This window comes from Sinohyriopsis cumingii, chromosome 12 (assembly GCF_028554795.1).
Source record: "Sinohyriopsis cumingii isolate HCF-2022 chromosome 12, ASM2855479v2, whole genome shotgun sequence".
Taxonomy (NCBI): domain Eukaryota; kingdom Metazoa; phylum Mollusca; class Bivalvia; order Unionida; family Unionidae; genus Sinohyriopsis; species Sinohyriopsis cumingii.
Window position 1 is genome coordinate 106,785,781 of NC_142972.1, and position 144,179 is coordinate 106,929,959.

Genomic DNA, 144,179 nt, shown 5'->3' on the forward strand with positions numbered 1-144,179 from the left:
ATAGAACACTAGCGTCTTTGGCAAGACTATGTAAAATATCAGAAAGCGAGTAAATATTGAGATCATTAATAAAGTGGAACGTCGTAAAGTGGAACGTCGTAAGAAACTTGTTGCATCGGTTGATTCTTTTTGTTTAGGAAATAATTAATGAAAATCAAGTAACCGCTCAATAAAGAATGACAAACTTGAAATTGAACAGGCCAGTTTATGTTAGTATGGCAGTACTTGAGATATCAAGGAAGTTAGTGTGCTGGTTCCACTACGATTTAGTTAAGGTTATGTGGCGTGATGCAGAACTGTTATTTACAGACACTGACTCGCTAATGTACAAGATATAATATGATGATATTTATCAAGAGTTTTACGATTGCAGAGAATTATTTGATCTTTCAGATTTTTAAAAACCAGCGGATTTCACTGTGGCAATAACGAAAAAGTTATAGGGAAGTTTAAGGATCAAACTAATTTTGTTCCTATCTTCGAGCTTATCGGATTGCGAAGCAAGATGTATTGCTTTAAACTGTCAGATAACAAAGCTTGGAAAAAAAAAAAAAAAGAAGGAAACGAGCAAAAGGTACCAAAAGAATTGTAGTAGGTAAGATGATAGAATTCAATAATTATCAGGCTGCGCATAACGGATTTTCTGGTTATGGTGAGATGATGGCAATAAGATCAAATTGTCATAAAACTGAGACTGATGTTGTCATGCAATCTGGTATGTGTAATTTTGATGATAAGCAATATTGTTCTGATGATATCAATACATTCGCGTTGTGATAAAAAATGTCGGATAAGGTTGATTTTAGCAAGGTGGATGTTTTAGATTGGTTATTACAGTAATTTTATGTGAAAAAATATAATAAATACAGCAGTAATGAGTCTAAATGGGATTGTTTCTGAGACAACCATATTTTTGTTTGACGACTATTATGATTTCCATGATAGGTCCTCAAGTTGCCTCAACAATGTTGTTTTAGTATTTGCTTAAACTATTGTGGGGTATGGGAGGATATAAATCATGCCGTCGTCAAAGTTAAATGTTATGGTTTGGATAAGAATCCCCCTAAGATTTACTACTTATGTGAGCTAAGAAACCCCCTTAAAATGTAATACTTATGTGAGTTTTGTCCAGTATCATAGGTGAATATTATATATATATATATATATATATATATATATATATATATATATATATATATATATATATATACGTATTTGTGTGTGTGATTTTTTAGGAACGATTACACAAGTGTGTGTTAATTTTAGAATGAATAATAGATATATTATGCATGGCTGAGACTGCAGGAACATAAATCTTGTTTCTTGATATAGAACTAATTTGTCGCTCACATCTGTGCATACTACCTGCCTTTCTGTCTATCACCAAAAGTCACTGACTTTATACTAAGTTATATTGTAAACATTTACACACGTGCATATAAACACATGCATATATAAGACGAAGATACTAATAAGTATCAATCCCACAGAGTCCATGAATATAAATATATATACGTGACGATTATAATAAGCATTCAACCCCACATAGACTATATATATATATATATATATATATATATATATATATATATATATATATATATATATATACGTGATGATAATATTAAGCACATAGACAATAAATATAGACATATTTGCAAAATTTAAGAAAATCGAATTCTACAATGCTACAAATTTAAATTCAAATTTAAAATTAATATCAAAAATAGTTTTAAAACTTTAAACTTTCAAGTTGATAGTTATATTTTTAAAGTCAACATATGCAAACTGTAAAAAATATTATGTGTCTACCTTTGATAATAAATTTGGGACTCCGACCGCATTATGTTTAATGATGTTCACATACAATAAATGTACATACATAAGTCGTCTGTTTCCGATATTTACAATGTCGAATCAAGCAAACGAAAATAATGACAATGACAAATTAGATTTTCATGTGGATTTAACAAGCGGTTAAATTCCTATGTTCATATATGCAAAGGGATATAATTCCAAACTCTCAACGTTATGTAGTTTACGGAATTATCCGGCAGTTGACGAAAAGGATGAACTAGGTCATTATTTGTCTGATGGAAATAAACTAGCCTTTAGTGTACGCAATATGACGCCGTGATAGTATGGAAAGTCCGTTAATCATGAAGGGGTACAGGGAATGCCATCATTAATCCATTCTGGTCACAGTCAGGTTAGAAATTATAAATCAATGATTCAATTGACTTAGTTCTGTGCACATTTTAACACATTAAACATTCTCGTTTTGGAAATCGGTAGGGGGTACGAACAAACGGGGATGTAGAGTCAGACTATGTATGTAGTTATCTGCAGTTTTATTGTAAAGAAATGAATGCATGTGTGCATATGGATCTCAAAATTAATGAATAAGCGTACTCTGAGTTTAGGTTCATCAGTTTAGCGCAAAAATAATTTAATCAAGCTTAACAACAACATAAATAAATATTTAAGCTTATGAAATAACATTATTTAAGCTATCATCATACTTAATGTAACCATATTGGCACAGTCACAGTAAAATAAACAAAATAAAACTTGGGTTGATGACTAAAATCAAAATTACCAAGTAAAAATAAATGTTTGAACGAAATTATAATGAAAATTTCAGATCACTAAACAGTCATAGGAAAAATGAAAACTGCATGCTTATAATGTTCAAGAAATAATTTATACGCAATGATTTTACCTGTTACTTCCCCCTTCCTTGTCTGAAATAGACTATAATCAAATCTGTCTTATTTAGCACAAATTGAAATACTTAAAAATTTCATATATGTACCTTTAATTTCATACGGAACACAATTTATTTGTGGAGAAATATAAAAACAAATTTTCTACAAAACTTCTGAAATTTTGGATTCGCGAATCAAAACTAGGGATGACCCGGAAGTAAGCTCTGGCGAGGTCACCGCAATGAGGTCAATAAACGCATTACTTCGAAGTAACAGCGACGAAAACAATTGCCAACCGCAGGCTCAGTGCAGTAAACAGTAAGAAAATCATTTAACTGATACAGGTATTTATAACATTTGAGTTGGTTGCATTCGCTGCCAACTAATTTGATTGCTGATTGCTCTTAAAAATATGCTTATCAAACATCGACGAAGCCCCCCCCCATGTAACTCTGCTGTAAACATACTAAATTGTCACATTACTTTCTTCTTAAGGTGAAGTGTCCTCACAAACATAAAATAATTACAATATGAGATAGTTGCCCTGATTAGAAAAATAAACCTTTTAAACAAATACATAATTGATTCCTGCGCATACAATAAAAAAATAATTGCCTGCAGTACAGAAAACAGAATCTGTAATGCATCCACAGTAAGAGAGTTTATACATGACATTGACTGTGACTTGAGAAATCAAGTCATGCATAAATACAACTGTAGCCATGTAAAATTATACTGAACGCTTTATACAAATAAATTTAATTGTTTACTGCCATGTGAATGCACCACAATAACAACATCATACACTGTCAATCCGCAAACATAAAAGTTAAATGAAACAGTATGAATCATCCACAGATAAGATGAAATGACTATAGATGATAGTAAGAGAATTTAGAACTCAGATATGACAGACATATAACTGTAGTTATATAAAGAGAAGCTGAACATATAACTCATAAACTGGACCTGCATGTAATATGAACACTCATAATTATAACAGAAATCAAATAAATTAAAGTTGACATTGAATATCACCATCCAATATATATATAGAGGACTTAACTTTTTCTTGAAAATAACTTGTGCATATTAATTAAATCATTTTAAGCAAAGTATTTAAAAAAATTCATTGTCATGGGATATATTGCTTGGGAATAAATATTTAATTCAGTTACATTGTAAATGCACTATATAGTCTTTAAAGTTTATTTATATACAGATGTCTATATTACTCTAAGTCAAAATCATTGGTATTGCTATTTTTAATATTTTTAATATGACCAAATTATTAATAATTCCAGCACTTAAAATGTAACTGAATTTTCACATAAGATCAAGCTGTTATCATATAACAAACAAAGTGCTCTCCCTCGCTATGTATACTGTGATATTAATTTAATGTCTATGATGTCTGCTTTCATCTTTCCTCTTCTTTGAATCTCTCATCTATTCTTTCTACTCTTCATGCTTCTTTGCTTCTAGATCTCTTTACCACCAGGTTCTTCCTATCTACCAATTCATCACTCTCAAATGGTTTCCCCTTAATGATATGTAACACCTCTTCCATGGTTGCCTTTATTTCATTGAACATTTCTGTTTTCTCCCTTAGAGTTTCTATCACGTCTTTCTATGCCTTGGCTGAATCTTGTAGCTTCTATCACTTCTTGCTATGCCTTGGCTGAATCTTGTAGCTTCTATCACTTCTTGCTATGCCTTGGCTGAATCTTGTAGCTTCTATCACTTCTTGCTATGCCTTGGCTGAATCTTGTAACTTCTATCACTTCTTGCTATGCCTTGGCTGAATCTTGTAGCTTCTATCTCTTCTTGATATGCCTTGGCTGAATCTTGTAGCTTCTATCACGTCTTGCTATGCCTTGGCTGAATCTTGTAGCTTCTATCACTTCTTTCTATTCCTTGGCTGAATCTTGTAGCTTCTATCACTTCTTTCTATGCCTTGGCTGAATCTTGTAGCTTCTATCACTTCTTGCTATGTCTTGGCTGAATCTTGTAGCTTCTATCACTTCTTGCTATGCCTTGGCTGAATCTTGTAGCTTCTATCACTTCTTGCTATGCCTTGGCTGAATCTTGTAGCTTCTATCACTTCTTGCTATGCCTTGGCTGAATCTTGTAGCTTCTATCACTTCTTGCTATGCCTTGGCTGAATCTTGTAACTTCTATCACTTCTTGCTATGCCTTGGCTGAATCTTGTAGCTTCTATCTCTTCTTGATATGCCTTGGCTGAATCTTGTAGCTTCTATCACGTCTTGCTATGCCTTGGCTGAATCTTGTAGCTTCTATCACTTCTTTCTATTCCTTGGCTGAATCTTGTAGCTTCTATCACTTCTTTCTATGCCTTGGCTGAATCTTGTAGCTTCTATCACTTCTTGCTATGCCTTGGCTGAATCTTGTAGCTTCTATCACTTCTTGCTATGCCTTGGCTGAATCTTGTAGCTTCTATCACTTCTTTCTATGCCTTGGCTGAATCTTGTAACTTCTATCACTTCTTGCTATGCCTTGGCTGAATCTTGTAGCTTCTATCACTTCTTGCTCTGCCTCTTCATATCTGTGTCTAGTATCACATATGGATGTGGGTTTTGTCAGCCTCTTCATATCTGTGTCTAGTATCACATATTTGTGTGGGTTTTGTCAGCCTCTTCATATCTGTGTCTAGTATCATATATGGGTGTGGGTTTTGTCAGCCTCTTCATATATGTGTCTAGTATCACATATGGGTGTGGGTTTTGTCAGCCTCTTCATATCTGTGTCTAGTATCACATATGGGTGTGGGTTTTGGAGTAGGCTGGCCATTTTATTTACAATTTCACCCTGGATTTGTAATACCTGTACCATTGGTCAATGCTTTGGATAGCATTGAACATGCTGTTCCACGTCACTTTGTTTCAAACAGGTAAAATGTACAAATTGAGCAATAAAATGGTACAGGACAATATGTTTACTTTAAATGTGCTCAGTAAATCTAATACATTCTTCCATGTGATTTTGACATTTAAGGCACTGGTAGGTCCTTCCCCTTGTTTTAATGAAATCTGACACATCAATCTGTTTGGCAGCCATACTAAAACTGTATTAAAAGAAAAATTTAAAGCATTTTGTAATAATGGATAGTTTGCATTGCTCTTACACCAGTGTACCACTCAGTAGGTCTCTTTTGCAGGTACAAAGAGAGGGAGAAAAGAGAAATGTTTAATGAAAATTTAACACAGTTTGGATCCATTCAGGAGGGTAGTTTCCCCTTACACAGTTTGGATCCATTCAGGAAGGTAGTTTCCCCTTACACAGTTTGGATCCATTCAGGAAAGTAGTTTCCCCTTACACAGTTTGGATCCATTCAGGAGGGTAGTTTCCCCTTACACAGTTTGGATCCATTCAGGAAGGTAGTTTCCCCTTACACAGTTTGGATCCATTCAGGAGAGTAGTTTCCCCTTACACAGTTTGGATCCATTCAGGAGAGTAGTTTCCCCTACATATTTTCATTTTGTCATGATGAATGACCTTCTGTTTGCCATCAACATCAAAAGGAATCATATAATCTTGGTGACTCAAATCTTCTTGACCAAATACGGTCCATCATATGTTTTCTGTATCATTGGACAAACTGCTTCACTTCTTGGTTTTCAAAGATACCACGCCCGGCTGGTATACATGGAATGCTTGTTTCACATCATAGTTGTCCTTCCATTGCTTGGCTGCTACCTGAAGGTGTTTATGAACTAGGCTATGACCTCTCCGCGTCTTCTCTTTTAGCAGTTCCACATACTCTTACCTCAAGAAGTTCACAAAGTTCTGCAAAAATTATACTTTCATAATTTGGACCCTGGTCACTGTGTAGATCAATGGGACAGCCATAATGACTTGTAACTTCCTTCAGAATAACCAGAGCTGTAGTCTCAGCTGTTTGATCAGGCACAGGAAGTACCTCCACCCATTTCGTAAAATGGTCTGTGACAAACAATATGAATCTGTTTCCACTTGGTTTTCTAGGAATTGGTGCAAGAATGTCTATTACCGACTTGTGCATAGGTGAACTTACCATCATTGACCCTAATGGTGCTGTTGTACTGGTGGTTGGAGATTTATTTGCTCCACCAACCTTGCACTGTGAAACCCAGCCTTACGCAACCCTTTTATCAAACTTTCTGAAGACAATACAATGGTACCTCGGGTTACAAACGCCTCAGGTCACGAACAATTCGGGTTACGAAGAACAACTTCGAAAAATTTTTGTCTCGGGTATTGAACAGTGCCTCGGGTTATGAACAAAGGTGAGAGAGAGAGAGAGAGCAAGGTTTAACGTTGGAGACAAACGATCGCGTACATGTACTAACATCGCTTAGCGCTAGCCTAGTAGCCTAGATTTCTTAGCAGTGGCACTGTGTTCAGTTTATCTCTTTCATTATTTTCCGTGTTAACCCCATCAGTTATGAGTTTCGTTGTTTTCTTTCTCTTTATTTAATACGTGAAGTACACGTATTCTTTGCGTTTTGTCAGGTAAACGACCAGATTTTAATAAAAAAGAACGATTCTTTCTTCTTGAAATGGATTGTCTCTATTTCATTGATTTCAATGTTTCGGGTTACGAACGTTTCGGGTTACGAACCGAGTTCTGGAACGAATTAAGTTCGTAACCTGAGGTACCACTGTACCTTGTTTCAAAATAAGGTCATTCCACTGGGGTACATAATGATGTGTAGCTGGACTTCATGTGGCAAGCTCTTGTGCACATGGTCTTTTGACCTCTTGGAACCATTTTAAAACTGGACCAATGTTGAAGTCTTCTTGCTGTAATTGTTTCATATGAAATTCTGTGTAATGTTTTGACCATGGAAGATAAGATCTGATAAAGCTGGTATCACTGAGAGTGGCTACTCTACTACATCCATGTATGCTCTGCATTAAGTTAATGGAACCTGTCATTTGCCCTCTTCTGTCATTTTTCTTACATTATCCACATTTCAGATATTATTTTGTGTCTACATCAGAGAAATTGCAGTCCCTTGGATTACAATAGCAGGATAAGCAATCTGCATTCCCATATCTGGAACCTGACCTATACTCTACTGTAAATGCATACCGAAACATGTTGCCTTGCCGCAGCCGATGACTTTTTCCATTGTAATCTGGGTGTTTGAGCATTGGGAGATTGTATCAACACCAACTGATGTCCTTTCAGGGCCATCATGCAAGTTGTATTGTAAAGAGGACTTTCTTGGGTCAGAATGAAAGCCCTATATGATATCATTAATTTTGTTTTTGGGGGAGGGGTGGAAAGTAGTTGTGTACTGTGCTGTATGTCAGTTACAGATGTATATGTCCTGTGTGTGCTATACTCGTGTAGTAGAAGTCACATGGGTTATGTATGCACATTTACTCATGTTAAATTAAATATAAATTGTTCTTTAAAATCAAACACTAATTTATTTAACCAAAGTTAATTCAGTACTGAATTTTGAATGGTGTGCACCTTAACTGTCATCAAGAAAAGAGCACTTCGAGTGGAATCATCAAAATATAGGGTAGTACAAATTTGTTTATTGATATGCATAGCTTTCATTGTGACATCACAGTGTGCGACATTCAATCTGGATTGTACTGGATCACACCTTTAGGTTAATTTTGTCAAAAATGTCTACGTACCGTAACATTGATTTTGTCATATGCACTTTTGGAGGCATCTGAATAATAACCTGAAGGATTGTGGATGTATAAGAATCCAAATGTAGTGAATTCTTGCCACTTAAAGTATGTAGAATCAAATTCTATAAAAAGACACCCATTAGTTAAATAGTCGGTGTTGAATGCATACATGTCCTGTGTGCTTTTTACTTTAGTGTGCTTTAGGATTTTGTGTTTCTATTGTAGTCAGGGGGTAGGGGTGGAGGATGGGTGGATATTCAGGTTTGGGTTTGGGTTTTTTTCTTTTATTTATTTGGGTATGACAATTTATTTTCTGTGTGAAAGGATTTTGGGGCTGTTATTTTCATTGTTAAGGGATGGCAGTTGCTTTACTGTGTTTCTGTTGTCGGGGGTGTGGGGTGGAGGAGGGGTGGGCATTGGTTTTTTTAATATTTATTTGGGGATGTCAATTTCTGTTCTCTGTAAAAGGATATTGGGGTGGTTAGTTTCATTGTTATGGGATGGCAGTTCTTTTCCCTTAAGTTTCTGCTACTTTCCTTGCTCTGTACTGTTTCTGTGTTGTTTTCTTTCTCTTCTTTTGTATGTTCTTAATAAAGTAAAACCTGTCTTGAAAGACCACCTGTTTTGAGAGACCACACTTTCATTACACAAATTTATTGATTATATAGCTTTGTTACCTGATATGAGAGACCACCTGTCTTGAGAGACAATGTTTTTGGCAAAAGAGGTGGTCTTTCAAGACAGGTTCTACTGAACTGCATTTCCATTGTTTCTCCTGCTTCTGATGTTCTTAATATCTGATGCAACTCCTTTGTCCAGCTGTGGTGTTCTTTTCTCACTTTTCTTTATTTGCAGTTGCTTCTCTTCCCGTTCCTAATGCTCTTTTGGCATACTTTTCTTCCCTGTGTTGTTGTTGTTTTCTATCTGATCTTTATTGCCAATCTTGCTGCCGTGCTGGTTCTTTGATCATGGGTCTCAGTTGCCATTATACTCCTTACCTACATACCAAAGACTTACAAAAATGGTACTTACAGCTGCCTCACTTGACGCTTAGCATTAAGAAGTTAGTGTTAGGACTGGTTGGCCTGTTGTCAGGATAATTTGACTGGGTGGGACATCATACTATATGTATGCGACATGATGCCCCAGTGTTAGACATCACTATAAACTGCCACACTGCAGGCATCGTAGCAATATGACTGAAATATTGTTAAAGCTACATTAAAAAATCCAAGTCACACACACACACACACACACACACACACACTCCTTACCTGACTGATCATTTGGTTCAAGGTCTTTTGAAACTTATTTGCTTATTTTTGTCCCTAATTTGGCATATTTGATTGAGATATTTCACCTTTTTTCCTCAACTTTCCTAATCTGGGAGGGTATTTTCAGCTGTTTCTAGTTTTAGTTGCTACCCGCTGTGACCTAATGCTGGTGTTATTACTGTGATAATTTCTGTTAATTAGATATTTAGGCTTTTCTTTTCCTTTGTTATTTCCTTTTTTCCCCAGTGTCTCTTTTTCTTTGAGTCATTGCTGTACAGCTGTGTCTTCCGACCACACCAACCATATGTTTGTCATAGCTGGGGCGGAAGAGAAAGTTACTCGGGTGCGATGCTTTTGGGATGACTATTAACTTTAGTTGTTTTGACTTAGCATTATTTGGTCCCTGCCACTGTTTTAGATTAGGCGTTGCTATAGAGCTGGGTATCTTTCAACCACTCCAACCCTTTTTCCCATGGTTAGGGGTCATTATTATTCTTTTCTTTTTAATATATATATATATATATATATATATATATATATATATATATATATATATATATATATATATATATATATAGTTTATATTTCAGATTTGCCCTCTCTTCCTATGTTGTTTATAATTTCTATGATGTTATTGCATGTTCATCTAGGTTTTTGTTTTTTACTTCGAGTAACTCTGAGTATGTGTTACGTTCTCCTATGTTTTTCTGCTTGATACCTAGCTCCGCCCTTTGTAGGTCGTAGTAAGTGCATTTGTTTAGGAGTTGGGTAGTGGGGGCAGTTGTGTTTAGGAGTCCCTTTATTAATTTTCTTGTGCACCCTATCAATAGGGTTCTACCTGTTTTTATCCTATTTATTATAGTTGCATTGTATGGATTTTTTAAGGTTGAGTCAAGTATTTTCTGTTCCTGATTGCTTTCTTTTCTCTGTTGTGTGATTGTTTACTTATGGTCGACTTACCCCATTTGTCTTCCCATATTGCATTTATTTTATTCTGGATCATGCTATATATTTCAGTGACGCTGTTAGCGAGCTGTTTATTTATGGGATCACTGAGAGTGTTTCTCGCTTCTGCATCTGTATTTTCATTTCCTGGAATTTGTATGTGGGAAGAGATCCATACAAATTCTACTTTTTTATCGCTAAGCGCTATTTGTTTGTCTTTGAGTAGGGATCTTGTGTAGTTTATCATATTTGGTCTGCTCTTTGACTATGCGGATGCCAAAATTGGAGGACACTGTACAAGTCACTCAGTATTACTGCTCTTGGTATTGGTTTTGCTTTGATGTGGGTTAGCGTTGATATTACAGACATGAATTCCACGTTATATATGGCCCATTCATCCATTAGTCTTTGTCCTAATGCAACACCTAATTGGGGGTGGCTATTCCTGTGGCCATTTTATTTGGATTTTTTGTTTTCAACCCGTCTGTGTAGATTTTTGTGTAGGCCTTGTACTTGTGTTTTATGTAGTTTGGAATTATTCTCCTTAGGCCTACCAGGTTGTCCTGTTTACTTCCTCTTGGATTTTTAAATCAGTTTGAGGCATTGGGCAGGTCCATGGGGTGGTCTTGATAGTATTATTTTTTCTGGTTTGATCTCTGGGATTTGTAATTCTTTTCTAATGTCCTCCATTATTTTTCTGCAAGGTATTGTACTTATCACTCATTTGTAGAATGGTTTGTTGCACTTTGCAAGGGTTTTGAGTGTGAGTTGGTTATTGTCATGAACTAACACTCTAGTAAAGTACCGGAGTATTGTCATGAACTAACACTCTAGTAAAGTACCGGAGTATTGTCATGAACTAACACTCTAGTAAAGTACCGGAGTATTGTCATGAACTAACACTCTAGTAAAGTACCGGAGTATTGTCATGAACTAACACTCTAGTAAAGTACCAGAGTGGTTATTGTCATGAACTAACACTCTAGTAAAGTACTGGAGTATTGTCATGAACTAACACTCTACTAAAGTACCGGAGTGGTTATTGTCATGAACTAACACTCTAGTAAAGTACCGGAGTATTGTCATGAACTAACACTCTAGTAAAGTACCGGAGTATTGTCATGAACTAACACTCTAGTAAAGTACCGGAGTATTGTCATGAACTAACACTCTAGTAAAGTACCGGAGTATTGTCATGAACTAACACTCTAGTAAAGTACCGGAGTATTGTCATGAACTAACACTCTAGTAAAGTACCAGAGTGGTTATTGTCATGAACTAACACTCTAGTAAAGTACCGGAGTATTGTCATGAACTAACACTCTAGTAAAGTACCGGAGTGGTTATTGTCATGAACTAACACTCTAGTAAAGTACCGGAGTATTGTCATGAACTAACACTCTAGTAAAGTACCGGAGTATTGTCATGAACTAACACTCTAGTAAAGTACCGGAGTATTGTCATGAACTAACACTCTAGTAAAGTACCGGAGTGGTTATTGTCATGAACTAACACTCTAGTAAAGTACCGGAGTGGTTATTGTCATGAACTAACACTCTAGTAAAGTACCGGAGTATTGTCATGAACTAACACTCTAGTAAAGTACTGGAGTATTGTCATGAACTAACACTCTAGTGAAGTGCCGGAATATTGTCATCAACTAACACTCTAGTAAAGTACCGGAGTATTGTCATGAACTAACACTCTAGTAAAGTACCGGAGTGGTTATTGTCATGAACTAACACTCTAGTAAAGTACCGGAGTATTGTCATGAATGAACACTCTAGTAAAGTACCTGAGTATTGTCATGACCTAACACTCTAGTAAAGTACCAGAGTGGTTATTGTCATGAACTAAGACTCTAGTAAAGTACCGTAGTATTGTCATGACCTAACACTCTAGTAAAGTACCAGAGTGGTTATTGTCATGAACTAACACTCTAGTAAAGTACCGGAGTATTGTCATGAACTAACACTCTAGTTAAGTACTGGAGTGGTTATTGTCATGAACTAACACTCTAGTAAAGTACCGGAGTATTGTCATGAACTAACACTCGAGTAAAGTACCGGAGTGGTTATTGTCATGAACTAACACTCTAGTAAAGTACTGGAGTATTGTCATGAACTAACACTCTAGTAAAGTACCGGAGTATTGTCATGAACTAACACTCTAGTAAAGTACTGGAGTATTGTCATGAACTAACACTCTAGTAAAGTACCGGAGTGGTTATTGTCATGAACTAACACTCTAGTAAAGTACCAGAGTGGTTATTGTCATGAACTAACACTCTAGTAAAGTACCGGAGTATTTTCATGAACTAACACTGTAGTAAAGTACCGGAGTATTGTCATGAGCTAACACTCTAGTAAAGTACCGGAGTATTGTCATGAACTAACACTCTAGTAAAGTACCGGAGTATTGTCATGAACTAACACTCTAGTAAAGTACCGGAGTATTGTCATGAACTAACACTCTAGTAAAGTAACGGAGTATTGTCATGACCTAACACTCTAGTAAAGTACCGGAGTGGTTATTGTCATGAACTAACACTCTAGTAAAGTACCGGAGTAATGTCATGAACTAACACTCTAGTAAAGTACCGGAGTAATGTCATGAACTAACACTCTAGTAAAGTACCAGAGTGGTTATTGTCATGAACTAACACTCTAGTAAAGTACCGGAGTATTGTCATGAACTAACACTCTTGTAAAGTACCGGAGTATTGTCATGAACTAACACTCTAGTAAAGTACCGGAGTAATGTCATGAACTAACACTCTAGTAAAGTACCAGAGTGGTTATTGTCATGAACTAACACTCTAGTAAAGTACCGGAGTATTGTCATGAACTAACACTCTAGTAAAGTAACGGAGTATTGTCATGACCTAACACTCTAGTAAAGTACCGGAGTGGTTATTGTCATGAACTAACACTCTAGTAAAGTACCGGAGTAATGTCATGAACTAACACTCTAGTAAAGTACCAGAGTGGTTATTGTCATGAACTAACACTCTAGTAAAGTACCGGAGTATTTTCATGAACTAACACTCTAGTAAAGTACTGGAGTATTGTCATGAGCTAACACTCTAGTAAAGTACCAGAGTATTTTCATGAACTAACACTCTAGTAAAGTACCGGAGTGGTTATTGTCATGAACTAACACTCTAGTAAAGTACCGGAGTAATGTCATGAACTAACACTCTAGTAAAGTACCAGAGTGGTTATTGTCATGAACTAACACTCTAGTAAAGTACCGGAGTATTTTCATGAACTAACACTCTAGTAAAGTACTGGAGTATTGTCATGAGCTAACACTCTAGTAAAGTAACGGAGTATTGTCATGAACTAACACTCTAGTAAAGTACCGGAGTAATGTCATGAACTAACACTCTAGTAAAGTACCAGAGTGGTTATTGTCATGAACTAACACTCTAGTAAAGTACCGGAGTATTTTCATGAACTAACACTCTAGTAAAGTACAGGAGTATTGTCATGAACTAACACTCTAGTAAAGTACCGGAGTAATGTCATGAACTAACACTCTAGTAAAGTACCAGAGTGGTTATTGTCATGAACTAACACTCTAGTAAAGTACCGGAGTATTGTCATGAACTAACACTCTAGTAAAGTACCGGAGTATTGTCATGAACTAACACTCTAGTAAAGTACCGGAGTATTGTCATGAACTAACACTCTAGTGAAGTACCGGAGCATTGTCATGAACTAACACTCTAGTAAACTACTGGATCATCATTTCTTTTCGCCTTAGTTCTAGTGGGGATTCATCAGAAGTATTTGAATTTCATGTGTTGGTATGCTGTTAAGTACTCCTGAGCATGCCTGTAGTGCTTTGGATTGGATTGTATCTAACTTCCTGAGTAATGTAGTATTTACTGATGCATATACTTGTTAGTCATATTCAGGTTTAGGTCTTCCTAGAGGCCAGTACAAGGTTATGAATTTCCCTTGGACAGCTCCCAAATGGATGCCACTGAGGTTGCGGAGCAAGTTGATATCCCAACTGCATCATTTCACGAGTTCATTGATATTGGCTCTCCACGAGAGTTCTTCATTGAGAATAGTACCTAAGAAAGTTACTTGCTTTTCAGACTTGATAGGCACTCTGCTGAGGTTTAGTTTTGGTGGTGTGGGGTGTTTTTTGCCTGCTGGTTTAAACACCATGCCAATGGTCTTTATTGGTGCCAGTTTAAATCCCCACTTATCTGCCAATTTTCACATGTCATTTAGCCGTTTTTGTAGATGTTCAGTTACTGCACTACTTGTGGGCTTTACCGCTTTCCATATGCCGCTGTCATCAGCAAATTCTGTTAAGTCAAGGTGTTTTGGGTCAATGGTTTTTCCAAGTCATTTATCATGATGTTAAATAGTGTCTGGCTAATTCCCAAGTGGAGTGCCAATGTTTGTTGTTCGGAGTTATCTGTCTTATGCGGACTTGTATTTTTCTATCACTTAACAAGATGGCTATGTATCTGTACATATTGCATAGTGTTTATATATCAGCCCTTTTGTCCACATTATGTCGTTTGCCTTCTCCACATCAAGGAAGGTGGCAGTAAAATAACTAGATTGGTTTTTTGTTGTTGTGTACAAATGCAATTTTAACTGTGGATTCCAATCAAACGGGCTCGCCACTAGTGTTTTGTTTGTTGCAGAAGCCACTTTGTGTGACAGCTATGAGAAATCGGGTTACAATTAGTAATTCCAATTCAGTACCCACGAATGTAGTTCTAGTCTGTTTTTAGAGCATTTTTTCATCTCACATTTTGGTGGTGATAGAACAATTATATTTGTGCTTTTTTGGTAGGGATTTAAATGTAATTGTTTATTCTTGAGAATTCGAGCTTATGGTGTGGTTGTCTGTGTGTATTTCGGTGACAGTACACATTGAATAATAAAGCCTTGGTGAAGATCAAGAAGTGCATGTTGCTGTGTTTACAGTCCATCATCTCAAAAAATGCTGGTGAACCTATGACAAGAACTTCACCGTTTAGTCATCTTTGAAGGTATTTTAGATTAGCATATGATTTGTATTGATTGTCACACAGTGGAAAGTTCAGTGCTGATGAACATATGTAGGTATAAAATCTTTATTATTTATGATAGACACATGAAATTTTCACATCTTGTGTATATTGATTGTAAAAATTAGAAAATATAATTACAATGTTAAAACTTTAATTTATAATTAATGACGTGATTTTTTTCAAGGTCTGTCAGCAAAAATATATTTAAATTCTGTGCCGGCACATAATTCTGATTGTATCATATGGACAGGAAATGTAACATACAGTTGGTTATATTGCCTATTGCCATATAGGGATCTTGAGACAATCATATGGAAGATAAAGCATGTTCACAGACTGGCATTAATGGTAAAGATGAGAAGTCAGAATATTCTGAAAGAAGCTCGCTGCATCCCAGTTATACTACAATAGTTTTGTTTGTGAATGTTGATCACCTGATTCTAGAACCTCATTCCGCTAGCAACAATAGGCAGTGCTGCAAAGGTTGTGGGCATGGTGACTTTCCAGACTGCATGATAAAGTTGAAATTATAACATGGAATAATACAGGTATCATGATATGTCCTATACACCCACCCACATCCATATCGAATCATGTCTGGCATCCATGCATGGAGGGATGGATGATTGTGTTGAGTAAAAAGGAGAAAAAGAGTGTGGTCTTTATTTTACTAGACTATTCTGGTATGACAGTGCTGTCTTAAATACATTCCTTCCTTTCATTCATTCTCTCAGCTAGTAAGTCATTTCATGTTATTTTATTATAGAGTTTTTTAAGTTTTATTTTGCTTTTTAATTTCTTTATTTGTGTCTTCATATTGAGAGAAAACTGCTTTGACCTCTCCATATTTCTCATCAGGTGATAGTAAGTAACACAACACTGCACATAACATGCATTGTGTTACCTACAGATTTCCCCACTACAGATTTTCCTTCTGTACCATGTGTTCTTCATGGTGTCTTTGCGCACAGTCATGTTGTACATGAAATTAAGATGATCTTTTCTGTCTGCAGTGTCCATTAGCTCCTGCTAGACCTGTGCATAGGAGTGATTGCCCTTGGAAGCAGTCCTTTGCAGTAGTCAGACTCCCTATTGCCTTGCTGTCTCCTGTCCCTCAGATGGGCCTGTATCATATTTCCTCATCTTGCTAGAATACGTTGCCTGGTTTGTGGATGCTTTTGATACAACTGATGGTAAGTGCAGTCTTTATCCATTGTCTCCAGTAATCTCAGAGTTCTTGTTGAAAGTTTGCTTCCCAAGTGTTTCGCTTTTATTTTCAGTGATGATCCCAGTCTGTTATTGAGTCTGTGTATAGTTGGATGCACTCTTGCCTCAGAGTTTCAGAGTTAACATTTTTAAGTAAAGAATGATCTGTTCACAGCATCACATTTCTGTGTGCTTGTGTTCAGTCACGGTCTTTCTACAACATCACAGGAGAGTTTCATTTTCAGAACTTCTAGCAGGATATTCTTATCATTTTCTGTCATGTTTAGATGAGTCACTTGATAAGGGCCCATGTATGCTGATCATATCTATCAACTGTTATTACTTCTTGCCCACATACCTTTAAATAATGCCGATGTTTTGAGCAGTTCCCTGAATAACAGTGCAGAGTGGCATCCAGTACTTGGGGAAGTTGACATTTAATTTTTGTAACATGACCAGAGTGACTATTGTCCTCCGTCAGTTGCTTGAAGATCAAACCGCAATGTGCTTTAATGTCTTGGCTGACAATTTTCTGTTTGAGCCTTTTTCCTTCTCTTGTTCTTATTCCTGGAAACATGTTTTCACTAAATATTGCAGAATTACACCAATTGAACTGTAAACGATCCAAATGTATTGGGTCCGACAGTCGTTTTGCTTGTGACATCGGATGTAGAATGTTGTAAGCATCTTGAAAGGCAGCAGCAGCGTGTGCATCTCCATCTGTTGTTGCATGTCAAATGAGAATCTCTTGCAGCACAGATTTGTTATCATTTCTCTTGCCATTTAATACTCTGACTGGTACAACTGGTGACAGATTTCCTGTGCAGTCACAGGGCGTGCACAGTCATTAAAAGTCATTGAGAAATGAACAAATCAATTCAAGGCCTTGAAGGTCATTGATTTTTCCCTAGGTCATTTAAAGTCATTGAATGTTAGAGATTTTACTTAAAAAATAAAATGTGATTGCAAATTTTACTTTTGAATCATTTATTTTACATTTAATGATGATTGGAAGTACAGTTTGATTTTCTGTCTTATGCTATCAATTCCACTAGGAATCTCTTATGAGGTAATCGGATATCATGCAGGGATGGTCCTGGCTTTTAAAAAGCTGTCGCCAAAAAAATCGCCAACCTCAATATTTTGTCGCCAATTTTCAAAAAGTGTCGCCAGAACAAGTAGTGTACATTTTTCCAAGGGTTAATTTAGTCTATTAATGTAACAGGCAATGAAAATTACAAAAGATGGGTTACTTAATTCTTTAATTACAACAAGCATTAACAAAATGTTACAAAGTGTTACATGAAGATCCGTCGCAATTTTAGGGCTGCCCACTTGTTGAATGCAGTTTCAAAGTCTAATTTTTCACATCTGTACGTGCTGATTCTCATGAAATTCTCGAGAGACGAGATGCAGAGTTTATTTCTGATGTCAGTTTTTATGAGGTTCATCTTACTGAATCTACGTTCACAGTCCACAGCACTGACAGGTGACACCAGTAGTCTATCAGCAGCCCCCCCCCCCCCATGGCTAGCTTCACAAAGCTTGTAGTGAATTGCTTCCTAAATCCCAAGAATGATCACTGAATGCTGTATAAATTTTCTCGACAAACAAAATAGGATCTCCATTCCCACGAATGAAACTTACACGAGTCAACACCTGGCAATATTGGACCGTATATATAAGCATAAATTCACACCCAATTTAGAGATTCTTTCACTCTTGTATTTTGAGAAATAAATAATTATTATTAATTATGCAAAACTGGTTGTTTTTTTTTGTGCTATTTCTTGTTTCGGAGTTTAAGTCTCAGCAGCCGTAACACTGATTGATGGCCAAAGGAAAAGAACAATGAGTAAAATGCTGCACTGGCGACAGACATAATTGTGATTGAGATTTTTCCATTTGCTTTGTATTTATACACAGTAGTCGGTACTTCAAAGGTTATCGGTTTTCTATGAAGGTTCAGCAAAACTATTGTACTGGTATATGTAAAAAAAAAAAAAAAAAAAAAAAAACAACAGAAGATTTAGCCATTCAATTAATTGTATCTGTTCTATTCACGTCTTCAGAAGTCGGTCAGTTGTAGGTATAGTGCGGTAGCATGATTGACTGTATCGCAGCATACAGTACTCAGCCCAGATGTCAGCATAAGCAGATTATGATGTAACAATGCACTGTAAAGATGGGGTTGTCAATACGAACAAAGGATTGTTTGTGTAACAGATTGATTCCAATGCATTGCTTAGTCAAGTTTGTGGCTTCCTTTCGTTCTCCCTTTTAATTTATCCAGTCCAAATCTATGATTGTATGTACAAATTAAATAACCAAAAAGTCTGTCGCCAAAAAAATCGCCAGATGGGATATTTTTGTCGCCAATAAGGAAAAAAAAATCGCAATTTGCGACATTGGCGAAGCCCAGGACGATCCCTGATCATGCATGGCGCCCCTTTGACATGATGTCATTAACACTTCACTAAGTTTAATTGTCACATTGGGTCCTGGACATGACCTTCCGTTGTAGATTGAACCATGCATATTTAAATGTATATTTAAAATACGGGCTACCTAGACAATCCAACATAAAGGAACTCATATCGTTGCTTACAATTGACCTGTCTTACATATGCTTTATAATAACTACAAGGGAGGACACTTGTCTCCTTTCTCGCATGACCTGTTTAAGAATAAACACTGATATTCTCATATTTTAAGCTACGCTTTGCATGGCTTAAAAAATTTGGTACCAATGTTTAGCTCAGGCATGCGACTGTGCATCCCTATCAAACATTTGACTTAATATCATACCTTTAAGGAATGCCAAATCATTTTTCCACACTACTGCTTGATATAGCCGTGATTGTGCCTGCTTAATATGCAAGTGAAATCTTGATGAATGGAATAATGTCCACTAATTGGTTAAAAGAAAATGAAGTCCTGTATTTATTTATTTATAACTTATTTTCAGATGTCTAATGAGAAGATAGTATCCCATTCAGCGTGATTTGGCGTATGTTTATTTTTTATCTCCTCATACAACTTATACTCTGGTGACTTAAAGCTGCAGTTTTTACACATCACAGTATGCATCCAAGCAAGCCCCCATTTTATCATTGGAACTTGATTACCATGGCAATGAATGATATCATACCACATTTCAACATCTTTTTTCTACAGATCTTATGTGTCCCATCGTGCTGATTAAATTCTGTCTCTTTCAGGTCCAGATTTGCTTTGGATGATGGTCATAGAATTTGTGCAGACCCAGGTGTGCCATTACAGTCTGGTGCCTGAACTGACTGGAGACCCCCATTTGTCGGCTTTGTCACTGTTATGAGAGAGAACTTGTCTGCATCCATTCATCTGGTCACTGGAACAGATGCAGCACTGGAACTTGGTAGAGTATCATCAGTCAGATATCTGACTCCTTTATTATGTGGAATATTTCCAGGTTTAAAAAAACTTGTCTTCCTCTTCTTGTACCCATTCATGGTTTCAGTTACAATAACTGCATGTAATATAAAAGAAGTATCGTCTCTCTCCCACTTGTGTAACTAGGAAAAGGTATGCTCCTGCAGTACAAAGGAATTAGACTGGTAGAGGATGTAACCAGGCTGAATACTGAACTTATCAATAAATTATCTAGGCATCAAGAAATTGACAGTGCATGGTACTTTAATGGATCTGTGTATGGTAAAACCAAATCAGGAAAAAGGATAAAATTTGACATCTATGATGAAATTGATGAGAAAATTAGATTATAAGTGTAATATGCAATTCTGTGAACTTATGAAATTGGCTAAATAGGTATGTGAACTTTCATTTTTATACTCCTTTTTCTACTCTAATTTGTTTTAATATTTTGTTTATAAGACATTTCTTTCCCTCACCAATTTCATCCTTAATTAATATGTTTGTTTATTCGCTGGTCCACTGTTATATCTCTCCCTAATAAATTCTCTCACTAGTTTATAAATCATCTTTCACTCTTATACTCTCATATACACATTTACTCAGTTGTTTACTCACTTTTCTCCGGCTAGCGTGGGTACGTGGGAAAGCCTGCCAGTAGCTTCTCGTGGGTCGGTGGTTCTTCCCTGGGTTTTTCAGGGTTCTTCCTCCACCATTAATACTGGCCGCCATGTATAGCCTATCGTGTGCTGAAAAATGGCGTTAAACACTACAACAACAACAACAACAACTCACTTTTCTCAACATTAGTCTTCCACGATAAATCTCTCAGTCTCACATTTTTTGCTCATACATTCAATCACCCACCACTTCCATGTATGCGCTCTTTCACCCTTTCTTTTTCTTCCCTTTTACCCCTTCTTTCATTCATTAAGTTGTAATTTATATTCTTTTTAATCTGTGCCATTTGGTTTACAAAACTGTCTTAGCTCCGGAAAGGTCTGTCAGAGGTGCATAAGAGTTATCGCAAATGGAGTTGTTTCACTTGTTGTCCATAGTATACTGTATCAATGTTAAACGCAGCCAAAGCTACAGCATTTACTGTAACACCATGGATGATTTTATTATGGATGTTTGTATTCTGTGTGAGTGTGAGTGTGAAAGCCATGCATATGATAAACTCAAGGTGATAATTACTTCATACATTCCTGTACAAGAATATGTACGTGTAAAATTTCTGCTGTTTTCATGGATAATAACATAAAAATTATATCTATTAATGTTAGAGGCCTGCAAGGTTCAGTCTTAAAACGAAGGGATATTTTCCACTGGGTAAAACAAAAGAATGTATCTTTAATATGCTTGCAAGAAACTCATAGTACAAAGAACGATGAAATATATTAGGCAGCTGAATGGGGATACAAATGTATATTTAGCCACTGCTCTAGTAAGAGTGCTGGGGTTGCAATATTTTTTAGAAATACTTTTGAATTTATAATTCATAAAGAAAGATGTGACAGTCAAGGGAGATTTATTATTTTAGATATTACAATTAATGGCAACAGAATAACCCTCGTGAATTTGTATGGTTATAATGATGATAATCCTAGCTTTTTTAGAAAGTTAAAGGAGGAGACTTTATTTTTTGAGAACTCATCAATTATAATGTGCGGAGACTGGAATACTGTTCAAGACTTAGATTTGGATACTTATAATATTTTACATGACAAACACCAACAGTCTAGGGCAGCGATTCAAGACCTGAAAAATGAATTGGAATTAATTGATCCCTGGCGAAACTCCAACCAAGACTTAAAGATGTATACCTGGAGGCAAAAATCTCCCTTGAAACAAAGTAGACTAGATTACTTTCTTGTATCGGATGACATTCATATGAATACAGCTGATGCATGTATCTTACCAGGGTACAAGACTGATCATTCAGCCATTGTTTTGAGTGTGGCGTTTTCAACGTTTCCAAAGGGAAAAGGATATTGGAAATTTAATACCCAACTGTTGAGGAACATTGAGTATACTGATTTGGTCATAAAGTGTATAACTGACACTGTAAATGAATATTATGTAGGGGGAAATAAAAATGACTCTCTCCATGTTTCTCTTTCCTGTAACGACCAAATGTTCTTTGAAATTTTGAAAATGAAAATAAGATCTGAAACTATATGTTATTCTATTAGGAAATCAAAAGAGAAACGGGAAAAATTAAAGAAAATTGAGCAGGAAATAATAGAAATTCAGGGGGGACTGTCGAATAACATAAATGAGGAAATTCTGGAAAATTTAGAGAGAAAAAAAGCAGAATTAGAGGAATCTAGGAAAAAATACATAGAAGGTGTTATATTAAGATCTAAAGCTAGATGGTATGAATTTGGGGAAAAAAGCACAAAGTACTTTTTAAATCTTGAAAAAAGAAACTATGTTAATAAGACAATAAAGGAAATTATTTTAGATGATGGGACTAATATATCTGACCAAATAGATATTTTAGAAGCACAAAAACAGTTTTATATGGAATTGTTCAAAAGTAGAATTGCTCAGCTTGATGATGAGGCTACTCAAGAAACTCGAAATAGATTTTTTAATCACAATATTAAACTTAGTCGAGAGGAAGAGAATCATGCGAGAGTCTGCTTACAATTAATGAATTCGGTATGTCTCTAAAACGGATGGAAAATGGAAAAAGTCCTGGCTTGGATGGATTCACTGTAGAGTTCTATAAATTCTTTTGGAAGTCTCTGGGGGGATTTATATGTAGATCAATAAATTACGGATATACTGTAGGAAAACTTTCAGATTTTCAGACTCAAGGAGTCATCACATGTCTACCAAAGGAGGAAAAAGACAGAAGATATTTTAAAAACTGGAGACCTATATCACTTTTAAATACTGATTATAAGATTGCTTCGGGAGCAATTGCAGCTAGGATTAAAAAGGTTCTTCCATCAATAATCAGCGATACTCAGAAAGGATATATGAAGGGTAGATTCATTGGAGAAAACACCAGACTATTATATGATATCATGGACCAACTTGAGAATGAAAACAGATATGGTTTATTATTGTTAATAGATTTCGAAAAAGCCTTTGACTCAATTAACTGGATCTTTGTGGAAGAAGCTCTACAATCTTTTAATTTTGGTGATACCGTTTGTAAGTGGTTTAAACTGTTTTGTAATGACTCTAATAGTTGTGTTATAAATAATGGACATATGTCATCTTTTTTTAGACTTGAAAGAGGATGTCGTCAAGGAGATCCCCTTGCACCTTATTTATTTATCATTGGGGTTGAGATTTTAGCTATAACTTTAAAGAAAAACGTGGATGTACGGGGAGTAATCTTTGATGCCATTGAATATAAATTGGGTCAGTATGCCGATGACGCTTTTATTCTTCTTGATGGATCTAGTTTTTCTCTTGAAGCAACTATGAATATCTTGCAAGGTTTCTCTCTATTATCGGGACATAAATGTAACATAACAAAAACAAAAGCTATTTGGATTGGAAACAGGAAATTTTCTAATGAAAGAATATGTCCCGAAATGGGCCTAATTTGGTCCTCTTCGAACTTTACACTCCTTGGCATATAATTTTCTCCAGATTTACAACAGATGGTGGAAATTAATTATAGAAGAAACTAACAAAGGCAAAACGAATACTGGCAAGCTGGAGTCAAAGACATCTGTCAATAGTTGGTAAAGTAATTGTTGTAAAGACTCTTGTTCTGCCCATATTCATACATCTTTTTTCAGCACTTCTTAACCCATCAGCAAAAGCTGAAGCAGAACTAAATCGCACGTTATTTAAATTTGTATGGGGTGGAAAAGTAGAGAGAATAAAACGTGATATACTAGTTTCCCCAGAAAACGAGGGAGGACTAAATATGAGACACATATTTTCATTCATTAGATATATTAAGATAAGATGGGTTAAAAGATTGCTGGAAAAGGAAGATGGAACGTGGCAGAACTTAGTCAATACAACTATACTCAGAAATTAAAAGGATAGAAGAATTTAGTAAGTTCATTAAAAACAGTTTTTGGAGAGATGTAATTTTGGCAGTATCTAAATGGAAAGAAGAACCGCAAAGTCCTTACGAGTATCTATCCATGAGTATTTTAAATTTTGTCCCCCCAAAAATGATTTATCAATACAAATCCTGGACAGAAGCTGGTTTTGAAATTCTGAACGATCTAGTAGATGATCACGGTAATTTAATACCTTTTGAGATAATAAAACAAAAAACTGGAAGCGATGATTTCTTGACATACTTCTTAATATCCAGAATTCCTAAAGCATGGAAAGGTGCCATAAAAAACCACCTAGTACATAATAATTTTGATAAGCATGAGGATAAAATAACGAACTTGCGAAAACAAGATTCACTCAAGTTTGTTTACAAAGATCTTTTACAGGAAACTAAAAGGCAACACACTGTGAAGCAAGAAGCTTGGATGCAAGTATTTAATAAAAATATAAGTAGTGAGGAGTGGTCTGATATATATAGCCGGGCAAAATGCTGTACCAAGGATACCAAGTTGATCTCTTTTAACTTTAAATTAATCCATAGAATAATCGCTACTAATGATTTTCTTAAAAGAATTAACATATTTGATGACAACAAATGTACTTTCTGTAAGAGTGAAACTGAAAGTATTGAGCATCTCTTTTGTGACTGCAGTATTACTTCACAGTTTTGGTACCGTTTTATTGAAGATTTTGCACCTTTTTGCCCAAATATTGTACATTTGTCCAAAAAAGAAACATTTTTAGGAAGTGAACAGCTGGACAGTTTGGGTAATTTTCTGCTTATTTTGGCAAAATATTTATACTTGCAGATTCAATATGAAAAATCCTTCTATTTTTGCCTTTAAGCAAATAGTTGCAATGCATAAGAACATTGAAAAATACAATGCTAAGGTAAATAAAAAAGAGGACCAATTTCTTCAAAAATGGACCTCAACAATGAACATTTAACTTGTCTCTGACTTGATGGTAAACAGGAACAAAATATTGTAATATCACAAAGGCCATGTCACCTAGATTGTGTGCCATATGCATGTGTGTGTGTGTTTTCTTTTTTACTTTCTCTGTTGATTATATTTATTATCCCTAGATTATCTGATAACCAGAAATGTTTGATTGTAAGGTGACCCTGGGATGGTTCCCCGACCCATTGGTCAACCTATTACGGGGTTAATAAAAAAAAAAAAAAAGAAAGAAAAAAAAAAAGGAAAAGGTATGCTACCTTGGTTTCAAAGAACTCCACCAACTCTTCAATAGTATTGGAAGCCTAACATCTGAAGGCTCCTCCCCTTCGTGGGTGGAAATGATATCATGTCCTTGGTTAGTACCCGTAACCAGCATATTTAGATGCTACCAGATCTCATATTTTATCTTTTATTGACAGGCCCTGGTTTAATTGCTTGACACCTGATAAGGAAAACCATTGATGTTCATGATAAAGGAATGGAGCGATTTTGCCATAGAATGAAATTTGTCAAATTCAGTTTTTAAATTTTCATTAAAATTGAAATTAAATTTAAGGTTTCATATACAAAAATTGAATTTTCTAGGAATGTTTAATAGTCAAGTTTAATTTCTAGCAATTTCCAGATTGGTGTTAGGGCTAAAAGCAAATTACAGACTATTTGAATTGTTTATCTTGATTAGCAAAATCACAATTAAGCTTTGTGCATTTTTGACACTTGTCCATTTGGAATTTACTTGTGCCTCTATTACAGTGGTGTCAGATAAAAGCCAGTAACTGTCATATTCATGGATCAAATTCCTTGAAACTTTGCAGCACTATTTAAGAGACATTGCTTTTATCATGGATGGAAGTTTTGTCCATTCAGGTGAAATTTTCTAACCCTGTTAGTAATCAGGTCACAATTAGTACTTCCAGTTCAGTACCCATGAATGTAGTTGTAGTCTATTTTTAGAGCATTTTTTCCTCTCTCATTTTGATGGTGATAGAAGTGTTGTATTTATGCATTTTTGTTAGGGATTTAAAGGCAGTTGCTTAATTTTTAGAATATGAGCTTATGGTATGGTTGTGTGTGTATTTCGGCAACAGTGCACAGTGAGTAATAAGGCCTTGGTGATGATCTGGAAGCGAAATCTGTGTTCCATTGCATGTTGCTTTGTTTACAGTCCAGCCTTTCAAAAGAATGCAGATGAACCTATGACAACAACTTCACTGTGAAGGCATTTTAGATTAACATGATTTGTATTGATTGTCGCATAGAGGAAAGTTCAGTGCTGATAAACAAATATAGAGACTATGTAGCAACAGTAATTGTGTTCTGGGGCCATGAGTCCCTGTCTTTTTAAATGGTATTTAAATCTGTTATTTATTGCCAGGCTTCTGGTTTATATATCTTACGAAATCCCATAAAGTGTAGTGAATTCTGTGGAATTCCTACAGAATTCTGTGGAAAATCTTACCCACTCATGGAATATATTCAAGAAAATAAGAATATTCATTGAAGAGCAAAGTAATTTGATAAATATTCATGAAATAAGAATTACCTCACATGGATCTTTGTGGAAAAATATAAAAACAATGTTTGCTACGAAACATCTGAAATTTTGGAAGCACGAATGAAAACTAGCGATGACACAGAAGTGAACCGTAGAGAGGTCACCACAATGACATAAAATGCCGCATTAGACTGAGAAATAACCGAGACGAAATACTAGCCAACTACAGGCTCAATATAATAAACAGTAAGAAATTCATATAACAGATACAGGTATTTATAACATTAGAGTTGGTTGCATTTGCTGTCAACCAATTTCATTGCTGATTGTTCTTAAAAATATGCTCATCACACATCGATGAGAACCCCCCACTATGTAACATTGCTGTAAACATCCTAAATCCTCACATTATAATACTGTCCAATAATGTGTACCACCATTTTTTAATGGTTGGAAATGTTATCACTCCATGATATGACTTCTTTTTTATCTGATGAAAATGAATCAAAGTTTTCTTGAGCAGATTTTATTGATTGGAAACTAAAGAAGTTACAGGTGAAATATTAACTTAATGACATCTTTTGATAAACATCTATTTAGACTGATACATAAGTACTGGCATCTAATGGTCCGAAAACATATTCCACAAAGTTAATACAGGAAATCTAAGAATTATTTTGTTAGATAATGTTAGTTGTGCAAATACTATTATAACGATAGTTAAAACATTCATACATTAATACATAAGTTGGCAAATAGCTTCATCCAAAGGGATTATAATTTTATTTTTATTTTGTATTTTTTCATAACCAAGAAGCCATTCTGCTGGTAGGAGAATAGACTCAGAATGAAAGAAAGACACCTTAAAACACAAAAACTCCAAAAACACAAATATCATGGGAGGCCTCTAACAATGTATGACTAGTACAGGAATAAAACATAGAGTGAAAAATCATTTGAGATAACCTATTGGCTAATATAAATGGATTCAGTTTTGTTCATTATTAATTTCACAAACTTCAGTATCTGTAGTATAGTTCATAACAAAATATTTAATTTTATTTTGATTCCCTGTATTTAATTTCCTATTGACAAAATATCTTTTGGATACTTCAGGCGAGGCTATGTTACTGCAGACCATGGAGTTATCAGCATGAAACTCAATCACATGCTGAAAAGCACCCATTTTTCAAGGCTGAAAAAATGTCTCTAACTCAAAGGAATGGAGCAATGTGTGGTTTATATGGCAAGCTAATGAAGATCTTATCTTTACATTTTAACATAATACCATTAAGTTCTGTGGAAATGAATTAGTGGTCCAATCCCTATAGGGGTTGGCCAGGTTAGCATGTGTATCCATAGTTACTACATGCATTGCATCATCCATTTCAGTATGATTGTCTGATTTAAGAGTAATTATAGTAAAATGGATCTTTCTTGGAATACTTTAGAGCAGATTCTAGTGAAACGGCAAAGAATTATGGTGATTATGGAAAACAAACATGATTGTATAATTTGGACCGTGGAACCTGACAAATGTAGCAATTGAAAACAAGTTGGGTTGATGGTACTGTTTCCTATTTAACTGCACACAGATTTTCATGTGTTGTAAAAAGAAGAATTAAACCTGACAATGCATAGACTAGTGAGAAAATTAAATCTCTTGATGTTAGTCATTTGTGTATTGAAAAATGTAACTAGTTTTGACCCCCTCTTATTTGTATAGAGAGATCACTGTACAAAATGTTTTAAATAATGGATAGAGACAGATCACTGTACAAATTAGGGACTATGTACAAAATGCCACACATAGATCTGTTTAAGATAATAGATCTTATTCAAAGTATATCTTTTATACACCAGTAATATTTAGCTCAAAGGTTCTTTCTAATATTATATAACAGTCTGTCTTGTGCATAATTTCTCTCTTGTATTTCTCATAGAGTTGGAATAGAAGTGTTCTCTTATTACTTCTATTATGTTTTTATGTTTTCTTTTTCTTGTAACATGTCTCATCCATAATACGATTTCTTTGTTTTCTTTTCAGTTGCATAGCAAGACAGGATTTTACTGTTATTGGGGACCAAGATGCTTAGTACTGTTTCATTACAGACTCCCTAGGGCAATCATTGCTGTAATGTACTGCGTCATGACACTATGTATAGAAATTCCTCATGAATGTTACATTTCATGGCAAAGCACTATGACACTATGCATGGAAATTCCTCATTAATGTTACATTTGGAGGTAAGCTGATTAAAATGAATAACTCTTTTATACTTTTTTATCAGTTTTGACATGTGTTTTGGGTCATCATTTCCCACAGCCATTAGTTAACAACCATTCATGTCATGTGACTAGTTTCCTATTTTCCATGTGCCAGACAGATATTAGCTTTTAACTACCCAGATTTCATTTTCACCAGTGTAAATATGTGACCTAGTTTTGCAATGGGCATGATCACCCTGATAACAGCATCTACTGCTTTAGACATGGCCCTCATCATAAAAGTGTCCCCACATTAGTAATGACATTTTTCATGATAGGTGGCATTTCATTCGGCATGACATTGCTTGATTGGGTCTATCGTAGAATAGTTTATCATCCTCCAGCATTCAACTTTGTTTTCTCCTGGCATTACCTTTGTAAATTCATTAGAGTTTTAATGATATCTCCTATTATAGGCTTCCATCACACATGGGATATGTTATCATGTGTTCTGTGAACACTGCATTCCACAGTTATTCATTTTATTGGTAGGTACCAGCCTCTGTGTCCTCTTTTCACCAGACCTGAAGTGAAGATTATGTCTATGTTACCCATTTTAATACATAGAATCTTACATTTTTCATATTTTATGTTACTATGTTTTTTTTAAAATGTATTAATTTCTTATTTTCAACTCTCTTTGTCAGGGTATTAGTTCACTTGGATAGGTTATCTCCCATTACTCATTTGTTTGAGAATGGGCTAACATATATAATGGCAATACAATCTGAACCTAAACACAGAAATAGAAATGGTGTTTTATAAAAGTTATAATACAGATAGGAATAATGCAAAGAGACCTGCCTCTTAGAATAAATGGTATTTGTGTACATATTGTGTATGCTACATTTTCTAAAATGAAATTTTACCTGTTAATCATTGTTCTGTCTTAATTATAGGAACCCAAAATGATTCATAATGTTTTGTGTGGCATTGAATAATGATAAATTTGTATTTATATATTGTTCCGATTCACTGGCATGCAGATCAGCCTCTAAAAATCTGGTTTTATTTGGCCAGAGGAACTTATATTGCATAGAAACTTCCTCTTTCTCAACATCAAAGTGTGAAGTTTGCCCTTTTATGACAAGAATGTACTTTTCCTCTGAAAGTCTTTCAGTATATAGTGTTTTTGTGACACCATTCTCATGTTTTATCACTTGTTACACCCTTGTTATAAGGAATTGAATTGAAACTTTCTCCTATGAAGTCAATGGTTTTCCTTTTTACTTCGATGTAACTGTAGTTTATGCATTGAGTTTCAAAGTGTGAAATTTGTATCTGTCTAGTGGTGTTAGAGATCTGTTCTGTTGATGTTACTTTTTTGCATCAGTGGAAGCATGTATCAGTTTCTGTTCTGGCAAAGATACATTCAGACCTCAACATTTATAAATAATTATGTGACAAATGATGACAACTAAAATAAACCTGTTAGGTGCCATAGACACCTTAATATATTATTCAAAACTATCTCCATTTTAGGCAACCAAAATATGAGCTTTCTACCAAAAATTGATGAAAATGGGTGTGTGTAATTTTATACACTTATTACATTATGCTTATATGTGGATTATTTCTTACCTTTTGGAATTGCAGATGCACAGGAAATCAAGAAAAAATGAGACAAACTACTAAAATCACTTGGGGCCCCGAGTGGTCGAGTGGTCTAAAGCACTCACCATTCCGGATCACTGCCATCTCACCTCTATCTGCATAGGTTTGAGTCCAAGGATTGGCCAGCATGGGTACGTGGGAAAGCCTGTCAGTAACGTCTCGTGGGTCGGCGGTTCTTCCCTGGGTTTTCCAGGGTTCTTCCTCCACCAGTTATACTGGCCGCCATGTATAGGCTATCTTGTGCTGAAAAATGGCGTTAAACCCTAGAACAACAACAACAGCAACTAAAATCACTGCATTTATTCAGTTACCTAGATCTGTATTGTGTGAACAGTTACATGCTAACATTCTTAAGATACAAAATGCATTGAATTTTTCATCATCTTTAGACATTACATAAATGTTCATTATCATCGTTTACTGTCGTCAGAACATTGTCCAAGTTAGCATAGTACTTAATTGGTGTCTGAGATTGTCATTACATAAAAATGCCAAAAAATTAATTTTGTTATCTCATGAACACATTCATTTATTTATGTATTGGGTATGTTTTTCATTTTTCTTAAACAATCTCAATTTTCGTTTTATTGGAAATATTTGTTTATTATACATAAAAGATCCAGAATACAAAATTAGATTTTAATGGTGATAAATTGATATTGTACTGATATGTTCTTGATTTGTATTGCATGGATGTTTGCTTTCTTATGAAACTCATTTGATTTTTCTTGTTTCTTAATATTCTTTTAATTGTTTAAGTACTAACTCTGATTACTAAAGCATTTTTCATAGTAATACATCAATGTTATAGAGACTATTCTTTTAATTGTTTAAGTACTAACTCTGATTACTAAAGCATTTTTCATAGTAATACATCAATGTTATAGAGAATATTCTTCTGATCATTGACTAAAATGTTTGCAAAATAATTTATTTCTTTATTTTATGAAGTTAATTGCATAAATCATACAAGTAATCTACATAATAAGTTAGAACATTTAATTGTTCTTTTACTCTTTAATTGTTACAAAGGCTTTTATGTATATATATATATATATATATATATATATATATATATAATTTGTGTATGTGTGTGATAAAAATGACTTCTAATGGTGTACAATTGGTATAACATGAATGTGTTGTCACTCTGACATCCGATACGGCCACTGTGGTGATCTAAGTGAAAGTCTTGTTTCTGTTAATTATAGAGAATGAGTACATGTACCTCATGAAAAATGCAAACAGTAATATACAGATAAGTGTCTCTAAATAACCAAGAGCAGTCAGCCTGTGATATTATTCATGTTATATATAACAGCAAGGACCTTGACAAGCTCATTTCAAAATCTTCAGAAGCTCACCAATCTAAGCATATTGTGTATTTTGGCAAGGACCTTTGGCAAGCTCATTCTAAAATCTTCCAGAGGTCATCAGTTCTATGCATACTGTTTATTATGGCAAGGACCTTTGGCAAGATTATTTTAAAGTCTTTGAAAAGTCATCAGTTCTATTCATACTGTGTATTATGGCAATATCGTTTTAAAGTTTTCAAGAGGTCACTGGTTCTTTAATACTGTTTATTATTACAAGGATCTTTGGCAAGATTATTTCAAAGTCTTCAAAAGGTCATCAGTTCTGCACATAATGTGAATGATTGCAAGGACATTGGCAAGCTCCTTTAATGTCTTCAAAAGGTCATCAGTTATACACATACTGTGTATGATGGCAAGGACCTTGACAATTTCATTTTAATATCTTCAAAAGGTCATCAGTTGTATACATACTGTGTTATATGGAAAGGACCTAGACAAGTTTATTTTAATGTCTTCAAAGGGTTACTGGTTCTATACATAATGTGTATTATGGTAAGAGTAAATAGCAATCAAGTGAAAATTTAGAGGACCTTTTGTGAAGACTATACATGATTTTGTGGACCTTTTGGCAAGATAATTTTAAAGTCTTCATGGGGTCATCAGTTCTATATACACTTCGTATGATGGCAAGAACCACTGAGAATGCTTTACCAGCAGCATCACCGCCAGTACCAATACCTTTATCACACACAATTTTGATGGCTTTCATGCCTAATTGCTTTGTTATTGGGATCACATTTGGGGCTTTACCTCTAAATAAACCTTGAACAACATTGCCAATCCCATCTCCATAGATAACTTTATATGCTGGTAATTGTGAATTTATCACCCTGACCATTTCAGGTACATGTTGGATATTGTGTATAATTGTGGCATTTTGTTATCACTGATCTAATGGATCAAACAATGTAGTAATCATCGGTAATATCATTGGTTAATGTCCATGAAGCCACTGGCAAATAAAGGCTGACAAATTGCAGCTGCGTCATTAATGATTTTAGTGGAATTATTGCTGGCTCGTCTTACACTAATCAAAATTTCCAGTCGATCAGCATCATTGAGGGTGTTATTGTTACAGAGTTTATCTTGAATGACTGACTATATAGGGATCACATTTTGTTTCTTATGACCAATGTATTTGCACATTGCGAGTGGCAAGGCCACTTCTGGCTGCTTCTTCAGGTGGCGATTCGTAATACAATGGTTGTGGTTCAGGAGAGCACTGCCTTTTGCACAGCTTCTGCCTTTTCATTCGTGGTTTCAGTCCAAGCTTTTACACCTGCTTTTCTTCTTTCATTTACTTCTTCAAGTTGACACTTCAGTTCTTCCTGTTTTTCTTCTCTTTTCTGTTTCTGTTTACTCTTGCTGCATTTTCCATTACTGCCTGGTTAAAGATTTCAAAATTATTAATATCTTCCTCAGATTTGATTTGCTGAACATTAAAAGCAATACAATATACCTCTTTAACCCAATCAGCAGCTTTAAAGTTTTAATATACTAAGTTTTAAATATAGTTCTCTACGGCTGTATCCAAACATGGCAATATCAAGTATTTGGTCTGGATCCTTGATGATGGAAATACCTTCCTCAGTACATTTATGTATTGTGTTAGTCATAACTTCTGGTGGTGGTTGTGGTTGAAGAGGTTGATGGGGTGGTGGAGCAGATTGAAGATGACCTGCAATGTCCTCGGGTAATGTCTTAAGAGCCTTTTGTATTGCCTCAGTTGCTGTAACAATTGCTTTAGTTGACTCGACATTTAGTCTAAATCACTGTTCTGTACCTACTGTAAATTCCACTTGAGCTTCCTGGTGTTGTTGTAAGAGCTGTTTGACAGAATTGTGGACTGGGAGATATTTAAAAATTGAATCTAGTCGTTGTAAAGCTATTTTAGATGTATGAGATTCCATAGTAAGAACAGAATCACTCATTATTATTATTATTATTATTATTATTAAATCAATGATTTAATTACACATCACCAGTCATAAGATATACTAAAATGCATATCAGACTCCATAAATGCAGTGTAATATGTGGCCAGTAATTTTTTCTTTGCATCTGTCACCACATCTAGGCCATAACTCTTGTCACGTGGGTGTGACTTTTCAGTGAAATGGTTGGCCCATGTGGATTTCAAAACACCACTGGAATCATGCCAACTAGGCTTACATACAAGCTCCAGATTGCAGAATCGGGGCCTTGGTGGCGGATGGGGTGGTATTACCCCTTAAAATATGTTGGCCGACCCTCCTGCTGATGTATATGTATGGTGTAATCTCTTTGTTGGCTTGCCATTATTGTATAAATTTAGTCTGAGATTGCTCTGACTAATCTCAACCTGTTAGAAGTTGGAAAGCTTACCCCCTCATCCTCAACAGTATAAAATATTAATATCCAGATTGGGATAGAAGATGTCAGACTAAGATAAACTGAACTAAAACATTTGTATCCAAAACAGGATATGAGATGTTAAAGGAACTCACCTAGAGATAATTTAACTAACTACACTTAACCTTTAGTTGACAAGGGTAAGTTTTACTCCTGTGGAATTTTTTAACTAGAAAGCATCAGTTGGGACTGTATCATGTAAACAAGACACTATATATATATATATATATATATATATTTATTAGAATGATTTAATTTTATGTTCTCAGGGATTTATTATTAAAATGATTTAGTTTTTTATGTTTCCACAAATTATTTATTAGAATAATTTACTTAATGTTAACTATGATTGATTGACAAATCGTGCCGAGAATGGCAGATGACTTATGCAGGTTCATACCATGAAATTAGCCTTTGACCAGGTGAACTAGAACAAGTGTGTAATATGTATCTTTAATATGCTGGTGTGCTTCATCTCAAATGTTAACCTTCTTCTCAGTAGCTGCATCTGAGTTGAAATTAATTATAAAGGAGGATGACAATATTATTACATTATTAATGCTGGTTGAACAGTCTTCCCACTTTATTTACAGAGCAATCCTACATGGTGCTTCAATTTGCACATGCTTATATTTTTGACTTATCTTTGTTGTGCTTAATTATTTGATGCCTGACGTTGTTCTTTTACACACAATAGCTGAAATCTCAACAATTATTGTAAATTAAATAGTTGTTTTGTACATGGATTTAAGTTGGAAGTTTAATCTCTGTCTTTTGCAGCCGATCCCAAACATTGGCACTGTGTCAGGTTGACAGTTCACTACATCTAGATCAACAGCAAATTAAAACGACACGATGGCCACATCAAGAGCACAAGATGCTGCTTGCAGGTTGATCAAACAAATGACATTGGAACTAGAAACAGAAGGTATGTGGTATATGAATAGAAGGTAACAACTTAGACACAGGTAACATGTTCCACCCTAATCATTAGACATGGAAAAGTAGCACTTACGGATTTTGCAAGGGATATTTATCAAATAACAAAACAAAATAAACTGAATAATTGCCATTTAAAGATATGTGTTGTCAAATAATAAAAAAATGATACTTGTCAGGTACTGTATGGTGCACTATTCCAGGGTATAATTGTATAGTGTTATATGTATTGGTATGACAGGGGACTAGTTTACTGCTTGCTGTACCATATTTGGATATTCCATGATATGTTTTTGAATGTACTTTATTTAACAGGATCTGTTTACATTTCCAAAGGAGAATGTAGTGGCCTTATATGGCACACTGAAAAGACAGGGCTGAAAATCTAAGTAGTTCTTAGATGAGCCAATAGGGCTGATGATTTAAAAAGAAAATCTCTTTAAACTTAATATATTTAAAACAAACATTGTTCCACCGTGCATATTTCTTTTTAAATTTGGAAAAATTAAACTCGTCAGCAATATCACTAAATTTCTCTCTCAGGCATATTTGATCCGATTATGATCTCGATTATATAAATGCTTGTAATCTATCATACTTTGAAAACAGTACATAAATGAGAAAAATGTTGGATGGTATTCATATCTAATGCAATCAAATAAACATACCTCCAAATGTACGCAGCTAATAAAAGTAGTTTTCCTTTAACATAACAAACGTCAAAATTGTGAGTCCGTATGAATTACTATTTTTACCCTGTGATATAAAGTGAAAATGACGGTAATGATTCACAGTAGTTTTTCTAAGATCAAAATAGATTTCTAAATTATTCATTTCGTTGTGCAGAGTAAACCTCATTAGTATAATCACATGCGTGCATAGTCATGGAAATTATTGCAATAAATAAAAATTTCTCATTGGAAATAAGGCTCATTATTACATGCACATTCTTGGATATTAATGAGGTTACTTTATTCCAAACTCTTATATTGAGAACCTTCACCCACAAAAGTACCAGGTCCATTTCTTTTATGGAGTGTACCCTAAAAAATATTTTCCTGGGAAAAACTTCCCTCACAGTGGACTAGAAAAGTTTACTATTCAGACAGAACATTCTGCATTGGTCATCGAAAAGAATTTTTATAGCGAACTACGGCTTTTGAACTTGGTTTGCCTGTTTGTAAAATGACCTTATATATGGAGGGCAATTACGGCCATAATTATATGCTGGTATTTTCTAATCTTCCTTGACGCATTACTGTAAATGGCTGATTGCCATTGCTACTTTCATAATTCTATGCATGTCTTGTTTTCTTCATTGATGCAAATTGTACGTGGCAGTTTGCAAGTGCTGCTTTCCTTCTGCATTATTGTTAATGGATGCTTGCAAGTGCTACATTCATAATTCTAGGCCTAGTCATGAATTTTCTAATCTTCCTTGATGCATTATTGTAAATGACTGCTTGCAAGTGCTACATACATAATTCGTCACAAATTTTCTATTCTTCATTGATGCATGCTGTAAATAGCTGCTTGTGAGTACTTAGGTCTACTTTCCTTCTGTGTCATTGTATCTTGCAATTTGCCAACTACTGAATTGATTCTGTTGTTTGTTTTATGGCAAATGCTGTGTCATTTATTACAAGTTTTGTATATTCTGTTTATAATCTTACCATATTACAATTATGTATTTCCAACTGCAGTTTTCATACAGATTTGGCCTTGCAACAATGTAAATACTAAATTTTATCAGTATCGTCCTTGTTGTCCAACTTGTGTTGCGATCTGTTGTCATAATGGCATACTAGAGATTAGCTTGGTATTATGAGAACAGATGGCACTCTAAATTTCTGAAAGTTTTCCTTTACCATTGAGCTTTACGACATTCATTTTGTGTGGATAAACATTCTAACTCTTTCAGTTCCTGTTTTTAAGGTATACATTAGCAACAAAGTTTAATTGTTGTCTAAACCTACCTGCTTTCTTGAATATCTAAGTGATTTATAGCACCTTAAGAAAACAAAAATGCATACATTACAGTAGGGTGGTCCAACTTCTTCAACCCCAGTTTTGGCGTACTTAAGTATTTACCGTCACCATTTAAGAAATCTGCTTCTTAGTGATATCTCTTATTACTTTGGAAACATTAGTTATTTTAGCAAAGTAAAGATCAGAAATGACAATGATATATTCCCTTGTACTCTTCTTAATGAGCTTTCATCAGATGACTCCTGGTTGTAAGGATCATATTGTTCATCACCCATTTTGACACATCTCATAGTTGTCTATTTTCTCCTGTGATACTATTGTGTGTGATCATTTTCCAATGCTTAATTTTCATTAAAACTTTTGTCTCTAAAAGTGGAAATAATCAGAGACAAAAGACATAATTTTACAGGAGATTTTACTTTTATTTTTTGTAACTCTAACCATTATCAAACCAGTTAAAAATAAGAATTGGTTGAAGAATTTTGAAAATGTAAATATAGCACCCTGAGCTTCTAATTATTCAGCTGCCTTGAAAAGATTTTTCGAAATATGAATGTAGTGATTCACACTTATTAAGTATGATGCTCTTTGTAGTTTGTGTGTGTGTGCGTGATTTTGTTTTTTAATGTAGCTTTAAAAAAATTTGAGTCATCTCACCATGATATCTAGCACTGTAGCATCATGCTGCAGACGTGTATAATGTCCCACCTAGTCACATTATCCTGACACCAGGCCGACCAGTCCTAACACTAACCTCTTAATGCTGAGTGCCAAGTGAGGCAGCTGTTAGTAACATTTTTGTAAGTCTTTGGTATGACTCAACTTGGGATCGAACCCAAGACCTCTCGCATCCGAGGCGGATGCTCTAACCACTAGGCTACCGGCACGGTCTATAAGTAGTTTAGTAAATTATCTATGATCAAAGAGAGAGAGGAAGAGAGAATGCAACAAATGTGCATATTTCATTAAGCTGTTGTAATTATATACATGTATCCTGGGTTGATGACTGTGTTTTGGGACAGTCTTAGGGTCTTTCCTTCAGCAAGTATCAACAAAAGAAAAAACTCTACTGATCTTACTCGAAAATTATACAGGGTTGAATTTTACTGATCACAGTCTTTTTATTTGGTTCGATTTTTGTAATTGCCTACATGTAACCTGGGTAGTTGACGGTGTTTTGGGACAGTCTTTTGCTGTTTTAGGGTAGTCATGGGGTTTTTCATTTGGTGATAATTACCAACATGGGGAAAAAACTCTCTTGAACTTACTCAATAATTATTCAATGCAGGATTTTACTGATCACTGTCTTTTTTAAGGTTTGATTCAATATAATTGTATACATGTGTTCTTGGTAGATGAGATTGTTTTTGGACAGTTGTGTGCTAGCCCCATGACTTTCAGGGTGATAGGCAGAAAAATTAAACTGTTGGATGTTGAATTCATGCATAAGTTGTTGGAAATAATGAAACATAAAATTGCTGGACAGATTCGGGAAGGCAAACAAGTCTTAATGAACATTGCCTAAACTTTTCGAACCGTCTTTGCTTTAATATTCTTCAAAGGAATAGCCTCAGGAAATCTTGAGGACAGACACATTATGGTTAACAAGTATTGGTTGCTTGACCTGGTATTAGGTAAGGAACTGATAGTCTACCATTTTTCTGCTAAAATGGCTTGTAAATGGTCAAATGCAGGAATAGGTTGCAGATGTGTCTTTGATTTCTGACTGGGATTTCCTACCATTTGACAAGTGTGGCAAGATATATGGTACTTATAAATATCACTTTTCATTTTCGGGAAATAAAAATTATTCAGGATCTTGTGAAAAGTCTTACTGACACCAAAATGACCAGCATAAAGAGTTTTTTGGGCTTGACTATGAATTTCCTGTCTATACAACTTAGGAACAACAATTTGATTGCTCACTGACAACTCATCACCAGCAGGTACATCAGGTGGTCTCCATTTTCTCATAATGACCCCATTTTACACAAAGTAACCAACTGGTACTTATGTGGCTTTAATTTCTGAAACCCAGTCCTGTGTCTTCTCTGGAGAATAGTACTTGGAGGCCAATAACTCACATTGAAATGTATTGCATGCTGACGAATTAGCTTTTACTTTCTGCTCCCATATCTTACAACTGCAGTCAGAAATTAGCTAGTGGTTTCTATTATTCTGTGAAGAAACTTACTTATGAATCTCTCTCTCTCTCTCTCTTTCGCCAAGTGGTTTAAGCACTCTCCATTACGGATCACTGCCATCTCACCTCTGTCTGCGAGAGTTCAAGTTCGGATTTGCCCAATGTGGGTATATGAGAAAGCTTGCCGGTAGCTTCTCGAGGGTCGGTGGTTCTTTCCGGGGATTTCCTGGGTTCTTCCTCCACCATTAATATTTGCCGCTATATATAGCCTATCGTGTGCTGAAAATGGCATTAAATCCTACAATAACAACAACTCTCTCTGTCTCTCTCCTGAGTAATTAAGTAATTTAAATTATAGAATTTTTTTTTTTTTTACCTTATCCATTGTTCCAAGGCACATATATTAAGGATAACAGTCCAAATTTTAAATTTAAAGTTCAGAAATATAAGTTTTGTGAAGGTCAAAGCATCAGAAATAACAAATTAGCAAATATAATATAATCTTTTCATGTGCAAGCAATAAATTATCTAAAAAGTTAGCATTTTTGTACAGTATATATATATTGAATACAGATCCAGTAATGAAATGGTTTTTTGTGTGGATTAATTCTTGAAACAGTCACTAGGAAATTTATCCTGACTGTTCTTAAGGCATAATTTGTAAATGTATGTGGTATACAAAAAGGAAATGTGTCTAGTCCAATCCAGGATGTACAGATTTAATTCCTCAGAGTTTGCAATTATGAGTGTATGTCCAATCCAAAAGATTGTATGTAAAGCTTGTCTTTATTCATGTGAAAGTGAAGAACAAAAGGCATTTGTAAATAAATCTACAAGAAGAATGTAATGAGACAATCCAGGTATTTGTTCATTATAATTGCCTACCTGTATGATAATTATTGTTTTAGACTAAGTTATCTTACATTATTTTTATGAATGCTGGTTTACATTAAATATTTATTTTTCTCTAATATTTCTTATGAAAAATTAAACACAGGACTGTATATATTTTTTGTTTATTTATTTTGCTTTAATGAATAGCTAATATTGTGCTGATATTTTATGTCATGACATCTGGGTTCGATCCCCGGCCGAGTCATACCAAAGACTTACAAAAACGGTACTAACAGCTGCCTTGCTTGGTGCTCAGCACGAAGAGGTTAGTGTTAGGACTGGTCGGCCCGGTGTCAGGATAATGTGACTGGGTGGGACATCCTGCTACATGTCTGCGGCATGATGCCCCAGTGCTAGACATCACTATAAACTGCCACATTGCAGACATCGTAGCGATATGACTGAAAAATTGTTAAAGCTACGTTAAAAATCCAAATCACATCACATCTCATCACATATGTCATGACATCAATAACTTATATTTTAAACATGATAAAATAATGATAAAATCACAGACAAATGAAGATGTGTATGTGGGTGGGTGATGAATGCTACAACAGCCTGAGCTCTGAGTAGCCTTAAAAGCGTTAAAAGTTTGTTTTCATTATGTGGGGGATGTCTTTATTTTCTAACAGAAAATAATCGCATCTGTGGAAGATGCATGTACGTCTTTGTATTGATCTTTTTCACTACTACATTAATTGCATATCCAAATGCATCAAGTAAGTTTGGTACTGTATTGTAGCAGTAATAATAAAAACAAATTGAGCTGGTTACAGGTAGTGATATCAACATTATTTATATTCAATATATTTTATATTTTTATAGTTGCTACCAAAGGAAATCTTTTATCATTGAAGTATCTTACAATCAATCATCTTATCTGTACTATAAATATATGGATGAATACAAGTTTAAATAATAAAAAAAATGTAGTTTCCACTTTGACATCTGTGAAAATAAAGCATCTCATAACTGTATGGAAATGTTCTTTCCGTTTGGATATAGAAAATATATTTCATACTGTTAGAATCTATTTTCTTATATAATAAAATAAGTTCATATTTTTGTAGCATATAACTATGCTACAGTATATGCTTTGTATGTGATATCCTTGTCTGAAGTCATTTGCCTCTTGCTATTGTATTGGAATTGGAGATTTAAAATGAAATTGGAGATAAGAGATACTTGTTACTGACAACTAGTGATAGTACTTACTGGCTATTGCATGATCATCCATGCCATGTACAAGAATTCTGTATAATTTTAATATTTACCTTACTTTTTGTTATTTATATATATATATATATATATATATATATATATATATATATATATATATATATAATTAAACTGCCACTGTAAACTGCATATTAGCAGTAAAAATTTCCTATGGATGAGAGAAACAGAATCCTCATATCTTTAATGTACTCTATCTCTCTCTCTCTCACTCTCTCTCTCTCTTAAATAAACAAGAAAGAGAAAGTATGGACTTGAGCTGCAATTATTTGCGATGGAGTGAATACTTGCCACTTAATGGTATGTAGAATCAAGTTTGAAACAATGCCACCCATTAATGAAATAGTCTGTGTTTAATCCCAATGTGAAATGTGTGACTTGTACTGTAGACGAGAAAGTTCAGTCTCTTATGACTAGTTATTTGTTTCATGAAAAATGTGTCTAGTTTTGAACAGACATGGTACTAACATGACCCTATGTGTATCAATGAAACAGCCGTGTTTGATTCACACCTGGCAATTTTTTCAGCCTACTATAAAGAAATGTTAACATTTTCCTCACATGATTTAAATATTCCTCTTATTTAATACCTGAATTACTGCATATATTTCTAGAAATATCCATAAAATATTGTTGACCATTTTTGTAGGATTTTTTTGTTCCAATCGGCTGCCATATTAGATTAACTGATAATTGCTTCCAATTTCAGCCTCGTTTTTTGTATCCTGTATAAGGACATAAATGCCATAGCTGGAAATGTAGACTGATTGTGGTAATATGGTATACATTGAATAGTGCATCATCTAATATCTAAATATGGCCAGCAATCATTATGTTAAAAACAAATTACTGTGAGGATCTCGTGTTATCTGTCATGGTGGACAAGGTACATTTAGTGTAAACATTCTAATATAATTTACCAGATATAGGTTTAATAACTTCATCATTAGCCAAACTTACTAAAAACATAATTCTGCTTAGGTGGTAGATTTTAACTCCAGTCATCTTTTTTGTCTTTGGCAATAGTTTTATTTACTCCATTGTAAAGTATAGAACAAGATAGTACATTGTAATTAATTTTAAATAACAGGCATACCCATGTTGCAGTATTGTAATTACACATGTGTACAAATACTTAATCATTGGCCACTTATAGTGTATACTTTTTAAATTTTATTTTGTGTTTGCTTTCTAAACATTCACAAGAAAATCACTTGAAAACATTTCTCAGCCAGTTTGAACCAACCCCAATAAATGTACATGAGAGCCCATGCAGAGGCATCTTCATGCGATAGTGTTCCTCCATTCTAGCCACAATGATCACTGATTGATAACCTGGTCTTGATAAGTCCATGTTATAGAGTTACTCCATTCTAGCCACAATGGTCACTGATTAGTAACTTGATCTTGATAAGTCCATGTTATAGAGTTACTCCATTCTAGCCACAATGGTCACTGATTAGTAATTTGATCTTGATAAGTCCATGTTATAGAGTTACTCCATTCTAGTCACAATGGTCACTGATTAGTAACTTGATCTTGATAAGTCCATGCTTTGGGAGCTCATTTTAAAATTAAAGGTGAAGCTTTTGAACAGCCAACTTTTGGCAATGTTTTGTAAAGTGTAAAAATTAAATTGCTTTTTCTTGTGACAGTTGATTATTATTTATAGCTACTTTTAATTACAATGATGTAATCTAGGTACTTGCATAAATTACATTTAATTGAAGTATATTGTTTCTGTAGTCTTCAGTTGGAGGCATATGTCCAAACATACATAATGTAGTGACCAAGGGCAAATAAACACCAAGTAAGGAACTGACCATTTATCAACATAAATCCTGGAGGGTCTTTGTTTCTGAAAAATAAAATACCATTAATATGACTGTTCAACAACAATGAACTGAGTCATTACCATGGATATATGAATCAACTAGATCCTTCTTTCAGACTGAACCAGCTCGCAGTGAGGAGCAAATGTGGAGCCACTCTGGCCATATGGCTGCATATTTTTCAGTCACATAATATTTATATCTTTCATTTCCTTTTTTCTCATAGAGTTTGAATAATAGTATTTTTTACATTTGTGTTCTTTCTTTTTCATGTAACATATGTTGGCTTTGTCATTATTTCAGTTGCATAGCCACACTGAAGTTTGCGGCTATGGTTAACCCTGAGGCTTGACACATTTCATTATCAACTCACTTGGGCAATATTGCTGTAATGTACCGAGATACTATATGTTGCATGAAAATTCCTCATGAGTGTTACATTTCAAGGTAAGCTTATTCAAATAAGTCTATTCTCACTTTCAGACTTTTGTGTGATACTGTTGATATATGTCTTCAGAACTGTTATCTTTTCAGCCACTAGTTAGCATATATCCATCTGATTGATTCACAATATGCAGAGTTTACTATTCTATATATGCTTTCAAATATGTGCTTTGAACTTCCTATACCCAGTCTTCATTTTAACCAGTGCAGATGACAGTCCTGTACAGGGAATGATCATCTTGACAACAGAGCACTATGGCATATGACTTAGTCCTGCAAAGGGCATGATCATCTTGACAACAGAGGACTATGGCATATGACTTAGTCCTGCAATGGGCATGATCATCTTGACAACAGAGCACTATGACATATGACTTAGTCTTGCAATGGGCATGATGATCTTGACAACAGAGCACTATGGCATATGACTTACTCTTGCAAAGGGCATGATCATCTTGACAACAGATTACTATGGCATATGACTTAGTCTTGTAATGGGCATGATCATCTTGACAACAGAGACATATGACTTAGTCTTGCAAAGGGCATGATCATCTTGACAACAGAGACATATGACTTAGTCCTGCAATGGGCATGATCATCTTGACAACAGAGACATATGACTTAGTCTTGCAAAGGGTATGATCATCTTGGTAACAGAGCACTATGGCATATGACTTATCTTGTAATGGGCATGATCATCTTGACAACAGATTACTATGGCATATGACTTAGTCCTGCAAAGGGCATGATCATCTTGGTAACAGAGCACTATGGCATATGACTTAGTCCTGCAAAGTGCATGATCATCTTGGTAACAGAGCACTATGGCATATGACTTAGTCTTGCAATGGGCATGATGATCTTGACAACAGAGCACTATGGCATATGACTTAGTCTGCAATTGGCATGATCATCTTGACAACAGAGACATATGATTTAGTCCTGCAAAGTGCATGATCATCTTGGTAACAGAGACATATGACTTAGTCCTGCAAAGGGCATGATCATCTTGGTAACAGAGACATATGACTTAGTCCTGCAATTGGCATGATCATCTTGGTAACAGAGCACTATGGCATTTGACTTAGTCTTTTAATGGGCATGATCATCTTGACAACAGATTACTATGGCATATGACTTAGTCTTGCAAAGGGTATGATCATCTTGGTAACAGAGCACTATGGCATATGACTTATCTTGTAATGGGCATGATCATCTTGACAACAGATTACTATGGCATATGACTTAGTCCTGCAAAGTGCATGATCATCATGGTAACAGAGCACTATGGCATATGACTTAGTCCTGCAAAGTGCATGATCGTCTTGGTAACAGAGCACTATGGCATATGACTTAGTCATGTAATGGGCATGATCATCTTGACAACAGAGCACTATGGCATATGACTTAGTCTTGCAATGGGCATGATGATCTTGACAACAGAACACTATGGCATATGACTTAGTCCTGCAATGGGCATGATCATCTTGACAACAGAGACATATGACTTAGTCCTGCAAAGTGCATGATCATCTTGGTAACAGAGACATATGACTTAGTCCTGCAAAGGGCATGATCATCTTGGTAACAGAGACATATGACTTAGTCCTGCAAAGGGCATGATCATCTTGGTAACAGAGCACTATGGCATATGACTTAGTCTTGTAATGGGCATGATCATCTTGACAACAGAGCACTATGGCATATGACTTAGTCATGTAATGGGCATGATCATCTTGACAACAGAGCACTATGGCATATGACTTAGTCATGTAATGGGCATGATCATCTTGACAACAGAGCACTATGGCATATGACTTAGTCATGTAATGGGCATGATCATCTTGACAACAGTGCACTATGGCATATGACTTAGTCTTTTAATGGGCATGATCATCTTGACAACAGAGCACTATGGCATATGACTTAGTCATGTAATGGGCATGATCATCTTGACAACAGAGCACTATGACATATGACTTAGTCTTCTCTAAGTAATAAGAAATATAGAATGGTTGGTTTTGATTTTTTTAAACATTCTCTAATAATAAAAATAATAAATCATTGGTTTTGGTATTTCTAGTATACTCTAATGCAGTGCTGTCCAAACTTTATGACACCATGGGCCACAAAAAAAATTCTTGTCTCTGAGGGCCACAGCAGAAAACTTAAAAGCAACGACTATAAAAAATTATTCACAATTTTTTCCTTGTTAAGAAGGTATACTATGAAAGTAGGCCATGGACGTTTTTTTTTACAGAATGCACAAAAAAAATGCTTGAGCTCTGGTGGGCCATTGAAAATCAGCCCAGTGTTATTTAAAGTAATTGTGAGTACTCCTCAGTCATGGAATTAGTGTGATAAAATTAGACCAGTGTTACTTTGAGTATTTGTATGCACTCTTCAATCATGGAATTAGTGTGATAGAATTAGGCCAGTGTTATTTAGAGTTATTTTGAGTACTCTTCAATCATGGAATTACTGTGATAGAATTAGACCAGTGTTATTTATAATAATTGTGAGTACTCTTCAATTATGGAATTAGTGTGATAGAAATAGACCAGTATTATTTAGAGCAATTGTAAGTACTCCTCAATCATGGAATTAAAGTGATCAAATTATACCAGTGTTATTTAGAATAATTGTAAGTATTCTACAGTCACAGAATTAGTGTGATAAAATTAGACCAGGGTTACTTAATCTAATTAGGAGTAGTCTTCAATCATGGAATTAGTGTGATAAAATTAGACTGGTGTTATTTAGAGTAATTTAGAGTACTCTTCAATCACGGAATTAGTGTGATAAAATTAAACTAATGTTATTTAGAATAATTGTGAGTACACTTCAGTCATGGAATTAGTGTGTTAGAATTAGACCAGTGTTATTTAGAGTATTTTTAAGTACTGTTCAGTCATGGAATTAGTGTGATAGAATTAGACAAGTATCATTTAGAGTAATTGTAAGCACTCTTCTATCAGTGAAAAAGTGTGATAAAATTAGAACAGTGTTATTTAGAGTAATTGTGAGTACTCTTCAATCATGGTACAGTAAAATTTCATTATTCTTCTTCTTCATGACATAATAACTAGGTGGATCTTCATCATAACCCATTTGAACGACTGTATGTTGACCATATTTAAGAAGGTAATGAATTGGTGACAGACTGCATTAAAGGGATTAAAATATGATTTGTCTTTAGGAATGCTACTTGACAATTTGTAGAGGTGTATGTGAAATACTGTATTTCAAACAAACCATACTGCTTTCTCTAGTATAATAATGCTTTAAGTCCTTGCTAATAATTAAGCATTTTCCTCTAGTATAAACCAAAAATATTACATAGTATACTTTGCAAACAGTGTTTGTGCATTATTATTTTTGATATATTAACATGTTAACAGATGTTACCACTTTCTGTGAATTGGATTTGTCCAAGTAAGCCCATGAAATTCCTGTGTAGTTTTCTCCTTTTTAATCTTCTGTTACCATGGAAATTTTCCTTGTCCTGCCTTAATGAACGATGTTATTTTAATGTTACTATTACTTTTTCCATCTTTCCAATTGGTTGGAAAAATGTACATCAGAAAACAAATAGGCAACTGTAAACAAAATGTACAGCAGACCTGCCAATAATTACGATTTGATCTTGTGGAAATGTTTAATATACAGATCTGGGATCTGTTTATACCTTTGTTATGTCATGTCAACCACACATGGGGCATGTTTATCCTTTTACCGCTCTGGTGGCCTAGTGGTGAGAGCATCCACCTCCGAGTCATACCAGATACTTAAAAAGATGGTGCTAACAGCTGCCTTGCTTGGTGCTCAGCATTAGGAGGTTAGTGTTAGGACTGGTCGGCCTGGTGTCAGGATAATGTGACTAGGTGGGACATCATGCTACATGCCTGGACATCACTATGAACTGTCACACTGCAGACATCATAGCGATATGACTGAATTTTTTTTAAAGCTACGTTAAAAATCTTCATCACACACACACACATATCCTTTGTTTTTATTTTGACCAGTACATGTAGGATGTGTTTATCCTTTGTTTCATCATGCCCAGTACATGTGTGATCTGTTTATTGAAAGGATATTATACTTATAATCATTAGTGTTTTCCCTGTATCTAACAAGGGTATGGTAATAGTTCATCCACTTAAAAGATATTCTTATTCCAAAGGATACCTCAATTTAGAATCAGTAGGTAGGTAGTATTAGTAATAATAGTTGTAGTAGTAATACCGGCTGATTCAGCAGTAACAGCTGCAGCAGTTGTAGTAATATTTCTCTTACATTAGATAGGGACAGAGTTTTGGGAACTAAAAGTTGACGATGGGGCAGCGTAGTGCCAGGGAATAACTTTGGAAAGGAAATTGTAGGCAAGATAAAAGAAAACTGGCATTCATGTAAAGGGACATAACTCTCATTGAGATATAAACTGTGCCATCACATCACATTATAAAAGTGTTTTGTAGAAGCACTGATGTTGTAAATTTTACATTTTAACACATTAACCCCTAGTGATGAGTTAACGTGGTGGAGCTCAGTAGCATCATGATCATGCATGGTACACTAAAGTGGGTGGTATTATAGAAAGGTAGACAGATGTAGCTCTACAATGATACCAAATAATCTGGAATATCTAGTTGCACTACAAAACACAACAGGAAAAACCTCATTTTTTGGACCTGATTTTTTTCTACCCAAGATTCACCCATGGTCGGAATCTGATTTTTTGTCTGGATTTTAGACTTTTTGGTCTTTGATCTAAGGCAGATTGGTATGAACTGCAAACAGACAGATGAACCCTCGCAAAAAGTAGGATAAGACGGGTATTTACAATAAAGAGTGGTCTCCATATAAAAATAATGACTCTGTTTAGCAAAAAAAAAAAAAACAACAACAACAAAAATCCACTCCAACTTTTACTCTTCTGTTCATGCACGAGCCAAATAGCCAATGAAAAGCAATGTTTCTAATACAACTAGGCAGTATGTTATTGAAAGATCACCTGGAATTTGGTGTTTTCGGATCTTTTCAGAAATAGTTTTCAAAATCTTTTTCCTACTCAAATTTCAGGCGAAAACGACAAAACCTCCAAGGGTTAATGTGCTAGTTCTGTAACAGAGCAATGTAAAGCAATGGGACCACTGATAGATGCAGAGCTACAACACAGTTGATAGGCAAGTAATCACTACATGGTGTTTTCAGTCCTTTCGGTAGTATACTCTGTCTGCATCCCCATTTATCCCTATTGTTCAGGGATGGAAAAACCTCAATGGACTACTTCTCCAATTTCATAATTTTATTGACATTCCTTGAAAACCAGAATTCTTATTTCATGCTCTTTAAAGTATTCTGGGCAAGAAACTAACAAACTTTTACTTACCGAGCAAAATATTTCACTTGCTTTGGACTCTTAGTAACGAATCTTTTCTCTGATGCATGCTTATCCTCTAATATCTGTGTAGATAAATCACGTTGTTGACATATTCTTAAAAGGGTAGAACAGTTGCAGTTAGTGTGATGTTTGAATTGCATGTTCATGAGTTTAGCTGTACTCAAGAATCAAAACTGCAGTTGGGGCCCTGAGTGGCCAAGTGGTCAAAAATGCTCACCGTTATGGATCACTGCCATCTCACATCTGTCAGCGTGGGTTTGAGTCTCAGGTTCAGCCAATGTGGGTATGTAAGAAAGCTTGCCAGTAGATTCTCGTGGGTCGGTGTTTTTTTCTGGAGTTTTCCTGGGTTCTTCCGCCATCATTGATACTGGCAGCCATGTATAGCCTATCTTGTTCTGAAAAATGGCATTAATCTCTACATCCACAACAACAGCAACAGCAACAAGACTGCAATTAGGTAGACTTATTCTTTTGTTTAGATAATTTTTAAGTATTTTATTCATCCAGTAATTGAGTTTTGCCTGCTCAGTTGTTAGAGCAATGGAATTTAAAACCAGTTTCACTGGTTTAATACTCATACACTCCAGCTCAGGCTTAATGTCATGGTGTGTGTACCTAGGTCCTATTTGCTTCAGGCTTAATGTCATGGTGTGTGTACCTAGGTCTGATTTGCTTCAGGCTTAATGTCATGGTGTGTGTACCTAGGTCTGATTTGCTTCAGGCTTAATGTCATGGTGTGTGTACCTAGGTCCTATTTGCTTCAGGCTTAATGTCATGGTGTGTGTACCTAGGTCCTATTTGCTTCAGGCTTAATGTCATGGTGTGTGTACCTAGGTCCTATTTGCTTCAGGCTTAATGTCATGGTGTGTGTACCTAGGTCCTATTTGCTTCAGGCTTAATGTCATGGTGTGTGTACCTAGGTCTGATTTGCTTCAGGCTTAATGTCATGGTGTGTGTACCTAGGTCCTATTTGCTTCAGGCTTAATGTCATGGTGTGTGTACCTAGGTCTGATTTGCTTCAGGCTTAATGTCATGGTGTGTGTACCTAGGTCCTATTTGCTTCAGGCTTAATGTCATGGTGTGTGTACCTAGGTCTGATTTGCTTCAGGCTTAATGTCATGGTGTGTGTACCTAGGTCTGATTTGCTTCAGGCTTAATGTCACGGTATGTGTATACCTAGGTCTGATTTGCTTCAGGCTTAATGTCACGGTATGTGTATACCTAGGTCTGATTTGCTTCAGGCTTAATGTCATGGTGTGTGTACCTAGGTCTGATTTGCTTCAGGCTTAATGTCATGGTGTGTGTACCTAGGTCTGATTTGCTTCAGGCTTAATGTCATGGTGTGTGTACCTAGGTCTGATTTGCTTCAGGCTTAATGTCATGGTGTGTGTACCTAGGTCCAATTTGCTTCAGCCAATTGTATATTGAAAGTGCTGTTGCAGACTAACCAACACCATATTCAGCACTTGTATCTCCAAGATAATTGATTGTTAACAGTTTAATATGCTGAAACAATTGCAAGAACTTTCAGGAAATATTTTTATCATTCAAATTTCAGCCTCCACTTGGTTTGCACTTGCTGTGGTAGCTCAGCGTCATTGAAGTATTGTATTCAACCAGCAATTGAGTTTTGTGCAAGTTTGCATGCTAGAGCATTGTACCTGTAAGCAATTTTCACTGGTTTGATTGCCATCCATGCCAACTGCCATGGTGTGTTCATGGGCAAGGCACCTAGCTCCCTAAGCCTGATTTAACCATTAATGCTATTAAAGGCAAACTGACCATAGTCAGCAATTGTATCTCCAGGAAATAATTGTTATTCGAAGTTTACTATGTGGACACAATTGCCAGAACTTTCAGGAAAGATTTTTATTCTCTATGTTCAAACTCTTTTTGTGTGCACCTTTTAGTTAGCTGTGGTATCTTGGTTGGTAGATTATCAGACTTGTTATCCAAGGGTCTTGGGATTGGTTAGCTGTGTCCTTGAGAATATCATTTACTACCATACCCTGGGCATGATATGGCCAATAATGTGTTGAAAAAGCTGCTAAAATCTACTGAGGTCAAAGATGAGTTACATCAACACTACAACTTCAGTTTTGAGGAAGTTAGATCAAAATTAAATCTGAATCTTGTAGACTTAACTTGATGTTTTTAAAGTAGAAAAGTTAAATTGCATGTTCTAGAGGAAACTGATAATGTTGTTGTTGTGGGGTTTAATGCCATTTATACCTCTTTGTAATTTCTAAAATGTAATTTACAATGCCTATTTGTAAGTACAAAGATGTAATTATAGTTACTCATATCATTTAGAATTAACATCAATATATATGTTGTGCCCACATGAAGTCTTATGGCTCAGATGAATTTTACAGAGTCCAAGAATGGCACATGTACCCAAGTAAAGGACTAAAAATTTAGCAACATCTTAACTTCATTATCTAATTTAATTGCTGCTGATAAAACATCCATTTAGCTATTTATCAATGACAAACTGAAATAGTAATTTCTATTGCAAAACAAAAACAAACTTGTCCAAACAAAAACATAAATGATCTCACAATAACGTTCCTAATTCATGGATAGTTTTCACTGCTTCTCTGCAACTTCATTTTGTCATATTTTGTTATCTGTAATGATCTTTAGAACACATTAGACGGCATTTACTGTTTGATGAGGCCATTTTATTGTTTGATGAGGCCATGATACTTTTTTATTAGGTTATTAATCTGTTTGATGAGGCCATTGTACTGTTTGATGAGGCCATTATACTTTTTGAATAGGTTATTAATCTGTTTGATGAGGCCATTGTACTGTTTGATTAGGTTATTGTACTGTTTGATGAGGCCATTGTACTGTTTGATGAGGCCATTATACTTTTTTATTAGGTTATTAATCTGTTTGATGAGGCCATTGTACTGTTTGATTAGGTTATTGTACTGTTTGATGAGGCCATTGTACTGTTTGATGAGGCCATTGTACAGTTTGACGAGGCCATTGTACTGTTTGATGAGGCCTTTGTACTGTTTGATGAGGCCATTGTACAGTTTGATTAGGCCATTGTATTGTTCGAGGCCATGTTACTGTTTGATTAAACCATTGTACTGTTTGATGAGGCCATTGTACTATTTGTTGAGGCCATTGTACTGTTTGATGTGGACATTGTAATGTTTGATGAGGGAATTGTACTGGTTCCTGTGGCTATTGTATTGCTTGATGATGCTGTGGTAATAATGTGATGAGGATGTTGTATCTTTTGATAGGGACTGTGTACCATTTGCTCAGGATGTTGTACTGTTAGATGAGAAATTTGTAATATTTGATGAGCCCCTTTCACATAACGTCATTAACACTCTTTCACTTCACTAAGTTTAATTGTCATTTGGGTCCTGGACAATGGCTAGGGGAAGAGTTCATTGACTGTATATCCTAAGAAAGAGATCACTGACACTATGGTATGAGGAAATAAGTGTTCTGCAACTTGATGTATGACCAGCTTTATTGTCATTAGTTCACATCTATGATTTGTGCTGCTTCTCAGTGAAGGACACATATCCTACATGTAATGAAGGGATATTCTCAGTTTTTCTTGTTAAGTTTGGACGATTTATATTTAGTAACTGTGCTAGAGAATGTGTTGGACCTTTTATCATCATTAGGACCAGGTTCATCTGATCACTAAGGCAAAGTTTAAAAGACACCTTTTATACAGAAATCAGTAACTATATTCCTGGCCATATTGACTGGTTTGGGGTGCATTCCTTTCAACGAAAGAGTTTAACAACAATATTCAAATATTTTTCCTTTATAATGTAATATTTAACATAAAATATATGTACCTTCATTTTAACAATTAGTTTAGAATAATTGTATAATTTGCCATTTACAGATTTTACATATTTCCAAAATTACAATATTGAATATTAAAAATACAAATTTATTCTTCTGTTGTCTCCTTTAGAAATTCCTTTTCACAAAAAATATGTGTATCTGTCTCGTACATGCCAAAGATTACACTTTTGGAATAATCATTTATGCTTGTTTTCACTAAGTTATGCCTTACACTTACCTGTATATGGATTATGCTTTTTTTCAGTATATCCCCCACCAAAAGAATATAAGTTGTTTTTTCATCTTTATTAACATCCATTAATCCTTTCTCATTTTTATTAACATACCATTAATTACACAGATCATATTCTAGAAAAGACGGCTTCAACGTAACTACTACATTAGAGTACATTTGTCCATCGACTTGCATGCACTTTCCTAACAGTATTAGTATTTTCTATAAATAGCAGCTGTCTTATATCCATGAAATATGCTGGTTTCTACTTTCAAACATTTGACCTCAGATTCATTGTTATGATTTGTGTTTGTTAGAGAACCAATCTATGTTGCACTATAGGTCATATCTAATAGCTGTTGTATAATAGACCTGTAGGTACTTTCATCATACTATTATTCTATTCTAGCAGCTGTATGGCTTAGCTCTTAGAAAACACACTGGCTTTCTAATTTTGAATTGTTCCTCTTAGATTCTTTGTTCTAATTTGTGTTTGGTACAGAACTAGTTTGTTGGTACTTGGCGCTAGAAACCAAGTCAAATGACGTCTAGTCAGTGCGTGTATTAAGGCAAAAATGATTTTCAAATAATGTCATAGATGGATTAGAAAAAGAGATTAAAAAAAACCAATCCTCCAAAGATGAATACAAGAATGACACGAGTGCCATTTTAGGGCATCATCATGCCCGTTGCAGGCTGTATGGAAATGATTTTAATATATGTGCTGCTTAAAGTCCAGATAATTGGTTAATCTGTGTTTGATTTGGATCTGGGTTTCTTACTAGAATTAGTTGAATTAGTCAGGGAACCAGACTAACTTTACACCAGTACATCAGACACTGTAAACTACAAAGCGTTTGCATGATCAAGCTGTTCATTATGTAATTTTTTATTAAATGGCGTTCAGCAAGCAATGAGTAAAGGGAAAATAATCCTTTTAAATAATGTAATCAGTGCATAAGAATAAAAAGGAATATTCAGATTCTAGTGAATAAAAGCAGGAATGGACGCAATTATGTTTAATATTCATGTCAGTTTGAGTATGTCTCATGGCAGAAGATATGATTGCTGTCTCCATGTGAAAATCAAAGAGAGAAAAAACATTCCAAGCATTGTCAATATGAGAGATAGCAACAAGCCATTGAGCTATATATGGTTTGGAACTGAAGTTTGTGCAAGTGTACTAGTGGTCAATAAGGTCTACATATATCTTATTAACTTTAAGTTGAACATAGCGTTTACTGTTAATGCATGTTTTGAATAGCAAACTTTTAAATATGAGTCCCAACGTTACAGTATCAGTTTATGATATTTTGTTACATCTTACTGAAAACTGGTCATAGTTACGGGAAAAAATTGCACTGTCTTGCTGAGACGGTTTTGTCAGCATTGGAAGGTCTGAAATTATGGCCATTTAGTATTACCACAGACAAGAGCAGTGATTATGACAACAAAATGTCATACCCAGTCTATGTTTGGTACTTTGACAAAGTAATGGGTTAAATCATAAGTGCCCTTCTTTCATTACTAGAATTAACAATAGATTCCACCGGAAAACATTTTTGATTTGCTTGATAATGCTTTGATCAAACGTGACCAGTTGGCAGAACTTCATGGGGTTTTCTGCTGATAACGTATCAGTGATGACTGGAATTCATAAACGAGTTGCATCCCATATTTTTCAAATGTCTAAATCAGTGTACATAACAGGTTGTCCCTGTCATTTGATGCACCTTGCATCAGGAAACACTGCTGATGAATTAGAAGTAGATATTGGACGTTTGGTAACTGACATATACTATTATTTTGAGAAAAGTAGTAAAAGGAAACAAGCTCAAAAGTTATTACAAGATCAGTTTGACCTTGAAGACTATACAGTTATAAAACGTGTATGTACAAGATTGATATCCCTTGGCAAATGTATCAGCCATTTACATCAGCTTAGGACAGTACTACAAGCTTTCTTTCAAACTGAAAAGGAGGAGAAAAGTAAAGAGTAGCACTAATGTAGAGTCTGTTATTAGAAGCCAGAAGTGAACAAAATGAAATTATAGGTACAGCTACTAACAATAAAGAGGATGGGTCATCAGAAAGGAAGCATTTTAATTCCATGGAATTTTTATTTTAGAAGTCTATATTCATCCAATCTGAGGGCCTCCAGGTTCAATCTAACATTGTAAAAGATAAATGTTGTGACAGAAGTCTCCAACCCATTGTTAATAAACTAAATCAGCCAACTGGATCTGGTTCTTCAGAGGATGTGTTTAGTACAAATGTAGTTAGTAATAAGCATACAGCATCTTCTCATTTTTCAAAGAGCAAAGGCAGCAAAGTGGATACTAAGATGTCACAGGAACAAACAGAATCTATTCACTGCTTGGTAGAATCAAAGTGTGACATGGTTTTCAAAAAACTTAAAATGATCCAGTTATAAAGCTGTATTGCTTGTTTATGAAGAGAACGAAGAACCATGAATTCGTATTATGCACAAGAGTATGTCAAACCAGTTATCAGATTTTCTGATAAGGTTTATTAACCCAGAAATCATTAAATCATCTAAGCATTTAGCTGATATAAACTTTGACAGAGCAAACCAGAAAAATAATGAAGATTTTGATATTGGTACATAAGCAAACGAATTCATAGAACATAATTCAGCTCTTGCTGTAAAGGTGTTCTATAATAATGTTAGAGATTATTTTTCTAAAGCCTGTGATTACATGCTCCAGAAATTCACTTACGGAAATGAAGTGCTTTTAAATGCTTCAATCGCTTATGTAAATGGGAGACAATCAAAAAGCTTTAAAAGTGTAAGATTCTTTGTCAAGAAATGTACCTTTCTGTTGCCACCCTTGTCTACCTAGGATCATATGGAAGGATAATTCCTGAAGTATCAAGCTGACATTCTACCTGACAATGTACTTCATGCAGTTGATGTGCAGTGGCACCTTATTTCCCAGCTGAAAGACCCAGTCACTGGAAGATATAAATTTCCTCTTCTTGTTTAGGTTATGAAAGGATTTATCGTTCTTTATTATTCTAATTCTGACTGTGAGAGATTGTTCAGTATTGTTAACAAAACAAAAACAGAATTCAGATCCAGGCTCTGTAACCCAGCACTTATTGCTCTACTGGCGTGTAAAACATTCATAGTCTCAGCTGGTACAAAGTGTTTTGAATTGCAACATAAGTCTGTTGCTTTAAAAGCTAAGAGTGCTACATGTGAAAACATGAAGCAGTATCTGATGGCAAATGACCAGACGGGTTAATCATTACGCAGTTTATTGAATTTTGGGTATTTTATATGTAGATTACTTTTTATTTCTGCCCAGATTAATGTTTTGATCCACTTGGATTATGCTTTTTCATCGCCTGGGGTTGGCATGCATGACTGTCTTTCAAAAATTACTTTAAACTTCTGTTCTAATTTGTCACTATGCAAGATATTTTCAAACTATATGGAAAATAAACAAAGAGTCAACATTTAACGTAAAAATTAAGAACAATAATATTTGTTGAAAGTGTTCACATTAGTGTTTTCTTCACTAAACAGATTTTGATGAGTATACAATAATGTTTCTTTCAGATCGAGGCAAAGATAAAACACAATCAGCTCTGTATTACATTGGATGGACTTTTTACAGAAAACGTGTTTGAAAACATAAAACAAATTTCACTCTCATATCTTGATCAAAAAACTGTGGAAAAGGTCTCAAACATGAAACAGTTGTGGTCTGCTCTTGTAGAAAAGCGGGTGATTGATGTAGGAAAGTATGAAGCCTTAGTCAAGATAATTAAGTCTGCCGGGATAGGAATAGGGATAGATGATATCCAAGCAACAGCCAAAGTTATTGCAGATATGATGTAAAGCTGAATTCCTCATCAAGAGCAGAATGAAAAATACAGTTGGGATACTCACATTTGAAATCAGGACATCATCCAGCCTAGTTCAGGTATTGCATTTTTTGTTTATTATATTCAGATGCAAAACTTGAATGTGCAGTCCTACGCCACGCATGGCACTGTCATATCAAGGTCTATAATGCTTCCTTGTTGCATGTTGCACTGGCAAGTCAAGGTCTGTGATGTTTGCTTACAACAGTGTACACTTAGAACTACCTTGATATGTTGCACTGACATGTCAAGGTTTATTTTGCCTGCTTACTGCAGTATGGACCACGATCCACTGTCACATGTTCCACTGTCAGGTCACTGTTGTACCGCAGTATAAATGTAAATGTGAATTTAATGATGTCATTAAAGGCTGTATATCAAGGTCTATGATAACAGTTTATATCAAATCATTGATTGAACTAGCAGCATGTGCTCTAGACCAACCTGTTAGTGAATTGGAAGGCTAATCATGATATCCTGAATGAAAAAGGTATGAATCTGATAACACACACAGCCACTATGGCATTAATGTTGAGGTCTTCTTATCAGTACTCCATATTGGACAACAATGAAGTTTGTTAGAGTAGTTTCAATTTCATATATATGCTGCTATAATATAATCCTGTTCCTCAGATGGAGAATAAGGTTTTTTTTATTCTTCAAGAATTGTAATATCATATTACAAAAAAATGTTTAATAGTAAAGATATACTATGGGTTAACTGAATATTACATTAATGACATCATTTATTCAAATTAATAATTGTAATGTAATATTATGAGTCAATGCCCCTACTTGGTCTGCACCCATGTACCATTAAGTTCTTTCTTCAGTTTAAGTTTTTATAAATAAATTTTATAATTGTTGACGATATGTTACTAATCTAACTTAATATTAATGTAAGTGTTGGTTGAGTCTACATGTATGTGTGCTGTAGAATTTAACATTTTTTATGACTTGAAATATTTAAAGCTCTTCTGGAAATGCTATACTAATTGATAATTCCTTCAATGTATTTCTACTTACAGAGAAATATAACTGATTGAAATTGAATGTTGCTACAGTTGTGCTCAGGGACAATTATATCATCTTCTGTGTTATTTGAACAAGAATGGTAGATTAACTGACACCACTATAACAGTCACTTACATTTGATTTGCTGATTTTGTGTTTTATGGCACAGCAGTTTTGATAGGTTATTTAGTACTAAGATAAATGGAGTAATGTGCCTTGCCCAAGGATACACCACTGATGCAGGATGATTTGATGGTATTATTTAACCCACATCCTTTCAGGCCCAAGTCCAGCACACTCTATGCACAAAGCCATCATGCCTCCTGAAGGCGCTTACAAGTCTAAATAGGGGTGATCTGATTGATGTGTACTCAGAATTATATGTTTGAATGTTTAAAAGTTTTCAGAGAATACAGTGCAGAGGAATGTTATTGGAGTGAAAGTACAGTGTATGTTATGTTACTTTATTGGATATTGTGAATTAGAGTTTTTAGTTCAACAAATTAACCAAATAGAAATGCAGTATTTAACACTGACATAGAATACCATGGTTTCTAAGTAAATACGAAGCTCAGTTGAGCAATCACGTTTTGTCAATATACGTATGATGATTTTGAAGTAAATATTTTGACTTATGGATACTGAAAAGCCAGAAAATATTAGTTTTGTTTTATTTAATGTTGTTATAATTTAAGTAATGAGATTCATGGTTTTACCACATCATATCCGTGAACTTATTGTAATGAAGACTGGTAGAATTATCAATTACCACATCATACCCATAACTGTATTCTAATGAAGACTGGTAAAACAAAGGAAAGCTCTGCTTAGGTCGAATTCAAATGGAAAAAGATCTTAGTCACAGTGGTAAGTTTCATAACAGGGAAATGACATGGTTAAAAGGTCAGAGGTCAGATTCACAGTTAGCTTAGGCATATGTCACAAGAGCTATAATGACAGTATCGATCGCACGTGAGAAATTTTACTACTGTAATTATTAACAGCCAGGTGCAGCTGTTTTTATTGGCATGTTAGTTTACTGATATGTTTAATACTACTCTTGTATTAGAGTATTTTCAGGAACAGCTAATATATACTTTGAAAAAATTAAATTTGTTGTTTTTTGCTATTTTCAGCCTCTCTCAGCAACAACTGGTTGCAATCTTCATCTAACAGATGGCTCCATACCAGCTTCAACTGTAAAGTTTCTGTTAGCATATGGTAAAACATATAGCTGGTTCCATGTTATCCCCAACAGCTGGTTCAATGCTGGCCTCAGTGTATGGCTCTGTACCTGATCCAGAACCTAATCCCATGATGGCCACAATATTAGCTCAACTTCTGGTTACATGTTGACCCGAACGACTATCCCATGCCAGTTCTAACAGTTGATGACATTGACAGAGTAGTGGATACTGCATATCTGTTGGTAAATGTTAGATTCCTCCTTGTTCATTAGTTGATTATTCGCACCAACACTCTGAACCACAGACAACAGGATGGCTATTGACACTATTTAGGATGGCTTTTGACACTAAATAACACAAGGACATCCTTTTCCTACAAGGTGGAAATACAAAACTTGGCGGCTGTAATAATACATTTCTTTTAGCATCCTATATTGACATCATATCATCTATAGATCGGTAACAACAAAAGATGACAGAAGCAAAATATTTGCTTATGTAAGACCCATCTGAATGAATTGAAATAATCACCACAATGAATATGATTAGCATTCACTTGTCAAATGAAAACATCTATGTAATCAGCTTGGAGACCCAAATGTTTAGACTAAAACAACCCTAATAGTTGATTATGTTGATAGGTTTGTAAAAACTAAGTCAATCACACTGACAGTTTAGTGCAGGTCACAAGTATATTGGTAAATGTTGGAAACCACCTTATTTACTACACATTCATTACCACCAGCGCTCTGAACCAGTATCATACAGACAACAAAATGGTTATTAAAGATATTCAGAGGTGGAAAACACTAAGCAACAGAGGGACCTTCTGTTCAGAGTGACTGATAATACACTTATATTTACAATGTTTATTGCTATCGTTTCTTCTGTAAATTAGTTGAAACTGAACACGATATCAGAAACAAAATATGTTCTCATTCATGATCCATCTGAATGAATTCATATGATCATCCCAAGTATTGGAATAGCATCTACTCAAAACTGATGGACCAAAATACTTGAAAAACTTGGACAAGCTTTATTGTCTTAGATTTGACAGTACGTGCTAAGTGAGTCATAAAAATTGTCATAGAATTTCAAGAGATACAGGAGTGATAAAGTTCTTTATTGTGACATTGTAATGATAAACATGATTCTCAGATATTGCATGGAGAATTTTGTCAAACATCATTATATATTATAGTATTATACTAAGCTGTAAATAATGTAAATATCAACTAGTTTAATTACATTTTATTGCATCAAGAAAAACATAAACAACACGTGTATAGGGAAGAAGTTTCAAGAACTATAAAAAATACAGCGACAGAGGTGTGAGAAGTTTGGGTACATCATCTGTAAATACGTGAATGATTAGCATGTGAAAAGTATGGTCTTTTTATATGTCTTTATATTTGATTTACAATGGATTAATTTTCTTCAGTTATTAACATTTCACCTTGACAGAACCTGTAATGTTATTGTTTTGAGCAGTATAAGACTCTTTCAAAATTGTAGGTCTTTGATTTTTATACAGTGGATATTGGAGAAGACCTCGAAAATTTAAAATGCTTCATTTGTCACCAAGGCATGTAGATAAAATTGAGCATTTTCTCTTGCAAAGAGGCACTTAGGTAAAACTGAGTATTGCCTCTTGCCACAACTTGTGACAATGCATGTAGGTGATATTAAGTATCTGCTTATTGCCACTAGGCACATAGGTCAAATTGAGTATTAGATCTTGCCACAAGACAAGTAGATAAGATGGAGTACTGTCTCTTGCCACAAGGAACATAGATACAATTGTCTATTACCTGTTACAAAAAGAAAAGTAGAGACAGACTGAATTTGAAAGAAATAGATCAGTCCTTTCTTTAAGATTTCTAAACTTGAATTTTATCAGAGAGGTTAGCTCATCCAGGGCTCAATTTAACTTTTGTTTCTTTTTTGTGTTTTTTTTCACTACTTGCATATTTTGGTGAGAGAAGAAAATATAAAATTGCAAATACTGATTGTTACTATCCAGTTTGTTTTCATTGGCTCTGTTTCTTAATCCATACTCCAGGTCGGTGCTTTTAGAGTGAGACGGAACAGCTAATTTGTCAGTTTCAATTGTGATTTTTATTATCATATTGAGTTTCATAGCACATGTGCAGCTGAATTGTTTTATATATACTTGGGTGGAGCATATTGGGTCCATTTGTCTGTCTGTTACCAGTTCCATTTTTTGCATAAGAAGTTAAGTTGACCTTTGCCTGCATTTGCCAGACCTTTGTGGATAACTGCATATCTTTTGGCAAAAAGCACCATGGTTGGGGTTGCTGTAACTTAAAGATGAAAGATGGTTTCTGGATACTACAGTGTTCTCCACCAGCTACGACTCAAAATTTGTACATGGGTTTTAATGTGAGGTAAAGAAGAATCCTATCGATTTTGGTGTCAAATGTCAAGGTCACTTTCGCTGAAAGATTAAAAATGGTTTCTGCTTTAGGTCATACATCTGGACCAATCTTTGTGACAATCATTATCTGGGGGTCAATTTCTGATCTTCCACTAGAGACTATATTTCTTATCTCTTTCCACTTAGAGACTTTATTTCTGATCTTGATATGATCAAACTTGGTAATTAGGCTTAATTCATTGACTTGGCTTTTAAAAATCTTTTGGAGATGGACATGCAAGTGCTTGAATGGTTGGCCAGACATGACCAAATGAAGATGGCCCTACTGCATCTAGTGATGCCTTTAAAACTATGAATGGGCCATCAATGATGTTTAGCCTGAATTTTTCACGTCTATTATTATCCCATGAATGTATATGACTGAGAAGAATAGATTTAAATATAGCTGTGACTTTTAGTTTTCTTGATCTGCAATAATGCAGAAACAGAAATTGCATTTCGGTATGCCAGAGTTATCCCAGAGTAGTGTTTTTCATAATTCAACTTGAAATTAATGTTTTCGTTGTTTTGTTACATAGCATTGGCTGTTAATAGCTTTTTGAATATACATTTGTATGGAACATGTATACGAATTGGTAGATAACAAAATTGATGTATTGATAATTATACAATAAACATGTTAAACAGTATGCACGATGCTGATTTCTAACAACCTGTACATATTCATAAATTTGGAAACTGAGCGAACAAAATGTAATGTTTTAGATTTGCATCAGTGGTGGAACACTAAGTGTTATAATATTTTACAATTTGATTAAATGATGTGAGTTTATATTCTTATTATGTAATTACAAAACAGATCATAAGTTCTGTTTTACTGCTATAAATAAAAAAAGATATAAAGGTACGTGTATTTCTTAACATTAAGAATAAAATTGATAATAGTACTATGGCCAGATTTTACATGGAGCTTTGCTTTTATTTAATCCATGGATTGACTCATCCAGATATTAACGTATCTCATTGAGCTGTAGTGTCTGACAAGATGACTTAAATTCAAACCATAATATTGAGACTGAGCTTAATGCATAGGCAATCACACGTTATTGAAGTATCCTAATTTCCGCATGGATGTACTCATGCTATAGTTACACAGTACAAACGTTATGTTACAACAAAGGCAGTAGTTTGTGGAAAATAAGCTAATGGCAGATATTCACCAAAATCACTGAGCCGTTAAATTTAGATCACAATGATTTCAGTATGATTTAAGATATAGCAGTCTGCATCATGCATCTGTATACAAAGTTATGTAACTCTAAATATAAGTGTCTAAGAAAATTGACTAAATGTAAACCCTAACCAGAATGTTGATGCCAGATGGACTGGCAGACAATATTAAATGATAAACCAGAATTGACTTGCAATACAGCCAAGTTAATGTCAATTCTGGTGAGAAGAAGTCTGGCATAAAACTTATTCATTTTGTTTACTCATAATTTATTTGCAAGATTTGAAAAATATTATAAGAATATACTTCATTTTCCATCACTGTGTTTGATCTGCATTTTTTTAAATAATGCTTTTGCCATTGAATATCATCCATGATTACATTAGAGATATAAACATATCTACCTCTAGAATGCAGCAATTCCAGAAAGATGAAAATGTTTACATATATGCCATAGTTGAGCAAGGGAAGAAACTCTTACTGATTACCCTTCCATCTTTGATAGACCACAACTTGCTAAACACATTCAAAGCAGTTCCAAATTTTAATCTATCTTAGCACATGATCATTTGCTTTCCATTTAGTTTTGTGCTCTACAGTATGGACAAAATCTTAGTGCATTGGCATTTACAAAAATAGTTATCTGTATCATAATGCTCATGATCCCCTCATTGACAGAAATTTAAGCGGACATGGATGATATATGTAAGATTCAATTGGCAAGTGCTATTTTACTGCAGGAAGTGAGAAGTCTTGTGTCATTTTTTTGCCCTTTCTTTCTAGTGAATTGTAGAGAGTTGGACGTTATTCCTCTCTCCAGCTCGGTCTAGAATTTTTCAGCCATTTCAGTATAATTTGTCTTCCTCGAATGCGAATTGCATATTTTACCAAGCACTCAATGACGATGGCAAGCAAAATTCAACAAATGCAAGCATTTCAGTTATTAGATTGGACTAGTGCCACATAATGATGAGGTAAGAGTTTCTTCCCTTTGTCTACATGGTAGTATATTACCGATGAAATTTGCTTTTCAAAATGCTGAATTTGAGACGTTGTGAACGTTGTACGTCTGATTTTAATGTGATTAGAGAGAAGTAATTTAGTAACATAAATGCTCTCTCAGACTTTTCAACTTAGAACACAAATGTCTGATGTTTATGTGATCAGATAGATTTAGTTTACTAACCTTCTAAATCCTAACACATTAGAATAATTCATGTTCTTTAATGGTGGTATGCTTGATAATCATATTCGGTAGAGCCCCACCTCAACCCTCAACCACAAAGAGTGAATAGAAGAAATGCAAAGTTCCCATTTAAAATTAATTCATTCTGGGACATGGTAAGTATTATTTTAGTACCATCTCATTTGTAGAATTGAGAAAAAAATAGATCTTGAAATACAAAGCAGCTAGTCTGTATAGGATTCCTACGGGAGAGTGTACTGTCCACTCTGTAAATATCGTTATGTTTATCAACAAAAATTGCTATTGCATTAGCCTCCCTTTAATATGTACATGCATATTTCGTTTTGTTTTGTACCGGTATTTAGTGAAATTTCATTATACACTCTGCTTTATGTTGGGTGTAATATACAACCAAGAGAAATAACCCTTTGTTGTATATTTAGTGAATATTTTGTATTATACATTCATAGTCACCTCATTGTAGCCATTAATATAAAGTCAATTTTAACTTCACATTTTATTCAGTTTTAATTGACTTTCATATTAGCTAAATAGGATAATTCATGACAGTTCGACATATATAAACTTGACCTGTAGAACCATGCGATGAGTTCCCTGAAAGAAGATGCACACTATAAATTGTCGACTTCTACAATCTGAATCAACCAATGAGAGATGTTCTGTTTTAAGGTTCTGCAGTGTTGATGATATCCTTTGACATGAGACAAGCATATACTTTTTTATAACAAGTAAAGAAAAACATTTGTGAATACACTGTAATGATGAGAACATATAGTAGTTATTAATATGTATTTGATAATAACTTTAATAAAAGTTTAAATACATTTTAATGTCTTACAGTGAATATTCTGAAGCCTAAAATGTGTATGAAATCTTAGTAATGGCCATCAACTTCGCTGCAAATTATACCAAACTATATTTCAATATTTAATGGAAAACTAGCAATCAGTTACTTATAAACACATGTACAATAAATGTAAGCTAATAATCACTGGTTTTATGCTTTTTATCCAATGTGTGACTAACATGTTTAGCAAAATAAAAATTAAATTTGATATGATGAAGTTTTGGTTTTAAAGGATGTAACTTGTATATTACTACTACTGTTAAAACTACTATTATCATCTGATTCATTCTATCACTACTACTGCTATAACTACTACTATCATCTGATTCATTTTATCACTACTACTGTTATAACTCCTACTATCATCTGATTCATTTTATCACTACTACTGTTATATCTACTACTATCATCTGATTCATTCTATCACTACTACTGTTATAACTACTAATATCATCTGATTCATTTTATCACTACTACTGTTATATCTACTACTATCATCTGATTCATTCTATCACTACTACTGTTATAACTACTACTATCATCTGATTCATTCTATCACTACTACTGTTATATCTACTACTATCATCTGATTCATTTTATCACTACTACTGTTATATCTACTACTATCATCTGATTCATTTTATCACTACTACTGTTATATCTACTACTATCATCTGATTCATTTTATCACTACTACTGTTATAACTACTACTATCATCTGATTCATTCTATCACTACTACTGTTATATCTACTACTATCATCTGATTCATTCTATCACTACTACTGTTATAACTACTACTATCATCTGATTCATTCTATCACTACTACTGTTATATCTACTACTATCATCTGATTCATTCTATCACTACTACTGTTATATCTACTACTATCATCTGATTCATTCTATCACTACTACTGTTATAACTACTACTATCATCTGATTCATTTTATCACTACTACTGTTATATCTACTACTATCATCTGATTCATTCTATCACTACTACTGTTATATCTGCTACTATCATCTGATTCATTCTATCACTACTACTGCTATAACTACTACTATCATCTGATTCATTCTATCACTACTACTGTTATATCTACTACTATCATCTGATTTATTTTATCACTACTACTGTTATTACTACTATCATCTGATTCATTCTATCACTACTACTGCTATAACTACTACTATCATCTGATTCATTCTATCACTACTACTGCTATAACTACTACTATCATCTTATTCATTCTATCACTACTACTGTTATAACTACTACTATCATCTGATTCATTCTATCACTACTACTGTTATATCTACTACTATCATCTGATTTATTTTATCACTACTACTGTTATTACTACTATCATCTGATTCATTCTATCACTACTACTGTTATATCTACTACTATCATCTGATTTATTTTATCACTACTACTGTTATTACTACTATCATCTGATTCATTCTATCACTACTACTGTTATAACTACTACTATCATCTGATTCATTCTATCACTACTACTGTTATAACTACTACTATCATCTGATTCATTCTATCACTACTACTGCTATAACTACTACTATCATCTGATTCATTCTATCACTACTACTGCTATAACTACTACTATCATCTGATTCATTTTATCACTACTACTGTTATATCTACTACTATCATCTGATTCATTCTATCAGTACTACTGTTATATCTACTGTCATCTGATTCATTCTATCACTACTACTGTTATATCTACTGTCATCTGATTCATTCTATCACTACTACTGTTATATCTACTACTGTCATCTGATCCATTTTATCACTACTACTGTTATAACTACTACTATCATCTGATTCATTCTATCACTACTACTGTTATTACTACTACTATCATCTGATTCATTCTATCACTACTACTGCTATAACTACTACTATCATCTGATTCATTCTATCACTACTACTGCTATAACTACTACTATCATCTGATTCATTCTATCACTACTACTGTTATAACAACTACTATCAACTGATTCATTCTATCACTACTACTGCTATAACTACTACTATCATCTGATTCATTCTATCACTACTACTGCTATAACTACTACTATCATCTGATTCATTCTATCACTACTACTGCTATAACTACTACTATCATCTGATTCATTCTATCACTACTACTGTTATAACAACTACTATCAACTGATTCATTCTATCACTACTACTGTTATAACTACTACTATCATCTGATTCATTCTATCACTACTACTGTTATAACTACTACTATCATCTGATTCATTCTATCACTACTACTGCTATAACTACTACTATCATCTGATTCATTCTATCACTACTACTGCTATAACTACTACTATCATCTGATTCATTTTATCACTACTACTGTTATATCTACTACTATCATCTGATTCATTCTATCACTACTACTGTTATATCTACTGTCATCTGATTCATTCTATCACTACTACTGTTATATCTACTGTCATCTGATTCATTCTATCACTACTACTGTTATATCTACTACTATCATCTGATTCATTCTATCACTACTACTGTTATATCTACTACTATCATCTGATTCATTCTATCACTACTACTGCTATAACTACTACTATCATCTGATTCATTTTATCACTACTACTGTTATAACTACTACTATCATCTGATTCATTCTATCACTACTACTGTTATATCTACAACTATCATATGATTCATTCTATCACTACTACTGTTATATCTACTACTATCATCTGATTCATTCTATCACTACTACTGTTATATCTACTACTGTCATCTGACTCATTCTATCACTACTACTGTTATAACTACTACTGTCATCTGACTCATTCTATCACTACTACTGCTATAACTACTACTATCATCTGATTCATTTTATCACTACTACTGTTATATCTACTACTATCATCTGATTCATTCTATCACTACTACTGTTATATCTACTACTGTCATCTGATTCATTTTATCACTACTACTGTTATAACTACTACTATCATCTGATTCATTTTATCACTACTACTGTTATAACTACTACTATCATCTGATTCATTCTATCACTACTACTGCTATAACTACTACTATCATCTGATTCATTTTATCACTACTACTGCTATAACTACTACTATCATCTGATTCATTCTATCACTACTACTGTTATATCTACTACTATCATCTGATTCATTCTATCACTACTACTGTTATATCTACTACTATCATCTGATTCATTCTATCACTACTACTGTTATAACTACTACTATCATCTGATTCATTATATCACTACTACTGTTGTAACTACTACTATCATCTGATTCATTCTATCACTACTACTGCTATAACTACTACTGTCATCTGATTCATTCTATCACTACTACTGTTATAACTACTACTATCATCTGATTCATTCTATCACTACTACTGCTATAACTACTACTGTCATCTGATTCATTCTATCACTACTACTGTTATAACTACTACTATCATCTGATTCATTCTATCACTACTACTGTTATAACTACTACTATCATCTGATTCATTCTATCACTACTACTGTTATAACTACTACTATCATCTGATTCATTTTATCACTACTACTGCTATAACTACTACTATCATCTGATTAATTTTATTACTATTACTGTTATATATACTACTATCATCTGATTCATTCTATCACTACTACTGCTATAACTACTACTATCATCTGATTCATTTTATCACTACTACTGTTATATCTACTACTATCATCTGATTCATTCTATCACTACTACTGTTATAACTACTACTATCATCTGATTCATTTTATCACTACTACTGCTATAACTACTACTGTCATCTGATTCATTCTATCACTACTACTGTTATAACTACTACTATCATCTGATTCATTCTATCACTACTACTGTTATAACTACTACTATCATCTGATTCATTCTATCACTACTACTGTTATAACTACTACTATCATCTGATTCATTTTATCACTACTACTGCTATAACTACTACTATCATCTGATTAATTTTATTACTATTACTGTTATATATACTACTATCATCTGATTCATTCTATCACTACTACTGCTATAACTACTACTATCATCTGATTCATTCTATCACTACTACTGTTATATCTACTACTATCATCTGATTCATTCTATCACTACTACTGTTATAACTACTACTATCATCTGATTCATTTTATCACTACTACTGCTATAACTACTACTATCATCTGATTAATTTTATTACTATTACTGTTATATATACTACTATCATCTGATTCATTCTATCACTACTACTGCTATAACTACTACTATCATCTGATTCATTTTATCACTACTACTGTTATATATACTACTATCATCTGATTCATTCTATCACTACTACTGCTATAACTACTACTATCATCTGATTTATTTTATCACTACTACTGTTATATATACTACTATCATCTGATTTATTTTATCACTACTACTGCTATAACTACTACTATCATCTGATTCATTTTATCACTACTACTGCTATAACTACTACTATCATCTGATTCATTCTATCACTACTACTGTTATATCTACTACTATCATCTGATTCATTCTATCACTACTACTGTTATATCTACTACTATCATCTGATTCATTCTATCACTACTACTGTTATAACTACTACTATCATCTGATTCATTATATCACTACTACTGTTGTAACTACTACTATCATCTGATTCATTCTATCACTACTACTGTTATATCTACTACTATCATCTGATTCATTTTATCACTACTACTGTTATATATACTACTATCATCTGATTTATTTTATCACTACTACTGCTATAACTACTACTATCATCTGATTCATTTTATCACTACTACTGCTATAACTACTACTATCATCTGATTCATTCTATCACTACTACTGTTATATCTACTACTATCATCTGATTCATTTTATCACTACTACTGTTATAACTACTACTATCATCTGATTCATTTTATCACTACTACTGTTATAACTACTACTATCATCTGATTCATTCTATCACTACTACTGTTATAACTACTACTATCATCTGATTCATTATATCACTACTACTGTTGTAACTACTACTATCATCTGATTCATTTTATCACTACTACTGTTATATCTACTACTATCATCTGATTCATTCTATCACTACTACTGTTATATCTACTGTCATCTGATTCATTCTATCACTACTACTGTTATATCTACTACTATCATCTGATTCATTCTATCACTACTACTGTTATATCTACTGTCATCTGATTCATTCTATCACTACTACTGTTATATCTACTACTATCATCTGATTCATTCTATCACTACTACTGTTATAACTACTACTATCATCTGATTCATTCTATCACTACTACTGTTATATCTACTACTATCATCTGATTCATTCTATCACTACTACTGCTATAACTACTACTATCATCTGATTCATTTTATCACTACTACTGTTATAACTACTACTATCATCTGATTCATTCTATCACTACTACTGTTATAACTACTACTATCATCTGATTCATTATATCACTACTACTGTTGTAACTACTACTATCATCTGATTCATTTTATCACTACTACTGTTATATCTACTACTATCATCTGATTCATTCTATCACTACTACTGTTATATCTACTGTCATCTGATTCATTCTATCACTACTACTGTTATATCTACTACTATCATCTGATTCATTCTATCACTACTACTGTTATAACTACTACTATCATCTGATTCATTTTATCACTACTACTGCTATAACTACTACTATCATCTGATTAATTTTATTACTATTACTGTTATATATACTACTATCATCTGATTTATTTTATCACTACTACTGCTATAACTACTACTATCATCTGATTCATTCTATCACTACTACTGTTATAACTACTACTATCATCTGATTCATTCTATCACTACTACTGTTATATCTACTACTATCATCTGATTCATTCTATCACTACTACTGCTATAACTACTACTATCATCTGATTCATTCTATCACTACTACTGTTATATCTACTACTATCATCTGATTCATTCTATCACTACTACTGCTATAACTACTACTATCATCTGATTCATTTTATCACTACTACTGTTATAACTACTACTATCATCTGATTCATTCTATCACTACTACTGTTATAACTACTACTATCATCTGATTCATTATATCACTACTACTGTTGTAACTACTACTATCATCTGATTCATTTTATCACTACTACTGTTATATCTACTACTATCATCTGATTCATTCTATCACTACTACTGTTATATCTACTGTCATCTGATTCATTCTATCACTACTACTGTTATATCTACTACTATCATCTGATTCATTCTATCACTACTACTGTTATAACTACTACTATCATCTGATTCATTTTATCACTACTACTGCTATAACTACTACTATCATCTGATTAATTTTATTACTATTACTGTTATATATACTACTATCATCTGATTTATTTTATCACTACTACTGCTATAACTACTACTATCATCTGATTCATTCTATCACTACTACTGTTATAACTACTACTATCATCTGATTCATTCTATCACTACTACTGTTATAACTACTACTATCATCTGATTCATTTTATCACTACTACTGTTATATCTACTGTCATCTGATTCATTCTATCACTACTACTGTTATAACTACTACTATCATCTGATTCATTTTATCACTACTACTGTTATATCTACTGTCATCTGATTCATTCTATCACTACTACTGTTATAACTACTACTATCATCTGATTCATTCTATCACTACTACTGTTATAACTACTACTATCATCTGATTCATTCTATCACTACTACTGTTATATCTACTACTATCATCTGATTCATTCTATCACTACTACTGTTATATCTACTACTATCATCTGATTCATTCTATCACTACTACTGTTATATCTACTACTATCATCTGATTCATTCTATCACTACTACTGTTATATCTACTACTATCATCTGATTCATTCTATCACTACTACTGTTATATATACTACTATCATCTGATTCATTCTATCACTACTACTGTTATAACTACTACTATCATCTGATTCATTCTATCACTACTACTGTTATATCTACTGTCATCTGATTCATTCTATCACTACTACTGTTATAACTACTACTATCATCTGATTCATTTTATCACTACTACTGTTATATCTACTGTCATCTGATTCATTCTATCACTACTACTGTTATAACTACTACTATCATCTGATTCATTCTATCACTACTACTGTTATAACTACTACTATCATCTGATTCATTCTATCACTACTACTGTTATATCTACTACTATCATCTGATTCATTCTATCACTACTACTGTTATATCTACTACTATCATCTGATTCATTCTATCACTACTACTGTTATATCTACTACTATCATCTGATTCATTCTATCACTACTACTGTTATATCTACTACTATCATCTGATTCATTCTATCACTACTACTGTTATATCTACTACTATCATCTGATTCATTCTATCACTACTACTGTTATAACTACTACTATCATCTGATTCATTCTATCACTACTACTGTTATATCTACTACTATCATCTGATTCATTCTATCACTACTACTGTTATATCTACTACTATCATCTGATTCATTCTATCACTACTACTGTTATATCTACTACTATCATCTGATTCATTCTATCACTACTACTGTTATATCTACTACTATCATCTGATTCATTCTATCACTACTACTGTTATATCTACTACTATCATCTGATTCATTCTATAACTACTACTGTTATAACTACTACTATCATCTGATTCATTCTATCACTACTACTGTTATATCTACTACTATCATCTGATTCATTTTATCACTACTACTGTTATAACTACTACTATCATCTGATTCATTTTATCACTACTACTGTTATAACTACTACTATCATCTGATTCATTCTATCACTACTACTGTTATATCTACTACTATCATCTGATTCATTCTATCACTACTACTGTTATAACTACTACTATCATCTGATTCATTCTATCACTACTACTGTTATAACTACTACTATCATCTGATTCATTTTATCACTACTACTGTTATATCTACTACTATCATCTGATTCATTCTATCACTACTACTGTTATAACTACTACTATCATCTGATTCATTCTATCACTACTACTGTTATATCTACTACTATCATCTGATTCATTCTATCACTACTACTGTTATATCTACTACTATCATCTGATTCATTCTATCACTACTACTGTTATAACTACTACTATCATCTGATTCATTCTATCACTACTACTGCTATAACTACTACTATCATCTGATTCATTCTATCACTACTACTGTTATATCTACTACTATCATCTGATTCATTCTATCACTACTACTGTTATATATACTACTATCATCTGATTCATTCTATCACTACTACTGTTATATCTACTACTATCATCTGATTCATTTTATCACTACTACTGTTATAACTACTACTATCATCTGATTCATTTTATCACTACTACTGTTATATCTACTACTATCATCTGATTCATTCTATCACTACTACTGTTATAACTACTACTATCATCTGATTCATTCTATCACTACTACTGTTATATCTACTACTATCATCTGATTCATTCTATCACTACTACTGTTATATCTACTGTCATCTGATTCATTCTATCACTACTACTGTTATAACTACTACTATCATCTGATTCATTTTATCACTACTACTGTTATAACTACTACTATCATCTGATTCATTCTATCACTACTACTGTTATATCTACTACTATCATCTGATTCATTCTATCACTACTACTGTTATAACTACTACTATCATCTGATTCATTCTATCACTACTACTGTTATATCTACTACTATCATCTGATTCATTCTATCACTACTACTGTTATAACTACTACTATCATCTGATTCATTTTATCACTACTACTGTTATAACTACTACTATCATCTGATTCATTTTATCACTACTACTGTTATATCTACTACTATCATCTGATTCATTCTATCACTACTACTGTTATATATACTACTATCATCTGATTCATTCTATCACTACTACTGTTATATCTACTACTATCATCTGATTCATTCTATCACTACTACTGTTATAACTACTACTATCATCTGATTCATTCTATCACTACTACTGTTATATCTACTACTATCATCTGATTCATTTTATCACTACTACTGTTATAACTACTACTATCATCTGATTCATTTTATCACTACTACTGTTATATCTACTACTATCATCTGATTCATTCTATCACTACTACTGTTATAACTACTACTATCATCTGATTCATTCTATCACTACTACTGTTATATATACTACTATCATCTGATTCATTTTATCACTACTACTGTTATAACTACTACTATCATCTGATTCATTTTATCACTACTACTGTTATATCTACTACTATCATCTGATTCATTCTATCACTACTACTGTTATAACTACTACTATCATCTGATTCATTCTATCACTACTACTGTTATAACTACTACTATCATCTGATTCATTCTATCACTACTACTGTTATATCTACTACTATCATCTGATTCATTCTATCACTACTACTGTTATAACTACTACTATCATCTGATTCATTTTATCACTACTACTGTTATAACTACTACTATCATCTGATTCATTTTATCACTACTACTGTTATATCTACTACTATCATCTGATTCATTCTATCACTACTACTGTTATATATACTACTATCATCTGATTCATTCTATCACTACTACTGTTATATCTACTACTATCATCTGATTCATTTTATCACTACTACTGTTATAACTACTACTATCATCTGATTCATTTTATCACTACTACTGTTATATCTACTACTATCATCTGATTCATTCTATCACTACTACTGTTATAACTACTACTATCATCTGATTCATTCTATCACTACTACTGTTATATATACTACTATCATCTGATTCATTTTATCACTACTACTGTTATAACTACTACTATCATCTGATTCATTTTATCACTACTACTGTTATATCTACTACTATCATCTGATTCATTCTATCACTACTACTGTTATATCTACTACTATCATCTGATTCATTCTATCACTACTACTGTTATAACTACTACTATCATCTGATTCATTCTATCACTACTACTGTTATATCTACTACTATCATCTGATTCATTCTATCACTACTACTGTTATAACTACTACTATCATCTGATTCATTTTATCACTACTACTGTTATAACTACTACTATCATCTGATTCATTTTATCACTACTACTGTTATATCTACTACTATCATCTGATTCATTCTATCACTACTACTGTTATATATACTACTATCATCTGATTCATTCTATCACTACTACTGTTATATCTACTACTATCATCTGATTCATTTTATCACTACTACTGTTATAACTACTACTATCATCTGATTCATTTTATCACTACTACTGTTATATCTACTACTATCATCTGATTCATTCTATCACTACTACTGTTATAACTACTACTATCATCTGATTCATTCTATCACTACTACTGTTATATATACTACTATCATCTGATTCATTTTATCACTACTACTGTTATATCTACTACTATCATCTGATTCATTCTATCACTACTACTGTTATATATACTACTATCATCTGATTCATTCTATCACTACTACTGTTATATCTACTACTATCATCTGATTCATTTTATCACTACTACTGTTATAACTACTACTATCATCTGATTCATTTTATCACTACTACTGTTATATCTACTACTATCATCTGATTCATTCTATCACTACTACTGTTATAACTACTACTATCATCTGATTCATTCTATCACTACTACTGTTATATCTACTACTATCATCTGATTCATTCTATCACTACTACTGTTATAACTACTACTATCATCTGATTCATTTTATCACTACTACTGTTATAACTACTACTATCATCTGATTCATTCTATCACTACTACTGTTATATCTACTGTCATCTGATTCATTCTATCACTACTACTGTTATAACTACTACTATCATCTGATTCATTCTATCACTACTACTGTTATATCTACTACTATCATCTGATTCATTCTATCACTACTACTGTTATATCTACTACTATCATCTGATTCATTCTATCACTACTACTGTTATATCTACTACTATCATCTGATTCATTCTATAACTACTACTGTTATAACTACTACTATCATCTGATTCATTCTATCACTACTACTGTTATATCTACTACTATCATCTGATTCATTTTATCACTACTACTGTTATAACTACTACTATCATCTGATTCATTTTATCACTACTACTGTTATATCTACTACTATCATCTGATTCATTCTATCACTACTACTGTTAAATCTACTACTATCATCTGATTCATTCTATCACTACTACTGTTATAACTACTACTATCATCTGATTCATTCTATCACTACTACTGTTATATCTACTACTATCATCTGATTCATTCTATCACTACTACTGTTATATCTACTGTCATCTGATTCATTCTATCACTACTACTGTTATAACTACTACTATCATCTGATTCATTCTATCACTACTACTGCTATAACTACTACTATCATCTGATTCATTCTATCACTACTACTGTTATATCTACTACTATCATCTGATTCATTCTATCACTACTACTGTTATATCTACTACTGTCATCTGATTCATTTTATCACTACTACTTTATATCTACTACTATCATCTGATTCATTCTATCACTACTACTGTTATATCTACTACTATCATCTGATTCATTCTATCACTACTACTGTTATAACTACTACTATCATCTGATTCATTCTATCACTACTACTGTTATATCTACTACTATCATCTGATTCATTCTATCACTACTACTGTTATATCTACTACTATCATCTGATTCATTCTATCACTACTACTGCTATAACTACTACTATCATCTGATTCATTCTATCACTACTACTGTTATATCTACTACTATCATCTGATTCATTCTATCACTACTACTGTTATAACTACTACTATCATCTGATTCATTCTATCACTACTACTGCTATAACTACTACTATCATCTGATTTATTCTATCACTACTACTGTTATAACTACTACTATCATCTGATTCATTCTATCACTACTACTGTTATAACTACTACTATCATCTGATTCATTTTATCACTACTACTTTATATCTACTACTATCATCTGATTCATTCTATCACTACTACTGTTATATCTACTACTATCATCTGATTCATTCTATCACTACTACTGTTACATCTACTACTATCATCTGACTCATTCTATCACTAGTACTGCTATAACTACTACTATCATCTGATTCATTTTATCACTACTACTGTTATATCTACTACTGTCATCTGATTCATTCTATCACTACTACTGTTATATCTACTGTCATCTGATTCATTCTATCACTACTACTGTTATAACTACTACTATCATCTGATTCATTCTATCACTACTACTGTTATATCTACTGTCATCTGATTCATTCTATCACTACTACTGTTATATCTACTACTGTCATCTGATTCATTCTATCACTACTACTGTTATATCTACTGTCATCTGATTCATTCTATCACTACTACTGTTATATCTACTACTATCATCTGATTCATTCTATCACTACTACTGCTATAACTACTACTATCATCTTATTCATTCTATCACTACTACTGTTATATCTACTACTATCATCTGATTCATTTTATCACTACTACTGTTATATCTACTACTATCATCTTATTCATTCTATCACTACTACTGTTATAACTACTACTGTCATCTGATTTATTCTATCACTACTACTGTTATAACTACTACTATCATCTGATTCATTTTATCACTACTACTGTTATATCTACTACTATCATCTGATTCATTTTATCACTACTACTGTTATAACTACTACTATCATCTGATTCATTCTATCACTACTACTGTTATATCTACTACTATCATCTGATTCATTCTATCACTACTACTGTTATAACTACTACTATCATCTGATTCATTTTATCACTACTACTGTTATATCTACTACTATCATCTGATTCATTTTATCACTACTACTGTTATAACTACTACTATCATCTGATTCATTCTATCACTACTACTGTTATATCTACTACTATCATCTGATTCATTTTATCACTACTACTGTTATATCTACTACTATCATCTTATTCATTCTATCACTACTACTGTTATAACTACTACTGTCATCTGATTCATTCTATCACTACTACTGTTATATCTACTACTATCATCTGATTCATTCTATCACTACTACTGTTATACATACTACTATCATCTGATTCATTCTATCACTACTACTGCTATAACTACTACTATCATCTGATTCATTTTATCACTACTACTGTTATACATACTACTATCATCTGATTCATTCTATCACTACTACTGTTATATCTACTACTATGATCTGATTCATTCTATCACTACTACTGTTATAACTACTACTATCATCTGATTCATTCTATCACTACTACTGCTATAACTACTAATATCATCTGATTCATTTTATCACTACTACTGTTATATCTACTACTATCATCTGATTCATTCTATCACTACTAATTGTTATATCTACTACTATCATCTGATTCATTCTATCACTACTACTGTTATATCTACTACTATCATCTGATTCATTCTATCACTACTACTGTTATAACTACTACTATCATCTGATTCATTCTATCACTACTACTGTTATATCTACTACTATCATCTGATTCATTCTATCACTACTACTGTTATATCTACTATTATCATCTTATTCATTCTATCACTACTACTGTTATATCTACTACTATCATCTGATTCATTCTATCACTACTACTGTTATAACTACTACTATCATCTGATTCATTTTATCACTACTACTGTTATATCTACTACTATCATCTGATTCATTCTATCACTAATACTGTTATATCTACTGTCATCTGATTCATTCTATCACTACTACTGTTATAACTACTACTATCATCTGATTCATTCTATCACTACTACTGTTATAACTACTACTATCATCTGATTCATTATATCACTACTACTGTTGTAACTACTACTATCATCTGATTCATTCTATCACTACTACTGTTATAACTACTACTATCATCTGATTCATTCTATCACTACTACTGTTATATCTACTACTATCATCTTATTCATTCTATCACTACTACTGTTATATCTACTACTATCATCTGATTCATTCTATCACTACTACTGTTATATCTACTGTCATCTGATTCATTCTATCACTACTACTGTTATAACTACTACTATCATCTGATTCATTCTATCACTACTACTGTTATAACTACTACTATCATCTGATTCATTTTATCACTACTACTGTTATATCTACTACTATCATCTGATTCATTCTATCACTACTACTGTTATATCTACTGTCATCTGATTCATTCTATCACTACTACTGTTATAACTACTACTATCATCTGATTCATTCTATCACTACTACTGCTATAACTACTACTATCATCTGATTCATTATATCACTACTACTGTTGTAACTACTACTATCATCTGATTCATTTTATCACTACTACTGTTATATCTACTACTATCATCTGATTCATTTTATCACTACTACTGTTATATCTACTACTATCATCTGATTCATTTTATCACTACTACTGTTATAACTACTACTATCATCTGATTCATTCTATCACTACTACTGTTATAACTACTACTATCATCTGATTCATTCTATCACTACTACTGTTATAACTACTACTATCATCTGATTCATTCTATCACTACTACTGTTATATCTACTACTATCATCTGATTCATTCTATCACTACTACTGTTATATCTACTACTATCATCTGATTCATTTTATCACTACTACTGTTATATCTACTACTATCATCTGATTCATTTTATCACTACTACTGTTATAACTACTACTATCATCTGATTCATTCTATCACTACTACTGTTATAACTACTACTATCATCTGATTCATTTTATCACTACTACTGTTATATCTACTACTATCATCTGATTCATTTTATCACTACTACTGTTATAACTACTACTATCATCTGATTCATTCTATCACTACTACTGTTATAACTACTACTATCATCTGATTCATTTTATCACTACTACTGTTATATCTACTACTATCATCTGATTCATTCTATAACTACTACTGTTATAACTACTACTATCATCTGATTCATTCTATCACTACTACTGTTATAACTACTACTATCATCTGATTTATTTTATCACTACTACTGTTATATCTACTACTATCATCTGATTCATTTTATCACTACTACTGTTATAACTACTACTATCATCTGATTCATTCTATCACTACTACTGTTATAACTACTACTATCATCTGATTCATTTTATCACTACTACTGTTATATCTACTACTATCATCTGATTCATTTTATCACTACTACTGTTATAACTACTACTATCATCTGATTCATTCTATCACTACTACTGTTATATCTACTACTATCATCTGATTCATTTTATCACTACTACTGTTATATCTACTACTATCATCTGATTCATTTTATCACTACTACTGTTATAACTACTACTATCATCTGATTCATTCTATCACTACTACTGTTATATCTACTACTATCATCTGATTCATTTTATCACTACTACTGTTATATCTACTACTATCATCTGATTCATTTTATCACTACTACTGTTATAACTACTACTATCATCTGATTCATTCTATCACTACTACTGTTATATCTACTACTATCATCTGATTCATTTTATCACTACTACTGTTATATCTACTACTATCATCTGATTCATTTTATCACTACTACTGTTATAACTACTACTATCATCTGATTCATTCTATCACTACTACTGTTATAACTACTACTATCATCTGATTCATTTTATCACTACTACTGTTATATCTACTACTATCATCTGATTCATTTTATCACTACTACTGTTATAACTACTACTATCATCTGATTCATTCTATCACTACTACTGTTATAACTACTACTATCATCTGATTCATTTTATCACTACTACTGTTATATCTACTACTATCATCTGATTCATTCTATAACTACTACTGTTATAACTACTACTATCATCTGATTCATTCTATCACTACTACTGTTATAACTACTACTATCATCTGATTTATTTTATCACTACTACTGTTATATCTACTACTATCATCTGATTCATTTTATCACTACTACTGTTATAACTACTACTATCATCTGATTCATTCTATCACTACTACTGTTATAACTACTACTATCATCTGATTTATTTTATCACTACTACTGTTATATCTACTACTATCATCTGATTCATTTTATCACTACTACTGTTATAACTACTACTATCATCTGATTCATTCTATCACTACTACTGTTATAACTACTACTATCATCTGATTCATTTTATCACTACTACTGTTATATCTACTACTATCATCTGATTCATTTTATCACTACTACTGTTATAACTACTACTATCATCTGATTCATTCTATCACTACTACTGTTATATCTACTACTATCATCTGATTCATTTTATCACTACTACTGTTATATCTACTACTATCATCTGATTCATTTTATCACTACTACTGTTATAACTACTACTATCATCTGATTCATTCTATCACTACTACTGTTATATCTACTACTATCATCTGATTCATTTTATCACTACTACTGTTATAACTACTACTATCATCTGATTCATTCTATCACTACTACTGTTATATCTACTACTATCATCTGATTCATTTTATCACTACTACTGTTATATCTACTACTATCATCTGATTCATTCTATCACTACTACTGTTATAACTACTACTATCATCTGATTCATTCTATCACTACTACTGTTATAACTACTACTATCATCTGATTCATTCTATCACTACTACTGTTATAACTACTACTATCATCTGATTCATTTTATCACTACTACTGTTATATCTACTACTATCATCTGATTCATTCTATCACTACTACTGTTATAACTACTACTATCATCTGATTCATTCTATCACTACTACTGTTATAACTACTACTATCATCTGATTCATTCTATCACTACTACTGTTATAACTACTACTATCATCTGATTCATTCTATCACTACTACTGTTATTACTACTATCATCTGATTCATTTTATCACTACTACTGTTATATCTACTACTATCATCTGATTCATTTTATCACTACTACTGTTATAACTACTACTATCATCTGATTCATTCTATCACTACTACTGTTATATCTACTACTATCATCTGATTCATTTTATCACTACTACTGTTATATCTACTACTATCATCTGATTCATTCTATCACTACTACTGTTATATCTACTGTCATCTGATTCATTCTATCACTACTACTGTTATATCTACTACTATCATCTGATTCATTCTATCACTACTACTTTATATCTACTACTATCATCTGATTCATTCTATCACTACTACTGTTATAACTACTACTATCATCTGATTCATTCTATCACTACTACTGTTATATCTACTACTATCATCTGATTCATTCTATCACTACTACTGTTATAACTACTACTATCATCTGATTTATTTTATCACTACTACTGTTATATCTACTACTATCATCTGATTCATTCTATCACTACTACTGTTATAACTACTACTATCATCTGATTCATTTTATCACTACTACTGTTATAACTACTACTATCATCTGATTCATTCTATCACTACTACTGTTATAACTACTACTATCATCTGATTCATTCTATCACTACTACTGTTATAACTACTACTATCATCTGATTCATTCTATCACTACTACTGCTATAACTACTATCATCTGATTTATTCCATCACTACTACTGCTATAACTACTACTATCATCTGATTCATTCCATCACTACTACTGCTATAACTACTATCATCTGATTTATTCCATCACTACTACTGCTATAACTACTACTATCATCTGATTCATTCTATCACTACTACTGCTATAACTACTACTATCATCTGATTCATTCTATCACTACTACTGCTATAACAACTACTATCAACTGATTCATTTTATCACTACTACTGCTATAACTACTACTATCATCTGATTTATTCTATCACTACTACTGCTATAACTACTACTATCATCTGATTCATTCTATCACTACTACTGTTATAACTACTACTATCATCTGATTCATTCTATCACTACTACTGTTATAACTACTACTATCATCTGATTCATTCTATCACTACTACTGCTATAACTACTATCATCTGATTTATTCCATCACTACTACTGCTATAACTACTACTATCATCTGATTCATTCCATCACTACTACTGCTATAACTACTATCATCTGATTTATTCCATCACTACTACTGCTATAACTACTACTATCATCTGATTCATTCTATCACTACTACTGCTATAACTACTACTATCATCTGATTCATTCTATCACTACTACTGCTATAACAACTACTATCAACTGATTCATTTTATCACTACTACTGCTATAACTACTACTATCATCTGATTTATTCTATCACTACTACTGCTATAACTACTACTATCATCTGATTCATTCTATCACTACTACTGCTATAACTACTACTATCATCTGATTCATTCTATCACTACTACTGCTATAACTACTACTATCATCTGATTCATTCTATCACTACTACTGTTATAACTACTACTATCATCTGATTCATTTTATCACTACTACTGTTATAACTACTACTATCATCTGATTTATTCTATCACTACTACTGCTATAACTACTACTATCATCTGATTCATTCTATCACTACTGCTGCTATAACTACTACTATCATCTGATTCATTCTATCACTACTACTGCTATAACAACTACTATCAACTGATTCATTTTATCACTACTACTGCTATAACTATTACTATCATCTGATTCATTCTATCACTACTACTGCTATATATGTCAAATAATTTCTGATGGTACATGGAGGGTTTATGGTGCCTCATACAGTTCAATGTAAACCAATTGCCTATCCAGTGCAGGAGACACTTCATTCCAGACTGGGACCTCATTTATCTTTTTATGACAAATAACGAGTCTCATCATATTCACTAAAAATACGAGTCACAATGGCTCAGTGATTAGAGTATGAGATTTGCAATGGACAGGATGTGGGTTCATATTCTACTATTGAATTAATCTGGGCTGGCTATCATAATATGCTCTTGTGCAAATTACTATTATTCCAACTGCGTTGAGACTAAGAGACATGCTTGTTTTGCCATTTTGTAAACCACCCAAAAAATAAATAAAATAGACAGCCGTAACTTAAAACTATAGTCAAAAACCAAGTCGCGTTGCTTTGGTTCATGTCCATCTGCTACTATCAGCCATAGCATACGTCTTTTTATTACCTAGTGATCACAGGCTTTTCACATGACATGAATGTTGCTTGAGCTTGCCCAAGCAAATCTGGGCTTTTCTGTGCATCAGGTAGGTGAATTTGTAAAGCACTGTAAAAAGAAGTTTCTAGGTGAAATTAGTAGTTTGTTGAAAAATCCATGTTGATAATGACCATCTATTCAGCAGTGACTATTTAAAGGTATTACTGCCCTAAAGAGTTTTAATTTGTTGCCTGTATACATTGTTATTTCGAATCTTAAAGAAAAATGGATTGCCATATGCCTCTTGTTAATGAGTCTTTGGGGCATTTAACTGCAAAACCGACAATTTGTCCGCCATGCCGCCAAAAACAATGATCCCATGGCCAATCAGCTTTTGAGACAATTAGCTCCAAAATATGAACATACTTCTCAAACCAACAATCTTTCTTCCATGTAACTAAAGTCAGTGGTCTCAATGTAAGAAAATAGAGAAGAAATCAAAGAATGTATACATCTATGTGAGCGCATGTGTGCATGTTTGTATGTACGTATGTATGCATGTACGTATGTATGTATGTATGTATGTATGTATACATTTATGTCGCAATCCATGTGTTAATATGCATATCACATACATTTTTGTCGATCTAAACACCAACAAAAGTCACTGCGTTTAGATAAGTACAACTATATTTGCTTTTGTTGAACCCTTTTCACTGTGGAGACACCTATGCAAGACCTCCATATTATATGTTTGAAGTGCCTAGATTACTGGGGCAAGTTTTAAAACATTATTCATATCATCAACCTGTTTCTAATTTTCGTATGTAAGAACTTAAACATGAATACTTCTTAATTGATACAGCTGTGGTATAACAACCAGCACGAATCATACCTTCTCTTGGGGATTCAAGTGCAAAACAATATGACGAGACGTCTATACACAAAGGATCCGTCGTTCACATATATTGGACAATAAATCTGAAGAAAGTAGAAATTCTCCTCGGTGTAACACAATGAAGCCTAGCACCAGTTTTAACTATGAACACATTTTATGTCACTTATGAAACAATAACAAGAAGAAAAAAAATATTTTCTATGATAAAAACTCGTTTTAAACAACCCTTCAATAGCTGAATAGATTATTGTCTGATGCTCTTTTAATTTTTGTTTAAATTGTATAAACTGGTTTATATGTGTAATTATAATGTCGATGTAATAATATTTTATAATTAATTTAATAACTTAATCCATGATCTGGTTGAAATGTATTTTCATGTTGACGTAATTTGGTGTTTAGCGCAACATCATCCCATGCATTCCCAGGCAATGCGAGTAAAATATCTTGTCCAAAACAGTATACCCCCATCGTCGATTGGTTACGTGCCCGTAACCCTATAATTAAGGGTCAAATTCTGTATTCTGAACTACTGATAGAGAGAACGAGAGACAGAGACAGAGAGAGGGGGTGGCAATGATCCTATATTATCTGATATATTTCGTATCGTTTGGATGTACTCTCTCACTCTTGTGCAAATAACGAGTCAACGAGAACGTGAATGAGACAAAGAGAAATAGATTGTTAGAATGTATGCCTTGGTTTGCATGAGACAAGGAAATACCAGTCATGGGGTTGCATTTTTTGTCTCTCCGTGAGACTCTGTAACTCTGCGACTAAGATGTCTTTGTCTTTGTACAAACATACTGACATAAGGTATATTTCTCTCCCAATTGGTTCCAATTAAATCGCAATAACCCGTCATTTCTGCAATATATTCATCAGATTCAACACATACAATATTAGTCAGCAGCTAATATGAATGCCTTCACTTTATATCATAGTCATCGGGTCTTGCACAATTTATGAAAATATGAATATTTATTTAAGTAGAATCTAGCTATATATACCGTTCTTAGTAAAGGTAAACAAAAATTACAAGAAAAGTTGACAATTGTTATATGCTGGAAATATTGCAACATGATCTACTATGCGCTATTGTTGTGTGATTACCGTGCATTAATACGAGCATGTTAATGAGGGCTATGGGGTGACCTGTCTACCCTAAGTTCACAAGTTGTGTGCATGAGAAAACAGAAAAATCAGCCATTAGATATTATTACTGTACTATCACATTTATTAGATGGATGTCAGAGTGCTGAAATGTTAATATGGTGGACGGAGACAAATATCTGGCATTATTCCTGTACATTGGGAATGGCATTCAATTCAAATATCATTGATTTTTCTTTACAGGTTATGAATTTTTACTCCCCTCATTCAGTGTCGTCCAGTAAATCTTGTCTCACTGAAAATAAAGATCATTTGACTAATGTCTCTTATTTGGCAAGGCATCTTATAACCTCTTATCATGGGCGTTCCTTGCCCTAAAGCTAGAAGATAACAAGGAAATACCTTACCACTTTATATATATATATATATATATATATATATATATATATATATATATATATATATATATATATATATATATATATGTGTGTGTGTGTGTGTGTGTGTAAACATATCATATTATGGTAACAAAATGAGGAAACAAGATGGCCGCTATCGCTTAACCAGCTTGAAGCAGCTGTTCCGTTTTTTAGTGCCGCTGTCGTGATATTTGTGCTTGTTGCCCGTCTTGATCTACGTTATTGTGTTCATTATGTCTTGGCTGTTCAATTCCTATGTGTTTCTTCATCTCCTTATTTTGGAAATGAGAACAATTAAACTTTATGTCAGCGGTCTTGCTCCACTTTTTGGAACAAACCGCCATCACGAGTCAATCCGTTTATTCTATGATGGACACTCATTAATTGCTTTAAATGATCGCCTCTTGGCTCTACACACTACATTGTGCGCGAGACTAAACGAACTAGGACTACATTCTTCATTGCCTAAATGTTAACAGAAGCGAAAAAAGAAACGTTGTTTCAAAGCTGGCCGGCGTAGAACAGAAAGAAGAATTCCAATTATCTACCTTATTTCGGCGCAACCATTTAAAAAAATTCAACCGTTAATTTATTTAACCTAATTCAGATCCCTATTAATTCGTCAAGCTTTGTGTCAACTATCCAAGGGATACCTCTGCGCATTGCATTATTCAATTCCCGGACACAGGAAAAGCGCACAGAAATAGTTAATTTTATCAAGGACCAGAATATTGACGTCTTTTTACTGACAGAAAGATGACAAAAAACATCAGCCCAAGTGTGCGGATCTAACATCCACTGGTTACTCAATCAAGTTGTTCCCCCGTAATTCTCGCGGAGGTGGAATTGCTGTCATCACAAAGAACTCCATGATCAAACGTCTTAACCACACCACAACATTCAATTTCGACCACACATCGTTTTAACTAGTCCAAACCACACTCACACTGGAGCAAAGGTCAGTTCATTTTTTCGGCCTCTACCGCCCTCCTCCTTGTAGAAAAAAACAAGCTGGCTAAATCTCTCTTTTTGGAGCAGTTTCTGAATCTCCTGGAGTTTGGAAATTCGATTCTTCTTGGAGATTTCAACTTTCACTTTGACCATCCCGGAAACCCAAACACATCAAAACTCACAGATTTCATTGATTTTTTCAACCTCAAACAGTCAGCTAACCAACCCACCAATAAACATGGTCACATTTTAGACTGGATTCTTCATAGAATTCTACGGTCCTCCCTGGTATCCCATGACCTTGCATCAGATCACCTGTGCTTTATATGCCATCTTGACGTATCCGTCCCTAACCCTCCACCTTTATCTGCTACTAGGAGAAACCTCGTATGATAAATAGAACCAAACTAATACACGACATCCAAGCAAACCTAACAACTTGCTTACCTCCTACAGCTGAACAACTCGATAATTTCCTGTGTTCATTGCTCGACAAACATACCTCAGCTATCAAATGCAGAGTATCAGTTCAAAAGTGTTTTCCATGGTATAGCAGTGTTAGGGACCAGCTTCGCACTGCCAAAAGAGACCGCGGTAAAGCTGAGAGGCTTTGGCTATCCACCAGACTCACTATTCATAAGCAAATCTATGAAGAAGCTAAGAAGAATGTCACAAGTATAGTCCATGCAGCGAAATCAGCCCACTACAATACTAACATCATGAAAAGTTCCAGCTGCAAAGAGCTCTTCCAGATTACTAACAAGCTAATGTCAAGGAACAAATCTACACCACTTCAAACTACCTTCTCTGCGGTCGACCTTCCGGACATGTTTGCAAATTTCTTCAGATTACAAACCATTAGAGATAAGACTGACACCACAATTTCAATTGACTCGTCGTTACCATACAGTTGCGATACAGAATTTGAGCGGCAACCATTAACAACATTTGAACCTGTCTCTATGGATTTTGTACGTACAATCCTGATGAAGAGTGCACCAAAGTCATGTAAATTTGATCCAATTCCAACATCACTGCTGCTTGAGTGCTTAGGTCCAGTATTGCCTTCACTGACTGATATTATTATTAACTCTTTCTCATCCGGGAATTTCCCTTCTTTTTCAAAACTGCCATTGTAAAGCCTCAGCTGAAGAAACCAACACTAGACCATAATGATTTAAAGAATTACCGCCCAGTTTATAATCTGCCATTCATATCAAAAATCTTAGAAAAGGTTGTTCTATCCCAGCTTGTATCTCATCTGAATTCAAGCAGTCTTTTTAGCAATGTGCAATCTGCATATCGCCCTTGCCACATTACTGAAACTACTCTTCTAAAAGTAGTTAATAATGTTCTCTCTGCGTTGGATACCGGAAAGATTATAGTCTTCACCCTCCTTGATTTGTTTGCACCTCTTCTCTTCATTCTTTACACTCAATCGCTTTCAAGTGTCAAAGATCATCATCCAGAGTCTCACCAATTATACGCTGATGACAAGCAAATATACAAATCTAGCCACCCCACTGAAGTTGGTGCTACCATCTAAGGTGTAGCGAGGTGCATTTCTGATGTGAAATCATGGATGACATGTAACAAGCTGCAGATGAACGATGATAAAACTGATGTCATTCTGATCACAACACAAAGACTTTCTCATTCACATCCTTTACCTAGAACAATAAATATCAGCAACACCGACATAAAATTCACACAATCAGTACGAAACCTGGGTGTTACTCTGGACAGTACTCTCACATTGCACCAACATGTCGTGAACATATGCAAGGCTGCATATCTTGAGCTCAGACGCATCAGTTCAATTCGCAAATATCTTTCAGTTAATGCCACTTAAATACTTGGCTGTTCATTAGTACTTTCAAGACTGGACTATTGTAACTCAATTCTATCTGGTTCGTCTCAATATGTGCTCCAGAAACTTCAAAAAGTTAAAAACACAGCTGCTCGGATCATACTTAGAGTACCATGATCAGAGCACACCTTCCTGCTGCTCTGTACCCTACATTGGTTATCCATTCGATCCAGAATAAAACACAAAATTTGTTATATGTGCTACTTTTCACTGTCGGACTCTAGTCCAATATACCTATCCGACCTCACCCAAGTGTACACAGCAGCAGGATACTTACGCTCCTCTTCTGACAATCGTATACTCATTATTCCCAGTATGAAAACAATGTCATACTGACAGCGTTCTTTTGTATACCAGGGCCCAGCAACATGGAATGAATTACCCACCGAACTTAGAACTGCAAGAACAAACTTAAGGTTCTAATAATGTTTCCTACTTTACATATTCTCAGCATTTTTTTAAATTATGTTTCCTATTTTCATGGTGTTTGTTTTTGTAATCATATCACTGTATGATTTTTATCTTATAGGTGTTGTCTAATATTGTAAAGCGCTTAGTGCTTTTAAAGATTAGGCGCTATACAAAGTTATTATTATTATTATTATTATTATTATTATTATTATTATTATTGTTATAAAGCATGTATGATGTATCAATGATATACGATGAGATGTATACATTTTTTATTTAAAGGAAACGAGGCTTGTCCTAGTTTCCTTTAATTCAAAAATGTATACAATGTGTGGTATATAATTGATACAGCGTACATACTATACATATATTTTATCTGTACCACATACAAGTTTTCATGTTGTATGGGAGATAAAACTGACGGCCAGAAACAGTGCACTTTAGGGAAGTGAACTCTTCATAACCCGCTTACATGTATGTACGCTCAAATAAGAAGTTCTGTAGTGATTCATAATTTCCTGTAAACTTCATTCATATTAACTGAAGTAAGGTTAGCAATTAAACATGGTCAGTAAAAAAGACATCCTCATCGTCCAAGGAGACTGGAATGCCAAAGTTGGTAAAGATGCTCTAAAAGACTGGGAAGTACATTGTGAACCTTCTTGCAATGAGCTTACCAATGAAAGAAGGAGACGGCTGCTCGAGTTTGCAAGCTACAACAACTTGGTACTAGCCAACACCCTGGGACAACACAAAGCTTCATGATGCTGGACATGGCACTCACCAAATGGAACCAATCACAACCAGCTCGACTACATACTGGTTCAAAACCGTTACCGATCTGGCATCAGTAGAGCAAAAACAAGGACATTCCCAGGTGCTGATGTTGGGAGTGATCACGACCTCGTGATTATTAACTTAGGAGTGAGGCTGAAGAAAATTAACAAGCCAAAGAACATCAGGCTCAAATTCAACCTTGAACAACTGAAGGACCCTAACGTCTGCAAGTCATTCCAAGCCACAATTGGAGGAACATTTGCTCCACTTCTTGTGATGGATGGTGATGTTAATGAGATGACAGACGCCTTCAACACAGTCATGACAGCAGCTGCCAAGGACATCATTGGTCTCCATCTCCTGAAGAAAAAACCCTGGGTTACAGAAGAGGTTCTGAAATTGTGTGATGCCCGAAGACAACTAGAAAACACCAGACACACAACAGGGGCATTGAAGCACCTAGAAATAAACAGGAATCTCAGAAAAACCTTGAGCAAAACACAAAAACATTGGATGGGACAAAAGTGCACAGAAATGCAGAACAGTGTGATAAAGAATAACAGCAAAAAGGCGTTCCAAATGGTGAAAGACCTCACCAGACAGAAACATCCAAGAGTAAGTACCATTCAAGACAAAAATGGAAAATGCCTCACAGAAGCGAGTGACATTGCAGAAAGGGGAACTGAGTACTGCAAAGAACTCTACAACCATCAGTCCACAGGAGATCCTGACGTGCTTGAAGTTCCAAACTCCTCAAAAGATGATGACTTCCCCATTCTCAACTGAACTTATCAAGAATGGGGGAGAATCAGTGAAAGAGCTACTAATAAAAATCTGCAACAAGATTTGGCAGACAGGTGAATGGCCAACACAATGGACCCAGTCACTGCTTATAACACTTCCCAAAAAAGGCAATCTCCAGCTGTGCCAAAATTACAGAACTATCAGTTTGATCAGCCATGCTAGTAAGGTAATGCTGAAGATCATCTTGAACAGACTGAAGCCACAAGCAGAAGAAATAATCGCTGAAGAACAGGCCGGGTTCCGGAGTGGAAGAAGCACAACAGAACAAATATTCAATCTCAGGGTTCTGTGCGAAAAGTACTCGCAACACCAACAAGACATCTATCATGTGTTCATAGATTTCAAAAAGGCCTTTGACAGAGTGTGGCATGAGGCATTGTGGGCCACAATGAAGAAGTGTAACTTGGGTCAAAAGTTAACCAATACCATCAATCAGCTGTACGCCAAGGCTACCAGTGCAGTAATTGCCCAAGGTGCTGTGGGGGACTTTTCAACATCTACTTAGAGTGCATCATGAGCGAAGCCCTGGAAAACCACTGTGGGACAGTCAGCATTGGAGGGCGTAACATCACCAACCTCCGCTTTGCAGACGACTTTGATGGGCTGGCAGGCAGTGAAGACGAGCTAGCCACCTTAGTGAAGAACCTGGATGAAACATCTTCCAGATTTGACATGGAGATAAGCGCTGAGAAGACAAAAATGATGACAAATAGTGGCAAACAAATCTCAGCCAAGATTAAAGTCAGAGGACATGAACTGGAAACAGTGAGCCAGTTCAAATATCTTGGTTCCATAATCACTAAAGAGGGATCAAGAGCAGAAATTTTTGTCAAGAGCAGCACAAACAATGGCAGCTATGTCAAAGCTGAGACCCATCTGGAGAGACAAGAATATCTGTCTGAAAACTAAAATCAGACTATTGCGAACTCTAGTCATCTCAATCTTTTTGTACTCATTAGAGGCATGGACCTTGACAGCAGAATTACAACGAAGAATCTCGTCACTTGAAATGAGATGCTACATAACCGTCCTTGTCATCTCTTACATAGAGCACATCACAAATGAAGAAGTGCGTAACACCATCAGGCGCGAAGTAGGCCAATATGAGGACCTCCTCAACACCGTCAAAAGGAGAAAGCTGAAATGGTATGGCCATGTCGCTAGAGCCAACAGTCTATCCACAACAGTCCTACAGGGCAGCGTCCAGGGTGGCAGAAGGAGAGGTAGACAGAGAAAAAAGTGGACTGACAACATCACAGAATGGACCAGGAAAAGTTTTGCGGAGCCACAGGCATTGGCACATGATCGAGACAAGTGGATGGAACTGGTCAGATGTTCAGCAGCACAGTGCCTCAACGACCACACTAGGTCATGAGACTGATGATGATGATGTTTCCTTTAGCAATATTAAATGAAATGAAAACACAAGGCTGATAGTTAATATTCAATTTTGTTTATAATAGTGTGCATGCAAGCATTGAATTTGCAGCGGTCGTTGTCATAAACAGTAATATGGCAGCCATTTGCATCCATAGCAACACTACGATTCGAGCCAGAAACATCAAAATAATGAAAGAACAAGAGGTAATTAAACAAATTAACCCTAAATGCATTTCATTGATATCGTTTCTGTCCATATTTCACTATTCCTACTGAATGTCAGTGTCCCTTTCAATAACTCTTCTACGTTTCCACTGTGTGGGCCCTGTTTCAGAATTCGACTGTTGAAAGAAGTTGATCAAGTCAAGGATCTCGTTTACGTTTTACGGGAGGTTCATAACAAACATATTTTGTATGGTGATGTTTGATCCGTAGAATGGGTCGCTGATAATCGGATTCTGTTTAATATTACACATTTAAGAACATGATATACAAAAGTCTGTTTCTATGCAGTTTGAAATTTCTTTGTTGTGGGGTTTGGGAGTTGGCAGCATCATTACTTGGGTAGCCGATGTTGCTCAGGTAATTGGAGTACGTCTGTTGTTGCTTGTCACTAATGTTTGAGTAGCTGTTTATAGACTGTACATTTTTGTGGCCTGAAATTTGCATGATATCAGTTGGGAGAATGTTTTTGTCTCTTCTGAATTAAGTACTTTCAGCTACTATTGTTTGTTAATTTCTTTCTCTCTGTAATATTTGATTTTTCTTTCATTTATTTCATGATGCATCTAAGTTTGTTAATTCCAATGATTTGTTTCCTAAACCATTTCGGGTTTGTCGCTGAGATTGGCATAGTGTTGGGCGCAATATAGAAAGGATCTTCACATTGACAAAAGTCTGCTGGTCTTAGCTCAGCTTACCGTTTGTAGATAACAAGTGGATCTCTCTCTTTTTTATCTTGGTTTTCATACATCTTATGATTAATATCCCTGATGTACTTGACATTGTCTCCTGTTCTTGTTTGTTTGGTTTTATTGGGGGTTTTTTTTTGCTTTTTTCACCGCTCCGGTGGCCTAGTGGTTAGAGCGTCCGCCTCGGATGCGGGAGGTCGTGGGTTCGATCCCTGACCGAGTCATACCAAAGACTTACAAAAATGATACTAACAGCTCCCTCGCTTGGCGCTCAGTATTAAGAGGTTAGTGTTAGGACTGGTCGGCCCTGTGTCAGGATAATGTGACTGGGTGGGACATCATGCTACATGTCTGCGGCATGATGCCCCAGTGCTAGACATCACTATAAACTGCCACATCGTAGCGAAATGACTGAAAAATTGTTAAAGCTACGTTAAAAATTGAAATCACACACACACTCACACTCTTGTTTTTTTCTGCCTTTATTTGAGTTCAAGATACTCGAGGCCATTCACATCTTTCTTTACTGTACTAACATCCCCCATTTCAGATTGTACCTTTCAGTCACTCCCCTCAAACCAAAATGCACAGAGTTGTTAGGCCACAGTGTGTTAACAATGGATTCAGGTGTTTATATCACAAATAGTCTTTTTGCTATACAAGCCATTTAGTTTTCGTTTTGTTTTGTTTTTCTTTTCCTTTTGATTTTAAATCGTTTTGTTTAGCTCTAAGAGCTTCCCTTATTAATGCAAAATTTGTGTCTGTTCCTCTCATGATTGTACTAGCATATTTCTTGATTTAAGATGGCGATCAATGGAACTGATGATGCTTCTTAGGCTGTTTGGTTCAAACTCAGATGCATCTTTTCTCCTAACACTGAGTATAAAACTAGCCTGGTGCTGATCCCTTTTAGATGGGTGTATCTCATAAATTTCTAAATTCATTTTTTTTACTGCAAGAATTCTATCACTAGCCTTGCATCAAAAAATGTTTTTATTTAAGTGTTTGTATTCTGTTTACTTTCTAAACATTTCAATATATCATCAGATTAATAGTGTACATATCTGTCTTCCCTAGCAAGCTCACATTTGGACACATAATGATCATTTTTATTTACAAATGTCTCAGCCATGTCTTTATCAAATTCGCCAATTAAATCACACTTCAGTAGATTAAATGTTGCTTCATTATCTTGCTTCTTATCTGAGGTCTTTGTTTTCTTTTTTCCACAGAGTTGCAGTGTTTGACTTGTGCCATAGGGAGAGACTGGAAACAGCAGTGTTGACAGAGATGACAGCAGACGACACGGGTGGAGCTCAATAATATTTATTCCCTTAATTGAGTATGGTTGTGTTTTTTTGTTTTTTTGTTGTTGTATAAAAATATTAGTTTCTATAAAATATTTTACATTAAAATCATTTTCTTGTTATATTTTCCTTTTCAAATGTAATATTCAAAAAAATTCATATCCATGTTTAGAGAGTATAATAGCTATAAAAAGATGATCATATGCATATTCATAATCCATGGGCGTAATCACAATTTGATATATCAATACTATTGGCATATTAAATATACATACACTTTAAATGCTATGTTATTTTTAATGCATGTGGTATATATATATATATATATATATATATATATATATATATATATATATATATATATATATATATATATTGCAATTTGATACCAAGAATATAAAGGATTGTTTTCCATTCATAGAATTATGTACACGCTATGTGTCAGTGTATGTACCATTCATTACATTAGATCTTGTTTATATTGTTTAAGTATATATTGAACTTTTTAATTTTGTTAACCAATTTTTGGAAAATGCCAATCTGAACATTTCTAGTGATGGTTATATAGGAATATCACCGCTTTCCACCGCCATTGGATGTGGGCACATTTTCAAGGAAATAAAGCATATTATTTGGATCGGATTGATTTTGCTCTTAATATAGTATCAGATGTAGAATCACGGATAGCGTCATATTCTGGTACGAAAAAAGATTTGTTTTATATAACATCAGATGAGATAACGGTTATACACCCTGCAACCGAAGAATCGGATTTCGAAACTATTCCACAAGATAAACGTAAAAAGATTGCACTGTGAAAATATGATAAAAAAGTGGAAAAGATATTGATAGAAACACGTTATGCAAATATCAAGCAACTAATCGCTAAATATCAAACCTACCACTTAATGACAAGTGCGTCAAAAATAATTACGGACAATTTGGCACAGCATAAACGATTCTTAAACACCACCTATTACTTAAAATTGTTACAATAGATAATCTTAAAGGTGTAATTGGTTATACTGAGGAAGTAGAAAGTTACTACGAAGATGAGGTAAATGATATTTTCGGATATAAAAACACGTTTTGATCCTGTTTATGCATATATATATGACCATTTAGCTAGAAAACATAGTGAATACGAGGACGCATCATCTATAAATATTGAAATTGTATTGCTGATCCAAACAAAAGCAACCTTCGTGTGCTGTTCGATAACGTTGTTGGTACGACTACGTTTACTTAGAATAAGATAAATAATGTTGTTGTTGTTGTTGTTGTAAGGTTTAACGCCATTTTTCAGCACACGATAGGCTATACATGGCGGCCAGTATTAATGGTTGAGGAAGAACCCAGGAAATCCTCGAAAATAGCCACCGACCCCCGAGAAGCTACTGGCAAGCTTTCCCACATACCCACATTGGCCGAATCCGTTACTCGAACCCACGCAGACAGAGATGAGATGGCAGTGATCCTTAACGGAGAGCGCTTTAGACCATTTGGCCACTCGGGGCCCCAAATAAATAATGAAACGACAAGTCATCGACTTCACTCATGTGTCAGAATCGCTACCAGAAAATGAACGAGCTGAGTTCGTGCAGTACTACAAATACTACCACAATAAACTTTGGTACGTTAAATATGCTACAAGTATTAGATAGAATCGTACGAGTAATATCTTATAATCCAGTTGCAAAATGTCGTTTACGATCACATGAACCACCCTGAGTAAACTTACCGATTATTTTTCTTCCGAGATCCGCTGCAAGTTTTTGTCATATTCGATTTCATCGGGATTATACTCAAAGATTGTACCAAGAATTGTTTTGTTTTCCCACTGACATCGTCAGAGAGTTTTGGTAACCAGACTTGTTTCTGTGGACGATACGATATTATTGCTTCACTTACAGCTAACGACACTAAAATTTCATCATCAAGCATATATGGTAATAGCACTATTGGGGCCTAAAATTCTTCTGAAAGATGACGACGAAACCAAAAATAAACAATCGGATAGAGAGTTTCAGTGAACGAAAACGATTCAAGACATGAAAATCCAGTTAGATTAAAGTCTTGCAAGCGTCCATTAATCGCAACTCTGATCATCTCGTGTGTTGGATATCCAAATCTCTTAAAATAGTATATACCCTTTCAAGAACACTTCCTGGATAACATTCGACCATATCAACTGAGATAATACCCTTATAATCGTATCTGGTATTCCACAATCCGCCGTCTCCGTATTCGACACAACTGTGTTGGACATCTTCAAGAAATTCCGATCTTGTCGTCGACCATGAACCTTTCTCCTGAATAGTGTGGGCAGCAACTAATGGAACAGTAAAACAATTATTGAGTAAATGTTCAACATCATCGGTATATTTTGACGCAAGATTTTTTATTTCATCGAGGCGAGATTCTGCAAGATAAATGTCACTGCTAGGTAATACAAACTTATCATAATTTTCACATTAGAAATTTGAAACAACGTGCGCGTTATGATTAAAGATCTCTATCAAAGTTCCCTTCGATTTATATTTTGATTCGTATAAAATCTCGCCCGTCATTGTTTTTACCCTTATCGGAAATTTAAATTTTGTTTCAAGCTCGGCAAGGTCGTTGATCATACTTCCATGTTCCTTGACACGTTCAGCAAACTCATTTATTTTTTTTATGTCTTAAATCTGTTAAACCAATTCTACGTATCGCGTTTGTAAAATGTTCTTGTTCTGTAACCCGCTTATCTACACATTTCAGCGTAGAATGTTTCATCGGGTTGAGATCATCACCATTAGGTTTATCATTCAGCGGATATATCGCATAAACAGCTGCAGTCACAGAATACGCTCGTTCATAATATGGTTTGCCAATATCAGTCAACATTCCTGGCCTGGAATTTTATTTAACTTTACAATATCTCCTGTGTGATGTAATCGAACAGGGATAATCCATATGTCGTCCGTTGCCACGATAAATTTTATTCTTAAAATTATCTTTGTTTGTCGAGATAATTAATAATCGTCGCTGCTCGTTGATTATTCATTGTATCATCAACGTCCAGCCTGATTCTTAATGTTGACCACACATGAGCCTCGCCATCGTCTGGAAATTTCTTCTTGGCTTCACGGATACGATTCATTAGATTCTTTTTCGTCGGCATAAACGATATAATGCTTGTTGCGTTAATTCGTTAGAATCTTCAACTTGGCGGCGCATTCTGTCAAGATCGAATCTAGCTTGAGAAGGCTTGATTGTAGATAATCTCGCAAATTAGTCCATATTATATAATTAAGGCATATATATATTTAAAGTGAAGATTAGTTATATATAAATGTGTTTAATAACAAAGAATATCTGCAAGTGGTTGATGATTCGATCTAAAACTCCTTGTATGAATTATGTGGATATCACTTGCAAATCATTCGAAGAGGGTGTCTAGGTCCAGTACCGTGCTTACGATGTGGTGTTAGGATTAGAGGAGTAAAGTAGTTGTGTGTGCAAGTCACAATAATTTTCTTTTTTTTTTCTTCTTTCATTTTCAATGTTTACCCATGTATTAATATATTTCCATGGATAAATTCTTCGGTAATGTTGAAGATTTAAAAATATTCGTTTATCTATGATCGTTGCGGTTCTGGTGGTGATTGATAAATAGGTGCTATCTCTGGCCATTCTAACAGTTCGGATCGACGACTGATATATATTGGCGGCATGATCTAGAGAATTTATTTCTATCGCAGCTGAAAATGTTCATAGCAATTTTGGATTCTTTGTTTCTGAGCTGGAATTCATCGTTGATTTGTTCTATCTGATAGCTGCCCGAAGGTATGCTCACAATATTCCAGACTAGGGTTGCATTTGGTTTATTTTTATTCACAAATACCAGTGAAATATTTGCTTGCAACCTAACGAATGATTTCGATGTTATATTTGGCCAACTATGATACACTCGTAATTGTGCCAGTGCTATTTCCTTCGCTGGAATCGCAGTTAGAAAGCTAACGCTGAAATCAGGATTGGTTGAGCTTGCTGATGTCATCGTGGTTTTTGACAGAGTTGTATTTGCGACGATCTATTGCAGTAATTCTTGTGATAACGATATTATTATTATTTGTTAAACACTGATCATAAATTAAGGGGTCTAATATCATTTCTCGTAGATTCTGACACATTTCTGTGAATTCCTGATCTGATAGTATTCCATTGATGAGACCTGATGATATCAACGAAGATAAGTTGGAGTATCATAGCCTCGCTGTATGAAACTTTATTGTATACTCGTGTAATCTATCAACCGCGCACCTTGGCGATGATATTAAGAATGCCAACAATTCATGTTGCAACTGAAAGACCAATTCCTGTCACAGGTGCTATCACCTATATGGACGATAATGCGCCGATGACCGTTACTGTTCCAGTAATGACCGCAGATGCAGAGTATACAATTATATGAGTGACAACAATACGTGTGCGGTATTTTTTTATTTTTGTTTTATTGTATACTCGCCGATGATATTGTTCAGTTGGGCATGCCACGAACACACTTGCTTCAGTCTGAAATGTTAAACATCGTTTGGGGACTTCATTATATAAATTACTAAATTTTAAGAAGGTGGTAAGCTGTCGACGAATTCAAGACACCACAAGTACAACATGGAGGCGCCTTTTTCTGCAGGTTCCACCACAAATATTTCCTCGTCGTTTAGATCTAATATCACTAACGTAGATCTAGTTAGTGGAATAGGCCGTAAAATTGTGGTAGATATTGTAAATATTGTAATGCCGAGTACTGAGAACCTGTATATGCCGGTAACTTCAGAGCGATGCTTGTTGGATTTATTGAGTGGTGTCTGTAATTCTGATCCAGACGCTACTGTATATACTAGACTGTCAGTAATTATTTGTCAGAGAGTTTAATATCAATAACTGCTAGATTTTCAGAAAATTAATTATTGGTTCTATTTGTGTTTCTACCAAAATTTACAAACGCGGCTACATAATTAGAAAATTCAGATCTAAATGTGGTCAGTCCATCATTGATTGTCATTAACGATGTCATGGTCGTAATGTTGCTATTGTCGACTTTTTTCTTCGTTGCAACGTCATCGTTTGATTATGGTTCTCCAAAAGCAGTAATTTTATTATTAGACATATTGTTTGTTTTAAGTTTGTATTCCGTGACCTGTTGCTTTCTTTAATGCCACCCAAGCGGCAGTTCCAACAGCACCAAGTGCATCTGAGTTTGCAACAGATGGGGCTGCAGCGGCTATTAACGGTGATATAGCTTAAGGAAGTGGAAAATTACCACCCGTGTTGACTGCGTCTTTAATAGCACCCGCATAAAGATTAAGTCCAACGCCGGTCTTTGATCGTTTGGAGTCGTTGAAGTGCCTGAGTTGACGTTCGGTCAGTGATAGTTTATTTGAACCACCTGCGATCTGTTCTGGTTTAAGAAATATGTTTATTCCACAGTTCCCTTTTGATGCTGTTTGTAGAATTTTAATCTGACCTGGAGTCAGAATAACACTTACATGATCACATGACATTATACTATCATGTGCGATTTAATTACATGTTTGGAAAACATTTACATGTTTTCTACTGGGGAATCAATAACTCTCATTCGACCACCAACACAATAAAGCAACATTGTTTTATTTGAGAGTATAACAGCGACAACTGTATAACACCGTGAATAGTTGGTGGACAAAGTATGGAATCAAGTACTCTTGCTACATGAGCTCGGAAACGTATGTCAACAACTGATTGTCTGAGCAAATCCATATGTTCTATTTAGCAATAATAGATCGGATTTAATTTTGTGAAATCCATCTGAGATATTTGCAGACCAGAATCCACATTCTGATCACGCCCCATAAATGTCATCAACCGATGATAAGCACGAGCAACATGATTGTGTTCAAAATTAAATATATCTTCAGATTGTTCTTGATGTCTAGTTATCCTCAAAATATGTTCACGAAACCCAAGCGTATCAAACACCATTTGAGTTCTTTCCTGCGAATTTACTTTGACATATTCCTGAAACGCGATGAATATATGTCGTGGTGCTGACACCCCCTGCTATGATGCTATCTGCCAAGTGAATAACCCAGCAACATTACTTTGAATAATGTCTGTGGTCATTGTCAACCATGACCATAAAGTTAATTTACCACCTTGATCCATAAATGAACGTTACCGTTGTTCTTCGACCAGTGATTGAATTATTACTGGCATCCACAATGAAAGTTTTGTTAGTATTTCTTTACCTGCATTAACGGCAGCAGCGTGCCATATTGCATCATTGTCGGTGATGTTTCTGACAGATACCACGGTGTGTTAGCACCAAATATAACTTTTCAAACATTTCGACATAATCCAAAATACATGTGACAGCGGAATCACAGATGAAAATTCTTCATCGCCGTTTAAATTGATCGACGTTATGTTAATCCCAAGTTGAAAGTTTCATTCATTGATGCAAATTCGGCTCCAGCTGCATTCATTGTCACGTGTCTGATCTCTGGATGATTAGTGGTATCCTTTACAAACATCATTGATGAACCAGCTGATCTAGAGTAATCATCGCTGTATCTTGCAAGGCCAGGTATCTTCGTGGCAATGTCTATGTTTTCCAGGTATGATTCAATATTTCGTCCGTCGATGCCATACGTGGCACTGTTATATAACGCCATGACGCCATTATTAACAATATCAAGTTGATCACCAATCCCGTATGCTGCATCATCTGCTTTGAAAAGTCTACCTTCAATCTCAATAAAAGCCTCAGCGGGCAAGAAATATCTACTTGTATCCTAAACTTGTAATTCAATTCTTCCACGTGCGTTAGGTGCACGTGCGTCATAAGAAAAATACCGATAATTGCGCACAGATTTATCCTTGAGAACTGGCGCATCCATTTCAAATTCTGGATCATAGGCACGTTTGAACATTTTATTATACTTCTTATCGTCTCGAACGAAGACCTCTTCATACTATTAAACTAGCAGTTATATTTGTTGTTCTTTTTCTGACATGGACACACGATCCAGCTGTGCCAATGTTTGATTCATTATTGTTCTAACATCTCTTCATTGCTGGGTAATTTTACTGGCTGAGGTTTTCGTCGTATTAATCATGCTTGTCTATCCCTCATTGCTGACTATGCTTTGCTGGCAACATCACCAACATCACCAATACCTTTATCACGAACAACGTCAATGACTTTCATTCCCAGTTGCTTTCATATCGGTATTTTTTTCTCGGCTATCCTTCTAAATAGGCCCTAAACAACATAACCGAGTTCATCGCCGGAATCGCTTTGTACGTAGGTAAACGCGAATGCATCGCCATGACCATGATCAGTCCATGTTGAGCATTATGTATAATTATCTTTTTTTCTTTTCACCGATCTAATTGCATACCCTCAATCACTGCGGTAATAATCATCAGTAATTTCATTAATGAGGGACCGATAAACATTAATGTGCATTATATATCCTGTAAATAATCTCTGACAAATAGCACCTGCTTCATTAATGATTTCTGTGAAATTATTAACGGCTCGTTTTTCTCCAGTGAGGATTTCTAGTCTGTCCACATCTGCAAGGACGTTGTCGGGGCATGGGGTAACAAGACTACGTCCCCTGGTATCTGTACTAATGCCATTTTCAGTGTATCGTTTTCCTTACTTGTTGTTTTGTCTGCTTTTTTTCTTACTTATTGCTGGGCGTGATTTACTCTTTTGTGTAATTCCTTCTTTTTGTCTTCTTTCTTGTCGTAGTTGTTCAGCATATTCATCTACTGCCTGGTTAAATGTATTACAATTATAAACATTATCCGTTGATCTGATCTACGGAGTATCAGCAGCTATGCGATATATATCCTTAACTCAATTGGCAGATTTCAGAGTTCTAACATATTCGGGTTTTACATACCTATCTCTATCATAATATACAAACTTCACAATATTGAGTAAATGGGTTCGATCCTTGATAGCGGCGTTACCTTCAGGTGTGAATTGAGGAGGATGTGCTTGAGGAGGTTGCTGGAGTTGTGGTCGAGTTGCTTGAAGGCGGCCAGCAATATCAACCGGCAATGTTTCCAGAGCTTTTTGTGCTGACTCAGTTGCAGTCAAACCTTTCTTTGTTGGTTCGACAATTGTTTTAAATAACTGTTCTGTACCTTCTGTAATGTCCAGTTCTATGGTACCCTCTTGCAATTTTAAAAATTTATTAAAATATAAAAGTGGCCTCAAAAAAGCAGAGCGAGTTCAAAAGTTTGAAATAATATAAAAGCCTTGATGTTACACAGTTATCAATTAAATTGACAAAACTACCATTGCTTAACAAGATTTTAAACGAAAAATGAATAAATATTGAAGAAGTAACGTTGAACGTCTATCGCTATAGGACACAAATTCTCATGCGAAATAGCTCGTGTGGCGTAGTAAATTTAACGTACACCAAACAGAGCTGTTCACATCCCAGATATAATGTGTGGTCAAGTGATGTTCAAGTACTCCTATACGATTTGCTTACAGTACAAAACTAAATAACGTCTGTATAAAATTAAGGCTGCTTGGCAAGAACTCTTGTGCCGAATGTGCAACAGACTGTGTTAAAATCTTCAGGAGAAAACAAGTAAAAATAGCCTCATATATTATTTAACATTATTTCGTTGGTGACCTATCCTTAAGATGTGTGTAAACCAAAAATAAAGATCAAATAGTAAATAAAAGTACCTTCTCTACGCTTTTGGATTAGCCCAATACAATGCAAACGCGATGTATGTGAGGCATTGAAATAAGATGTTAACAAATGTACTATTAAGGGCTTTAGTCAGCCAAATGTAATGTTAAATTTGCACAGACACCCATAGTGATGACCAAACGAATACATTCCCATAAGTCCGACATTACTTCAAACGAAACCCCACTACTACCTCACACCCCGCCAAACATAAACAATTTCCAAATAGTTATACTACTTAGGTCCCGATGGTAAACAAGCACTTACACATCCACCTTTAAACAGAAAAAAACTTTTTGTTCCTGATAAATATTCCAGCTTCCAGAAGATTTGAGTGAATATCAGAAAAGTGCTCTGCCAGAACACTTATAGAGTCTCCAAAAGTGGACGAAAATAATTAATGTAATACCTATAGCTTTATCTACCACAACAGAAATAAACGAAAAGGCAATACTTGAAAAGCATATTGACATGCTATTTTTGGAGGGTGCAAACACGGACGAAGAGACATTACAAATTCTAAGGATATTTTCTATATACCAGACCTAGAACGAAGCTCTAACGCATATACCTCTTCTTCTTTTGTTCGTCATGTAATCTCTTGGCTCGTCTATTTTAAACGGTTTTGTATTCCGTGGAGACCAGGGTACTCGCATGCTGGGGCGAGAAAAAGTCAGGCCCTTCAGCTGCCAGTTAGCATCTCATTGCTATCAATCCTTGGTTGCCTTGAAGTTTAAAAAATTCCTCCTTCCCAGGTCTCGGGGAAATATTCATGTTTGCTTAACAAAAAAAGTAGTATAGTAGTTAATGCTTTAGCGTACAGCTTTGAATTTTAAAATACGAAAATAACTTGACTATGATTATACAAAGTTAATTTACACGTACTACCGAATTACATTCTCGATTTTATTCGTATATGGTATAAATCTTTCCATTTAAATTTTACAGTTTAATCTTTGTTATATCATTAATTCATTAGTATTATTACGTGTACTGTGTTAATGCGTAGCAATGAAAATATTTAATATCATTCCCTGCCGGAAAGGCTGAATATGACCTGCGACAGGTCCCGTATACTCGAAATCACACCTGATTCATTAATTGTGCATATATATATATATATATATATATATATATATATATATATATATATATATATATATATATAATCAATTGTTGGTATGTCAAACTTATTTCCGACCACAATTCCCATATCATCTTCTAATTTAAGCCTAAGTTGTCCAATACTGAAAATCTATTTTGTTTCGCGTTTTCTTATATTATATTTCCTTCTTTGCATGGTACATAACTTTTTTAACATCTAGTTTCGATACATTAAAACGCGGGAGGAATGATTAGGGGTTTGGGTGGGCGAACATACCAGCCGTTTTAAGGGTGTAATTGTACTGAAAACATTGTGCATATCTGGTTTGAATGTAGACCCTTCCGACATGCACAAAACAGTTCTATTCAACGGCCTGCCAATAGAGCAAAAGGATCAAATCTAAATTACTGGTCTATCGAATGGATGACAGCTAAAATAGTATGCCCATTACATATATAAAGCACACGATATTGATTACACATTACGTGAATGCTAGATTTGGGATAGGTAAGCCAGTGGAATTCCTTTATAAATTGATCGATAAACCTGTTTACTTATCAAGTAAAAGTCGGTCAGTACATTACAAAATATTAACGACCATGCCGTCTTACCTATATTTTAATTTTGATAAAAATATCTAAACATTTTGTAATTCCACCACTCAAGTTAAAAACTCTTTTCCAATGGATTTGTAAGCTAAGAACTTCGGCTTTACATATTAGTGAAACCGTTGTTTGTTAGATTACCTCCCCCATCCATGTGGATAAAGTAAGACAATATTATAAAATTGTTATTATTATCTTTGCTTCATTCGCAAGCATTATGTCATTAGTATATAAAGAATCCTTAAAGATTGTACTGAAAGTTAAACAAAACTAAATAAAGTAACTAAGCATTACTAAAAAGATGAATTATATATATATATATATATATATATATATATATATATATATAATTTCCAATTGAGGATAAGCATCGAATAATGATATAGTGATTATCGTTATCATCATCATCGTTGTCGTCACCAACATCGACATTGTTATGGCTGCTTTTAGATTTTTCAAATGAGTCCATCTCTTTTGTCAAATAAGCACCTAGAAAAAACATTTTATCTCTTCTGTAACCGCAGTAAGATGATAACCTTTAAGGCCCAAAACTTTATAAGGATCACAAGAATCTTCTGTCCCGACTTGTTTCACTATGACATAGGAAATTAACCTTAGGGTGGAAAATCAGACTTTATTGAAATGTCCTGTCAGTATATTTACAGTTGTAGGTCATGAAATAATGAGCTAATTATATATGTCGCAACTCGTTAGCTATGCGGGGTTTCCTGTAGAAATATGATCATGGTTTTATAAATGTTTGAGATAGAAGCAATATTAGTCATGGTATTTTTTAAAAAACTTTCTCGACTCAATGCCCGGAAAGGTGCCTTTTCAAATATTAATTTGGAATATTTCATGAGGCTGACACGCATTGTAATGGGTATGCATCCACTTATTGTGTCATAATAGAGTTTAGGAATCTTCCAGATATGGCGTCACGCACGGGCGGGGGGGGGGGGGGGCGCAGAGGTACGCCTTGCCTTTGACGATGTGTGCCGATGGGGAGTAGGGAGGTTTGATTTAAAAGATAACGTCACAAGCGCTATAGATAGCACCATCTACCAGATAAAATATCATCTACGTAGCCTCGCAATGTCAACATGGGAGGAAGAAAACATTGATAAATAAATTCATGAGATGGGTTATCTACAACTCTATTCCTTGGAGTTTTAGCCTTTTTCTCCTATTCAAAAAAGACTGATGGAAAAGTAAAGAAAGTGAATTGTACTATATTAAGGACTAATTACAAGGCTTATTGGATATATTAGACGGCGGACCTGTCTTGAACATAACAAGTGTTTAAGTAGAATACTGTAACTAACAATTAACCATATCTGTAACCTTGCCTTCTAATTTGTATTGATAATATTCTTGTGTCTGATATTTTGCTGTTACTTTCAATTGTCAGAGAGTGAACATGGTCCTCAAGCATTTCTTTCAGATCTGATGTCATATGAAAGTATTGAAGCACTGAATATACCATCGGTCAATATGCACATACAACATTTCAGAAAGATACCAATATAACATTTGGGTGAGTTCATTTAGGTTCTAAATGTATTTCCTACATTTTATTGACACTAGCACCGAACATATCATATGCTAGTCACGAGACAGGCTTCGCTTTTATGCTATACATTGAATGGTATCTTGTGGTCTATAAGGTTCGCTGATGTGCTACGTACGTCGTAAGTGTAAACAGGAGAAAGCCATGTGTCAAGAGTGTAAATGATTCAGCCAGTACTAATTAGCATGATAAACGTTGATTGTGTTAATGATCTAACTGTTATATTCTCCTGTTTACTTTTTGTTTATTAAAGGAAATCAAGAAATTCGTGATCGATTATTTTGTCGTATTCCTTGGTTGTTTCGTCTCTGATTCAAATACATTTTGCTACACCTTTATGTATCTTCTCTAGGTTTCTGAACAATCAACTTTATTTATTTCCAAGTTTAATTCATTCGATAACATATTGAATGCTTCTTTAATTTTAACTTTCATTGGCATTATTATTATTATTTTTCAACTCGAGGTTTTATCTATTTTCTTTTTTTTATCTCCTTCGTCGGTAGGATTATTTGATGTTTGTGGGCCAAAGTCTCATTACGATGTATACTCTTCACACATTGCAAAAGAATTCACATATATCTTCAGTGTTGTGTTGTTCGTCTTTCGAGTTTGATGATGAACATGGCAACACTGACCGCTTTGGTCACTATGAGTGCGAGAACACCTGATCAAGCCATTTTGTGCCATAAACTTGTTTGTGACATACTTGATAGGATATGCAGCATGTGTTGCTTAATCAATAGAGAATGTGCTGTCTTTTTATAGATGTAAGGTCCCCACTCTTTTGCACTGCTGCTGCACTTCATTTCCGCTCAAAATCTTCAGCTCGATAACTGCGCCAGATGGAGCATTCCTGTGTGAGAACCTCCTAAGACTCGGGGTCAATATTAAAATGTTTTAGTGACGACCTCATGGAATATTTGAACCGTTTTGTTTGATACACCTGAGATCTCTTTCAATCTTTCAGTTATCCATAGAAAATCTCCTTTGGTAGACGCTCTTCTGACGTCCTGGTGCCCATCTGTACTGCGATTTCATCAGCAGTGTGTGGATACTTGGAATGCATGCTCGTGTGAGAAGAAGAGTGTCTGATACCCTGTCCTGCCATCATATCCTCATCAGTTTCCTCAGACATCTCATGTGAAAATGCTTCAGCTTCTTGGCATGGCGTTTGTCCAGGATTCGCAAGCATACAGTATGGCCGAAAATACAATGGCTCTGCAGACCTTACGTCTATTTTTCAGAAAAATACTCTCCCACATATTTGCAAGTAAACTGTAAAGGACACACTTTATTAAGCAATTCTAGTGTTGGTTTAATCATCAATGTGGCCTGCACGTGACCGTGTTACAGCCGAGATAGGAGAACGTGCTCACTGTCTCGAGATTTTGGCCTTTAATTGTGATGGCATGCTTCACATTAGACTCTACTGGTGGCGGTTGATGAATCGCCTATTTTGGTGGTACGACTTGTTAATCTAACATTGTTACAAGCTCAAGAGAAATGTTCTATACTATGTAGCATGTCAGACTCTCCTTTGGTATTCAGTGAACAGTTGCCAGCAAATAGGAGACTACGAACAGTCCCTTCCTGTGACTTCGTCTTTGAATGTGGTCTTCAGCAGGAGCATTGCCATTTGACATCATGATAATTATTTTCACTGTTTTGGTCAGCTCGGGAAGACAAACACGTGATATATTCATTTCCACTTGGGACAGTCGATCAATTGTCACTTCGATTATGGATGAATTTTGATTGGAGACGTTGTTGAAGTGTAATGCCAATTGTTGTAGGGTATGGTATTTGAGATTGAGCAGCTTGACACTGTTAATGATCAGTTTTGGAAATGTTCCTGATGAATGTGGAAATGACATTCTTACTTTGTCTTCAACGCATTATTCACGTTCTTCATATAATTAATTTCCGTATATGAATATGATCTGCCTTATTGCTCAGCTACGAGTTTTGTAGTTTTCTGAGTTTTCATTGGACAGTCTTCTTGATGTTGGTGAAGGCTGCCTTCTTAGATGACGAAGTGCTGTCTTCTATATATGTCTTCTGTAGCCGATATTTCTCATTGAAAAGTCTCTAAATTGGATACGCATTCTCATCTAATCAACTTCAGTAATTTCTACGTGTGGCGGGACAGAAGTTTGGATGCATTTGCCAATACATATTCTCTAAACGTTACATAGATTTTCTCGACATTCGCGAAGTTCATGTCAAATGTATCCAGGTTGCTTCATATTTCTTCAACAAAAGCATATTTTGCATTGTCCTGTCTCAAGTTGGTGACGTTAGGATTTGATGATTGTTGCATGTCTTTTTTCAGACATTTGTCATTCAGGCCGTTTGGAAGATTGTAACCAATACTTTGATGGCAACCCGAACACCATCATCACTCCTTTCCTCTTTGCTTATACCACTCCAGAAGATGGTGTAGCCATCTCTTAATTCGGTGAGTTGTACTTCCTCATATAGGCGAGTTTCACTCATGGCTGCAATCTGAATGTTTTATGTGCCAGGTTCTCTACCAGCTAGAGATGTTCTTCTATAATCTATCTTCTGGTGTACTGTCCATTGGTGTGCTTACATTCCAGGCACCGATGGTAAGTTGCGTTACTTTTGTATACTTGTTTGACTTGCGACTGCAAAGATGGGATCACCTTAGCCCTGGTTTCAGGCGGCACCTTTATTGCCCCTTTTTCATGGTCTGGACGTGAGCTGTATGATCCTAGAAAGGGCTGCTATGTCACCCAGGACAGCTCCGGTGGCCTAGTATTAGAGATTCCGCCTCGGATGAGGGAGGTTGTGGGTTCTATCCCCGGCCGAGTCATACCAGAGACTCACAAAATTGGTACTAACAGCTGCCTCGCTTGGCGTACATCATTAGTCGGTCTGTTGTCAGGATAATGCGACTGGGTGGGACATTATGCTCCATGTCTGCGGCATGATGCCCCAATGCTAGACATCACTATAAACTGGCAGATTGCAGACATCGTAGCGATATGACTGAAAATTTGTTAAAGCTACGTTAAAAATCAATATCACATCGCACATCACACATCACGTCACCCAGGTGATTACAGATTATAAGTGCTGCTTCTGTCCAGTGACAACTACATTAGGCACTCAGCCGCCTCCATGCAGGCATTCACCTACATCTCCCAGTGTATCCACACCTGCTGATATGCCCATTTCTACAGAACGTGAATGTGTATGGTGGGGGAGATGAATAGTGCCATGACTTGCGCGTGAGTAGTATTAAAGTGAAGCATATTTACGCACTCGCTCGTACTAGAGTTTTTACATCCAGCCAGATTACGTTGTCGTCACGTTTGAAGACACGTCCATGTGAAATGGATGGCCATCATTTCATATTGCACCTGAGCCTATCTCCTACTCTGTCCAAACAGCACTTGCCTTCTACCTTTACATCCGGTGTATGTGCTTATCTACTTGACTGCGTGATCCACCAGAAGGGACTTTCCAGATGGATCAACAATAGCAGGTAGTATCGTGTACCGTATCTTACGGTAGCAGGTTTAGAAGATTCGATACACACTGCTTGGCAAAAACTAAATGGACAAGTGTTCTCAAATAATACTCACAAATAGAGTTCTCAAACATTTTGATGCATGTTTCTGATTGAAAGTGACTGTATGATAACTGTTAAATAAATGGATACATTTATTGATCACAAGTCCTAGAGTTGTGAGCATAAATAAATCATTATGCACAATCTTGTTTTAACATGCACACGAACTCGGTTTCGTTCGAGAGCGCTCTTAATATTATGGCTATATCTAAAGTCTATTTTACCGAACCCTTTATCTATATATTTACATGTACATATCAGCTTTTGCTCTTCCATCTATGTCTGCATTTGAACTCTTTCTGATCTAATTATCTATTGACGTATATTATTTATTATTTGGGGAAAGTTCAGTTTTGCAAAGGGAAAGATGTATGATTCTGACGGAGTAATTTCTGCGTGCAATTTAATAAAATTTGTAACATACTGCATACTTGCATACTTGTTGAAAATTATAAATGAATTAGAAACATATCGATGGTAGTTTTTACATCTACAAACTAGTTGCTGGTGTGATAGGCATAATAAAATATTATACCCTAACTTATGTTTTATTTTTAGAAGACAAATGCTGATTTAGTTGCCTCTTTAAGCGTGACTAAACGAACCAAAAAACAACATAGATCCTTTTGCTAAATTACATTGTGCTGGATTGCAGGGAGCGTACTTTTCATTGGGGGATGGATTGTGCACTGCAATTCAAATGTTCCTTCATACAGTTCTTTTTATGTCGTCATGTATATATATATATATATATATATATATATATATATATATATATATAGTGCACTTCCCTTGAGAAGGTTGTGTTCCATTACATTATGCCGGATTGCCAGGTGGCATGTTCTGTAGGGATGGATGGACAGTACTCTGCGCTTCAGAATTCCCGTCGTTCAGTTCTTTTTATATCAGTATGATCATGTTAAAAGACACGTGTAGTAGGAATTTAAAATACCATCATACACTTATGCCATTTTAAACATTGTATTTTAAGTTTTCCAACATAAATCGTACAACAGCATGATAATATGATGATTTATTGTCACGTTGAACTAGAACAAAGTTAAAGATTTTTCTTTCTACAAACCTTATGTATGGCACGTTTTCAAAGTTGATTTATTCAATCATGCGATTAATAAGTAAAGTTTTGAATCATAATATTTCCATTCGACGAAACTGTCTCCTTTAATTTTCATTTTAGACTGATGTAGTTCTCTCTGAGAATATTTGGAAAAGAGGACATTGGAAATGCGAGGGGCTGTTTACAAAAGCTTTCTTCCATCATGTTTATCTGCTGCAAAAACAATATCTTCCTAATTTCCGACAGATGTGAAGCAATGCAGTCTGTTCGAAACCTAATTTTCCTAGTAATCCACGTTGCCCAATAATTTATTATCCAAATTTCGTGTTAGAATGCAAATAAAAGTTCTACATTCTTGATAGCATTCATTTTCCAGTCATACCCTAAACATTAAGTCTGTATGTCAATATCAACACCGTGACAAGAGGAACGTTATTAGTAAGCACGGACTCACTCTTGTAATAATCCTATATGTATATATTCTCGAATGACACGGAAACGATTACGACGAGAGTACGAATAACATGAATAATTATGCCACTGTAGCCTATACGGAATTTGATACATACACTTATCAGTGTTTGTTTCTTTACACATTTGTGAAGTTGCAATCTCTTTTGCAATGAGTTTTCACTAACTTTACGTTGCTCTCTCTCTCTCTCTCTCTCTCTCTCTCTCTCTCTCTCTCCACAGTTGTCAAACCTGACGTGCAAAATCATTATAGTTAGTTGCTAGACCATTTTTGATTGATTATTGATTAACTAAAGGTGGGAATTGTGACTGGCTTTGAATCAAACTGAGACCTGGATACTTTCTTTGTACCTGTCACGATAGCTCGATTTTGTACACGTCTGGGGGCAAAACGCTGATAGGATAAATAGTATTGTATCTAACGAAAAGTTAAAATTTAGAAACTTACAGATATGTCTGTAGTTCTATACCAAAATGTCGAGTGTTACGACTTGATTTGAATTTGATTACCATATATATGTATATATCACTAATGAAAAAACTGGAAAGCGCGTACGTGGAACAAAACATACCGTCATGCAAGACCTTAGTATATACAGGCTAACTCTGCCTTATTTATAATTGGTAGAGCAAAAGTAACAACAAACAAACAAACAAATCAAAAAGACAACAAAAAACAAACAAAGAAACAAACAGAAAATCAGCGTATAAACGTACTAATAGAATTTCGAACTAAGGAACGTATGAGTCCCTTCTGATCCCAGTTTGAGTGCGCATTGTGTATGGCCTTGTACCACACACACACACACACACACACACACACACACACGTATCCAGTAACGACTTCTATCTAGTAGCTCATTATCCAGCTCTCTACCTAACCCATACGGTAATGTAGTCATACCCTGGAGAGTATGTCGGCGTCATGGTGCAATCCCCATACGCCACAAACGATGTTTTATTGTCGGACAGACATCTCTTTGTTACGAAAACATGCCTTTAATTAGCTGGCAGTATGTTCTCTTGTTGATAAAAGGGTGATGGCTTTGCAGTCAGAATAAATCCCGTTTTTATAACCGAAAATACGTTTGTTATAATAAGAGACCTTTATTATGGTCTTCAAATACATGGTGTCAAGCACGATGTCTCCTTTTATCCTCAAAACGTTTGTAATTGATAAGTAAGGTTTCCTTATTCAGTCACCTGGAATTTATAAAGAGATCACAGGTTAAAACTATGCCTTTTAATACCGCTGATATTGTCTTTTTTATGGTATTTGTTGAAAGAGAAAGCTCTTATCAGGAATAATACGACAAAGTCTGTGCGTGTTGGTATCATCTTTATTTCTTAATGAATTATAACAAAGACCTGATTAATTTCAACATATGAACATTGATGCATCAGCAGTATTTTGTAATTTCGATTGCACGTGCATTGATATATACTCGTAAATAAATAGAATATATTGAAACTTACAGTCAAAATATTTTTAGCGCGGTCATGTCTTATCCATATTCCATCCAAAACCACTCATACACATACACATATATATACGTGTGTGTGTGTGTGTGTGTGTGTGGAAAGAATATTTTTACACAGGCTATATCATATTTAAATCGTTCTCAGATTAAAACCCCAGGTTTACCTGCTACCACAACAGGCATTTCTGCACGGACCCACCCCTACACCTTCACGACCATTCGCAAATTCCACCCCCATCCCCTTCACAAAAACAAAAACAAAAAAACAAATGTAACACATGGACAGAACACAGTCTTTGATATAAGCATGACAACCAAGCAATAATCTTTAATTCGACCCCTCCGATGACCAAAGTGGTTAGAACGTGAGCCTCGGATGTGGGAGGTCGCGAGTTCCAAACATGACCTAGTCATACCAAAGATTTATAAATACGGTACTAGCAGCTACCTCGCTGTTAGGACTTATCGGCCTGGTGTCAGGATAATGTGACCGGGTGGGACATGATGTTACATGTCAGCATGATGCCCCAGTGCTAGACAGCACTATAAACTGCCAAACTGCAGACAGCAGAGCTATATGTTTTTTGTTTTAAAGCTACGTTAAAAATTCAAATAACACGCACCTACCTACCTACCTACATACATACTGTTAAGTAATTCTGTATCTTTTTAACGTCTGGTACATGATTTTATTTAATTTTCGTAAGTTGTATTCATGTTTGCAAACTGTATAGAGTAGATTTTATCATAAATTTGTAGACGACCTGGCTCTCTTAGGAATGCATACTACATAGGATCTATAAATAGATGCTTACGTATATGTTTACAATAATCATAATAATAAGACTTAATGGCGCCTTTTGCTTAATTTCACATTTGCTAATGTAAATTCGTCGTTTCTGGAAATATTCAGTAACTTTTCATTGGTTTGGTTAGGTCTCGTGAATAGAACAAAAATTATCAACCTAAAATGATTAGCTAATGCTATCAATTGGGGTCTACTGCTAGACGCAGGCGCAATAGATGATGTAAATAAGGAGAGAATTAAACGATTAAAATCATTCCGATTTTTTAGTCATTCTTAATTTTTGTGTTCTTGTTGTGAGTCTGCAGACTTGTTTTATGTTGTACTTATTTTTTTATTCGATAGGTAAATAATGTTTGAACTGTTCGTTGGAAATAGAAAGTGGTCATGTAATATTATTCTGGAACTGTGATACATTATTCGAAGTTATTGTGAGCTGCGCCATCTTGACGATCTCACGTTTTCTGTAGGACATATCCGCTTTTGTAATTTAAAAGAACTTTTCATTCATTTAGGACTTTCATAGACCTTTATAAGGATTAGTTTAGATTCATCTAATAATACTGTAAATTCCCTTGCATTGTTTAGACCGTTTGTTAATGTTTACGAAAATTGTTGGCTTTGCAACTTTTTATTAGTTTTTGACCAGAGATTTGTAACATACATATATACATACATACATACAAGGGGGGCCCGAGTGGCTCTCCGTTACGGATCACTGCCATCTCACCTCTGTCTGCGTAGGTTCGAGTCTCCGATTCGGCCAATGTGGGTATGTGAGAAAGCCTGCCAGTAGCTTCTCATGGGTCGGTGGTTCTTTCCTGGGTTTTCCCGGGTTCTTCCTCCACCATTATTACTGGCCGCCATGTATAGCCGTGTGCTGAAAAATGGCGTAAAACCCTACAACAACAACAACAACATCTGTCTGCGTGGGTTCGAGTCTCGGGCTTTGCCAATGTGGGTAAGTACGTGACAAAGCTTGTCTGTCGCTTCTTGTGTTTCGGTGATTCTCTTCGGGCTTTTCCTTGGTTCTTCCTCCACCATTTATACTGGCCGACATGTATAGACTATCATGTGCTGAACAATGGCGCGAAACCCTAAAACAACAACAACAACAATAATCCATCCATCCATCCATCCATCCATGGGTATTCTAAATGTAAACGCAAAGTGCTAATAATGTTGCAGATGCAATTTTACAACTTTTACACATTCATAAAATATTGTCTTTAACACTTTCTCTGAATTCACAAATCATTATTCTGAAAACTGTGGTCGTAAAAATTCCTTATTTTAAAATTAGGCACTTCTTTTGTACCAGTATTTGGTAAACATTGCACTGGCTACAGAGTTCTCAATTTGTACAGGTTATCTCGACAATTAAAACAGAATTAGAAATTAGACCATGGAACTGGATTTATGCTATAGCGAGTCTTTTGTACAACTTGAATAGAATTAGACCATGGAACTGGATGGATATTGTCGTTAGTCTTTGCAAAATTAGAATGGAATTAGACCATGAAACTGGATAGATACTATAGCGAGCTGTCATTTGTAAAATTAAAATGAAATTAGACAATAGCACTGGATCGATAATTTAGCTAATTTTTGTACTTTTAGAATCGAATTAGACTACGGAGCTGGGTTGATTTTATAGCGAGTCTTTATACATTTGGAATGGATGTAAACCATGGAACTGGGTTTATTTAATAGCGAGTCTTTTTACAGTTGGAATGGAATTAAACCATTGATCTGGGTGGATTTTATAGCGAGTCTTTGTACAGTTGGAATGGAATTAAACCATAGAACTGGATGGATATTATAGCGAGTCTTTGTACAATTAGAATAGAATTAGACCATATAACTGGATGGATATTACAGTTAGTCTGTGCAAAATTAGAATGGAATTAGATCATGAAACTGGATAGATACTATAACGAGTCTTTCTACAATTATAATTAAATTAAACCATGCAATATATTGGATACTAGATCGAGACAATTTAACTCTAAATATGGATGGAGTGTGCAGACCATTTGTCTGTTTTGTCAGGTAGATCAATGGCAATTGAAGATCGCTTTAGTATTTGATATAAAATATATTTATCTATCAAAACAATAAAAACGACATATATTTGTGAAACTTATCTATTACTTAATGAACATTAACTACACGGGGAGAGCAATATGATAACACGTGGCATATGTGTCATTCCTTGCTCGACCCTGGTTTCCCACTTATTCACGTGTTAAACATTGAAATATAAAGTGAATAATTTCTTCCTGTTGCTCAGGATTAAGGAAAGCATATTTTGCCCGGCTAAAAATCATTTTCAAGTTTACTTCATGACGATATAACTGGAATAGTAGATGACATTCTATCACCACCTTCTATCATATGGCATAATGTGTGTTACGGCTTATTCTACCTATAAATTGCACTAGGAGCAAGAAATCACGTGTTTGAAAATGGGATGATGGGGTGGGTGGGTGGGCGGGTGAGAGAGATTAAAAACCAATGATATTTTTTTCTAGTTTCATATCTAATGTCTCTGCTATTTGTCTTTTATATGTGTCTTTATCTACGTTGTAGTGGTCGTCTGTTTATAGCGATGTTGCTCAAGTTCCTAAATGCAATGTTAAACGTTTAGTAATGCATTAACAATTTTTCTGAATCATTTTTTATCTACGATATTCGATAAGGTTATCTTGAGTGCTTCATGACACATTAACGAAAGCAGGTTAGAGCCGAACATAAGCAGGTTAGAGCCGAACATAAGCAGGTTAGTTCAGATGCTATTGGAGTGCAATGCTCCTCTATACGGAGGAAATAAACCAAGTAAAATGTACGGCTCTTACCATTGTTAGAAAAGCAAATATAAACATGCAGATCAGTTACGTAGCATAACATGAGTCAATCGTTGTATTTATAATTAGAGTGATTGTATGCATGGAATATATGTTGCCGTACTCGTTGTCTTTCCAGAGTACCTTTCTGTATGGACGTACATGCTATAATAAGTATTGTATCTACAAGTATGGTATGTTTATGCATGGACATGTCATACTCGTATTCACATTTTGAGTACTTGTATGTATGGGCATAATCTATATCATACTTGTTGTCCTTACAATTATGATACTTGTATGCCGGGAAATCAAGGCTATTATATTCGTGCATGTCGTAGAATTTTGATTCTCAAACAGGGAGCTAGAATACGCTACAATGAACAATGGTCTTGCTTAACATTATATTTCTAATTTGATATGTGTTGTGCGTATAAGGTATAGTCTCTAATATAAGTAAATTGAGCCATTTTGGCAGACCACCTTTTTCTTCCGTAGGTATTTACTTTGCTGTGTTATGCTATGAAAAAGTATGGTCGAAACGCAATAAATACCGAGTCGTTTTGGCAGGACACACATTTACTGTGCAGATTATAAAGACACCTGTTTAAGTTCAAGATTACTCAGGGACACTAGCCTCTAGCTCGGCTTGTTATGTCGGATCAGGGCCTAGAGAGCGATAACCAATCCTGCGGTAAGAGACACTTCGCCTAGTTCTTGTTCAAATAAAAACTTTCTTTTCTGCCCTGCCTCGGATACAAAGATATGAGGATCTCAGTTTGGTGCAATATTTCAAGTGTGTATATATCGGTAAATTTAAATACGAAGGTGCTGACACTTGGAGATTGTGAGAATCCGTTGTTGTTTGATTACGGTTACTTAGCTGTGCTATCATGTACAGCCCTCACTATGATAAATGACCGTGTTATCTTGTTTTTGGTGTAAGATACTTGTGCAAACAAAGAACAGGTTGAAACTTTATAGCAACCCGTGCACTTATTTTACTAATAGCCTCAAACTATTCTGCTCCCTTTTCAGGGCTAATAGTTTACCGTATTTAATTTGTATTGATTATTACAAAACGTGCTGCCCTCTTCCCGCGCTAATATTCTGCTCACCCACCTGCTTAAACTACGATATTGTCCAAATGGAGATAGTATTCACCAAGCCAGTATACTTGCAAATTTCAGCAAAAGTCTCAATATTATCCAGCACACTAAATGATAAGATGTATGCGCAACTGAGTAGCTTGTTTACTCGTATTTAATTTATTTGTTTGAAACTATATAAGACACAGCAACAAAAGTAACACAGAAATGCAACTCACTCATATTCCAAACCTAAAAATATACTTACCAAATAATGATAAAGGACCTTGCTTTAAATATGTAATTTGTACCGAGGAAAAAATGATTTCTTACTGCTATTAATAATTTTCAGAATTACACTCCAGTCAAAACCAACAGTTGTTGTTGTTGTGGTGGTAGTTTTTAACGCCATTGTTCAGCACACGATAGGCTATACATGGCGGCCAGTATTAATGGTGGAGAAAGAACCACCGACCCACGACAAGCTACTGGCAAGCGTTCTCACATACCCACGTTGGCTGAGTCCGAGACTCGAACCCACGCAGACAGAGGTGAGATGGCAGTGATCCGTAACGGAGAGCGCTTTAGACCATTCGGATTACTTGGCCGCTCGGGGCCCCCCAAAACCAACATGACCTAAGACTAGATGTGTTCCTAAATAATGATCCTTAGCACATTGAGAGTCTAAAGTGTGCGTACGATCACCAGATCGGAGCTAAAGACAATAATCGAAACAACGTTATGAATCTGCAACAAAACGATTTAGCGAAAACAAGTGTACTTGTTTATTAATGTTCACCATAATAACATTATTTTGAGTCTTTAACCCTACCTTTCTCAAAATTATTGAATGGACACGTCTGACATATTCAAGTGGCAAACAGTCTTTAATATTAGTCTTATCCATAACACATATGGTTTAAATATTTTACGTGTGATAACACACACAATTCGCTTATGTTGTCCTCAAGGAATATGATCGTTACGACTAAATCTCGTCATTTTGCCAGATGTATCTTTTCCACACAAATACGTGAAGAATAAGGATATCATGTTAAAAAACACTAATATCCAAGCAATAACACCAAGCAATAACAGCCTTATGCATCTTGATGTTTTTATTTTTAAATTTCTTTGCACGAAAGTGTATAAATATCAGAGTATAAAGGCGAGGAGGCGTGGAAACAGACGAAATTAGTCATTGTAAACCGTGGTGTTTGTTTGGGGTTATACGGTTAATCAACATATAAAGATTGTATCATATGGATGTCATTGGAGTAAAGGGCCTTGCCCAGAGACATATAATGACATTCGACCCATGGTGATCTGCTAGCAGTACCTTTCCTAGCGATATATCACGACCACCATCCGTTGGCAGTACCACACCTACGACAACGGACTCATGGTGTTCCGTTGGCATTACATTCCCTAAAGATATATCATGATCGCCCACCCGGGGTGATCCGCTGGAAACATTTAAACTAAATAGTAACTAACAGCTTCAAAAATAAAAAAGGACGAGACGATTGTCTTCAATTGTGTGGTGAACAAAATACTATTCCCTATGCCAGAGCAAACTTCGAGGTACAACAAAAGTCACGAATCAGGATGCTACAAACGAAAATAGATTCCACACGACAATGACCTAGATTTATTTATGTCGTTATGGTGGTTGTGTAACCGACAAACTGTGTATCGGCATTAAAAAGAAGCATCACGATTCCCTGATTATAATATCTAGATGACATTATCGAAGGGTTCTAGGCCATGTCAAGTTTAATACTGAATAGGTAGAAATATGCATGATATTTACATGCAAAAGACAATTTATGTTGATGTATTCACGACAACAAAGAAATCATTTTATTTCCTACAGCATAGACTAGTACTATTACCTCTACTACTATAACAAATAATATAGCATACAGCATAATAATAATAATACTGATAATGATAAATATCATTAATATAGTTTATATACATTCTTCATCGTCATTAAATGTTGTCTATTATTATTATTATTATTATTATAACAAAATAATAATTATAATATGAGTGAGTGTATCTTCTTATACGCTTATTGACATGATACAATGACATCTCTTTGTGATAGACATGTGAAGAAATATGGAACTTTGTATGTAAATAACGTGCATTTCTTTACTAATTCAGTGTCAAATTAGACATATGAGAAAAGATTTCTTTGTATTATTCTGTATTGGCATGTATGTATAATAATTACAAAATAATTAACGTTATATGAGACTATGAAGCTTTATTTTGCCGATTAAAGAACTGGCGTATGATTGCATGATACAAGGATAGTGAATAATTACAATTTGGTCTTAATAAATGATCATCAAGATAAATTAAATAATGTGACGAAAAAGATTTAATTGTAAAAGACAATCAGCTAGTTATATGTCCTAATAATTGGTGTATGTATAATCAATTTTGCAGTGTTGTATATGTATAATCAATGATGTAGTCTTGCATATGTATAATGACTGTTGTGTATGTATAATCAATGTTGTAGTGTTGTATATTGCAAGCCAAGCTGGTTCCATTTGCTACTTGTACTGAACACGTTGAATATTAATCATTTTGTTTTTGTAAAGAAACTGTAGCTTAGGATTGTATTCCTATTCCAAACTAATATTTGCCAGTTATCAGTAAAATAGTTGGAAGGATTGAATAGATGTAAGCGATTTTCTGTCAGGCAATTTATTCTGTAGCATTGGCCATCCATCTGTTTGTCTTTTTGATTACAATTTACCCATATGCTTAGTATGACAAGACCGTGTGTCATGTACGACACTCATGTCACTTACCTTAGCAGCCAAGGTTACAATTATCGAAAATGTAACACTGTGATCTGATTCTCTCTCTGGTGTTTTCGTTTTCCTTTTGTCTTTTTTCCGTACATTTTGAATTACATTAGATTTAACCTGGTTCTGTGTCCGTAATTATATTTTGTCTGTACATTTTGAATTACATTAGATTTGATCTGGTTCTTAGTCCGTATTTGTCTTTTGTCTGTACATTTTGAATTACATAACATTTGATGATGAAACGTAACACGTGTTCCTACCTAGAAAATTTGTCACATACTTGATACTCATTTCCAAGTTTATAAGTAAAATCATAGCAAGGGGATTTAAGACTTGTACCAAGCTGCTGCCTTTGTTATAAGTGGTTTTAAGATTGGGAATCAATTTTACCATGTTCATGCATCACACACACTCACACACACACACACACACACACACACACACACACACACACACACATATATATATATATATATATATATATATATATATATATATATATATATATTAATTGAACTTTTATTCTTGTGGATATTGCAGAGGACCTTCCTTGGAATATATACACTTTACTCGTAGTCTTTCCACATACTGCTCTACCTGAAAGTGACAATGATCCCAGAAAATTAGAGCTGTCTTTTATTGTCCTGTTTTTAATTAGCAATGGATGCTGACTGTCCTCTTGTTCCTTTTATAATTTGAGTTGTAATAATCACTATACTTTAATACAACCTTAAATATGAACTCTTAAACTATTTGCCGAGTAAGAAACATACAAGACCAATTTTGTAAGAGAAACCATTAAAATTGGGATCCTATGTTCAATCCAAGAAACATCATTAACGCAACATACCCTCTAATCTGCTCTTATATAGAATATATTATGTGTGTCATCCACATCTATGCAAGTATAATTTATACCGGGGTCTACATCATCCACATTTAGAAAAGCATAATTGGGTTTGTAAGTAGGTATCATACACACTTATATAAGCGTATGTGTAATTAGGTATACATGTGGGTGTCGTCTACACTTATTCCTGCATAATATCCACCGCAGTCTATTATAGAACGCTATGTTTGCGAGGTTTACGTTAATTATGTTACTGATATTTTTAACATTTGGCATATATATATATATATATATATATATATATATATATATATATATATATGGCAAAATGAATGTTGCAAAGGTTTCGATTTTGTATGCTTTGTTTATGTACAAATGTGAACAACAAATGGTTTGCATGCTGTTTAGCTGGCTTTCCGATCTGTCATAATATCTATGCATTTCGATCTTTTAGATAAAGTCATTTGCATTACTTAAATACATTTAGACATTACACAAATGAAATGTTGGGTTCTTTATGTTTCCGAAAAAGAAATAAACCAGTAGCAATTTAACTTTTTATCCTATTGGAAATAACTATCGTGTCTACAAATCATGGTGATTATTAACTGCAGAACTTAAAGATTTGAATATATTACGAGAAATCATTTGGTTTTTTCCATGCAACAATGCAATAATATTACTAATTTCTCAATGTGGCATCACGTTTGTCAAATCCCTTCGTTTGTTCGCACACTACAGTATCACAGTAGCAATCTGTGTTGCACTGCGAGTACATTTTAAGCATAATGAAGATAGAAATCATCCAATGCTTGTGTATGTCCTTTAATACACATATATACAGCCTAGATTATCCCCAGTGTATGTCCTTAAATACACCTATCCACACCTTAGATAACCTTAGCGTATATCCTTGAGAACGCATATATACACCCTTACTTATCCTTTATTTATACACACACACGCACGCACACACGCACACACACATATATATGTATGTATATATGTATGTATGTATCTATGCATCTATGCATAAACCAACGTATGTCTTTCGGTACACAAATCCACACCATTGATCCATTGATTATCCTCAACAAAAAAGTGCTTTCCTTCCTTTTCATTGCAATACCATTTATCCCACCTTCTTCGGTTTTGGCAAGTCAGGGTCGCATAACTTGGTCAGGTATTATATTTATTCAACGATTCGATCAAATTCTCAAAGGGACATTTGCGTACCTAACTTGCTTCATTATTACAAAATGCAGTTTAAACATTTAAGTTTGTTCAATATTTCCTACTTGTGTCTTTCCCTACTTTAGGTTCAAATCTTGATGAATTTAGGGATGGATATATGGCATTTATTATCATTCAACGTTTCTTTTTTAAAATGCATACCTAGGTTGTTAGAATCTCGGGGTTCACCTCAATGGGAGTCATAAAACTCTGACGGAGTGTCTACTTACCATTACGTTATCAGCTATCAGGTTACTGTGGTGCAGTTGATAGCATAATTTTTTCCCCTAACCTTCGTAACGTTTGCAATTTGGTTATATGCACAAGAAATATTTAATGTGACATTATATTTGCGTGGAGAAGAAAATGTGTTATAAAATTAAATTAGTTATTATGTGTTTGAGACTTGTGCTGATTATATGTTGAATCAAAAAAAGAAGAAACTTTTTTTTATTGAACTAGACGTGATAAATACTGACATTTGTATGAATTTTAGCACTATTTGTAATAAATATATAATTAAACAATATAATTAAACGATATATTCATTCTCACGAACATTATTGTTAATCAATTTATATATTAATGATGGGTACTTAATCCCAGCTAGATGCATACATAAAAAAAGTGCTATTGAAACCGCAGGATGTGAACCTTGCTCCAAGCAAAAATAATAATCTGTTTTGGTCTCTAGCAAAGTAAAATTAAATTTATGTTGATAAACCTGCATAGCTGGCGAATCCTTTCCTGCAGAGCATAGTCAATATAATGCACAAGAGCCGTATTTATGTGGCTTTATGATTATGCAGGTCAGTTGCTAAGTGTGCAAAACGAAAGTACTCAGTTCCAGATTATTCTTTGTATTAATTCTTAGACGATCATCTAAAACCATTTTATCGGCGTTTTTGGAAAGACCACCTCCATGAGGCAAAAGACTCAGCCGAAGTTTAAAAGAAAAAAAAATCACACCTTTATTTGTTTAACTTTGTGTTCATTGTAAGTGTCGTCTTCAGTTCTCTGTACAAAAGGCGCACTGCACTCAGTGTACGGTATAAGTGTGTTTTAGGTTCTCTGTGCAAAAGGATCACTGCACTCAGTGTACGGTGTATGTCGTTTTAGGTTATCTGTGCAAAAGGATCACTGAACTCAAGGTATGGTATAAGAGTCGTTTTATCTTCTCTGTGCAAAAGGATCACTGCACTCAGTGTACGTTATAAGTATTGTTTTAGGTTCTCTGTACAAAAGGATCACTGCAATCAGTGTATGGCATAAGAGTCGTTTTAGGTTCTCTGTGAACAAGGATCACTGCACTCTGTGTACGGTATACGAGTCGTTTTAGGTTCTCTGTACAAAATGATTATTGCATTGCGAGTACATTTTAAGCATAATCAAGATAGAAATCATCCAATGCTTGTGAAAAATACAAAACATTTAATAAATTTCACAATATGTTTATAGAAACTATATAAGACAGTATTGCTGATTTACTAATACTCAGTTTATTAATAACAAGTCAGGAAATATTCTTGGGTCGTGAAGAAAATTGCAGCAAGAATTTACACGAAAGTAAGTCTCTACAAAAGTGTCCCTTTTCTCAAATACGTCAATATGGCCTGCAGAAAATAACTTTGGAATTTGCAGGAAAATAAATCTCTACAAAAATGTGCCTTTCTTCAAAAACATGAAAATGATATGCACGATAAGAAAGAAAGACTTTACACAAAGAAAGTTGCAAAAAACATGTCCTTTTTGTTAAAGACATGAAAATGACATCACGATAAAAATAACGAATTTACATGAAGGTAAGGATCGACGAAAATGTCCCCTTTTAAAATACATGAAAATCGCATGCACGATAGAACGAAAGAATTTAATCGAAAGAAAGTTCCGATTAAAATATCCCTATTCTCAAATACATCAAAATGACATGCAGGATAAAGTACATAATTTACACACAAGTAGGTCTTGACATGAGAATGACATGCATGCTAAAAATAAGAATCTACACGAATTTAAGTCTCGATTAAAATGTCCCATTTCTCAAAGACATGAAAAATACATACACGATAAAAAGACAGAATTTACAAGAAAGTAAGTCTCAACCAAAATGCACCTTTTTGCAAAGACATAAACATGACAAGCATGAATTTACACTTTGAAATAAAGTACTAGAAGTAGCAGTAGCAACAACGCAAATTGAAACTATTGTGTTATAGCAGGAAACGATGTTGTATTGAAGACAATTTACGATTTTACAACGCTATACGTGAGTATTTCCGTGTCGACTTTGTTCCCTCTATAAAGTAAGCAACAAGGCCACTGTCATTAAAGTATCATTACTACAACACTAGCATTAGTTATAGTACATAAGTGGTAACATCAATACTATTAGTATCATTAGTAGTAGTACCATAGTAGAAACAGTTACATGTGTAGTAGCAGTAGGACAATATTAGTTGCGATAGTAGTAGAAGATGATATTAATAAAAAAGAAAAAGAAGACAAATGTGTCGACTACAGGTAGGGAGTTAACACTTCTATTCGTAAGACGTCTTCTACAAACTGTACGATTACACCAAATGCATTTTAGAAGCTAACGATATTACACAGCCATGGAGACAGAAGTACGCACGCACTGTAAGCTAATACCATCTGTGATAAAATCACTCATACTCAGGACACTGATGCCTACCTGGACAGAACAGTGTGAATGACGGCTCATAAATATATAGCATTTTATTTATTTCTTTATTTCTTTATTTATTCAAATTGCTTATCTGGTCAGGAACAAAATATATTTAGCTGAAGGATGAACTGTGAATGTTTTAGTATAGACTGGTCTGCCTAAGTAAAATATGCGATAAATTGGAACAAAAATAATTTATTTGAAAAAATGAGACTTTAAAGTATTTGTGAGTACTATATTCTTTAATTGCAGTTGGTGTGTCAACTATAATTTTGCCTACCTGTACTAATTTATTTTACTTTTTTCTGCAACGTCTGACATTCTAAAAATCAGTTCAATGTTTTGGCGTGTTTTATTATTTCTTTAACAAGAAGTTTCAAAAACTAAATTTAGTTTTAAAAAAACTCTTCTCCTATGTGGGTAGTTTTGGGGAGCTTAATACATTGTCGACTACTATTCCACTTATTTCTCTCCCACCCACCGACCCCATCGTCGTTTACACCTATCTGTCTCACAAACATACCAATACAAACACACCCAAACAAGAACAATAAAATCTTGACGTCGGGGGGCTAACATGCAAATACATAACAGACGTTATGTTAGGCGCTGAGGATATATATATATATATATATATATATATATATATATATATATATATATATATATATATATATATGCAAGTGGAAATCAAAGTACAGTTTTAGAAATGTTTTTATTTCCAACCTGTCGAATCGTGCATCGTATCGTCGTGCATCTTACCAGTAACTTAGCATTAAGTCACATCTTCATATATTCGGAAACCTTTATTTCACATATGTGGATAATAATGTTCATATAAAAAAAATGCCTGCGTTCTTGTATGTATATGTGGGCTTATTTTAACTGAAGTTGCCTGAACACATTTTTGTACATATGCACTATAATCATTTATTTCACTTAAATGAAAATAAATTCATATATGTGAAATAATAATATTTATTTTGCGGATGCGACATGTTTTGTTCAAATATGTAAAACTATTTTCTTATAGTATCATGTACCACACGTTGGCATTCATCCAATCATAAAACTATACGTACAGGTGTGTTCGATTCCCTGTGTTAAGTTTCAAATTTTGTGACGGTTGTATACCCCACCTCAATGCATATGTGTAAGATATGTCCATATCTGAACTGTCATTTTTATTTACGTATAATATTTTAACGTAATGTTATGTTATCCGGGTGTATGTAAATTGTAAACCTAATGTACAGTCTACCTAACATTCGTAAGATTGGTCTAGATATTGATTTACACATATATTGTTCCCTTTTACAGGTATGTTTTAGTCAATGTTAAAAGGTAATATCTGTCTTTATACGAGTGAGACTTTTACATTATCCCTGCGATATATGTCATCACCCTTCGCTGTCGTTTCCATTATTATAACATATACTGTACATAAAAAGAGCAGAAGACTCAGTTTGGAGTAAACCGCTCTCTGTTTACGCGTCTATAATATTTTATTTACTTTAGTGTTCTGCGTAAATGACATGATGTATGGCATTAATGTCACTTCCTAGAACTTAACTAGTCGCAACTTTGTGGTCAGTCTTACCTATTACACATCTAATGTATGCCGATAGCTGCTATCGGACGATCTCGGCTATTATGAAATACGGATTAAGCAAGAATTTGCAAATGCATCAATTGCTTTTATTCGCAGGATCTAGGTCAATCCATTATTCACTACAGTGGTAGAAATATCCAATGTCATACAAATAGATTGTGGTTTAGATTTTGTATAGACATTTCAGGCGAACAAAATGAATAATATTTATGTAAATTACTACTCAGACAAACATACGAGGCATAGTTTTATTTCGCAGAGGCAGCCAGGATGGTACTAATGATCGCGCTTTCGTAGACGCTTATAGTCCATCACTGTAACGCCTCTAATCGATTTTTTTTATATGAAGAAAGTAAGAAAATTATACCCAGGGGACTGTTTTCCTCAGTCCCCCGACAAATCCGTATGTTGTTTAGTGTATCATCTACATTTGTATATGTAAAGTTATATTAAAGCGTTCCACAAGGTTCAAATTTTTTATCGAAAGGAAATGATCGCATTGCTCCGTGTTGGTGAACAATTCAGCAGGAAGCTCTTTGGTCAGAGATAGAGCTGGCAGATGAAAATGGTATCTACATAGCCAGTTGTATCTAAGACGATGCACATCCTCAAGGTGGCCATACTGTAAACACTCTTAACCTATGCACCACAGGGAATTTTAGCAAAGTTATAAATACAAATTTCAGACAAAGAACATTTAATAGACTTATTTTAAGTTTTCGTTCGATTTAAAAGCTGTAAATTGCAATTATTTGAATTTCAGTCTTTTCCATATGGTAACAGTGATCAGATAATTCTTCGCTGACAATGGAGTCCGGGTTCGGCCTATGTTCGTATGTGAGAAAGCTTGCCAGTAGCTTCTAGTTGATCGGTGGTTCTTTCCGGGGTTTTCCCGGATTCACCCTCTAGCATTAATACAAACCGCCATGTATAACCTATCTTGTGCTGAAATGGCGTTAAAACCTACAACAGCAGCAACAACAACAACAACAATCGAGTCACCCTCCCCGTATTCGTTATACCGTGAAATACTACTATCATCCTCCATCTTTAGTGAAAGTACGGCATATCCGTGCTTCTTTCACTGTAAGCACAGTACCGCTTTGAAGGTACATGAGGAAGTTTCCATCTGTTTATGGAAATGGCGGCACTAATGTGCAAATGACGCCTCTGGCTAACCAGTTGGGAATCAAATTCACTGATTAGCGGCCTATGATATTGGCTACCTTATGAAAAGCCTAGTATCATCGAACGTTAATACATGTGCGATTATGCTACTTTCTCAGCTTGTAGTTCAGACCCTAAGAGTGGAACGATACGTCATTTTTTTTTTACAATAATCGACAGGGTAAGGTGGCGCAGCAAGGGTGATACTGGGGTGGGACACTTCCCTTAATAATGTATCTATGAAGCCACATTTGCTATACATTTGTGTTATTAACGCTACTGTACATTTACACCCTAGACAGCGAAACAATGTATTGGGGGTAATCTTAACTATATCTTAAACAACATTCAGTTTAGACGCATTGATGCTGAAATGCAGGTATGGGCGTTTGCTGATAAAAATATTTATGCTCTCAATTTTCACTACTTGAAAAGTATTCTCGAAAAATTTTAAGCGCTTACCAAATGTAATATGTTGCTTAAGTAATCTGTCAGCCCCCCACCTCCCGTTTTATGAAATTTTCATGAGAGCTTCCGTTTAAACGAATGCATTTATAGAGGGAAGATATTACTTGTACCGTGTAACCTTTCAAATGTATTGGATTGTTTGTAGAACGCGATGCTGTTGTCACCTATGTGGTGAACGATCACTGATAGAAAAGTTTTGTTTATAAAAATAAAACTTAAGTCCATACGTGAAATGCAAAGTACAGTGATTTATTGCACTGATTGATTATATTTACATTTTCTGACTAGTGTGAATGCTGATATGGTATAATTTTCTTTTCACGATATTCGTTACTTTTTAACTGCTTTTAATTCTAAGACCATCACACTCATTGTGCTTTCTATTTCATTAATATCAATAAAACACTTGATTATGCCAATGGATTGTATTTGTTTTCAAACAATTAGACCCACTTGAATTAGCCGCCGGTGTTTCAGTCAAGGTCGCATATTTCTAAGGCTTTTCAAGATTAGTTCAGATTGAAGACCATGATCACTGCAAATCCAACAGTATATGGAAACGACATTCAGTGATTTCTACTTTGGAATTTGCGACGTTTAAAACCACCGCCACGATTTAGACCCAGGAAGTGCGTTAAAGATTAGAATTACTCGCTAATAATTCAGTATTTTTGTTCATCCAGCTTTTTACACGAACGGCCTTTAATTCTTCTCTTCACACCATTTTCTGTCATTGACACCTGTTTCCACTGTATAACAGAATAGTCTAGTAAAGAGTCCTTTGTCTACGGGGGATGCCATGCTATGTGACAATGGTTAAACTAACAATTCAGCATCACCAATGTATTTAATACCAGACTTTTCTCTATGTGAATATTTGTACAGAGCCACACCAAGTAATAGATACAGAATATTTTAGCATCTGTTCCTCTGGCTAAAAGGCCATGTTTTCATTGAGTAGACAAATAATATGACAAAAGAGTGTGGTAACGATTATCTGTGAGATAAAACGTTTAACTAAACTCGACGATTTTGTAAGACATAACGCCCGTTGTTATTAATCAACTTTCTACCTATTAAACCAAACAAGTTTACATTGAAATAAAACAATATGGTCCTTTAAGGAAACTTACCAAATATCTTTTTAAATACAGTATTATTACTACCTAGCTTCATAAAGAAAGGTATCCGTGTGAAAACAATTCCATGACAAACAAATACATTAGAGAGCATAAATCAATTTCAATTATAATTGTATGATGCATAATGTGTAAAACTAATTACCAATTTCTAGCAACAATGATATTAAAATTAAATTGGTAAAACCAGTAAATAAAATGATTGCAATTTTTACGATGTATACAACATTTGTAAAACTAACTATTTATCTCCAACAACAATATTTTTAAAATTAATTTAAGGGGCCATAATCTAATACAATTGTACAAAATTGTTCGATCGATAAATCTCTCTTCTTTATTTCATACTGAGCAACATAAATATATGGGAAGAAATCAGCATGGCCATAGTGGTGATAAATGTGGTATGTAAGCAATGAGGAAATGCTATGAAAAATACATCAAATGAAAACTACTCAACATGTCGGTATTAAATATCTGCTTATTCAAAATCGTCCTCCACTCGAATTGTGGAGATTGTAATTTAATGAACATACATGACATATTTATATTCCATATTCAATGCCGCCCATACCAGTTACACTTTGCAACAAAATGTAAAAGTCATTTAGGCCAAGATTCCGAATTAGATATAATGTTTACAATTGACCGCACTCTCTTTTGCAGAAATTAGGGATGGGTGGTTGTTGATTTCAGCTGCATAATTAGACTACAAGTTGAACAAAACCGGATAGTTCACATTTAACAAAGTAAAATTTTAATGGGTAAGGCCACAATCATTAAAACATGTTGTTATGTTTTGGAGGCTACCGGATCTGTGATACTAAAAACAGTCAACAATATTAACTTTATTAATCCACACATGAAATGTATAACGAACAAGTACAAATACTCACTTTTTATGTGAAAATAGTAACTATTTAACCAAAGACAGTTTCAAGAAATATATGTGGGAGACAAGACCACTCACCTTAATTATTGCACATTTTTGTATCTTTTCTATCAATGTAATAATAAAGCTGATGCGTTTCAACTGCATTGATACAGAATGGAAACAAAATCCATGGAAGTCTAAAGTGTTGGAACAGAAATAAAACAAAATCCATGCATGATGTGTAGTGTGATCTGCATTGGCACATAATAAACAAAATCCAAAATTCTTTAGTGTTACCTTCATTGGCACATAATGAAAGCAGAATCCATGCAAGATTATAGGACATATTGGCATATAATGGAAGCAATATTTATGCAAGTCTATAGTGTTAACCACATTGGCACAAAATGGAAACAAAATGCATGCAAGCCTATAGCGTTAACCTCATTGGCACAGAAGGAAAATAAAATCCACGCGAGTCTGTAGTGGTGACCCCATTGATTGCAGGCTGGAAACAATATCCATGCAAATATATAGTGTTATCTGCACTGGCACTGAGAGGAAGAAAACCAAGCGATGCAAGGCGATATTATGTGCCTCCAGAACTATGTTATAGCGAAGAAAACCTAAGTGAGTTTGAGTAAATATAAGAAAAGACTTCAGTCGCGACACATCAGTCACACCTTCTATCATGCTACTATTAGTTAAGGCAGCAGCTGTGAAAGTAGAAAACGAAGTTAGAAGCATTAAAAGTAATCCCAGTTGTAGTAGTACTGGGTTTGTGAACTGGAATTATAACACACCTTTAACGATTTATGAGCCATATAGCTAATATGTATGCAGTGTGGCAGCTTATAGCGATGTCAGACACTTGGACATCATGCCGCAGACATTTAACATCATGTCCAACCCAGTCACATTATCGTGACACCAGGCGGACCAGTCTTGACAAAAAACTATTAACGCTGAGCGCCAAGCAAGGCAGATACTAGTACCATTTGTATAGGTTTTTGGTATGACTCAGCCTGGATTCGAACCCGCGGCCTCCCGCATCCAATTCTAACACTCTAACCACTTTGGCCATTGGACCGGTTGCATACTATTGTAATATTTGTATTTGCTTTCAGACTTTCTAGTTTTTAATTTGATTTACCCTATTGTCAGCTCAGAGTGGTAATACTTTTTTGTCATGGGAACCTTTTTAATTATTAGGTTTATTACCCTCCTGACAGCCCCAATGATCTTTGAGTTACCAGACTAACACAAAGACAGATATCCCAACCAGGTAAGATGATACAGCAAAATTTCCGTTGCAAAATGTCTGAAATTTACCACGTGATATATTGAACTCTTGTTCAGATTTCAAGAGGTCCACGCGGCAATTAGGTAAAGGTTAGCATTATCAAAGTATTTAAATTTATTTATGTGTTATATTTATCTGATACTGCACAGGAAATGATTATGTTATTGTTAAATGCATGCAATGAGAAGCGAAGAAAGGTTATGTGAAAATGAAGATCAAACATATGACTATTACTGCCAAAGTTAGCCATAAATGACCACTATAATAAGTGGTCTAGGCCAGCAAGTGGTTTCAGGCCTGCAATACCTTTACCACTGTACTTGGGCACTCCAGTAACTAGACATTCACTGTCTCTTTAGTTTATTTTGCATTTACTAGTAATGGTAATGGTAGTAACGGTAGTAAATGAAGCTAGTAGCAGTAAATACGAAAGAAGTAATAATATCAGCATCAATATCGACACTAGAGATTGTAAGATAAACTGAGTAGCCATTTCAACAGCATCAGTAATAGCAATCACAACGACAGCTGTAGTAGATGAAGTAAGTAACAGTAGTAATTGTTAAAAAACTACTAGCAACAATATCAATCACTAGCAATAGCACTTGTACAGTAGAACAAAGAAACTAATAGCTGTAGTAGTAGAAGTAATACTACTACCAGTAACAGCAGCAGCAGTTGCAGAATACAAATAAGTTAGTAGTTGTGTTACCTACGGAGGTAATTCGACTAGTAGTAGTAATAATAGTAGTAAGAACAGCAGTAACTTTTACAATAAGTACTACTAGAAGCATTGTCAGTCAGCAGCAAGATTATTTGTACAGTAGAAATCGAAATTGCAAATGTAATACTACAAATAACATCATCAGCATCTTCTGAATGCAAATAAGTTAGTAGTTGTGGTTACCGTAATAGTGAAACCAATTCGAGCAGTAATAGTAATATTAGGAAACGTATTAGTAATAGTGTCAGCAGTTGAGTCAGTTAGATTTGAACACTCATTCGCTCTCAAGTGTCATAGATCATCATCTAATGTCTCACCAATTGTACGGTGAAGACACCCAAATATTCAAATATAGCCACCCAACTGAAGCTGATGCTACCATCCAAGGTGTAGAGAGGTGCATTTCTGATGTGAAATCATGGGTGACATGTAAGAAGCCGCAGATGAATTATGATAAAACTGAGGCCATTCTGATCACAACACAGATACTTTCTCATTCACATCCTTTACCTCAAAAAATAAATATCAGCAACACCAACATTAAATTCACAAAATCAGTACGAAACCTAGGTGTTACCCTGGACAGTACTCTCACATTGCACCAACATCTCATGAACATATGCAAGGCTGCATATCTTGAGCTCAGACGCATCAGCTCAATTCGCAAATATCTTTCAGCTGATGCCACTAAGACAATTGTGTGTTCATTAGTACTTTCAAGACTGGACTATTGTAACTCAGTTCTGTCTGGTTCATCTCAATAGCTGCTCCAGAAACTTCAAAAAGTTCAAAACACAGCTGATCGGATCATACTTAGAGTACCACGATCAGAGCACACCTCACCGCTGCTCTGTACCCTACACTGGCTATCCATTCGATCCAGAATCAAACTCAAAATTTGTTCTCTGTCCTACATTTCACTGCCGGACTCTAGTCCAAGATACCTATTCGACCTCATCCATGTGTACACACCAGCAAGTTACTTACGATCCTCTTCTGACAATCCTATACTCATTATTCCCACTATGAAAACAAAGTCATATGGACAGCGTTCTTTTACATACCAGGGCCCAGCATCGTGGAATGAATTGCCCACTGAACGTGGACACAAAAACACAGTGGTCACATTCAAGAGGGCTCTCAAAACTCACTTATTTCAACTGCAAGAACAAACTTAAAGACCTAACAATGTTTACTACCTTAAATATTCTCAGAGTATTTTTTAATTTTTTCTAATTTCATGGTGTTTGTTTTTGTATCATATATGTTTTTTTATCTTATTGGTGTTGTCTAATGTTGTAAAGCGCTTAGAGCTTTTAAAATTTAGGCGCTATACAAAGTCCTCATTATTATTATTATTATTATTAAGTTCAAAGAGAAACAGATAGATGGAAAATCTGGTAAATATTTAAGCACACATGGCCGCTACAGTAAGTTATCTTCTACGTGTTTTCATTCTTGTATACGTTTCGGGCTTATCATGAACGCGACTAATCCACTTGAGCGCGATAAACTTGTCCCAGGATGACACTTTACTTTTGTACTAAAAAATGTCACTGATAAGATACTGGATGGGTTTGGTCGACATTGTTTGACGTGGCTCGTTACCAAGTACTTGAAACTTTCTCTACAGTTGGTCGTTTTGTTTATAGCACCACCAATTGGTCTAGGGAGAAAAGTCATTTATCTGAACACTGACGAGAGCGCACGAATTACTTCGCAAAGCTGAATTTTTAAGGGATTGATACAACATTTTGTAAGTATCATTTTCGTTTATATGAATATACAATAAAGTACGTGTTTTGATATGGTATATCATATGTTCTACATCAAATGCTATTTATAGTAGCTGCACACACAAGTGTTTAAATTTATATGGGGTCAATGTATGAATTTAAACTTAAATTAAGTTGTATGTAATAGGCTCACCCACGACTGCAAATGAAATTATGGAGACCGGGTAAAATTACGTTGTGTTATCTGGATAATGAAACACTCAGACAATATTTACCCGGATATTGGTTCTCTTACATGAGCAATAGGCTCTATCATAAAATATTGACCCGAATATTGGTGCTTATACGTGCCAAAACGATATCGTAGTCAATACTTATTCGGATAATGGTTCTCTTACTTGGAGACAAGGAAATCTCAAATCATTCTGTCCCAGATATTGGTTCTGACAGCCACTGTCAATAAACGGGGAAAGAAATGCTTTTGTGTAGTCTGAAAGGCTACATCAACCTTTCACTTACGTACACAGTAAACAGAACTAGAACTTTTTAATTTTATTCCGAAGGTTTGGAGTTGGAAAAAGCAATTGACACAGAAGATACGCAACGTCAAAAAACTATCGCATTTCTTTAAAGAATCGTTACTGGCATTCCAGTCTTATCATTGTTGCTGTGATTCCACCAGCATATATATATATATATATATATATATATATATATATATATATATATATATTATGAACGCTATCAATGATCTCTCACGAGATGTATACATTTTTCAATAAAAGGAAACGAGGCTTGCCGAGATTCATTTTAATGGAACATTTTCACAACGAGTGGTATATCATTGATAGAGCCTACATGCTATACATATGTTTATTTATATCACATACAAATACACGTATTTGCCCTTTGAATGGAGTTAAGATATACTCCGCACAACTGTGTATTGACCGAGTGAATGAGGTCCACGCATTTCTGCGAACGTGTCCGCTACAAAATGCTGTTCTACGCCATTTCTTGTCGTTCACAATCGGATATGCAAGATGATAAGTTGATTGTTTTGTTTTAAGTTTCTATTTTTATTCACACTGATTAAATCAGTATTAGACACATTTATTATTAAACATGAAAGATGGTTTTTTGAAAAAAGAAATGCAATACGAACACGTTAGCTCCTTGTACATTGAACCTGAACGCTCAATTGTTTACGAACTGACGTATGGAACTTAACGTGGAATAAAAATTAAACACAATCACGACCCAGCAAGAGGTAATTAACATATTTTAATATATTTCGAGTTGACCTTAGTCACTATTCTTTTTTAATTAACATTTTTAAAGACTATAACTCTCTCTCTCTCTCTCTCTCAAATTTAACAGATAGTGTCGTCTGGCTATTGCAACTATGTATCATTGATATTATGAACACTGTAGATAGATCCCAAGGAAAGTGTAAAATCCGTTACGACGAACTATATATGTTACTTGCTACAAGTTCAACTTTTTAATTTTTTCGTCCAGAGCAATTTGTTTTTCTCTCTCAATCCAGGTTTTTGCTTTCTTAGTCCCTTACGTACGAGAGGGGAGAGGGAAACGGAAAAAAGAAATGATTCCGATGAAATTTTGTACCATTTTTTAATGAATGAGTAGACAATCATCATTGGTCTACAGGCCAGCAGTTGAAAGAATATTTTTATGTTAGTTTTACTGCGCCATTTGCGGATATCACAAATTGATATGCCAATAGTATTTGTATATCAATTTGCTTTATACTAACACTTTAATAGCCATGTTATTTTGAATATGTATATATATATATATATATATATATATATATATATATATATATATATATATATATATATATATACTTTTAGGTACTATTTTGTTGGAAGACAAAGTAGACTAAGCAATATCTTAGACCCAATGTGTCACAAGAGCCATGTCTATTTCTAGTAGATATGATGCTGCTGGTATTTTGAAAGCTGGTGAAATAATTAAAGAAGGGGAAGCAACTTTAGCGATTGTATTGGTGGATTTTATTTATTTTTGTAGGGTTTTATAATACATCAGAAATAATTTGTAGCAGTTGTGCTGGTGTCGTCAGCACAAAAGAACAGCGGCAACGTAAAAGAAAATATAAATACGGTGGCGTTTGTATGCATATCAGCGAAGTGATAATAGCATCAGCATCCGTAGAGATTTTATAAAAATAACATATGTTTTATTTAGGAGTATAAGCTATAAACGTAGCATTATCAGTCGTAGTGGTTTTGATAGAGTTTGATGACATGGTGACTGCTGATTTGATAGTTGTGATAGCAAAAGTTGCACTGATTGGAGTTGTAGTTGCAGAAGTATTAGTTAAATTTGAAGTGATAGTGGTGGTGGTGGCATAAGTTATAAGGAGGCACGGAATGTAAACATAGGAGGAGAATTGCAATTCACATTAGTATTATCTGGCAGATGGATAACTAGAAAGAAATAAGAAAGAAATTGTGATTTGGATTTTAACGTAACTTTAACAGTTTTTTTTTTTTAAAGTCTTATCGCTTTGATGTCTGCAGTGTGGCAGTGTATCGTGATGTCTAACACTTGGGCATCATGCCGCAGACATGTTGCATGATCTCCCACCCAGTCACATTTTCCTGCCACCAGGTCGACCAGTCCTAACATTAAACTCTTGATGCTGAGCGCCTAGCTAGGGACCTGTTTGTGCCATTTTGTAAGTCTTTGGTACTTCTAGGACGGGGTTCGAACCGTGACCTCTCGCCAAAGAGGCAGAGGCTCTAACCACTAGGTCATCGGATCAGTACAGAAAGAAACAAAAAGAAAGAAAGAGATAGATAGATAGATAGATAGATCCGTGTGAATAAATTCAAGTAAATAAACAGAAATATAAGTATGCAAATGTATATTTTTTTCTCAGATTTGATCATTGTTCGTTATTTCATGTTATTTTATTTTAACTACCTTTGATGTCTTTGAAATAAGCACACGACCGAGGGATACATATCACTATACAATTTTTTTGATTCTTCCAACGTCCTTAAACTAATAGTTCCCAGCAGCTTAAATCAGCCAGGTACGGTGTTATCTATTCATTACTTAGCTTTCTGCTGCATGCTTCAGAAATGTTACGCATTGACTGGTAGGTTTGTTAATAATAATAATAATAATAATAATAATAAATAATAATAATAATAATAATAATAATAATAATAAATAAATAAATAATCACCTTATTTAAAGAGGGTAACACAATTAGCTAAAAACTAATCTACCTTGAGGCCCTCATACAAAGGAATTCATTTATTTAAGCTGCATCTCTGAAGCCACTGGATATATTGGGTTTGGAAGAAGGAAATAGAGTGGGCATTTCTAATCTCAACTGGAATACTATTCCAGAGCAGAGTTCCAGAGTATTGGAAACTTTTTTTTAAATAACTCCTTATTTGGTTTGGGAATTTTATACTGTTTGGTAGACATGGATCGCAGGTGGGGAGTGTTACCAGGTAGCCTATACTGGAATAGTGATTGTAAATATTCAGGAGCACTATTCTGAGATATCCTGTACATTAATTTGGCTTTTGTCAAACAGATTCGGTCTTTAATAGGTAATATTTTTAACCTACCAGCTAAACTTTCCTTGCTTTCTTTCTGGATTGATATTAGCCCAATATTGTTTATAGCTTCACAAGTTTGCCTGGGAAGGTAGGAAAATACATGTACAAAGTGACATTCCAGATAAATCAGGAAGCTTACAGTTTGAGTGATTTATAATTTTTTTTAATAAAATATCAGTCTTCTTTATATGCTTACAAAACTACATAAATGCACATTCATATTTTCTGTGCTCACAAAGGGTGTGGGGCAGTTATCAGCCAGTATAAGTCTAATAACATACAACCTTAGTCATTTTACTGGTATTCACAATTACGGTAACTTGAATGTGTTCAATGTAGTTTTTACATATTAGTCTAACTACATAAACACGCATGCACATTACCTGTATTGACATTCATGGAAATTAATATCTAATAAATGAACAAAATGCTATTGTAATAGACATTACTTTCTAAGGTATTTATTATCCAGTATCGACATAAATACATATCATGGCTGAGTTCAGACTTTAAACATATCTATAAACTTCCAATCATTTTGGTAAAGACTTGAGCGGATGACGATATTGTTTCTAAGAATCTCTCTGGAGTATACATTCTTTAATGACATTACTTTTGTTAGGTTTAATACTTTAGAGACTGAGATATCCTTGAAGTTACAGGTAGCAACACAATCAACCAGGTACGGTGTAATCTGTTCGTTACCTAGCTTGTTCATACATGCTTCATGGAGTCTTTGCATTGATTGGTTTTCTTTTCTTTTTTTAGCGTCACAACCTTGCATGAGAAGGTAGAGAAATACATGGTGTTGAATGTGACATCCCAAATAATTAAGAAATTTTATATTTTGAGGGATTTATAGAAATGTATCAAGTATCAGTCTTCTTTGTCTGATTACTAACTACACAAATGCACGTTGATATCACCTGTGTTCAAAAGGGGTGTGGGGTAGTTACCTGCCAGTATTAGTCTAACTACACACTCACACCCAAACATATTACCTGTACAGTTACGGTAACTTCTATCTAGTCAATTGTGTTTGCAAATATCAGTCGGGGGCCTCGAGTAAGCTAGAGTTCTCAAGAGCTCTCTCTTCCAGATCACTGCCATCTCACCTATGTCTACTTGGGTTCGATTTTCGGGCTCGGCTAATGTGGGTAGGTGAGAAAGCTTGCTAGTAGCTTCTAGTAGGTCGTTGATCCTTCCCGGATTTTTCCCGGGTTCTTTGTCTAACTACACAAATACACATTCGGATTGCCCGTGTTTACAATGACATAAATTTATAAAATCTTATTGAAATGACATTAATTTAGAAGGAATTTATTATTCACTTTCTATACAGATACCATTTTTGAGATCAGATTTGACAGCGATCTATAAACTACCAATCGTTTTGAGAGAGACTTGGGTGTCGGATTGTAGTAATTCTAAGAAGGACTCTGGTGTACGTGGTTTTGAAATGTCATTACTTTTGTAAGACCTAATATTATGGAAACAAAATGGAGTAACAGATTATGGAATGGTAGGTTTTTATGTTTCGTCATGTGTAACATCGCTTTACCTCAATATAAAATAATAAAGATGCCGATTTAGATATATACAATGGTCTTAAGATAGATAAACAAAATACATAAATAAACAATAAAACCTACGATCCATCACACTGATTATGCGGATACTTAACTAGACGTTTTTCTCAAACTATAATGGTTTTTATTTTGAAGTATATGAATTAAATATCTAGTGACTATCATGTACGACACATTTCGTTGATAACATTATTACAGTTTCTAGTGACTATCGTGAACGACATATTTCATTGATAGCAATGTGATACTTTCATGTGATTATGGTGAAAGACACTCTGCGTCGATTTTGTATGTGAAAATAGCTATCAGGACAGATTTAATAGGCTCAGTTCGCACCTGGCCTTTGAGTCCATACAAATCATTGATGGTGGACTTCTTGCCGTTCACGTGAAAAAATTAAAACTTCAAAGTAACAAAACCAATCTAGAAGGATGCATCCATTCTGGGCTTCTCGAATCTGCTCATGTACGAATTTTACTTCGATAAGATCAAATCGATTTACTGAGTCAAAATGCAGTACACCGACACTGGCACGTTGCTGGCGCATAGCACCACCTATATGTTCGTGGACATAGAACAGCCTTATTTGGCCAACTAATTTGAACGAACATTTGTTGTTTACTAACGTCAAAACACACAATAGTGATTGACAAATTTAAATACGAATGCTCGGGTAACCATATGGATGAGAATGTGGGACCAACACCGAGAATGTACTAGATTGTGGTCGGGCCCAAAATAGTAGAAAGGCCAAACGTGTTCCACAAGTAATTGTGCAGAGACATCTCATGCACGAACTGTACCTGGAACCGATCGAAGAACCATTGCATGGGTTTATACCGATGCACCAAGTCGAGTTTGTCACCGCTGACTTCCAAGCGATGGATACTACGCGATGAATTACCATTTACACGATAGACCATCACTCTGTTGAGACCAATACTGGTTAATGACGTGTCAATACTAATCACGGCAGCAGTTTTGTATCTGCTGGAACGACTTGCAATTCCTCTTGCACAAATGCACGGCTAGAAGGTGTTGATCTACTTATTGACGGTCCTAAACGGTAACCGGATGGTTGTCGTAGAGTATTAATCCATTCCACAAATGTTAACACCTCGACTGACTATATTAGGTCCACTATATTATGTGGCCCAACTTCCAATTATCCACAAATACTGAACAGATAGAACAACCGTTCCACAAGAGTGGGACTAAATTGTTCTATAATAACTTGCTCACGGTGTAAGGTGACATGCCCAACACGTACTCGCTAGCGGTTCTTGAATGAGAACGGAACCACATATCCGATACATTATTTTCCAGGATCCACTTGCATCAATGTTTACCATGTGATTGTCCCTTATCCATAAATACGTTCGAGTGCATCTGCGGCATAATACTTGGATGCCAGCGGCCACAATTCATTGTATTGGCTGGCCACATCAACAATGGCTAGCGCGTTTTTGTATGTGGGTAACTTACCTGTTGATCACGGACAGGATCGTGTGGAAGAAATAGCAAATCAGCCAGATGATGTTTGTTTGGCCAACAATTCTAGGGCAATTCCATGAATGACCTTAACCACAGCTGTTATTTTTCCACAGCGGCTTCACCTATCAAGTACCTACTCTGACTATAGTATATTTTGGATAATATGCGGTTCTCTGTCTATTGTTTATACTGACACAATTTAATGAACGGACTTTCGTCCACTGCTTCCCATTGCAATATTGTATTTCATTACTCCACTGAAAACCCAATGCTGGATTAATCGGATTCAAGTCATGAATCAGATCCACATCGGCACGATGCCCACGGATATCATTGGATGCTTTATAAAAGCAAGGCCATGTCGGTAACATGCATCATAAACTGAATTGGTAGGTGCTTCGCCAGGCTTTGGAGGGTTGTGAGAATCGAGTCGCATATCCAGGTACGTACCAGATGCAAATTAATTGTATCCAGGGAAATATATTTTGCCCGTATATTTACTCCACGTTGTCCCTGGCAACTGTGTTAATGATGTCGCGATGTCGCTGCCGATGATTTCCTCGATCTGGACTCCACGAAACGTACACGAATCGAGCACATGTTCCCTATAACCGCTTAACGTCTATTTCGTGTTTGAACTCGAATAGGACTTCTGTATGTGTTTAGGCACGTAGTATGAATAGTATTGGATCGACAATGGCATCACGCAAAAGAAAATTCTCAGATGCTATTGTAAGGTAAAAAGTGCAACAAAGATTTTAAAACATTGATTTATCCGCACACGCTAAGTTCGGGCACTAAACATTGGCCCTGCTGAATCAGGTACCTGACAACTGTTGAAGTTGGTTTTACGATAGTTTACCTGTCAACGTGATTGCACCGTCGGCTGATCGTCAGTCGTGTTATAATGTGCTCAATGATGTTCAAAAATCTTTAAGAAGCAGAAACAATGCTTACATCGATTTATTTTCCACAATTGACGAAGCTGCTATCATTGACGATTTGATCACAATGAAAACAACCTGGTAGTTTACGACTATGTGATGCTTGAAAATAAAGTCAATACCGCACAGATATTTTTAACGAGGGAGGCACAAAAAAGAACGTGATTTATTTCACTCAAAAATACGCGAATGTGCCCAAACTGATTAGTGACAACTGTAACATGATGATTATATTTCGTGTTATTGACGCGCATGATCTTAGAAATTTTCATTGGACTTAGTGTGCTGCCAACTACACGCAGAGTCAATATCCTGACATGCTTTTGCGGATCACTTCCAACCCGTTTGGTTATTTCAACATTTTCTGACTGGTTCTAGATCCTGGTGAAGTAGGGCAAACTTAAGAACTACCACCTATATATCAGACAGTGCGGGAAATATCGCCAAACCTTTTAATGAAAAGGGCCATCAAAATCCGATCCTGTTTGCTTGATGATCCAGCCGCAAATAATTCATTTGTCTTTTCAGCAGATGTTGGAACGAACTGACATACTATCTACATAGAATCGATCCATGAAGAAACTGGAAGAATAATTTCGGTGTTGACAAAGACTCTAAACTGTTAAAACGTGCTCATGAGCCCACACCCAGTTATGTCATTGCATGTTAATTTAACACGTGATGGCACTCCAACGCCCAAATGTAATTTGTAATTTACCTGCTCTCAACAATTACAGATGCATTGTTTTGATTCTCTCTGACAAGCTTCTGCTGTTGGAGAACGTGTGTGGCCGAATGAATAGACGCACCAGGGAAAAGTTGCAAAGTTGTATCAAGCTGCTAATTTTACCGGTTACGTTTTTTCAAATAATA

At 34.6% G+C, this 144,179-nt stretch overlaps 1 long non-coding RNA gene across 4 annotated transcripts; it reads left to right on the forward strand.

Moving 5' to 3' along the window:
- Positions 1-2,944: 2,944 nt before the first annotated feature.
- LOC149787202 (uncharacterized) lies at positions 2,945-65,350 on the forward strand. Of its 4 annotated transcripts, XR_016425124.1 has the most exons (9): positions 2,945-3,052; positions 16,643-16,822; positions 20,057-20,232; positions 27,864-27,984; positions 28,795-28,994; positions 35,177-35,324; positions 43,736-43,879; positions 56,939-57,305; positions 59,397-65,350. It is a non-coding gene; the product is annotated as an uncharacterized LOC149787202 (long non-coding RNA). The 4 variants fall into 4 exon arrangements; XR_016425126.1 differs by lacking the exon at positions 43,736-43,879; XR_016425125.1 differs by lacking the exon at positions 27,864-27,984.
- The last annotated feature ends 78,829 nt before the right edge of the window (positions 65,351-144,179 follow it).